General features: G+C 31.9%; 9 protein-coding genes, 1 long non-coding RNA gene and 3 other non-coding genes across 60 annotated transcripts in view; 7 read left to right on the top strand and 6 right to left on the bottom strand.

The window, feature by feature from the left end:
- Positions 1-9,867: 9,867 nt before the first annotated feature.
- Positions 9,868-45,271, bottom strand: LOC124948234 (tyrosine-protein phosphatase 10D). 3 transcript variants are annotated; one of them, XM_047491555.1, is made up of 20 exons: positions 43,359-45,271; positions 21,265-21,511; positions 20,667-20,942; positions 20,370-20,576; positions 19,839-20,192; positions 19,559-19,731; positions 19,099-19,462; positions 18,737-19,009; positions 18,360-18,668; positions 17,730-18,008; positions 16,996-17,405; positions 16,418-16,795; positions 14,861-15,053; positions 14,460-14,474; positions 14,197-14,365; positions 13,580-13,832; positions 13,128-13,385; positions 12,670-13,054; positions 12,057-12,146; positions 9,868-11,340 (listed from the first exon to the last, which is right to left on the bottom strand). In XM_047491555.1, exons 1-19 carry the CDS (start codon positions 43,443-43,445, stop codon positions 12,085-12,087), a joined length of 4,692 nt encoding a protein of 1,563 aa, XP_047347511.1. In that variant the 5' UTR covers positions 43,446-45,271; the 3' UTR covers positions 9,868-11,340; positions 12,057-12,084. The 3 variants fall into 3 exon arrangements, with proteins under 3 accessions (XP_047347511.1, XP_047347512.1, XP_047347514.1); XM_047491556.1 differs by lacking the exon at positions 14,460-14,474 and having other exon boundaries at positions 43,359-45,270; XM_047491558.1 differs by lacking the exons at positions 12,057-12,146; positions 14,460-14,474 and having other exon boundaries at positions 43,359-45,269.
- Positions 45,272-46,593: 1,322 nt separating this feature from the next.
- On the top strand, positions 46,594-48,281 carry LOC124948235. The gene is made up of 3 exons (XR_007100625.1): positions 46,594-46,950; positions 47,658-47,762; positions 47,972-48,281. It is a non-coding gene; the product is annotated as an uncharacterized LOC124948235 (long non-coding RNA).
- Positions 48,282-49,422: 1,141 nt separating this feature from the next.
- LOC124948279 (mucin-5AC) lies at positions 49,423-64,443 on the top strand. The gene is made up of 11 exons (XM_047491661.1): positions 49,423-49,647; positions 56,365-56,518; positions 57,138-57,267; positions 57,570-57,687; positions 59,898-59,979; positions 61,046-61,097; positions 61,175-61,274; positions 61,358-61,451; positions 61,776-62,794; positions 62,919-63,125; positions 63,200-64,443. Exons 2-11 carry the CDS (start codon positions 56,395-56,397, stop codon positions 63,332-63,334), a joined length of 2,061 nt encoding a protein of 686 aa, XP_047347617.1. The 5' UTR covers positions 49,423-49,647; positions 56,365-56,394; the 3' UTR covers positions 63,335-64,443.
- A 94-nt stretch (positions 64,444-64,537) lies between these two features.
- LOC124948281 (dynein light chain Tctex-type protein 2B-like) lies at positions 64,538-65,835 on the bottom strand. The gene is made up of 6 exons (XM_047491665.1): positions 65,707-65,835; positions 65,469-65,520; positions 65,212-65,351; positions 64,874-65,007; positions 64,665-64,798; positions 64,538-64,603 (listed from the first exon to the last, which is right to left on the bottom strand). The coding sequence occupies exons 1-6, from the start codon at positions 65,712-65,714 to the stop codon at positions 64,556-64,558; spliced, it is 516 nt and encodes a 171-aa protein (XP_047347621.1). The 5' UTR covers positions 65,715-65,835; the 3' UTR covers positions 64,538-64,555.
- On the bottom strand, positions 65,622-69,155 carry LOC124948280 (flavin-containing monooxygenase FMO GS-OX-like 6). Of its 2 annotated transcripts, none has more exons than XM_047491663.1 (7): positions 68,773-69,155; positions 68,457-68,676; positions 67,468-67,609; positions 67,096-67,338; positions 66,805-66,955; positions 66,439-66,713; positions 65,622-66,288 (listed from the first exon to the last, which is right to left on the bottom strand). In XM_047491663.1, the coding sequence occupies exons 2-7, from the start codon at positions 68,663-68,665 to the stop codon at positions 66,076-66,078; spliced, it is 1,233 nt and encodes a 410-aa protein (XP_047347619.1). In that variant the 5' UTR covers positions 68,666-68,676; positions 68,773-69,155; the 3' UTR covers positions 65,622-66,075. The 2 variants fall into 2 exon arrangements, with proteins under 2 accessions (XP_047347619.1, XP_047347618.1); XM_047491662.1 differs by having other exon boundaries at positions 67,027-67,338; positions 68,773-69,150.
- A 4,149-nt stretch (positions 69,156-73,304) lies between these two features.
- On the top strand, positions 73,305-78,827 carry LOC124948963 (putative inorganic phosphate cotransporter). 3 transcript variants are annotated; one of them, XM_047493385.1, is made up of 9 exons: positions 73,305-73,756; positions 75,218-75,468; positions 75,610-75,846; positions 75,914-75,998; positions 76,088-76,193; positions 76,545-76,806; positions 77,567-77,941; positions 78,169-78,421; positions 78,669-78,827. In XM_047493385.1, the coding sequence occupies exons 1-8, from the start codon at positions 73,747-73,749 to the stop codon at positions 78,412-78,414; spliced, it is 1,572 nt and encodes a 523-aa protein (XP_047349341.1). In that variant the 5' UTR covers positions 73,305-73,746; the 3' UTR covers positions 78,415-78,421; positions 78,669-78,827. The 3 variants fall into 3 exon arrangements, with proteins under 3 accessions (XP_047349341.1, XP_047349342.1, XP_047349340.1); XM_047493386.1 differs by having other exon boundaries at positions 78,652-78,827; XM_047493384.1 differs by having other exon boundaries at positions 78,169-78,827.
- LOC124948962 lies at positions 74,075-88,464 on the bottom strand. 4 transcript variants are annotated; one of them, XM_047493381.1, is made up of 14 exons: positions 87,764-88,464; positions 87,313-87,471; positions 87,037-87,234; positions 86,828-86,947; positions 86,350-86,409; positions 85,399-85,510; positions 85,199-85,322; positions 84,992-85,127; positions 84,506-84,562; positions 83,227-83,352; positions 82,554-82,807; positions 82,296-82,483; positions 75,782-75,858; positions 74,075-74,509 (listed from the first exon to the last, which is right to left on the bottom strand). In XM_047493381.1, exons 1-13 carry the CDS (start codon positions 87,780-87,782, stop codon positions 75,831-75,833), a joined length of 1,581 nt encoding a protein of 526 aa, XP_047349337.1. In that variant the 5' UTR covers positions 87,783-88,464; the 3' UTR covers positions 74,075-74,509; positions 75,782-75,830. The 4 variants fall into 4 exon arrangements, with proteins under 4 accessions (XP_047349337.1, XP_047349336.1, XP_047349335.1 ...); XM_047493380.1 differs by lacking the exon at positions 74,075-74,509 and adding an exon at positions 74,523-75,709; XM_047493379.1 differs by lacking the exons at positions 74,075-74,509; positions 75,782-75,858 and adding an exon at positions 80,532-82,215.
- Positions 88,465-88,600: 136 nt separating this feature from the next.
- LOC124948960 (cytoplasmic dynein 1 intermediate chain) lies at positions 88,601-100,938 on the bottom strand. 38 transcript variants are annotated; one of them, XM_047493337.1, is made up of 14 exons: positions 100,805-100,938; positions 100,260-100,373; positions 100,059-100,155; positions 99,839-99,944; positions 99,633-99,760; positions 98,130-98,267; positions 96,270-96,290; positions 93,823-93,870; positions 91,980-92,159; positions 91,721-91,877; positions 91,186-91,558; positions 90,685-90,916; positions 90,155-90,582; positions 88,601-90,051 (listed from the first exon to the last, which is right to left on the bottom strand). In XM_047493337.1, the coding sequence occupies exons 2-14, from the start codon at positions 100,359-100,361 to the stop codon at positions 89,890-89,892; spliced, it is 2,172 nt and encodes a 723-aa protein (XP_047349293.1). In that variant the 5' UTR covers positions 100,362-100,373; positions 100,805-100,938; the 3' UTR covers positions 88,601-89,889. The 38 variants fall into 38 exon arrangements, with proteins under 38 accessions (XP_047349293.1, XP_047349297.1, XP_047349296.1 ...); XM_047493341.1 differs by having other exon boundaries at positions 91,980-92,135; positions 100,805-100,902; XM_047493340.1 differs by having other exon boundaries at positions 98,154-98,267; positions 100,805-100,902.
- Positions 100,939-110,085: 9,147 nt separating this feature from the next.
- On the bottom strand, positions 110,086-110,247 carry LOC124949001. The gene has a single exon (XR_007100931.1). It is a non-coding gene; the product is annotated as a U1 spliceosomal RNA (small nuclear RNA).
- A 574-nt stretch (positions 110,248-110,821) lies between these two features.
- LOC124948463 lies at positions 110,822-111,889 on the top strand. 2 transcript variants are annotated; one of them, XM_047492132.1, is made up of 3 exons: positions 110,822-110,954; positions 111,136-111,450; positions 111,734-111,889. In XM_047492132.1, exons 1-3 carry the CDS (start codon positions 110,921-110,923, stop codon positions 111,763-111,765), a joined length of 381 nt encoding a protein of 126 aa, XP_047348088.1. In that variant the 5' UTR covers positions 110,822-110,920; the 3' UTR covers positions 111,766-111,889. The 2 variants fall into 2 exon arrangements, with proteins under 2 accessions (XP_047348088.1, XP_047348087.1); XM_047492131.1 differs by having other exon boundaries at positions 111,133-111,450.
- A 330-nt stretch (positions 111,890-112,219) lies between these two features.
- LOC124949000 lies at positions 112,220-112,381 on the top strand. The gene has a single exon (XR_007100930.1). It is a non-coding gene; the product is annotated as a U1 spliceosomal RNA (small nuclear RNA).
- Positions 112,382-114,793: 2,412 nt separating this feature from the next.
- Positions 114,794-114,955, top strand: LOC124948995. Its single transcript, XR_007100926.1, has one exon. It is a non-coding gene; the product is annotated as a U1 spliceosomal RNA (small nuclear RNA).
- A 6,385-nt stretch (positions 114,956-121,340) lies between these two features.
- LOC124948350 (neurotrimin-like) overlaps positions 121,341-125,014 on the top strand; it is a 155,867-nt gene continuing 152,193 nt past the window's right edge. Inside the window, exon 1 of one of the 2 annotated variants that reach the window (XM_047491835.1) lies at positions 121,341-121,692. In XM_047491835.1, the coding sequence (XP_047347791.1) occupies positions 121,596-121,692 (97 nt within the window). In that variant the 5' untranslated portion in view covers positions 121,341-121,595. The remainder of the gene's footprint in view (positions 121,693-125,014) is intronic. The other variant, XM_047491836.1, reaches the window with a different exon arrangement.

Here is a 125,014-nt window from a genome sequence, read left to right as displayed (position 1 = left end):
GACATCCTAACGCTTGGGCCAATTTCGAACGTTTATACGGCGTGAAAACGGTTATCGAATTGGCGTGAATCAGCCAGCCCGCAGGAGCCAGATGGCCCGACGTGCCCCATTAGTTTGGCCCTCGTTTCCGATAATTTTAAGGCGACCAGCCATTTCGTGCTCTGATATACGATCGGATATCGCTCGCACGATTCTTACAAAATTATCCGTTTCACGCCCCCGCCAGTAAAATATGATCTTGCCGGAGAACGCAAGTTCATCATCTTTCTTTCTTTCGAATTTCAGGTTTAGAACTCTTTGATATTTCGTTATTGTCATTATTTCGTTATATTAAGTAAATCAAAAAACTATAATAGAATATTTTGTATGTGACTCATGTAATATAATAATCTTGTGTAAAAGTTAACTTAAAAATACTTTAATACTTTAGATGAATAAGTAACAAAAAAAAGCATATTCTATCTAGAAAAAAAATTTATCTAAGAATTTTTAAGACGGATAAAGTACGAAAAAGAGAAAAAACAATAAGAATCGAGGTTCGTGTAGGAAGATTCTCGCTTCAAATGCTAATTCTTACGATCTATGGATCGTAGATCGTAGCATTTGGCGCAACTAACTGGCGATTAGAAGAGGCCGAACGAGATATGTGCATGAGATTGCTGTAGATGATAACAAAGGTGTTTTCAATTTGGAAAGCAGCCCTTCATTCCCCTTTTTCTCTCTCTCTCTCTCTCTCTCTCTCTCTCTCTCTTTCTTTCTCCCTTCTTTATCTCTTCTTTCCCTCTTGCCATCTTTCTTCGATCGATAAAAGATTCTAAGGTTCTAAGTCTGTCTCGTTAACATGTCGATCCTGATCAGGCACGATGTGCATTATGGGCATCGGCATGGATTATAATCTTAAGATCAGAAAAGATCAAGAATCTTTTCTCATGATTCCTTCCTTTCTTCTCATGATTCTCATGATTCCTTCCTTTTCGCTATCGCTCGAACAAAACTTTTGAATTTAAATTATTTATAGGTATATTTTCCAAAGTATTATTATTATTATTTTTATTATATGTATATTAAATAAAATGAATAAAAGTTTAAATTTCCCAAAATTAGATGAATTGTAATAACACGATCAATGCTTGTTTTAAAATCCAGATTCAATCTTTAAACGTGCATTGTATATATCGTCGTCGAAACTTTCTGTACAATGTTAAAAACAAAACAAATATTCAACGAATACTTATTAAAACTTTCAAGCAGTCTACAATTCCTTCTAATCTCTTTTTTTATTCTCTTTTTACTTGAGACCGATTCCAATTTATAAGGAATCAAGAAAGAAGAAAGAACGAACGTTTCTCGATCAAATTTTATTTCAGAAGGCAACATGAGTACTCGGTGCTTGGTCTTTTGGATTTCGTATCAGCTTACTATCCTTAGGTTTGTTTTAAATTAACACCTACCCACGCCCGCGGCACGCTTTAACACCTTTTTAAAAGGTGCCTGCTTCAGGCCGACCCTCGGCTTTTTTTTACCATCGGCGCCGGTAATTATGGGTTGGTTGGCTCGAGCCAACTCGCGCCCCCCTTAAAGACGACGATATATTTCTGGTAACGAGTTATTCGCACGGCAACTTTCGCATCGAAACGCTTTCTCGTCGTTCTTTTCGTCATCTTGTTCGTTTCTCTTTCTCTTTTTCTTTTTTCTCTCTATCTCTTGCTCCTTGTTTCTCTTTCTCCTTCATTATCAATCTTTTGTCTTATTTTCCATTCCAATCCTTCCTTTCCCACGAAGTAATAACGAACAACACGTTTTGCCTTTATTAACCGTCGTGTTTCATTTTCATGGAAACTGAGCTGTCCGATTTGAGACGATCAGATCTTATTCAAAAATACTAATTATAGGTGCTGTTACTCAGCGCGAACGGTCAGTTGATTAAACCTATGTCTTATTCGGTGATTATTAAAATAGATTCGATGATTTTTAATTTGTACGCTTTGCATTTTTATTAGCAAGGGACATATATTGTCCGTTTTTAAATTACTTGTATTAAATTTCATTATATTAAATTGTATGTTAATTTTTTTATAATCGATATAATTTTTTATAATCGATATTTTTTTACGACTGCGTAAATAAGGTTGCAGATATACAGGTGTTAAAGATTTAAGAATAAAAATAAATGAATAATATAACATTTGTATTTATCACCAAATTATCGATCTAAGTAATTTAATATAAAATTAATTGTTTAATTATTAAATAATAGCAACTATCACATATATTCAAATTTTTCTTGAATCAAGATCAATAGATATCTACTTTATCTACCTCTGTTTTATCGACAGCTTTCCTAAAAACAGTCTTCATGGTAGTTCTACATCTTTTGTACATAGCATATGTGACAGCTATGAAAGAACAGCTAAGAAAATACTATCCTCATCATATTACATCGGTGTATAAGCTTACATAGAATATATCTCTTTTAGACATGCTTAAAAATGCATGACAATAATTTGACATGTTTTTCTATTAATGCATGACAATAATTTTGATATGTAGTATAAATAGTAATACATTTGACAAAAGCAAAAAAAAACTATATGCCAGATTATAACTCTTTAAAGGTAGATTAATTGAAAAGAGTTTGATATTAATATAAACCTTATATTTTTATTTCTAGTTAATTATTTATACAAATAGTTAAATCGTATTTAAGCAACCATTAGCTTGATATCACTATCGATGATATATATAACACATAAAATAAAAAATAATACAAGAGGCTAATGTTAACTTTATTCTTTTATACTATTAACTATTACAATTACTTTAAAAATTATTTAAAAAATCAACAAAAAAAAATCTAAGTCTTTAATAATAGAAAACAAAAATTTGTTTTTTCTTATTAAAATCTTATACCTATTTAAATTAGAAATCAGAATTTTTCAGTGTATTTCTCGAAGACATTATTTTAGAATTCTATTTATCCATCGAAGTATCATTAACAATGTAAAATATAAATACTTCAATGTTTGGTTAGAAATAGAAAGAAAATATTTTGGAAACGTACCGAAATAAGTAGCCATTCGCCCGATAGTACTTGCTTTATAAAATCTAAATTTAGATTTCGATTAATCGCAAGCAATAATACTGATCCAAGTCTCACCACGTGGAGGTTGCTACATCTGGAGACGCACGAGCTAACGATGACTTTACTTTAAAATTTGCGTTCTCGATTTTCTAATCGATATTTCGAACAATAAAACAAAATTCTCGATAGGACTTTTAATCACGCCTGCGAATACTTACGTTAGTATTAGAATAATGATGACTCTACTCTACAAACCGCTTGGTTATATAGTAAAATTAATTTGCTTTATAAAGTAGTTCTGCTTTCATAGTTTTAGATCATTAATATGAAAAATAGAAAAAAAGAGAAAGAGATGGTGAAAATGATTAAATATCTCTTTCTTTAAAAAAAAAAAAAAAAAATACATATAAACAAAATTTACAAAAAGAAATAAAATATAATTACTAAAATACTCATTATCAGGAAGACACTAATTGAAAATGTAAATTACAATATAAACGAGCAAGACATTAACTAAACTTACATGAAACTAGTACGTTGTTTAATTTAAATAACAAACATTCATAATAATCGACCATCGTTCAAACTGTAATTCTTCGTATAATTAAAACTTTTTGCATAAATGAAATGAAAAAGAAATCAACGATATAAGAAAATACCATACAAAATCTATTTCAAAAAATTTAATTCTATATGCATGCATATATAGCCGTATAAAATCTGAATTCTAAGATTCAATTGGTATAATCACACTCGAATTTTAGTACTAATTCAAATTTCATTTTCAAAGAATTCTCGCGTGATACCGTGAAACGAGCTACGAATGAGAAAAGAAGAAGTGAAGAAACAGTAGAAGTCGAGAAGGCGATGCTCGACTATTCTCTCGAGAGTCCAGCCACGGTAAATTAGATGAAGAAGGTTCGGCTTTGCGTGACTAAGCGTATTGCTAGATTTTATGCAACAAATAAGAACTAGACTTGGGGAATAAATTGCGGGAGTGGAATTAGGAGCAACTAAAAAAGGAAGGAAAATAGAAGAAACAAAGAAGAAGAGAAACAAGGAAGAAAGGAAGGATATTCTTCCTCTTCCCGTGTCCTTCTCCATTAATTCTCCTTTAACAGGAATGAGCGATATCCACCGACGTCTTGACAATCAAATTAAAAAGACAAATCAACGTGAGAATGTCTCATCGATCGATGATAAGAATCAAGAAAATCTGAATAAATCCGAGTATCTCGGTGAAGATTTCAACGAAGAAAACAGAATAGAAGAGAATAGGACTGAAAGAGTAAACTATAATCCATTTTATCAAGGTAATTGCTAAATGTAAGTAGGATAAAGAAAAGAAGGATATACATTTTGGATTGAAAGAATGATCTACAATTCATTTGATCAAGATAATAGCTAATTGTAACTAGGATAAAGAAAAGGCAGATATATATTTTTTCTTCTTTTGTTCATTTATCTTGAGTGAGATACATAAATAAATTCATTTTCATCGCCTTTCTATATGATCAAATTATGTTCTTAAATATGGGATGATAAAAAGTTTTAAATAAATACTTTCAAATCAATTATTAATTCAATAAAAAATTTTTTCGATCGAAATGTCCGCATAAATTCAGCGATACCGTTCAATATATCCACGTGTTTACTTAAGAAAGAAAAATATTTCTAGAAAATATCTCAAGACTATCATCGATCACAACGCAAGGTGAAATATCTCAAAAAGATAAAGACGATAAATTGTTTTGCAAGTTTGAAAAGAACTCCAATAGCTTCATCATTAACACCTTTCAAAATAAAGTTAAAGAAGAAGGAAACATGCAAGCAACGCAAATCGAAGAGGTATATGAAACTACTTTTATTATACTTACTCTTGTTTTTAACTCGAGTAAATGTAATAACATAAGAAAGTCTATTATAGTCGTATATTTTAGAAGGGCATTCCTTTTTTATATAACTAATTTACGATTTATAGTAATTTTTATACGACTACGATTACTTAGTTCGTTTTGGTTCTTCTTAAAGAGGAAAAAAAAATATGGGCAACGAAATGGAGAATGTAAATTAAAACAAAAATAAAAAGAAAATATCCTTACTAGATTGCAGTTGGCGAAATTAGTTATGGTAAAGATGACGGTACAACTCGAACGAAAGAAGTAATTAAGGAAGCTGTGCCAATAACGACACGTAAACTTTCCAGTGAGTCAACTAATTTACGTTAATTAGAATACTAGATGTTTCTCTAACTTAATACTTTCTGAACAAACTGTACTAATACACGAATATATACTTTTAAATTTATCACAAAAGTAGCTCGTGTTAAAATGTGTATGTATGCGAGTCCTGTGTCGTCAACAAAGAGAAAACGCTAAACAATTTTGTTACACACTTTCTATTATCCAAACTCAAAAATTTTATCGGAAAAAAGATTAATGATCCTCCTTAAACATAGTTTCGTATATTTGTCCTAACCAAGTATTTGCTCTTAATCATTCAGAGATTTTTTTTTGCGATCAAATGTTCTTCGTCGATTGGAAAAATTAGGACGATCGAATGTAAATTTAATGGATTTAAATTAAAATTTTCAAATATTTTCGAGATATTTACAATTGTGAAAAAAGAAAGAAATAAATGTTTCCTTAATTAGTGAGTCGAATAAAAAAGAGAGAAAAAATAAACTTGTTAAAAAATTGTCTCCGTCGTTGACTCTCTCTTTTCTTATGTATGAAAATTAATCTAAATCAATGTAGACATTTATGCACGCACATACACGCATACACACATATACGCATTTTTCATAATTCTGAAGGTAACTGACGATGACCTCATACGTAATCGCAGCAAACGTGAACAATGATGAAGTTATTAGAAAACCATTGAGAAATGATACCATAAAAGCAGATACAAGGAGGCTTAAAACCGTAACACTCGATAGAGTTGGTAGGATTTTTAAATCCCGAGGGCAGACATGCGAAATGGATAAAGCCGAAATGAACTTGGACAATGCAATGGTTAGGAATTTCGTAATATATGATTCTATTGTTCAATTATTAACTTATGGTATAATTACGAATATATTAACAAAAAAGAATTAGTAAATAACAGAGCACACAAATAAAGTAATAATAATTGTTGATATGTATCAATTATTTGCTTTAAGACATTATTATACATTACGATATAACGTTATATTTTTGAACATTTTACAACATTTTTGAATATTTTAATTTTCTTGGAAAAACATTAATTATCTGGAAAACATAAATTTCTATGGATAGAGTATAACAGAATCTGAGGAAAAATACGACGAGCAAACATCGAGGAAGGACAAAACCAATTCTTTGGGTAGAATGTTGAAGTTGGTGGACAAAGATGGCGCACCAAAGAAGCTTTTCCCTCATCCACGTGCTGGATCCTTGAGTAGGATTTTTCGTAAACATTCGACTAATGTGAACATCGAAACCGTTGACAAGACAGAGGAAGAATCCCCCGGAATTTTTTCAAGAATGTTTAATCATCTAAGAGGTACTAAGTAACTATGTTAAATATTTTTATAAGTCTCAAAAAATAAAAAAAATAAATGAGACTTGTTAAAATAAAGAAAAGGAAAAACCTATACTATTCCTAAATTTTACATATTTTTAACAAATTTTTTCATGAAGTAGAACGTCTTTTCTTTTTATGAATTTTCTTTCTGTCATAACTTCGGTATAATTTACATTCATTCATATGAAAGTAATTAAAAATTAATACAAATTAATAATTCATGAAAAGAAAGAAAGGGGCAATGTTAATTTATCTGAGAGAAAGAAATTCAAAAAAGTTTCTTCTTTTCATCGTCTTCTAAATTAACTCTCATTGTACAAAATATATTTGTTAAAAATAACGATGAAAGCATTAAAAGATTCTTTATTTTTTTTTTTAGGTCGTTCGGCAAATAGCAGAAATAGGAGCAATTTAAACAACTTACGCGAAACAATGGAAAAAGAAAAGTCCTCGTTACCTCCGAAATTACCAATGAGTTCGAAAATATTGTCCCAGAAATCTTCAAAACCACCATTATCGGTATCATCCTCATCGTCATCGGCGGCTGAAAAGCAGCAACCAACGAGATCATCCCAAAGAACTTTTAATCTAGCATACAAACCTTAAATTTCTCGTTGATCGATCCATACAAATTTATAGCTTATAATCGTGAAAACGAACAAAAGAACAGAAAAAAGCAATAACAAAAAAGACAACATTATACAGTACACAAAATGTCAACTTTAAGTGCAATATCTTTCTTTCTTTCTTTTTTGTTTTCTTTTATGCAAGAATCGGTCAAAAGAAAATCGTTGGGCGATATTTTGTTGAGAAAATATTAAAATAGAGTAATAAATTTATTTGTAAGTTCAAAAAACGATTGTGCAAGACAAAATGTCCAAAGATAAAAAATACGCATCACTTATCAGAATCAGCATCGTTTATTTGATGAACGTGCATTTTACCATACCACATTTTTTTTTTTTATTTTTTCTTTGCATAGTCGTATTGATTATGCAAAATACGTGGAACAATTTGTCTCTATCTCTCTTTCACGCACGCACATATACACATACACACACCACATTTGCGCAAATTTTTTCCATATAATTTTTCCATACCATAGCACACGTATGTATATCTCATTCATAATAATAAACCTACGAACTTTTTGTAATTACGCTGGTATAGAGAAGTGACTACGAAAATGAATCGTTAAGAAGAAAAAGATAATGAAAAAAAAAAAAAAAAAAACAAACGAAATACGCGCAAAGAAAATCGATGATATGAGAGTTCTTCTCTTTTCTTTTTTATTCGCAGGTTCATTCTCCGTTTTAAATCGCATCGTGCTGTTATCGCAATAATCTCGTAAAAAAATGTTTATATACAAGACAGTTCGGCATCCATATTTACTTTTATTTCATCTTTATACGGATACCTTGTGTTTAAAATATATATACATACATATATATATATATATATATATATATATATATATATATATATATATATATATATGTATATATAAATGTAGATCCTTAACATCAAGCTTATTATCATTAATATTTACAACGTCATAATAAATTCAAAACATACCACGAATCATTAATATTAATATTATTATCATCACTATTATTATTATTATCATCATTATTATTATCTATCACCTTGTTGTCTTTCGCCTATGTAAATTTCATCTTTCCTTCGTATTTGATTCTTCTCTTCTTCTTTTTCGACTATTTTCTACCTGCACGGAAAATGAATGAAAAAATTATTATATTCAATGTCCCTTATCTTTCATTTTCTCTCTCTCTCTCTCTCTTTCTATTTCTATCTACATATATATATATATATATATATATATATATATATATATATATATGTAGTTCTTTCTCCGCGAACCACAAATCGTGATTTATCACAGAATAACATAAAATTATTAATGGTAATGCTCGCGGCTAAAGTCGCGTATTATTTTTTTCAGTAGCACTATAAATGTTACTGACTTCTAAGAAAAATGTTTCTTTCCTTCTTATATATAATACATTTTCCTTTCTCGTTCGCACTTTGATATGGTCACCGAAATCTGTAAAATTTTAAACGTCGAATTGCATAAATATCCCTCGAATATATTACTTAATTACGTACGAAGATACCTCTAAGAATATATTTCGACGATAATACGAGCATTGGCAAATAAAAAATAACGTTGAAAGCAAATAGAAAGTACTCTGTTATCGAGTAACGAGAAGTGTATGAAAGCGTTTACGAATTTTTTGTATCTTACATGCTCACGACTTCATTATTTGAGATTAGACTAACGAACATATGCCTGTATCTATAAATGAGTTTCACACGAATGAACGCAAGTACTTCTCATTGAGGGGAAAAAAAGAATTTACCGAAAATAATTTTCCAAGAATATCGATCGTTTCGTTTCTTCTGGTAAAATTCAGAAATTTTAGAAGATTAATTGATGATAAGCATGACGTTTCTTTTAAATCGTAAAGCTTACAAATGAAAATGATATTTAGCGATATTAGAGAAGTAAAAAAGAAAGCATTGTCCTTGCATCCATCCGAGGAAACATTTGTATACATATATATTCATATATTTATAATTATTTACAATGGCCCGATTACTCAAAGATAGAAAAATTAAACATAAGGAGGAATACTGTAGAGAGGGAGGGGCACCTTAGATTAGATTATTTGCACCTAAGAACACTGCGGTAGAAACTACGAATTAGCGAGATTCGTTTCCTCCTTTTCTTTTAATTTTTATCTTTAAAAAATATCAACAAGTACGATTATTGATTGCACATACATATACATACGCGTACACAAAAGTTAGCGCTTTTATTATGGAAAACAGTATCACTCTACATATTTTCTCCTTTTTTCTTTTTTTAATCTATTTTGTCTCGTTTCGTTTTTCGTTTTCTTTTTCATTTTTTTTTTTTTTTTTTTTTTTGATAGACATGTGCAAAATGCATTTACCGAGTCTAAGATTTCGTTCCTACGATGCTTCGTTGATTTTTCCGGTTTTTGAACATTCTTGATTCATATCGAACGTAAGAAAATTTTTCATTCAGCAATTCGCTATTAGATAATAAAAGTTTTCCAAAAATACGCGATGTCCCTTCTATTCCAAAATTTCCTCACTTTTGAAAACTTCTTTTTTTCTATCTAATCGGAAAAATATCGCAAAAAAATGTTTCGATTGGACCTCGTTGTTTATCGTTTCGAATGTTGCTTTCTCTCTCTCTCTCTCTCTCTCTCTCTCTCTCTCTCTCTCTCTCTCTCTCTCTCTCTCTCTCTCTCTCGCTTTCGTCGTTTTACGAAAAATTAAGTACTCTCTCGTACCTTCTTTAATTGCATTAAAAAATCGAACTTAAATACTGAAAGCAATATTTCACAAGATATTCGTCTGAAATAGTTCGATAACCATAAAGACACGTTATCGGTTAGTGATTTATCCATGAAAAAGTGATATGGCTTCTACGAAGATGCGAGTTTCTTGTTCCCACTTGTTTGGCCTAACTCGAGAGTAATGATTCAAAAAACAGTATCTTCACATTTTTTCCCGCTTCGTCCACATCTTTTACTTCTTTCTTCATTTAATTAATTCTTTAACACTTAATTGGCACGTCTAGAACGGCTCTTGGACGGATGGTTGTCATTTTTGATAACAGCTAGATGAAATAGCAAAATTCGACGTCGCACTCGTCACAAATCCACGTTCGAACGTTTTGTTATTAAATTCATCATAGATTTGTAATATTAAAGAAGAATACTCGAATTATAAAAATTCTTATTTAATTTTTAAACAATTGGACAAAATGTTTTGTCCAATATTTAATTTCAAATTTCCAAATGTTCATACGTGCATTTAAAACGAAAGCGAATCGATCGTGACAACCCAATTGAATTTGTTCACTTGGTAATTCATTATGATATGCAAATCTGTATCTATCTAAGGGATCAACGCGAGCACGTACGATAATTACTATGCACAGAAAATGGCAGCTACGCGTATACGATATATTACGACTTCTCTTTCTCTCTCTCTCTCTCTCTCTCTCTCTCTCTCTCTCTCTCCCTCTCTCTCTCTCCCTCTCTCTCTCTCTTTTATTCTTTTTTCAAGCAACAACGATCATACAGCGTTGTATTCCTTTGTTATTCGATGAATGCACTTGACAGCTTCAAATTCAATCTTTTCCTCTTGTCTTCAAGATTGACAAGGCTGTCTTAATAACAGCATTAGAGCAAAAATTGTTTGCAATAAGAGTAAATCGATGAGATCAAACTCCCTTTAAACTGGAAGTTTTCGGTCGGATGAAACTGAGTATGGACAACGTTATTAAGTCAAACAAGTCCTCTAACTGATTATACTTATCGTCGATGAGTAACTAAACATCCGACAACGTGAAAGATTCCAAATGGGATTATAAAATTGATCGTACTATCTCTCTTTCTCTTTCTCATTTCAAACTCTCATAATCTGTTCTATTTGTTATCTGCTTTTATCTTTTCTAAATGTCTTCCCTAAATTCCTCTGACTTTTCTCTGATCTTTCCTTTGGCGAGATTCAGAAAACCCTGAAGAATCAGACGTACGTCAGATACTAAAATATTTTAGAAATAGGACGTCCATGCTCGCAAGTCGATATCCTTAATAACCAGTAATCGGATCATCACATTCCCGACTCGGCTATTCCTTCGTCATCTGCAAAGATATATAAGGAAAGGAATGATTATTTTGTTACCAAAAATTTTTGTAAATTCATCGTATCAAAATCATGCTTCGATTAGAAATTATGCGTTCTATGAAACGCGCATCGATGAAAAGCGAATATCAATACAGCATTAATTCAGTAAGAAAACAATGCTTTCACTATTTCTACACGAATATACAACTCGTGTTGGCACAATGTTTTACGGTTAATAAGATTATTCATAATTTCTTCATTTTTCTCTTTTTTTTTTTTTGTTTTCTTAACCATAATAGTTATTTGGAAATGAGAATTTTAGTTTGCACAGAATAAAAGATTTTTGCACTAAAGCTGTTAATACGTAGGCAGGCAAATCTTTTGGCGAACATCGCACCAATGCAGAGGCGGCAGCAACGTTGTTGAAAAGTTCTTTCTTTCTACTTTTTTTTTTGCTTTTCATTTATTTGCCTATTAATGCAAACAATAAATTTTCTATTACGCAAAATTCTAACGATCAGCGGACTTTTTCCACGGCCAAGTTCCTCCGCTTTCTTTCGTGTTTTATCGTCATGATCATCTTGCATGCATCACTATGCGCGTCATATAGGTGTATATACATATATACACGTATATTATATATACGTTGATTTATGTGTATAATGATATCATGTTAACAGATGCAACACATTCAAATTCGTGCACGGAGAGAAAAAGCGACGGTCGAAATTACCATCGACGCAGGATTCGGAGTTCGAAGGTCACCTCTCCTTTTCATCCTCGGCAGGACTCTTAGCGTTTTCGACCGAGCTTCGATTCTTTCCTGGATTCAAATGTTATAAAAGGTAGCAAAAGGTGTGGTCAGTGACTATACAACGAGGCGATACGATTTTGATTACCAAAAAGCGAAACACCTACTTTCTCTTCCTTCTTTTCTTCTACTCTCAAAACTGGCCTCCGTTACCACACTACTCATTATTTTATTTACCGCCACCATTATAAAAATGATCTTATTTTCATCGATATTAGACAAATGCTTCAACGAACTTTTGTATCAAATTTTCATATCAGGCGACAAGAAAAAAAATTCGTGTTCGTGTCTCATATTTGACAGCGAATAAAAGTATTTTTAAATTATACGAAAAAAAAAATCGTATCATCGAAATATTAATCATGAAATTCAAATGTGAAACACGAATACAAATTTGAGATAGTTTCCCAAACATTATCGAGATTCTATCGCTTCTCCTGTTTCCATGCACCGCAAATTATACGACTCGACGTATATCTGACATAGAAATAGAAATACTTGTAAGTACTGAGACAAAACAAAGATATGAACTCACCTTCGAACCCTTGATTGTCATGAATCTCACGAGGTGGTCCTGTAGTGTCTTGTCCTTCTAAGACAGCAAGAAGACACTGGTGTATGCAAATGTATTGTTGTTCAGTCTGTACCATCCAAACTCTCTCCTTTCTCATAGCCCAAACAATTCCAAAAATATCAACGTATTTTGACACCAAGATCTGTTGAAGTATCCTATCTAACGTGATAAATGTACCACTACGTCCTACACCAGCGCTACAATGAACGACTATTGGTCGTTGATCTGGTCTTACTCGTTCTCGGAAAGCTCGAACAAATCTTGCTAATGTTTGGGGTGGACTTGGAACACCAAAATCTGGCCATGTTGTGAAGTGGAAATGTTGTATCACCCTTTTCACGTCCCCCTGATAAAGACGATAGATTGATTTCTAACATTCGATTAACGTGAGACAAAAGAAAACAAAAATTCCAAAATACCCTGCACAACATGAACTCCGTGATACTCCAATCTGGATAATGCGCCTCGTTTAATATCGTTACACAAATATCACCATAGTAAACCGGCAAAGTATCCATGGGCCAATAATGATCGCACTTTTCCCTACCCTTTTCGATACATCGCGTGAGCATCACGATAGCTCTGCTATTACTCTCCCACACCATTCTCCAGAAATCATCACGCGTCGAGTGTAAAGGACCTTGCGTTACGATAAACTCTCTTGGTGAATTATGACCCTGATACAGTGTAAAATTCATCGTATTAAGTCAAAACGATGATTAAGATATCCATCACAATAATTATATGTATATACATACGCTTAAGTATTAAAATTATTTTTCGATTAATTCTTCGATTATTATCATTAAAGATCATTATTATTATGATCTTCGATTAAACTAAAAGTATTTTATCTTTTTGTTTTACTTACAGGGACATAATTAGCGTTTATATAATCCGAGCCCTCTTCATCGTCTACCGGTTGTAATTTGAATCTGCTGTGATCGTAAGGTAATATATTCGTAAAACGATTTTTTGGTCTGTTACATGGTAAGTCAGCAGCGGTACAAGGTTGATCCCTCCCAACGTGCTTAAGCTCCTCGAATTCTTCCGAAAAGCGAAAATCTGAATCCGCCGACATATTTCTATAGTGTTCGGAAAAATCTTCTACTTTAATGGGACGACTGTAAAGAAATAATTCGAATTAAAAGAAAAATCGCACATCATTAAGCCGGGTTTCATAAGTATAATGATCTACACGTTTTACCATCTACAAAGCATTTCTATCGACATAACCTACATCAACTACGTTTTCTATACTCCTTTATATTGATTTGAATGATTAACGATTAAAAGCCTACTTGGAAATCGATTAAAAGAAATGAATAAACAAAAGACTCATTTTAACGAAATAAAAAAAACAAGTAATGACAGTTGATATCGGACAGTGAGAAATTATGTACGATATTGCTATTCATCATTTACGTCATCATAAAAATGAAAATATTTCCCTTCTAGATATCTTTAGACATAAACTGAACAGTTTACCTCGTTTCTATAACACTATCTGGTAAAGATAAATTATCTGTGGCTCTGGTCTCAGTAGTCTTTCTTCCTTGGCTTCGTCTTCTCCTCACGAGCAAGCCGATACCCAATAAAGACAGTAGAAGAACAATCGGGACAGTTACTCCAACTATGATAGCTGTGTTATCCTTATCTGTTCGACAAACACGGCGAATACCGAATATTATATATCTTGCATCAAACGTATTATGGAAAACGATTTGCGTAAGTTACACAACCATAATTACCTGCCAGCAGCAATCCTTGGACAGACATGTACACGAAATAACGAGGCATGAATTTAGTGATGTTTTTACTAATATGCTCACTTTTGTAATATATATTAATAATATACGTATGAAACACGCGATGATATCGAATTTTATGAGAATGAGAGATAAACATATTGATTGGGATCATTAAATTAATAAAATAAATTAGATCATGCTATTTCTATTTGTTTCAATATTTGTTATCTCTATTATAAACAATTGAGAGAAAATATTGAAATTATTGAAAATAAATAAATGAAAAGCAATCAATGTGAATTTTATTTTGATCAACTCAATTATTTCAAGTTATTTTTAGTATCGTATCTATCATAGACAAATGCTACAAATTTAATATATTTTCGCTCGATCGCTCTCACCTGTTTGAATTGGAAAACTATAGCTGGTATCCGTGAACATGTCAGGAGCTGTAAAAGCTCGTACTTTTACTCTGTAGGTTGAACCAGATTTTAGGGGTCCGTTGCAATAGCCAATTTTGTTGTCACAATTTTCTGACCCGATCGTAAAGTCTTCTACCGATCCATTTTTAAAAGGATAATAAGGCTCCATGACCTAAAAAAATGAAAATGAATCGTTATATATAAGAAAGATATATCCACTATCATTAAATAACCTACATGCAAATCTGATGTAAGTTTTTCATTCATGATATTATTCATTCGTGATTATACTATTAATAAAATCGCATTAACAATTAGATTATAACAATGTACATTGCGCAATAAGCTAGCAGAGATACGAAGAGTTAAGTTAAATTATCACCAAGTGCATGAGTCATATTTTGCATATATAATGATTAAAACGAATCAAGTCTATCTTCGGTGTCAAAGTAATTTCACGTTATACACGAAATATAATTTCCTTGGAATTTTTATCAGATGAATTAATTCATTATTTTAAATCCATATTATATAGTATAATAATATTACCATTCATCTGTATTTTCGTATAACAAAGATTTCAAGAAATCATTTGTTGAGTTAAAAATAAAAAGTTCTCTCCCGTTCATTTTTCAATTCGCAAGAAACATCGTGATATTAATTTTTTATTCATAATTATACATATAATCAGATTATAAAAACACTACTTCAATCTCCGCGTTCGTCAAATTAAGAACTAACGTACAAGTCACGTAATCACTTCAAACTTATAAGCTGTTGAACTTTCATAAGTCATAAGTTTTTGATGGAAGAATAACAAGATTTTATCAAAGAAACTTCACCTGAACGATTAATCTACTAGTATTCACGATAAGATTCTTCAAAGTGTCCATCTCTTTCATACGTGTTCTCGATTAGAAGCTCCGATAGCTACTACAGTATTGTTGAGCACTTCTATCGTTTCGTATAGCATTGCACATATCGCGTTAGAGACGAAGGAGATTCATAGTTACACGGTTGTCCGTGATGCAAGTGTAATAGTGAGTCGTTTATGCGACACGTCCGTGATCTTACAAGTTAATGAGCCATTTGGAATAATTTGTTGAATTGATTATTCACATCTGCTATCTCGCGATATAGCAACGTCAATACGTTTGACATTAGTTTAAATGGCAAAGTGAGGTCTATATCCAAGAAGAATTCGTTATTTCTTTACTCGATGTATCGTTAAAAAATCGATGATGAACCGGATATAGCAATTTCCATGGACTATTAACTCCTACATTGAGATATATACAAAAAAGGATTACGCACAGTCATCCAATCATGTCGAACGCATTGTTTTACGTAATCATACGTGCTAAGATGTTACAGTGGAAAATTATCCTCGTGATAGTGGCACAATTTTGCTTTGAATAAAAATTACAATATGGTAATCGATTCGTGAAAATAATTAACGAATATTTTCGTTTTCTTCTTCATTGCTTTTCTTCTTTTTTAATAAAAAAAAAAAAGAATATCAAAAGTGATGTTTACCTGATAAGGAGGCCAAATGCTATAAGCTTGAACGTCTCTCCAGCTAGGCATTTCAAGACCAGATGCATTTTTGCTGTCATCTTCAGCAACGATGATAGTATACGAAATTACAGCACCATTTTGTTCGCTGAAGTAATTCTTTCTAAACCGTATTTGTATCGTAGTACTGCTCCTACAGACCTCGGTTGGTACAACTTGTGTAGGCGGTTTTGGTGGTGCCCTTATTGGCATCTTTTGTTTCCAAACTACCTCAGGCCCGTAACCGACCTTCGTCTCGGCTTGAATGCGAAAGAGGTATGTCTTGCCAGGTATGAGGGATTTTATGACACCACGAAATTCAATTGGCCTGAAGTCTTGCATCTGCGTGTGCGTTGAGCCCTGAGGGAATGCGAAAGAACAATTAACGCTATGATCGATTAACAATGACGCATTAAGAATCCTAAAATGTTGTCACGTGCCTCTCCTTTATGTAATTTGTCTTGTTACTTAGTCATTGATGGCTATCAATTTTCAATCTCAATGAACATAAACATAGAATATTTAATAATCATGATAAAATTTTATTTCAAGAAACTAACCTCCAAGCCATAAGTGATGCTGTACTTTCTGATGATACCATTATGCTCCTGACTCGGCAAGTACCATTCGAAGCTGATCTCACTAGGTTGTATATCCGTTGGATAGAACTTGTCCACTCTACCAGGATAAGATTCGCTCGTGGTGAAACTGGCACTAAGCGGATTCGACACCCTCAAATAGGATGATTCAGTTCCTGAGCGAACGACCAACGTGAACGTGTAATTTCTATATGGCTTCAAGTCGGATATGGTTATCGTGTTAACAGATGTTAAATTTTGGATGTAGTTGCCTTCGGTGTTTATATACTGCACTTCGAAAGTGTCATATTCTCCTCGTGGCACGTCCCAAGTCAACGTAATCCTGGTATCGTTAACGTCGGTCGCATTTATCGTAGTGATCGGTTCAGGATCTGAAAACGAGATCCTCGCTTTTGAGTTTTCTTGAATTTATTCCGAAGGTATACTGTAATGCGATATGTCGTTTGGATCCGAACCGTTCACCGAATTTGCAATTATCCTTCTTGCTAACAATGAAATTAAGCTTATCAAGCAAAAATGTAAACACGCGATAAAATGAATATACCACGTTTCGATGTGGCATTATAAGCGTACTGTCTCACGGTACGTTAAAAGAAAAATGAGGAACACAAATCAAATACATAGTCGTACGTACGCGCTAATCGAGAAAAGTAAGACTCGTCTTTTTCGATCCCATTTCAGAGAAAAATACTTACAGAGTCTATCCTGTCTAATCAATGGTCGACTTTCCACGTTGTCACTGACAGTCCACACGGTCACTTGGTAAAGCCTACCGGGTGTAAGGCCAGTAAAGGTGACCTTCGTGTCAGTATCATCTACACGACGCTCCTTAGTCGTATTGTTCTCGTCGTTGATCCGAAAGCGATAAAGATCGAATTTCGATGATTGAATCGGTGTTGGGGTGTACCTTAGCGTTAAAGAGCCCGGTTGATCGCGATCTACCACCACCACGACTTCGGACTGGATCAGCGGCACTGGATTCGACAGAGTCGTTTTCTTTTATCCGGATTAATTTTAATTCGCCTATTTATGAGTAAACATCGGCGCGTACATCCTGTACTGTCCTGTCTCTTTTATCTCAAAAGCGACGTAGTAAGCGAGGAAATGCGAAAGAAAAACATAAGATTCGTCTGTTTACAGATTAGTCGTGAGAGACAAAAAGAGATAAGAATAAACGATGAATTGAGTCACATAATATTCTATTAGCACATATGCACGTACAGAATTCGTTAAGCATTGCGTCAAACAAAGATAGTTTACTCACTTGAAATGAAAACACAAAAATCAAATTTCATTCGTTTGACCTCGGGAGACTGACTACTCACTTGTTCTTGTCGTTAAATTGGTGATTTCACTGACTAGATCATAAGATATGGTATAGACGATGAAGGAATACTGCATCCCTGGCATCAGATCGCCAACGAGTACTCTTTCTGTATGAACGGTGTTCTCGTCGAAGATAAGAGCAGAAATTTCAGGGCTTTCCGTGACATTTTTTGCTCTTATATCTTGCGGATTCTCGACAGGCCACCATCTTATCACGTAGGTTTCAATCCTACCTTCGGGTCTTGGCCACTCTAATGTTACATTCGTTGAATCCACGATCGGATGAATGTTTAATACTGGATTTGGTCCTAAGAAATAATCGTTGTACATGAGAACATTGTTATAAAGTACATCATTCGCAAAAAAATATACTTACGAATCGTATGATTTACTTGTAAGGGATGTAAACTTTCTACTCCATAGCTTACAGTATTCACTTGTATCGTGTATCTCTCTCCTGGTGTCATATCGGCGACTTCCGCTTCGCCAATTTCTCGAACACTTGGAAGCTTCACCCATCTTGGTTCGTCTTCCGTACGATATCTAATAGAATATTCAGAAAATATTGAATCCGTTGGTGCCTCCCAATGGACGAGTACAGTGTTACTGGTAACTTTTTCAATGCTCAAATTCTTTGGTGGATGAGGCACTGGAAAATTGAAAAGTTTAAACGTAACCATCGTTGTCTTCATTTCTCATGGACACATGTAAATATTGCATATTTAAAGGTTCACTCACGGACTGCTTGAAAGTGTGCATGCGGCTCGCTCCTAAGGCCATGACTAATAGCGAAAACCTTGACCTCGTATCCCGCACCAGGATAAAGATCTTCTAAAACAATGTGCGACTCTGTGGTCAAGGTGGTCGCACTTTCGCCTGTATCGTTTCTGTTGTGCGTCACCTCGAACTTTTCTTGCCTGGAGTTTACGTCACTCTTCCAGGATATATTCAAACCTTTCTCGATCGATTTCAAATCTTCGATTATCGGACTAGACGGACGTGTTACTTGATAAAGTACTGTCTCATTTGATTCAACTTTACTGCTGATCGCTTGGATTATTATGGAATAATTTCGACCTGGCAGCAGAGCTTCCAATGTGACCTGTAATAAAAGATGATGATATAAAAAAGTGATCTTTTTTAATTATTTTTTTTCCTTTTTTCTTTTTTTCTTTCTTTTTGGAATAAAATGTCTTACTCTGGTTTTATCAGTTGTTAAAGTGTTGCTATCACCACCGATAGTCGTTTCCACTTCATGATACTGAAGCTTATAACTATCTTGCGTACTACTATTTTCCGGATTCCACGATACTTCAACCATACCTGTTCTCTCATCGATGTCTGCTCGAAGATCTCGGACCGGTAATGGTTCTGAACAAAAAATGACAATATAAATATTTGTATGATACAAATGTAAAAAATAATAATACATTGTGTTTATCGAAAAAAGAAAAAAAAAAAAAATAAAAAGAACTTACTGAGAGTAACGTCACCACTAGCTGGCCAACTGGTGACCTTGCCAGAGACCGTTTTTACAACAACCTGATATGTTTTTCCAGGTTCCAAATCCTTAAATTCCAATCTACTCTCATCATCCCGGTTTTTAGTAACAGGTGCGAGTCTTCGATTACCGCCGAGAGATATCTGATATTTGTCGAACTCGGATGTTCCATTCGGTGGTTTCCAGAACACTCTAAATGAAGTAGATGTTATAGAAGATTTGTCAAAAGTTACGTTCAAAGGTCGCAATGGTACGGTGCGATATTGAGCAGTCGTTGGAGTCGAGGTCTCATCTTCAGAAACTGTTTGTACCGAAATGTTGTAAGCTCGACCTATATGAATAATAAAAAAAAGAAATTATATCGGTCAACATAAATTATTCACACTCTTTTACAATTTCAACCAGAAAAATTATACGTTCGCTGTCTCTTTCACTTTTTACGAAAATAATACCGCTTTTAAGCAAGGAATATTTAACCCATAATTTTATTTAAATCATAGACACGTACCAGGGACGAGTCCTTTGAACGCAGCCTGAGCTGGTCCAGGTGGTTCACCTTCTTTCTCCACATAAAGGACCGATTCGATCGCATCCTTGGGATCAATGCTAACTTTGTAGTGGGTATAAATCCCAGCAGGATAAGGTGGCTGCCAGAGTACCAATAACGTAGTCTCATTTCTAAACCACACGATGAACTTCCCTGGCGTATTTGGTTCTAACGAAAGAAAGCAAATTAAATGAATTATCACGAATACTCCATTAAAATGTCTATGTTAATCGATGAGTAATAAAAGAGAAACGTTACTGGTTGTAAAGTTCCTGCTTGTGTAGGCCACGCTCTCTTTGGTGTCCAGCACCGTGAAGAGTTGAAGGGAGTATGTCGCCCCGGGCGTCAAATCACGAAGTGTATAGGGCACAGCATCGGCGGGTATCACACTCGTCCTTGGATTTCCGGTGTCGCTGAAGCTTTGTACCCTCAGGCGGAAACCAGAATAATTGCCCTGGGCTGGCGGCGACCAATATACGATCGCGGTTTTCCCATTGCGAACAGATACGGTCAAATTGGAGGGTGGATCCGGTGCTGAAGCGCGAACAATTATCATGAATTATGTGACACGTCTGTCACATCCATCAATTCGTATTCTTTCCAATAAAATACATTTTCTTTATCATTCTCAACGAGCGTTTATTCGAATCGTTGAAAATATTCGTGATTGAACATACATGTTTGGAAAAAACTTCCACGGAACGTGGCTCGGCTCTTTTTCATTAAAATGCATGTCAGAACGTGTTTGAAATATATACAGCCTGAATATCAGGAGTATATTTTCGAACTTCGTATATGTATACGTTTATGTTCTAAGAATTTTAGAAAGGTATTATATGTTATTTATACTTTATACCTGTCGTGATCGAAGCAGCCCACGTGAGCCAATCGTGAAGAGTGCCGTTACTGTAGTATAGCCAAAACTCATATTTTGTACCCGGAAGACCATCCCTGAACTTGATAACATCACCGATGTCTGTTGCGGCTATAGTAGTGTTTGGCTGTGGATAACCAACAGCAGGACTGTAATCCAGTCGGTACCAAGAACCGCCTTGACTCAAATTACCTGGAATTTCGATCGCTAGATCGGCCGAATAGGAGACCTAAGAAAAAAGAAAAAAGAAATAGAGCAAAAGATCAATGCGACGAGACTTTCGTATCTATTTTTGAAGTGATAAATTTAAATAATTAATTAGATTTCTAGTAAATAAAGTAAATCAAAACCACGAGTGATCAACTGCATATTTTTTAATAAAAAATCTTCTGAATCTTATGCACGAAGCAAACAATGTTTCGATGAAATCTCGATAAATAAGAATTTCACTGCAACACAATGGAATCTCGTATCATATTATCATAGGATCATAGTCCTCGTCTTTGCGAGAAACAAAAAGAAAGGAAGAAAAAGAGAGGTTTGCTTTATGTTTCAAGATCATCGTTCGCGCTTGATGATTCTCACGACTTTATCGTAGCGCTATTGTAACCCTGACTTGTGAAACGAGTCAGTGTATACACGCTAAGTCCGTTAGAAATCATCAAGAGCATGCACCTCACTAATCAAGGTTCATACGTGGAAAAGATCAATCGACTAAATCTTATTTCATTTGGAAAATATTTCTCTCCTATCATAGATACCATAGTCCAATTTTGGTGTAGCTTTTTTTAAAATTAATCACCAACGAGCACGTTTTTTCGCGGAAAAATGTTTACTCAATAATGTGTACACGTTTATACTACGATCGTGCGTTTGCTTGTTTTAACGAGAGAGGCGTGACCTCCCGGCGCGCTTCGAGAAGACTCGCTTTCTCCCCCACGAAAACTCGTAACAAATGGCGAGTCGGTCGATAGTGAGCTCTCTTCCGCATGTAGGTATGTACGTCCGTTTATCGTACTATACTCTTCGTAATTTCCTCGATTCTAACGAATCCAACATTGGATTCAAACGTAATTACATCCTTTTTTCTTCGAATTTTATTGGTAACGTCACGATTCATCATAAATCACAAAAAGATTTATAGATATAGTAGTTCATTTTAATAGCACATTATTCTAACAGATATAATAACGTAATTAGTAATGATAGATATTGCGAAAACGTATAAATATACTATGACAAAACCGCAGGTAATAAGAATCATATATAAGTTAAATAATCAAACAGGATCTTCTATCTCTTTTTATGGTAATATAAAAGTGTAAATGTAATTAGTTTTGCACTGTTGTATTCGTTTAATTAAAATTCTGCTATTCTAAGTATTTTCCATATAATTACATAAATCATATATTGTATAAGTAATGCTTCTTTAAATACTTGTAAAAAGTATATAAAATTAATAAAAAATAAATGAAGTTCAAAAAGTTTCATCAACGCTTTCCTAATCCAATCGCAAAGGGAAGTGTTGAAGCGCATATGGCACACCCTTGTAGGTTGAACGTTGAACTAAAGGTTTTTTAATGCAACACCAGATGCTTGTCCTTGAAATTTCTTTAGACACTCGCTACATAGATCCCATAGAAAAACGCGACTAAGAGACCATGGCCAATGCTTATTTATATTTAGATATTTCCCTGAATGCTCAATTTTCTGGAATATCTTCGATCGAGCAACCGAAGTTTTCTAGGCCAAACAATTTATAACGCTCATCATAAACTTACTCTTGAAATATTTATTTTTTTAATCGCAGCAGTACGACCACTTGGTATCAATAACTGCATATAAGAATGTTTAAACAACCTCGAAAGTAATAATCCGGACAAAATCCCAATTAATCAAGGATAACTCTTTCCCTTTTTCATTCTTTTCACACGAACTCCTCGTATTTTTCTCTCTTTCTTTCCCTTTTTCTAATTTTCTCCGAGCATTTTTTCGAACAATTAATCGATATCATTCAATATTTCCAATTCACTATGTAAAAATCTATATAAAACATTAAAACGCAGTTAATCTCATTTATAAAATATATTGTAATAGTAATTGTATATTTAACAGTATATTTCTAAAATATATCCATTTGTTACAATTCGGCTATATTCATTTAAGAATAACTCTTAACTCCAGTTCGGTGCGTATGATTAATTTTGGTGCGAGGATAGAATGCGCGTATCTCGATGATAATATATGATTTTTGAAACAAGCTACGCCATTAACGAATACAAGGAAAGTCGAGGAGAATGATCGTACCTTACAAGCGTAATTGGCAGACTCAACAGGAAGGAAAACGAGAAATACAAAATGCATACGTATTCCGACGAACTACAGCCATTCTAAACATCTGGCTACACGACGTACCGGAAGTAGCATAGCGGGCGTAAAACGAGGCCCACCCTGATTCTATGAAAGTCATTATTGAAGCGTGACGAGGACAACATACTGACTGGAAAGCAAAACGTTTTTTTCGAAAACGGCTGCTCTTTTGAAAAATCTATTTTTTTGTTCTTTTCTTATACGGATGAATAATTCCGAATAATACTTTGACACGTAGGAAAAGAGAATTTTCCACTCTTTCAGGTGTTTTTTCCCGACGACATCCGGTCGTGTTGGTAAGAGAGATGCATATTGATCTCTCTTCCCTCTTTCTCTTTCACTCTTTCAATTTCTTTCGTTCTAACCTCTCCCTTGCTCAGCAACCCTTTTCGTCGTTTGCAACGAGTGAGACTTCTAATTGTACAAAGAAGGTTTGAATGGTCGAATAGCGACGGTATGAGGAAGAAGGTAGTGAACTAAAAGCAGGAAAAGAGAAGTAAAAAAAAAAAAAAAGAGGAGAAGATAGAAAACGGCAGGGTAGAAATTTATGCATATGTATATACATGTATTGCCGTTGTACATATAATATAGGTAGGGTGTTGTAATAACTACTACGATTTAAATATTTCCAAATCTACGAGAAGAGAAAAAAATTTCAAACAATACTTGAGCCAATACAAAAATATCTTTATCACAGTATTATCAATTTTTTTTTTTTAATTTCTATTATTTCTGTAATATTTAATAATTAAAATGATAATATTTATTTTGGAACATCCTGTACACATACGTATATGTATATAAATGTACATATGTGAAAGTTCTACAAGAATCCCATTTGGTCTGGTAAATTCAATTCGTGGTAGAAAATTTTTTCTGCTTGCGTCAATGATGATTAAAACGTGGCTAACGTCAAAGTCAAAGAGAGACGCGGTCAGGGCGTCTGCGATTACATAAAAAAAAAAAAAAAAAAAAATATGATACATTTTCAGAAAGGGCGGATTTTAAAAAGCACATTAGCAACGTACAGCTTCGTTAACGACCGTAATTAGAATGCGCGACGAATGAAAATTCTCAACATTCCTTCAATGAATTTTCGTTCTTGGATAAAAAAAATTATGCAACTTTGGTTACAATTATATCACTGGTAACATTTGAAAATATAATTAATTAAAATATTTGTTCAAAGTGAAAAATAACGAAAATTTTCATGACAAGAAGAAATCGCTACTTACAAATTGAAGATAAGTATATTCCAATAATAGTTTCTTATACACTTATACGCTTATACACTTGTTATATTTTAATCTTATCATATTTGAATAAAAATCTGTAATTCCTTATAGAAATATGAAACATTAAAAATTTTAGATATTTACCAATTATAGTCACATCATTATTTTGATCTTAAATTTCACCATAAAGAAAGTAAATGATTTACTAAATTTATTTCGTGATAATAATTATAATAGAAAAATCATACTGAAATTTGCCTAAAATCTGTCAAGTTTTTATAAACTTTGATAAGAGAAGGATGTATTGTTAAATAAATAAATTAATCAATGGAATTTTAATTAAAATTATTGATAAATACTTTCTAGTTTGAACAACTAGTAAAGGATAAAATCGCAAGAAAACGATACATACGTATCGTTTAACACACAATGAAAGAACTTTCGCTGGTGGGCAAAAGGAATCGTAAGGTTCACGTCGATACGTACTAAAAATATTACGAGAGTTACACCTTGTTGCCATTGACTGGCCGTCAGGCTCTTCTTCGTACGACTGTCATTACATCGAGTTGCACTCACGGTATGTTGGAATGCGGGAATGCCTCGACGCGTATCTCCTCTCTTTTTCTCTCTTCTTGTTGAACGAACGAAGGGACGTTCCCCTTGCTTTGCACGCGTCGTTCGATCGTACAGCCGTCGACGAGGACGATGATGCTACTTCCTGTTGACCCCCGTCACGCACTCTGCGAGCGTTTCCTTTTATCCCAAGCTCCCTCCCTCCCTCTCTCTCTCTCTCTCTCTCTCTCTCTCTCTCTCTCTCTTTCTCTCTCCCTCTTTCTCCTCGATATATTGTACGAACAACTCTCTTCTCTTTAGCTCTTCAAAACTCGCAAAGCCAGTTCTTCTTGAAGTATGCATACAAGCGCGTTCACGTTTAACATGTGGAAAGTGTCGCTAGGTAAGTTGATAAAACTTGGTCATGTTTAAAAAGTCCTACATAAAGTTTACAAGGATGTATGATATTGGTCATGTTTAAATAGTCCTACATAAAGTTTACAAAGATGTATGATATTGGTCATGTTTAAATAGCCCTACATAAAGTTTACAAGGATGTACGATATTAAACATTTATTTTAATATCACATCGGACAAATCGCTAACATTGTCAATTTAGATCATAATTTTCTTGATTGATAATTTGGTAAAATATTTGTTCTATTATTGTAACGATCCGTGAGCATGATCTAGTTTTAAAACGATCGTAGTAATATATTCTCATCGTAGAGCGTCCAATACGACTTTCAATTAACACGTTGAATGTCAAAGGGGGTCCCCCCCGGTGAATGACGATCAATTTTGTAGATCTCATAAATGTTTCTAAAATTTTTTTTGTGACGTTTAAAAAATTAAAAGTATATTTTCTAATAAAAATAAAGTCTCCTTAATGTAAAAAAATATAATAATCAATTTTCTCATATCTTTCCCATATCTCTACAAAAATCTATGGAAGTTATTAGATGATTATATTAATTTATACAAAATCGATTAAACACCTAATGTACTAAGAACTATGCCGAAACGCAATCAAATCATAATTCATGAACGCGAAAATAATTTATTCTTAAACAGATTTGTAATATTATTTTTGATTTACTTTTAAGACTTACATAGATTTTTCAATCGAGACAAAGTTTTGTTCGACAAAGTTGTCTCGATTCTCTTTATTCCATTCTTTGTTTGTTCTACCTTGTCGCTTTTCAAGTCGCAGTTCCTCAATGTTGCTTGTTATATCAAAAATGTACAGTCGACTTTGTAACTCTCGTGACACGCATAAAAATCATCTCATGCACAAAAGTGGTGTATGTATGAAGTACGTTAATCTTTCCGAATGCATATGGCTTCTTCAATCTTCTTGTCACCGTCTCTTTTTTCTCTCTTCGATCGATGACGACTTCATAAATCACAGAGCATTGCTTCGAGCATCCTTTTTATCTTTCCAATAAACGTATATCTCCATCGAATGACATATGATTCGAACGAAAGCGAGAAAATAAATTCAAAAATCGCATAGAATGTCAAGAAAACAAGCAAGAATGATCATAACGATAAATATTACGAGTAATACAATTCCATAGAAAAACATTATCATTTTATGAATTCCAAAGAAAATAAAGAAGTCTGATTTAATCATAAACGCTGAGATGATCATTCTACATTATTAATGATAATGATAACATTTTCAAAAAGTATTTTCATTCCTACAATTCCATGATGATTCGTCTAGTAATAAAAATAATAAAAAATTAAATTTTTATCATGTCATATTTTTTTTTTTCATCACTAAACGGAAAAAAATTTTCTCATATAACGTTTAATGCGATGAATATCAAGGAATATTCTATCGAGATTCTTTAGAAGCGCTAGCACGAGATTAAAGAAAATTTGGCACGAGACGAAAGATACGACGTTGGAAGATTTTTGCGGGCTTCGAACTTGCGTCATAGGCAGTCTCAGTTCGGGTGCGTGTCGCTGACACTTATCGTTGCAACGTTTAATACCAGAATCTGGCAATTTGCCAGAAATCCAGGAAGAGAAAAAAAATATGACGTCTAACTAATAAAAAATGGAATATAGTAGTGGAGAAGATAATCGGCATGAGATCAATTCGAAAAAAATGTATGGCATGACGAAAGTAGAAAAGTGTCGTGGGTAACACGCTCACTTGCGTGCTTCCTGGCAAGTTAATTGGCATGTACCATAAACGGATTTTCTGATATAACTTTTTAATAAGAATTACCATTGGAATATATCGAGATTTTCTTAATAGAAAAATTAGAGAGTTTAATACGTTTTTCTCAAATTAGAAAGTTAATTTCTATTTTACAGTAATTCTAATTTTATGTCGACTTCTATCGAAAGTTTTATTATTTCGCGATATGAATTTTAATTTCTATATATCTCTAAAAAAAAAAAAAAAAAAAAAAAAAAATTTTTTTTTTTATCTTAAAATGATCTGTCCGATCACGTATCGAGTTCTGGGATAAGTGCATCTCTCCAAAGAATCTAAAATTCTCCCCACCCCATAAATACATCTCTTATCGTTAGCTTTTAAAACTTTTCACAAAGCATCGATGATGTCTCGTTATCGTTCTCGTACATGCATCTTTAGACGACCGACAATGAAGTGTCGAGTTTCTTGTCGTCACCTCAAAATCATAGCATCCTTGGTACTTAAGAAACGCTAGGAAATCTTTCAATATCGACTCAAATTGGCGTCGGACCTAGTATCCGATAACAGAAACAAGTTGCCAGCTATAGCATACCTTTTGATAGGTTCTAAGCCGTTAATTGCGTTGATTTTTATACGTGATACTCTCTTAAAACAATATGACGTTAACATATTGATAATATCACCATGTATATACATATATAAACTTGTTTAGAATAGAAATTCATTTGTCCTATATACACATGTTTTATATTATTCGCATATCCTGTATGAATATATAGAAACCTTTTTAGTAATTAAATTTATTAAATTAGATTATATATAGTCGAAGCAGCGATCTATTTTTTTATAATGCAATATTTTTCAAATAAAATTACACGAATCGTAATGGATTTACTTAATCCATTACGTGAAAAAATAAATCGATAGAGAATGATAATAAACTCTCCATAAATTTTGAATAGATGAATACACAACGAACATACGAAGGGAATCAAAAATTTCCTTTGTTTCTTGATGTACTGAGAAGGAAAGAAACGAAGGAACAAACACGCACTTGTCGCGGTCTGGATTATAGACGAGTTCCGAATCTCTAAATAAGAAAAGAGAATCGTCGTGCCGGGCATACTGGAACTTTCGTAAAATAAGGCACAAATAATCCGACGAAGGGATTCCAAACTCGTCAAAGACAAACAGGATGTAAAGGGACGACGTCGAGGGAGAGTAAGAATAAGAAGAAAAAATTACTTTGAAAAAGGAAAGCAAAGGATAACTATCGACGAAGCAACGAACTTCAAAGTAGAAAGAAGATACTTTCTATTTTTTTTTTTGATGCAAAGAATTTCAGCAGTCTTTCGTCTCTCGCTTGTATGAAAAAAGAAAATATGTACAGAATATATACGATACCTTCCTATAAATAATTGATTCTGATTATTAAAAGAAAAAAAAAAAAAGAAAAAAATTATCAAAATATAATTTATTAATTAAAAACAAATAATTGCCTATGACTTGATCAAAAGTTCAAATAAATAATCGAATATTGAACAAATATAAATGAGATCAGAATTTTCACAAAGTTTTACGATAATAGAAAGAAGTGATAGAAAGAAGAAATACATCAGTGATATTTCCGTGCTACAATCGAACATGATGAACAAAATTCGATTAAAGGCTCGAAGGCGATTCAAAATTTCGCTTAACAATCTGGACGACCTAATAATGAACATTGTACACGGAAATTTTAACAAATTCAAATCACGCTCCGTTACCACCTGTACTAGGTTCTTTTCGAACAGGCTACTTGCGCGATTCTAAGTTAGTAACTCGCGTGCTTTATTTTCTTTACATCAGCAAAACCTGTTGCTTGGCTCACTAAAACTCGTGCCAAGCTGTTCACCACGCCATCCGCCGCCAACGGCGTGCATGCGAGCACATCTTGCACTCAAGAAATCAATTACTCTTTTGCCTTATTTACCTCCATCCTCCCTCTTTTCAAACGAACTCCTTCCTTGTGTTTTTCAACAACCATCGACCTTATTTGTAGTACGATCACGTAGATAGTTGGTATATAGACAAGGTTAACGCTTCTTCGACAAGATTTTGACCCTTCAATCTGATCTTTTGAAAAAAGTGAAATTCAATTCATGCTTTACCAAGAATTATCGTTTCGTTATCATAAATATAATTATTTTCCTAACCATTCTACCGTAAAAATATTGAAACGTACGATGACACATCTCGAAACAATGCCTTTCGATTTAAGTAGAGAAAGTTTGAACTGTACGATACGATAAAAAGTAAACTACGATGTATAAAAAGATACTCAACGATACTCCTAATAGCGTGAAAGCGTAATAAATTTTAATGCTAGATTTTTAAATCTCGAATAATGCCGCGTGACTTAATATTTTTGACGTTGGTTCGAGGACAACTATTTTCCGTACACGAAATTTCTCAGCTCGAATAGATTTTAACGTTGTTCCTCGTGTAGAACAACTTTTACTCGAAAACAAGTTGGTTTTACATTCCATGCCACTTACATATTAACACTTTTACTCGAAGTAAGTTGCAACAGATACGAATGTTATTTAATTGCGCAATACTATTTACTTACTTAAGACTAATCGCCGATCGACAATCAAACAGATTTCACTCGAGCAACGCGCTACAAACGTCCCATTATTCCAAGTGAAAATTTCATGACACGAAATTCGTTTCCTCCTTTCCTCACGCTTCTTTTCGAATACATTATTCGTTCGTTCTAGATTCGTCCAGAAGAATTTGCCTCAGAAATCGTCGAGTCGCATTTTGCATTAGGAATGCATCAGAAAATCCTATTTACATATTTCTCTCTTTCTCTCTCTCTCTCTCTCTCTCTCGAGAGAGAGAGAGAGAGAGAAAAAGAAAGAAAGAGAGACTGCACCATCGAGACTGTACATTATAGATACATACATACGTACGATAGTTATTCGTAATTGTTCATACCGGACGTGTTCAATTCGCAACGAAACCGGATATTCGTCCGGTTTTGATCCTATATACCTCGAACAAACACATGCATAGATATATGTGTACACCTAAACATTACGTATTCAAATTACCATCATTTTACGTTAAATGATTCTTATCTTTAATTGCATTTTGTTTGATCCTACCTTTGTCCCTCTTCACTCCTTCCCATGTACATACCTTGAATTGCTTTCAAAAAGACGATACATCGATATAAAGTATGTTCCTATAATCGAGTGATTCAATAGGTAGTAAAATGGAGCAGCGTGTTAACCGATCGATATGCGCTGGCAGCGTTAAAATCACCCGTGTAATTGTATATTCCATGCTTCAAAAGGCTAATTGTAAGTAGATTATCATATGTTAGTTTTGTTTAACGATATTTATAGATTAGGAAAACTATATAAATTTTTGATTGTTTCATATCAAATAAAAGTATGAATAAATTAAAAACATCTATTTGTACTAACAAACAAATCAATTTTTTTATAATATTGTCCTACGTTAAACAACGTCATAAAAATATTTAATAAATTAATCTGAAACTGTTACTAAATAAAATTGAGAATAAAATAAAGTAACTGAATCGTATAAGTAGGTATATATATATACATTGATATGTATATATATATATATATATATATATATTTCACATTCTACAATAAAAATATATGAGTAAAAGCTAAAAAAACGTGACGAAAAAGTTTTCGTTAACATTGTTAGGCACCTGAAACAATCGTAAAAATACAATGGTAAGGAATGTTACGCATTAATCATCCGCAACAACTCAAACCATAACGAACTACCTCAAGATAACATGGTTTACATTCTATTGTTACCGGCTTTGTTTTTCATATTACTCAGCCTGCACCTCGTTAAATAAAGCTCACTTGTATATCTCCTAATTATAATTCACTTTATTTTGTCAATTGTAATATATCGAATCGGCCTTTTCATAACATTAAAATCTCCTTCATCTTTTCACGTGACAAGATAGTATCTACGATTCCAAAACAACCTATATATCAATCTTATCGGAAACGTAAATGACAATATTGTAAATTTTCCGTCTTTGTACACTTATTTTCCTTAAAATTAGAAATATCAAACGTAAAGATTACAAGCAATGACGAAAATATCAGAGATCTTAGACGTGATGTTTAATTTTATTAATCATAAAATATGAGGATATCTATAAAGAATAATAAAAACAAGATAAATTAAAAAATCTGTTCGAACATTTTTTTTTTTCAATTAATATTAATCTAAATTAATATTATACTGAAGAGGATATAGAACGATAAACTCTAGTAATTAAACTCTAATTGGTATGTAGAAGTCATAAAACGACTTATAAAATACAAAATTTTTATCTAATAATAAGTTTTAGTACCTAATACACGTAAGTTTTAATAGTTCGAACGTAAGTGTTAATTGTGGTATTTACAATTATTTAAATTCAAAATAATGTTCAAATGCCTTTGAAAACTAAATTTCTTTCCAAATTAAGCAAAGTACTCTGAATTGTCGATTAAATGTGGAGAAATTATTGTATTATATGAAATTAAAGAGTTTAAATAAAATTGATTTTAGTCGTAGTAATATAAAAATAGTAAATAGGATGAAAAATATATAAATAAGCTTTTTTAAAACTTAAATATAAATTAATGGTAATATGAAGTTATTCAATAAGAATTACTGAATTTTCTTTTAAAATAAAATATAAATTAAAATATTTTTTTTTTTCATTTTTATTATAACATATAATATGATCAATTACATATATAGGAAACATAATATCGACCAAATGGTAACCACCGCTTTCATTACACATTATATCGATTCAATTTCGCTAATGACTTGTTGAATTTTGTTTTGAAGATGTTCAATTATTTGTAGATTGTTAGCGTAAACTTGATCTTTGAAATAACCCATCTAGCGGCAACAAATTGTACGATCTTGATAAAAGGTTAATTAATACGATTTCATGAAAAAATTTTGCATATGGTAGTCATTTAACCGATATCATATTTCATATATAATTGTAATTGATCATACTATATATTACAATAAAGATTTTAAATAATTATTTTAATTTAATGTTTTATTGAAAAAGAAATTAGCTTTTATTGAATAATCTTATATACTAGCAATACTAAAATCTTATTTCAATTTATTTTGGATTTGAATTTCTCCGAATTTATAAAAAATATTTTTTTGTAATATTTTTTATTTAGATATGAAATACTGAAAATTCCAGTTCGACATTACTAATTCGCCGACTCAATATATTAGATCGTTTCATAATTTCTATTATATTTTGTCTACTTATAACAAAATTGTGAATAAGTTATTCATTAAATAGAGACAAATAGTAGATAACACAGTGGATAATATAGATATTATTAGTTAATTTACATCAATTTTAATTTTATTCAAAAATACGATAGAAATTATGCAACTTAACTTGCTTTAGAATTGTTTGATTTTGATGATATATACAGGATAGAGCAACCATATTTACAAAATGCATGTATCCATTTTTTAAAAATGTACAAAGAATTCGTATTTTTTATTACTGCTACTTAAAATCATTGCTTTAGCTTCTTTAATTCTTCATTCACTTCATATACGAGTAAAATATTAATTTTTCTATATCTATGCAAGAATTCAGAACACTCTTTTTGACCAATCCAGAAAAATTTATTGAGTTTCCAAATGTGTCCAAAAATTTTTGTAATTCATCATTTATCCGAGTTTCCCTAAAAACGAAAAAAAGAAAAAACTATAGATACATACATATGAATAAAGAAAAAATAATCAACGTGACTCATCTTGAAATGGTAAACCACAAGGCACGCTCCGACAAACCGGAGATGGATGCACAAGCGTCTCGACGCTCGTATTACTTGAGCGACCTCGGTGTACCTCGATTAATAACAACATTACGGAGGACTGCTCCTTAACTTGTTAGATATATCCGTACGCAACTAACGATTCCTTACAGCGATTCGTTCGACGCTTTCAGCGTCGGCTTACATAGCTTCACTGGAACGCAACGAGTATCATGTAACCAACCGGCTAGGAATGATTACTAAACGAACCTGTCTGTACATATGTTGCATGTATATAAATACGTATTACAGATATCCATACATCCATCGAAGAAATTGAATTTATATTATATTTGGAGTACAAAGATCGATAATACTGTATTCAGAAAAGTAACGATGTGATCCATCTCAATGACGATCTTTGTTTGTTCCAGGAACATAGAGATCCGGTACACGTTAAACCTGTTTGTTTCGTGTTCAAGGTGGACCAAACTCCTCTGATCATTCATCCTCAGCATATTTTTATGATTTTATCAATCGATCCAACTCATCCGACGAAAAATGAATACCTATCAGTACTTGGCAGTAATAAATCATGTCAGAACTGGCCGTAAAATTTACATCAATGACAAGACATATGACTGTTCACCTTTCTTTTAGTTTTTTTCTTCGATAAGATAACGTTACCTCTTTATTTTAAAAAGGAGTACAATTATTCCTTTTCGAACGTGTTTTTCCGTTTCTCTCTTTTAAGTAAAACGTTATAATTAACTATAATCTTTAAAAAAGAAATATTTAAACAAAATCGAGCTTAAACAGACATTGATATCATTTCTCGTATTATTTTAACACCAGGAACTATTTATTATGAATAACACATATCAACTATCGCACAACAATATGAGCACGACTTACGAACCCACGCGTACTTCTAAAACGTAAGTATGCATGCATAACGGAACTTCGTATACTTGACTTTAACCGCAACGAATTACGGAGGTTGCGGCAACGGTTTTGCATCCTAAGCGAAATGTGCTCGCTATTATAGAGATACAGTCGATTATTCTTCATATATCAGCTCTTAGATTTACTCGATTTTTATACTATTCTATTTACATTAATACATAAGTAACAAAACTAATATATAAATGCCTAATAGGAAAAAAATTTCAAACGTATTTTAATATCGATATAATGAGTTAACATTAAAATTTTTTAAAGATCTTTATCATACATCATTTGTTGATATTGAAAAATTATATAAATTGTAAAACTATAATTATTGATTTGATAAACAAGTATAATTACAATGTAAAATAATTTCTCTTCATGCGCTATACACGTATTCCATTAAAAATATGAAATACATATATCGTATTCGCTTCTTGACGATGACCCATTTTCAGGACCAAAAAGCGTGAACGCAAAGTATACCACTATGAATATCATGTTCTCGAAATACTGTACAACCGAAAGTTTTTCCGTGATTCATGGAATAGTGCGTGCGTTCAATTAGTTTTATTCTTTGTATGTACATAAATAAGCAAGTTCAATTAGAATCTCATTAATTCGGAGAAATTGTGTTTCATTTTGATTGTACATGCGTACATGTGGCCATTAATTTAACGACAAGAAAAAAAGGAAAAAGAAGGAGATTGTCTTGTTTTGCTTGGGAATGACAAAAAAGAGTCGAAAGGAGTAAATAGACAAACGAGTCACATTCTCACCAACGAAACGTTCTCACACTCCTAGTAACAACGTCGGTCATTATGTTGCAACTCAATTTTATGCACCGTAATGAATTTTTAATCGAATATATGTACATTGTGCAGAATTTCGAGTCGATATTTTCAGAGAAAGCGATAATTAACGAAGAGTGATTTGAATGACTTATTTTCTTTAAAGACTTCCTTCCGAGCAACTAACAGAACTAATGTGATGTTATCGGGGTTTTAGTATTAACTCAATGAGGGAAGAACGTCGGCTTCTTTCATTAATCATCACTTTTATAATTGCACTGTATAGCCGCTCAGAAAAGAGATGATGGAGACAAAAAAAAAATGTTAAATTACTTATTTGACAAAATCAATTTAAAATATAAGTAATTAGGTACTAATAAGACTACTCAATATCGTTTCAATGTATTACGATGATTACACGTATATGATCAGATAATAAATTTTAACATTCCGTATAATTAAAATTATTTATGATGATCAAATGTGCCAAGAAATAATCATTGCAATGCTTAAAGTTGAATTCCACATTCTTACCGAGCATATTAATGTAAGCGTCATTATTTAAGACGTACGACAGAGAAGAGATAAAGAAAGAACCAAGGAAGAAGCGAGAGTAAAACAGCAAATGTGTGAAAGCGGATATGCTGTTGTATATGGTGAAAAAGATGGAGAGAGAAAGAGAGAGAGAGAGAGAGAGAGAGAGGGAGAGAGAGAGGGAGAGAGAAGGAAATGAAAAAAAAGAACTGAGCAAGCTGCTTCGTCTCTTCGCTACTTCGTTCGCACACATGACGTTAGTAGTGTCGTTGTGTCCTACACGTGGTTCACTCCAATTTCTAGCATGCCTATATTTATCGTTCCCTTTTGGTCATTCCAATCCTTTGGTTTTTCAATCCTTTTTCTTTCCCTATCGATTTACGATAGACAATTTTTTTCTTTCACCGTTGATATTGAAACGCCATCCTTTTTGTTCAAACAAAACTTTCTATATTCAAAATGTCTATATTTTTCGTATACCTTGTAAATTCGTGTATATTCAGAAGCTTCTCCATTTTTCGTGTTTACTAGAATCATAATATTTTCATTATATTCATATTTATAGCGATAGAAATAAACAGACGTAGGATAAATCGATAAAATTGTTTTTCAATTTGCTATTGTAAATGTCAACGTTTAAAAAGAGAATGGTAGAACAAAAAGTAATTGTTTCCGGGATGATTTCAAAGTGAAAGTTATTAATGTAAATGGTAGGAACGTTCTTTAAGATTTCTTTCTCTCTTTTATCAAATCGTCTACAAAAATATAGGATTTTATATAAGAAAATAAATTAATATAAAACATATTTTAAATCAGTCACGCATAAGTTTTCGTGTAATATTTATGGAATATCCTTTTGTCATCTCTATGCCTAAATATGGTAATTTACATCGCCGTTCAATACAAAATAAAGTGAATTTACCATTATTTAAATATTCATATATTTCCAATCGCTCATAACATATATATTCATATCTTCCATATATTCATACTTTTTATACTGTGCCATTCCTACTCATTCTTATATACTAAATAACTTCATAAAAAAATTTATCACAATCGAATCCGCAAAACATCTCTTTTTTGCTTTACAAGTTGTCCCGATGTTTTTTGTGATACAACTGAGAAACGAAAGACACGATCTTATCTTTTTAGTAGACGAAACACGTGAACAAAGGGAGGCACCGAATTCTCAATGATTTATATCTCCTGTCTACTCTATTTTTGTCGGGATGCAGACGCATCCTCCTCCCTTTGGCTAGACCAGGATACAACATCCGAATGTAGACCCACCGGGGCCGAGTGATCCTCCGCAGACGAGTACGCTTGGCTCCATTTAGTCTACGCTACTTGCTACAAAAATATTCGAGGAGAACTGTCTTCGGTCGAATGAATCAAAATACGTCAACATTCTTTTGCGATTAAATATAATTTCAAAAATGCATACTATGTAAGACATGAACCAATTTGTACATACTAAATTTTTATAATAAATAATATTTAAATAATTTTAATAAATAATATTAAAATAAAATCGTTTGTTTTTATTTTTTAATTATATTTTCTTGCTACAGATATTACCTAAAATTATTTATTATTTTAATAAAATTTTAATGATGCCATACATTTACATTAATTAAATCAATTTTTTACGCACAAACATTAATTAATCTACCTGTACACGACAGATTAATAAAAAGATGTATCTGTGAATAAGATCGAATAGTTTTGCGTTACGTTGACCAATGAAACGCCTACGCGTCAAAGTTAACACGTTTATTGTCAGTACTAACGAAATTAATGTACACTCGTAGAGATATAACGAGAGCAATCTTTTCTTACACTATACATACAACACTTTATATTAAAATATTCTATTTCTGATATCGAAAAAATTTTTTTTTTAAATGTAACTACCTATGAAATATATATCTAGAAATTCAGTCTCATTGATATTCTATGAAGTAGTCTCACAATCAGTAGTAAGAGCTTAATCTAGTCCGCGGTCATGAGCTCCGAATTCTGGGCCAATAATGTCACGGTTCTTCTCTGTCGTCGTTGCTTTTGTTAACTTTAGATCTTTTTCTTTTTATATGAACCATAAAGACGCACCAAATACACATATATTTCTATTACTATAAAAATAAACAAATATTTAAAGAATTTGTAATTAACATATGAATAAAAATTATATTAACAGTCTACCATTAATTGATAATTGAATTTTCTACTTCATTCAAAATTCTCGTCAACCTTAATTTAATCAAAATTTCGAATCCTACAAAAGATATTACACAGATTTATCTCATTTGTTCTTTTTCAATTTATAACGTAACACTACGCATGTAAATGACTTTATAGCTTATAATGCATGAGCGAAAGAAGCATTGCAAGCAATCCGCAATATTAAAGTTACATCGTCCATTGTGTCCATCATCCGGAAATGGTGTTTCGTGATACAACTATAAAATACATATAGTATGTACATATATAACGGATACGTATTTTTTTTTTTATCATCAGTTGACAAGCCAACGCGTAATACAATTGATGAAAAGTAACGAGGATACAAGTATTTCCGTTTGGCATACGGACACGTTAGTGATGTTGAAAAAACTCTGAACCCCTCATATCCCTTGAATGCTGACGGATCCACGAATTTGCGAATTCGCTTTCGCCATCGATAAGAAGTGGTGTAAGAGATTTTTCAAGTCGATTAGGGGAACGAGAAGAAGAGAAGGAAGAGAACGAGAAAGAGAAAGAAAGAGGGGGAGAAAGAGAGAGAGAGAGAGAGAGAGAGAGAGAAAAAAAAAAGGTAAAGGAAGTAGTAGATATTGTGCAAGTCTCGCCTTGCGGCGACCTTACATAATGTTAATCTTACGTAAGAAGAAACGAACGTTCGTTAGAATCCCGAAAGACAAAAGCATCGGATGATGCTTCGTCATGATGGTTCGGTCGTTGAGCGAAGAAATATACATTTTTCCTTATCGAAGTACATAACTAACTCTTGGCTTCGTAACGCTTTCTATCAAGGCACCTTTTTATCTATCGAGTTTGGATAATAATTGCAAGAATATAGAAAGAAGTTTTATTAAAAAGAATCATACTTTATTACTGCGTATGAGAAAGAAAAATGCAATAATAATATGCAATAATTGGCATGCAAAAGGAAATAAGGATAAAATAGAGAAACGAATGAATCATTCCAAAAGTCCTCGATAACATCTATTTGTTCGTCTCTTTAATAAACATATGATATTATTTTTCTTCTTGAAAATCATTGAAAAATAAAAGTCTCGAGGCTTTGAATATTGCATTTACGGTATGGCCATCTGTTGTATATATCATTTATACATGCATATATATACATATATATATATATATAATCATTATAGTCGATTACGTTCCATAGCTACACAAGCCAGAGGAGAGAAAGGAGGTAGACCCGCAATAAAGGCGTTCCGGACCGTCTAAAAACCATTTTCATTGTTCGCCATACGTTCGGGACACGACGTGACGAATCGAAACAAATGGCCGACTCACTTTCATGCTCTATCTTCGTGCAAAATATCAGGAAATCTCGCGAGACTATGAGATTTTACTCCTATGGGAAAAACGAGAAGAAAAGCGGAAAAAGGATCAAACAGCTGTCAGATCAGACATTAGTTTTCCAACTGCGAGCACTGCTTCTCTCTCCCTCTCTCTCTTTCTCTCTTTCACACGTGCCTATTATTGTTCAAAGATCTCTAATGACTCGAAGTTCACCGCAAATCGATTTTCGCTTCGCGTGAAATCCTCGACGTCGTCGAACAGATCCTACTGCGAACTCGAGAATTAATCGAATATATGATAAAAGAAAAAAAAGAAAAAACGATTTATCATCGTTTAATCGCCAATTAAACTTCGACGAAGTAAACGAAGGACGATGCCTGAGCAATTTAATGTCATTAAATATGCTTTTCCAATTCGGAAATTATACTTCATTACAATACCAAATATTTTTAATATATGCACGTATTCATACATATCTATGTATTTTACGTAAAAATATCGTATTGGAACGAGTAAAAAATAATGTAAAACGATCGATTAGCAACACTTTACCTGCATTTATAGTGGATAAAAAATTTTACAATCTGATTAACTCAAAAAATTTAAGAGATGAAGTCTCGTGAGCGGAGTCGATATAATCCAGCATACGTATAGTATTTATAACGAAGCATGATTGTTTACAAAAGACAATTAATGATCTTCCGGATGATTCGCACGTGACGGATCAATGATTTCATGTTTGTAGATCATTGATCTCCGTCCTATCCTGATCAAGCTGGTGTTTCCGAATAAGAAGTTGATTTATTATCATTCCTACGAACGTATGTATATATTGAAGATTATATATATATATATATATATATATATATATATATACGCCATAATAAATCATAAATTATGTATAAACGATGATACGTCATATGTACCGGACAATCAGAACGATTATGAAACAAAGAAACTATTGAATGTATCGATGAGAATACCTGTCAAAAGGATTTTTATTCTAATACCACTAATTTTTCATATCTAACACAGTTGTTAACAAGTTCACATAGTTTAAAATAAATAAACTATATAGTTTATTCAACTTTAATTTATTATTATTTTAAGTGAATATAGACTTCAAAAATTGTAATGACATATTCTGATAATGAGATGTATTTAAAATGTATGGAATAAATATCGAACTGGCAGTAACCGTAACAGTGCTAGCGACTGTATACTCAATGATACATCATGATCATTTAAATGGGGTAAATCGTAAATGGGAACTTCGTATAATATTGATGGAAGCTATCTCTAACGCAGATGCAAAGCAACGTACTTTCGCCGAACTTTCCTTTGGTCGATAAACAGCAATTCTATCATTATTACTACCACACTGAGGATCCCTTCATATTTGATTTGCAAAGTTCTTACCGCATTGAAATTGCAATTAAAATCTGTCAAGATTCATTTCAGTCATCGTCTCAACCATCTAAATGATTAACGACATTAAAAATTTCTTAGAGAACTATCACAGAACTTTTAGTAATTCTACGTTAAACACTTTTTAATTTCAAATCGTTCTTTTTGAAATAAATCAAATAAAGTATTGATTAACGAAATATATATTTTATATTACTATTTTTAATAGTTATCTACAATCATATCTTCGTTTTAATTTAGAATTATTTTTGGCACGGATTTTAAGGATTTTTTATGTTTCATCTTAAATTCAAAACAGATATTTCATTCGATTTTACAAGGAAATAGTCGAGATACGAATGTATCGTTCGTATAGAACGTTAGAAATTATGATCTATTCTTTACACAAATAATCACTTTATGCAAAGTAACTCGCATATATATTGTTCTCAGATAACTGAAGACCTTCCTTTCGAAAGAGCAAGTGTTGTAACATAAGACAAAGAGAGAGAAAAATATAGGAAGGAGAAAAGAGATGTAGAAAAAAGAGACATAAATCAGAAATAAAAATTAAATTACAAAACACCATGTATATAATTCCTGTCGACTGCGGTGGATTAAATATTTAAATTACCCGAAGGATAACACAAAGAAATGTTGTAACTCAAAATATCGAATCGAAACGAAACGCAAGATTATTTGGTTAATCTTCTTCGACAATCAAGAGAGATCGCTAGCTGATTAATTCAAAAGATTATGTTCGTTGCGAATTTCCCGCGTTTCGATCGTTCCCAATATTTCTCTCTCATTACCAACATTAATCGCTAGTAAGATATATGTATACTACCCACGATAACACGCCTCTATTCGTAGTTTTAGTCTCGAACAAGAAAGTCGAAAATTACGATCGTTTGCTAAATCATTCTCCGTCGTTCGATATTTAACATTTTCCGTAATTAAACGGACGAACTACAAATGATTCCAATAGTCCGAGTGAACTATTATGGCCTCAACTTTTTTCTAGGCTGGTGGCACACCTATTTCCTTTTAAGAACATCCACGCCTCGTACTTTGGCCAATATGTTTCGAAATAGATTAGTACAAGACATCTAAGACGTACATACGTTTATAAAATAATAGTTTTCTCAGAATATCGTATACGTATTAGGTTTTTTTTCTAGTCTCGGAAAGAGAATAATTAATAAATGAAGCATAATTAAGCCGCGACTATGTGCAATGACGTAAGTGTAATTTACTATACGATTAACTTGTGCGATTTTTTGTTTTCGTACTCAATAGTTCGAATGAACTCCTACGAAACGAAATAAGAAAGATGTATTATTAATTGCCTAAAATTTTGTTGATTAAATATTGAAAAAAATATTCCAAGTATACACATTCATGTCAACAAGTACGCTCTACTACGTGTCTTAACTTTTGTACTCGTTGCAAAATAACAAACACTTATTACAAATACATCGTCTATCTTTCGTTGTACATCACGAATGTCATTTACTCTTATAGGCCACAGGACAAACCCCCTAAGAAATCATAATGAGAAAAAAAAGGAAATCAAAGTCGTTTCGTCCGAATCTTTTTTTAACAACTTGAGTACAACGAAACAAACAAACGAGTACACCATTTTCGATCCAATTCGGGGTCAGTCGCGACGTCGGTATTCAAAACATCGTATTTGCACTCGAACGTTGAGAAAGTCAAGGAGGTTTCGCAACCTGGAGACACGAATCGGCCGAGCAAAGAAGACTGGATGTCGGTCGCGTTCCCCTTCACCGATCGCTGACCACGAATCGTGCCATCGACTATCCACCGCTGTCTATCGTAAAAATTTTCAGGAGGCTCGTTCCACTTCTTGTTCAATGATTCAATTCAGTTCATATGTCACCCGTACTTCCGCGTTAAATCATCTTTGAATTTTCATTAAAGATTTTCTCGATCGATTATCAATATTTCTGTCTCTAATATTGTTTTGCATTGACAACATAAGAATGTCGACAAAGTGGATAACCATAATTGTGGATAATCGAAAGCGAGTGAACGTACGTTTTATTCTAGTGCACTTACATATTCCCACATACCGTGTCACAGAAGGACACGTTGCTACGAAATGTCCCAGATAGTCGACATCGTCGAGCCATTCTATTCGCCATCATTATGATATTCTATCGAACCAAAAATTATCTTAAATGTATTATAGATATCCATCCATTCGAGGATGCTACGCTTTAAAAAAATATTGTCAACCATACTTAGAACTCAAGAGTTAATCTTTAAACAAAACTTAAGTGATATCAAACTTAAAGCGTGACTTATAAAGTAAATTGAACTTTTATGCAAGATCAGGAGATAATAATCAAGAAGGAAGTACGTCTCCTTGATCGTGACATTACGAAGGAAAAAATGGTAAGATTTTCAAGAAAGGAAAAAAACAACCTAAACACGTCACGTTTTTATCGCTAATTGAATTAATGATGTAACGCGTTAAATAGAAACCATAGAACTTCTTATCGATACGATAGGCGATTCGCACCTCAAATTATAAAAAATAATCAGAATAAAAGTAAAAGTTTTTTATATAATATATATTTTACAATACAAAATCTGATGATTAGTTCGAAAATATCGGATTGTCATCGAGTGTTATCATTCTTACCTCGGTGAGTAGTATCAGTAACAAAAGAAGAGTCCCACAGATCCGTGAAATCGGTCGCGGACAGTCGACCCTTCGCATGCTCGTCATCCTCCGGCGAGAAGGCCAGACGCGCGCAGTGACGTCGACGGTCCTTCTCCTGTGTATGTTATCTTTTTTCTTCTTCTTTTTTCTCCCTTTAATTCTTTTCCCCTTCTTCTTCTACTTCTTCGTTTTCAACTTCTTCACCCTCCTCAATCTCTTTCTCGTGGCGCACTTGCACACGCACTACACTATATAATATATACACCAAGAAGATGAAAACGAGGAGAATGACAAAGAGGATAAGGGTGTAAAAAAAAGAGAAAGGGAAAGAGAAAGAAAGAGAAAGAGAAATGGACACCTACGCCACTAAGAATAGCGGGAATGCGCGCGGAATGTGCGTGGCCTGACAAATCGATCGACAACTACGTTTGACGAAGAGAAGAACAAGCAACAGAGAAATCGTTCCGTAGCTCGAGACTCGTGTGTCCGCTATCACGAGAGGTCTCGCCGAATCCTATCCTGAACGACGACGCAGAAGGTAGAAGAGGAGGTGGAGGAGATAGAGGAGGAGGAGGAGGAGGAGGAGGAGGAGGAGGTGGAGGAGGAGGAGGAGGGTAGGAGCAGCAGCAGCAGCAGCAGTAGCAGCACCTGTTCGCCTGACTCGCTACTACACGGCTGACGACGTAGTACCTGGTAGTGGTGGCGACGTGTGCTGCGATGACGATGGTGATGGAAAAGCCGAGGAACAGCACCAGCAGCAACAGCACCGGTGGAAGGAACAACAGTAGCCATATCCGTCTAGACTCCGACCGGCTCGATGAGCTTTATCGACCGAATAGACGACAAATTCTTTTCTTTTGTCTTTACTTTTCTTCTTTCCTGCTTTCCCGAAAGATTCTTTCTTTCAAAAGATTCTTTCGAAGAAGACCCCAGTCGGTCTTTCTTCTCACGACACTTCAAACTCCATCATCCTGATACCGTTGTCCAGTGTCCAAGTATACTTTACAAATTCATGTACTTTCACTTTAAATCTCTGCTCCTACTTGCTTTCGACACTCTTTGATAACAAGCTTTGTTCTTCTTGACACAAAGTATTGTCATCTTGTGCTCCAAATACAATACTTCTTTCTTTTAATGATTTAATGATGATTTCTTGCTAGATCACTTTAGGATCAATTAAAACTTTCGAGAAACATGACTTGATCCGTCCCTCGCTCGAACTGTCACGATTAAAGAGGGCACGGCTCGCGTAGGTGGTGCTGATGGTAGAAAATTGGAATGAGCAGGTGACTGGGAGGAAGACAAATTATCAGACTACCTGAATTGGACAAGGACGCGAAAGAGATTGGAATGAGAGTAGAAGAAAAAACTTGGAAGATAGTAGAATGATGATTAAAAAAAAAAAAAAAAAAAAAAAAAAAAAAAAAAAAAAGAAATTTCAAAAAAGAAAGAAAGACACAGGAATATACTTCGTCTATCCTTTCATTTTTTAATAGGATTCCTAAATACTTGAGAAAGGACACTTGAGTTCGCAAACGTTCTTTTCTGTTACGAAAGAAACGAAAAATGACACTTTTTTTAATGACACGTGACGATAACAATGATGACGACGACGAAGACGAGCGTGCCGTGCCTCGACCGAGGAAAGCGCCGGGCAAACAGCGCTCTTGGCTTTGCCGCGATGTTCGCTCCCTCGTCTGTTCACTCGTCTCTTCGACTCGACGACCCCGCTGACTGCCTTTCCATTCCACTCGTTTCACCGTCTCCCCATCTCTCCTCATCCTCCACCAACAGACCTGGGGCTAGCCCCAGCCGGATACCACTCTAACTCCCCACCATTGCCGATCCTCGCCATTACTGTCCCCTCTTTTCTCTCTATACTTCTCCCCACTATCATTCTTGGCACCTCATAGGCGTAGATTTTGCATCGTTGCATCGTCTCGACGCCATCTACTCTGAACTAAACTTGACGGTACCTTGAAGGAGTGATAAAAATGATTATTTTCTCTTTTCTCATATATTTAAAACATTAGTATTCTGAAAGTGATCCTTTTGATATTTGAATAATGTTCACAAATTTAAATGACAAATGTTTGTATTAATACCTACAAGTTCTGAAAGAAAAAATTCATTTCCTTTTCTAATTAATCCGTTATATGATACATTTGAGATTCATTATAAAATTATAATAAATTCTTCAATTTAATTTAATTTAATTTAAAATCATTCCACATGTTTAAGCTACGCCAATGTTCGCTCCTATTTGTCTGCCTTCACCGGCGCACGTTCTTCTCCCCACTATTTCTCTACCCGCCCACAGCCGACTAGTAAGCGAGAGTATTCTTAACGCGTACACACACGCGCGGTCCACGACGCACGCGCGCTTCTTCCAGTAGCGTATATGTGCCTGGACAACACTTTCGAGCGGTCAAAAATAATTCTTGTTGGACAAGAGGAGAGACACTTTCGACGCTCTCAAAACGAGATCTCACTTTCTCTGCTGGTCGTTTCATCGAATCTCATTACTAAGAACAGATTAATCATATTTTAAACAATGACCCATTTTTAATATGTTTGGTATTTTAAAGATAAAATTGATGACTAAAGAAATATAGACACCCTACAGGTGTATCTCGAGATTTACAAGCTGTTCACCCTCCTTTTTATCACCCCTCCTTCGTTACTCAAATTATCCGCACCGTGCGATCACCCTTTCGTAACTCCATTGGTGTGAATCGCATGTATAAACTTGATGCCCGTGGCGATAATTACCGACCACATAATCCCAAATTGAATAGCCTTGTGACGTACACCTCCAAATTATCTCTATGTCATTCATCATAATGTTATATACGTGCTGTTCACAACCAATTATATACTTCATTTGAAAATATTCTATAACCGTTGAAAAGAAAAAATACTAGAAAGAATATTTTCGATCGTTTATCTAAACTATTTAAAACTCTCACTGTAATTTTGATTTTCCATAGTCTTAAAAATGTCTAATTCAAGATACAAGAGTTTATTTACAAATATCACTTAATTTATGCTATCCTTTATTTATGTTACGATATTTACGATAAAATATGTTTTCGATCGCTTATGGATCTACATCATCAATGCGATGAAAAAAGAAAAAATAACAGCAGGTATCGTCCTTTTCATACAGGGTATACGATTCGAATGACACGTTACTGTTGAAGCGTCTTGCGCATGCTCATTCGAATAACGGTGCGAAGAAAGTCCGAGATATTAGACAATGGATAGGTTTGCTCGGGATAGCTTTGAAAGTTGCCGATGTGAAATATAAATGAGATTACGTCACATGTTTATGATAATTTGCTTTTTCTCTGTGTGTCGAGTTTCCCGACGTTGTGAAAAAAAAATTTGCTTGGGTTAACCTATGAATATAAAAAAAAAGCTTAACTTCGAAAGCTATCGTTTCAAAAACCGACAAATATATTTAATTTATTATCGAATTCGATAGAGAAAGAGAAAACATGAGTGACATATTTCAGTTACGATTTACATTCTACAAGACGATAATACCTATCGCGTATGGTGGTAAAGTGTATGTAGCTTGCTTCTCATAGCTTTACCAGAACGTGTATAATTCTTCTGTTTATCGTTTGAATTCATAATAAAATTGAAAAGGAGAAGGAGAAATTGATAATCGTTCTTTAAATCACACAACATTTGTGTAAATAAATATTCTACTCGCGTTATCAAAAAATTCCTTCGTCGAAAGAGATAGGTCTGACTCGGTGTCTATGAACTTATAAAATTATAAGATAACACGATGTCATTTTATATTGAGTAATATTTCAATAGGAAAATAATACCTCTTTTATTTTTAAATTTCTTGTTTTTTCTTCTTTGTCGAAGATATCAATGTCGATAATAGAATTTTCTGTCGCGACGATGGCTGGTACACTCATTCGAAGAGCAAAGAGAAAGCCATTTTCAGTGTTTAACAACGACCTCTAGCGCGATATTTTTAAACGTATACGCGCCATTTATTTTAAGATTCGAATGTGAACTTTTGGCGCCATCTTCTTATCACATTTAAAATGCTTGAATAGGAAATAAAAAAAATGTCGATTTTTTTTTATGTATATATATAAACAATTTTATCAAGCTATTAAAAATAACTCGTAAAAAACCATTTATCTTAGATAAAATATAAAAATAGATAATTCACACTAAGTTTTAATTCTAATGCCTTTTTCTTATAGGAAAAAAATAACAAAAGAATTAACAAGAAGCATTTTATTTTAGCTCTGATCGTGAGACATTGAAGATAGTTGTTCATTAAAAATAAGAAAACGTGGAGGCTGTCTGTCGCCTCGAACGATCAGAAAAATGATGTCAGCGATAAGTCAGGTTACTGCTTTTTTCTCTCATTTTATTTACGATGACGTCACCATCGAAACGGTCGATTATTCGTATGCAGCGTGAGTTGGAATGATCGTGGTCTTTCGTGCTAAGCAAAATCAAGTTTCAACGACATCAGAATTTGTATACGAATGGTCTGTTTTCGATCTATCAAATGATCTTTTTACTTTACGCTTATATTCTTTCTCGATATATAGATTAATCGGACATTAAAGGAGGAAATCTTCGAAGTCAAATCAATCGAGCGGAAATAGTCAAGATTAAACTATTTCTATACATAAGCGGCATAGAACATCGTCATCGATGCATCCGCCATACTAAGTTATTACCATAAACAACGATTCTTGCGGTAAAGCTGTTGGCAATCATCATGGTAACGTGGGCGACAGGAAAGAAATAAAAGGTACGAAACGACGAGAAGATTTCATCGATAATAATTCCACGAAATCGTGACTTACAATTTAAATATTTTTAACGATGTTACATTAATTTTTATATATAATATGATAAGAAAAAGATAACAAATAATAAATCAAAAACAAACTGCTTTATCTTATTTCATTCCATAATAATAAAAGAAAAAAATGTTTCGATATAATTTTTAATCAGTTTGAAACAACACAAAAATTCATTTTAAACACGTTCGAATAAGCGTCCTTGATTTTGAATCGTAAGCGTCACAAGGATCATGCCTTGATTATATGCAAGACGTAAATGGATGCGTCCCTGCATATAGAAGTACGACTTCCGTGAATGCACTGACCAGGTAGACTGTGCCCGCTCTTTTCCGATAGGTTCTTTAAGCGCACCTGCGTTTACGCGACAAAATATTTTCACGAAAAGAAAAAAAAAGATAAAAAAAGAAAAAAAAAGAAAAAAAAAAAAGAAAAGGAAATATCAAATCTATTTACGTGACTGTTATATCTTTATACCGCGTCAAAGTAAACTGAAAGTTAAATTTGCAAGTGAAGGGTGTTAAATTTTACATTCAATGGCTAATTATCTTACGCGTAGATAGTTTGGGTTCTTCAAACAGGGATAACAAACTTCGAACAGATATAGGTAGACTCATCAAATCTGTTTATAAATTTTTAAACGTGCGAGAATACATTATAAAGTTAATGAACATTATATTTAATTAAATATTTAAAGTTGTATGTGTATATCTCTGTATCTACCTATGTATATACATATGATACTTAATTTATCGATATAACAAAGACTATAGTTATTAATTAATATGATATCATTACTGATATTATAATCTAAAGATTATTAAAGATTCATTGATAATTAAAGTATATCATTATTATCATTGGTTTAATTAAATTTTTTTACATTATGACTACCATAATAAAAAAATTTTCATTAATAATTCTCATTAATGATGTATTACTCAAATAATACATCTGTATAACTAAAGATTACGCCAAATTTAAATGTAATAGATTAAAAAATAATAACAAAAAAATGAGGGAAAATAAAGACGAAGAGTCTTGTCCAAATTTTGAGGATGAAAGAAGAGAATAAAATCAAAGAAAAAGGCAATGAGCGAACACCTGACGGGCGCTTATGCTATACTCGCGTTCGCGCATGCGTGCGTGCGTACGTTTCGTGGCGTGTATCGGCGAACTCCCGCGAACGTAGGCTCAAGTGGATACAACCAGTTCTAGACTGACGGCCACTGCGGTGTCTCTCAGTGAAACGTCTTCTTGATCGCGATCCATCGATCCGTCGATCCGATCTTACTTAATCTATCTTGTGACACGCGATCAAGAGGAAAAACGAAAAAAAAACGAAACGAAAAAATTAGTCGAATCGTTGGTGTGTCATTTCAACAAAATCAAATTGGGATTAGTTCCTTTCTCGCGAGGTGAGAAATAATCTTAGATTCATAAATCTATAAGTAATTAATCTGCAAGATTTGATTCATTTTTATACCACCTCTTATTTATCATTTATATCATTAATTGTATTTCTTTGCCACAAGGAACTCATTATCTTTCATTATTTTCTAAATTTGGCTAATTTTTATTTAGTACGAAGCAATACGCGTGAAATTGAAATCAATTCTGTCTGTTCATCGTTCATTTAATGAATTTTTAATCGATTTTATGATTTTTGTCAAATTAAAAAGGAAATATATATAATTCGGATGATCGGCTAATTCTTTCGAATGCCATGATTTATCAACTAACTGGTATTGTCATTGTTATCATAATTATTAATTAATACTTTAGAAATTAATTATATTCTCAGAAAAATCTTCAATGTTCTTAATTTGAAATGAAGTATTTAAATATCAATTCAACATATATTGACGTGGTCTGTCAATGTACACTGTACAGTGATTAGTCTCTTCACGATCAAAAAAGAACATCTTAGCGGTTTCAAGTACTCGTAAACAGTGGATGGCATTATGCTACATGTGTCATTATTTAAAGCGTGGTGATCCTTTTTTTATATTTAAATCCAACTAAGCATATAACCGGTATCTATAGTTGATTTCTGTAGCTTCGTTATTTCGTATAATTTAAAAATAATTCATTAACAAACATAAAAGTGTAGAAAATAAATATATCACACGTATGGTAGCTTCACGACGATAAGTATCAAACATTCTTATTGGAATACGTAATCCGAAGACCAAACAATCCAAGCGATCCAAACGATTCTTTTTCTTGGATAGGTGGAAGGTCAAATCTCTCTTTGTATTTTTATAGAGGTTTTACCTATGTATAGCTCGTTCCACAGGTTTTCGTAACTATGAACGCGTGCCCATCAAAACGACAACTATTTACATTTCTCTTTATCGTTTTTGATTTTTTTTTTTTTTTTAATAAAAATATTAAATATAACAAAGTTTGTACATTACACAATAAATCATCGAATCGCTACAAACACATATTGATATGAGATAGAAAAGAAAAGTTTTTTGGTTCCAATATAAAAATGAAAATGAATAATGTAAACTTTTGTATAGCGGGGTAAATGGGACGTTGAAGGACGAAAGCAAGAGCAAAAATAGGCATAATGCCAAAAAGCCGCTGGTACGAAACTTTGTGCGACTACTACCACTAGCTAACAAGACAAGAATAGATTCAGGTTCGCCGATGTAGTTTCGTGATTTTATACGACTCTACGTCTTTTTTTCACGAAATATGAACGAACGAAATATGCGCGTAGAATTTTTTTTAAATGTAATTATCTTAAAAAATATTTACATTTATATATGCGAATATAAACATATTATATATAGAGAATTCGATTATTAAACAAGCAAATATCTTGCAAAATAATTAAATAATGCCATATTTCTAGGATATATCAACAAATAAATAATTAATTAATTGATAATAGTACATTAAATTATAAATATGAGAAATAATAGAATGATAAGTAGGTCCCTTAAGATTTTGTGAATTTTATGAATTTTATGATTCGATAATCCTACGAATAACTACGCAAAACACAGAAAATCTCTAACTTATGTTAGGTGAGAGTGTTATATTTATGCGGATCAAACAAAGAACGAAGATCGGTGGCCAACGGTTGGAGGAGGGTAAGATGGCGGCGCGAGAGAAGAAAGAGATAAAAAGGAGATGAGACGAGATTCCGGGCGCCGCCGGTTGGTCAGGCAGCTCGTCACCCACGTAATGTCATACGTTATATATATACATATATATATATATATATATATATATATATATATATATTTATACCTATATAGTTAGTTCTCGTTTTACGAATGATCAGCTTTAAGATTTCTCTTATATGACATAATACCAAAAATATTTATTTTTTATTTAACGCAATTAAACTTTTTAATAAAAAAAAATATATTATCAAAAATAAAAGACACGTTTACTGAATTAGGTCTGTAGAAAATATACATTTTCATTTTGTTTATTTACTTTACAGAAAAAGAATAGTAAAAAATTAATTCGTAAAGTCGCGAACTATCTATATTCTATAGTACATTCGTAGAATTATTACATATTATTTTTCCCTGAAAATAGAAATTGAAGTAATAATATTTTCAGATTTTACGTTTTAAAACTATTTTTCAATAGTTATTATTCGTTTGCTAATTTTAACTGTACTTTTGCAATTTTTTCGAAATCACATGTTTTCAAATTTATTTTTATGAAATCATTTAAATCGTTAACTTTCTAATTTGTGAAAAAGAACTAAAAGCAGATATTTTATTACATTAAATTGTTAATTAAATTAAAGCGAATGATAATTCTAATCTTCATTTTCATCTGATGAAAGATGCCAACTATCTTTATCTTATCAAATAAATAAGAAGGAACCAAAAGAAAAAAATCATACTGTCTTCTATTCATGTAATAGAGTATTTATTCACTTGGAAGAATATTAAGGATTTCTTTCCGTCTGAGTTGCTATGGGATCAAGAGGGGAACGAAGTCGCGTTTTGACAGAGTTCGCCATACTAACCTTGGGATCTCTTAGGTTCTCTTCCCTTCGGGCATTGAGGAAATTCGATATAGGAGAATGTTAACAGAGAGAAAGCTAAGGTTATACATGCTCGATCTATTAGTAACCAAACGCAAGGTCGTCTTTCGAAAACTACGTTCAAGTTACGCGTGTGAAGTAACTTAAATGGGGCGTATCGTAATTATATTTATTAAGGAATAGAAAGGTCGACAATTAAAGTTCATTACAAGACCAACAGAAATTTAATAAATTGCTTAACAAACCATCTAACGACTTTATTAGACGAACATAGAAAGATTTTGTGATGATTTTTAATGAATTTAATTAATTGTAGTCGTTCGATACGATTTATAATTAAGACATGTTCAATTACTTTTAATTATTTAACCTATAATGTATTATATCAAGAATGTATTACTAATAGATGATCGTTGTCAAATATACAAAAATTAAATTGAACTAAATAAATATAACAGTGTTAATCATCAATGAAGACTATCTATTAGTCAGTTCTTCATGATCGGACATGTGTTCTTTCGAACGTCACCCGAAATTTAATTAGCTCGATCGAACGGCTATGTGATCGTTCGTATTCCATGTAATTCTCCTACTCGTGCCGTTGTTCACACTTCCATATTGGATAATCGCTTCCTTTATGAGAATATAAATTTTTTTTTGACTTAAAGAAATATTTCTAACGAATATTTGTCAATTGGTTAGTCTTTGGAAATTTTAATAGCAGGATTTTATTATCTATGATTCATTAAATTGTATCATTAAACTAAATTATTTTAAAATACATGTAATCTATTGCACGATCGTTATCGTAAAACGTTTTATCTGTGCATAAATTATCGATATCGCAAACCGAAGTTGAAACTGTTTTATACTTTCATTAGTTTTAAATTCTCAAGGTATGTTTAAATTTCTGAATTCATGAAAAAGCCAGTGGTATATAAACATGACTCATATTGTCTCTCTTATATCATATAAAATTAACAAACGTTCTGATGCTGCAGAAAAATTAACGATAAAACTAAAGAAGACGGAATGAAAATAATACAATGAAGTGAATACTATTGATTTTGTTGTACGTTTCCATTTTCCATTGGTGATAACAACCTTGTCAACGTAACTATCGAGAAGGTTGTATATACTATGTACATACTAACGATTGCAAAAGAATGAAGGTTCATTTTTATGAAATGCGTGACGAATAGAGCCTTGATTACATTTGCAAATATAAATTGCAAAAGCATGTCGATATTATAAATGGCGTAGAATAATGATTTTAAATGTTTATCGTGTTTCTAGTCTCGCGATTCTAAATACGATATACCTACGCTTTTATCTTTCTTGTATATCATTCGAAGTCTGAGATCGAAAGAAAAGATAGAGGTGCAATTTGGCAGTCTCTTTTGAACGAAAACAAGCCATAAATCCATTGAATCATTGGCCGATTCCCCGAGGAACAAAGAATATAATTTAACCAAAAAAAGGATATAACTATTAAACACTTTTTGCCAAAACTTATAATGACGAATATATCCTCGAAACAAACGCAATCACAGTCATCATCATTTTGATTAACGCGCAGACCTTGAGTCACAATCCACAATGTCACCAAGACTGTAACTCGTTGTTAACGATGTGCTTAAAAGCGGTTACATCGTAGTTGACAATGGCGTAATCACGGAGACTCTTCAATTTACCATATTTGTTAATGTCTAATAGCTGATCGATCAATTCTGCCTAAATCTATACTGGATGATTGTTTCTTTATAGAATAATCGTAAACGATATTTCCAATTCGAGATATTAACAAACATATTTAAATATTTTCTTGTAATAAAAAATGCTCATTAAATTGATAATTTATTAATAAATTGAATTCGATGTTGAAATATTAAATAATTTCACCTTGCGTTCGGAATTTTAAATAAAAAAAAAAAAAACAAATTGCATAAGAATATTTTTTAATAAAATAATATGAAGAAGAACTTCGCTTATGAAAATTTAATCTTTTCTTCATAATGATTACACCACTGTATTGTAAATATCATTCAAATGAGTAAGGGAGAGTGATCGAATAATTACGTATATTCTATATTTGTACATATTTACATATATATGCATATACATATATAACGTGCGTACAAAACATCATCGGTCGACTTTGAATGAGAGTTTAATCTCAAGATGATCTACGAAGAAATTTTCGGAGATAACCTTTGCAACGTCAGGCATTTAAGTGGTCACGAGAACGATTTGTCTATCTTTCTCGTTCTCCTAACAGTGGCGTATAGGAGGATTAAAGTGTTTTTAACGATCTACTGTGAACGCGTGTACATACTCAAACATACTCTTGTTAACAACTCGTTAACTACTCGTAAATCTTCGTCAAAAAAGAAGACAGACTGAGAAGGACCTCCTCTCAATACCACGAAAGAATATCATGATCCCCCAATGACCTCGGATCAACATAGACAATATGACTTATTCTAATCTTTTGGTTCGTTCACCATCTCCTACAAATTAAATCTATCGTGTTATCTAATTAGATTCAAAAGATTAATAAATCGTTTGGATGATTACGAAAAATAAAATATTATATAACTTTTTGAGCGAACTTCTTTCGATGTTCAAAGAATAGATGAAAAAAATTACGACGAGATTTTATTCAGGAAGATAAATCTGAATTAATAGAAACGAGATATTATCGAAGAGAAAGATCAGAAAAGCACAATGATCTTTCGCGATTTTATGACGACGACGAAATAGAAAAGAAAAAAATAAACTAGAAAGGTGATTGAAAAAATCATGGATTTCGTGAGGAAATTTCGTCATTTGTTCACATCTATAATGAGCTCGTTGATTATTACGAGTTCCGTCCAGCTTTTAGGCCAATTCGTAGTAAGAAGTCGTTTCAGCGGAGATCGTAGGAGCTCGTTCAAGTGAACGATTCTTAGTGGTCGATTCTCAGAAAGGCTCCTTGGCCCCTTGGCCCCATTCGTATCGGTGCCTCAGCCGGAATAAACAAGACGTTTGGCGTTTCTCGAGGAAATAGCATCCAGTCAGCTAAATTCTCCCGCATCGCTGCCCAATATACCATCAGATGCTTTATTTTCGTGGAGAAAGTCGATCACCATTTAAACTTAGGTAGAAAATCATAATATGATACTCTTGAACTTTGTAAAAATATACCATATACTTTCTATATAACACGGTACATGTTATTTTATTTAGGAATTAGTAATTTTTTACTTCTACTAATGAATTTCTACTAATGAATTTACGTAAAAAAGAATAAAGGTATATAAGATAGAAAAAAGTATTTTAGTATAGCTATAAAATCACGAATTACCATGTAAAATAGAAATATTAATTAAATTAATGTGGCAAATTAAAAATTAATTTTGAAATTTATGACCTAGGGTTGATATCAAAATTTTATTAAAACTTGGCAAACAATTCAAAATAATGCGAGGATTACGTTTCAAAGTGTAATATAGATTCTAGGAACGATATTTTTATACTTTATAGAAATACAGATATTTGTTAAACGACAATGACATTACATTAAGAGAAAAGATTATAGTAATGTACGATTACATTAATAGAAAACAAGGTACGAATCGACTTGCTTAGATAAATTGTAAATAATTATGTGAATACTTGCAAATTTTGTTGGAGCTGGAAAAATGTTATTACGACCCACACGAATGTCGATGTCCTGCGTTACGAACACAACGTGCTATAGGTAAACCGGCTCCGAACTAAAGTTCCTGCACCACACCCGTAGATCCAATTCCTATGCATTTATCGTTTTGAATATATGCAAGCTTCTATAAATAGATAAAGCTTTCTATTGAACGCTTATATCTATAAAATATTAAAGAGAGATTATCCAAGATAATCTATATTAATGATAAATTAAAACTACGAGGCTTGATAAAATTTATTAAAACTTTCAAATATTTCTGTATATCTTAATTTAATTTATTCTTAAATATTATATATAATAATGATTATTATATTCTTACATCTTGAATATTATATTAAATTAAATTTATGATTTAAAAATATTCAATGTTGATTTCATTAAATAAATCTATCAATGTTAATTTAGGTATCGTGAGGTAGGGCTACAAGGAACGCGATGTCAACGGCTGTAAGGGAGAGGACGAGCACGCACACCAGTAGAAAGATCGTGAGTCATGGCGGTCCTATATCTGGCCAAAGCCACGGCACAGTCACGGCCGGCAGTCTCGAAAACAATTTAGGTAACAATTTAAACATGACACTAGACAATGTAATTCTATCTGTTTAGTTTTTAATCGAGTGATTGACGTTTTTTAAAAATCGCTATCCATACGGCGAATTTGATCGGCCATTTTCGAAATTGCATTGAAATCTCTACCGTCGAAGAAATGTCTTGCTTCTATGCATTACCAATCGTAGTCGTTATCGTCATCGTCCGCCTTTCTAATCTCGTAGCGTCGAGCATGCACCAATAATAGCAACGCTCGACATTTTATTCTCGTCGTTTACTTTTGTCATCCCACTCACTTTTCCTTCTTTGTGAAATACGTATAAGAACTACTGTAAATCAGTCACTTTACTAATGTATTTTATATACTAATGTACATTAATATTAATAATTATACTTATTAATCATTTGAAAGTATTAGCATAAATCACTCTTTCGACGATTTCATCCAAATCGAAATACGAGAATGATATTTTTTAACTAGATGAACTAATGAAAATAATTTCACTTTGAATAAAATAATAATGAAGTTAGTCACGTCCAGAGTGTCTTCGTACGTTTCTAGAGAAGTAACGAAATTTCTCTCTCTCTCTCTCGTGCCATATTAAACGACACTTTTCGAACAATTTCAGATGCACTTCTCGAGGATCTTCAGACTAGCGTCTCGAGAAGTGCCACTCCAAGTCGAAGTGGAAGAGCTCTCTCGCCTCAAGTCGAATACCGTGTGGCTGCGAATCCAACTAGAGTGGTCACCGAGGGCAGGTGAGTCTTTCATAAAAGATTACATTTCTTTCCTAACACAACGCATGGTATGTGATATCAAAAACAATAATTGAAGAAACTCTTTTAACTCTTTTAAAACTGTTTTAAGAATAATAATTTGTATTATTCTTTAAGAATAATAATATTTATTCAATTAATAATGTATAAATTCTAAACGCGTTTATCATCGATCCTACGATTTCGCGTTTAACAATATAAGAATGAAACTAGTAAAAGAAATTAGAAGTATAGAATGTAATAATTTTTACGACAAAAAATAATTATAAAAAATAAACTTTCAGGACTGTATCACCAACACGCTCTACCAAAACAACCACTGAAAAATTTGTGAGTACAGTTCCTAGTGGTGTGCCCAGTAATATACCAGGATTAGAACTTCTCGATGCAGAACTCCAAAATGTAAGAATTAATATTTTATGATTGATAACGATATTAATCATATTAGTAAGATCGATTATGCAATATTAAAAAAAAAAAATTTTTACCTTTTCAAAACTTGTACAATGATCATTCATTTTAAACTTAAACGTTTCGTTAGAATGAAATCAAATGTATCATCTAACGACGGCAAAAAAACGAAAGAAAGAAAACAGCAAGAAACGCGTATGGTAACTACAAATTAACATACTGGTATCCACTATTTCCTCGTCTCTATAAAACTCTAGAGATATTAATATAAATTAAAGCGAGAAAAGAAACTTCAAGAGCATCGAATATTATTAAATTCATATATTACATTTAAACGAAGTAATGCGTATTTAAACGAAAATTAAAAAAATGATTATCAACAAATTTTCAATCAATTCAGAAATATTCATTTCAGAAATGAACATCATTGTCAAACATTTTATTTTTTTTTTGCAATAAAAATAGAACTGAACTTAAGTTCGTAAAAAAGTTACGAATGATCTAATTATCCAATATTAATTTTTGTATCTAAAAAATTATATTATATAATGTAAAACTAATAATATAACGTATATTAGTGTAAATAAGTAAAAGTATAACTTACATTTAACAAATATTAACCTTCGAATATTAAGAAATATTTAATTTTGTATCAGAAAAAAAATAAGATTTAAAAAAATATAAATATATGAATGTGTAAATTTAAAATTGCATGGACATTATAGAGCAACGTTTCTCAACCTTTTTACAGTGGGGCTCAATTACATTATTAATCTTTAATGGTGCCGTTATCCAAATATTTACAATATACATACAATTTTTAAGAATCTAGTAGATTAGAGTCATTTTAAAAGATGCAGTATTCTCACGAACTCCCAAAAAACATTTTATGGAAAATTTTCTGGAAATTACTTAGAAATTAATCACTTCTCTCGCTTTGCTATAAGGTAGCAATTATTATTTTATGGTCGATTAAAAATTTAAGACCCATAAGTTGAGATAAGCTGTTATAGAGAGTTAAGTTTGGTCGCAAGTGATCGCATCTCTTCTCTTCGCTTCCAGCACCTAATGTGAGAATCGTTCGTCATTTCTTCGCGTGGCTGCTCTTTCAAACCTTTTAATCAATGATTACCAGTTCGAAACGCGTCACTTTACGATTTTACGTCCTGAATAATAGACACGGAAGATTACGTTGCTCGGTGCGTTTGCCCTCGAGCTACGTGTCGACAAAATCTCTATACGAGAGTACTTACGTATACACATGCATATACACGCATATATGTATATATATATATATATATATATATACATAGGTGTGTACATAAGTACATCGACATGCGCTTAATGCGATCCCTTGGCTAGAAACGTTAGAGAGTGATATCACGCCTATACTTGAGACTAAGATAATCGCAGCTCCTGCGGCCTCCGATCTAACGTTCAACGAAAATAAATCGACCGTACGTGTAATTTGCTCGTCCGTTCTCACACCGCCACAAACGGGACACGATTTCTTCCTTTAAAATATCTCCTTAAGGCATCTACGAGAAACTCAGGAATCTTTTTTCATGCTGAAACATGTTTGAAAAATCGCTACGATTATTATACCATTCGTTTCTTATCTCTTTTCTTTTTTTTTTCCTTTTTTATTTTAATCTACCAATTGTAAGTTCATAGTTCAATGTAAATATATATCTTTGGCTTTAACAATTATTGATACAGATTATTTGATTTGCGTAACATTTTATTCTAATAGTTTTTTGTAAGCTTGAATAGAATCGTTGATCGACTAATCGGAATGCTTCGCAAGTATCTTTCACAAACAATTATCAAAATAATATTTTATAGTACGAAGAATGAATTGGGAATATATAAAAAATTTTTGTAAATGAAATATTTCATTAATTCATTAACAATCAATACGCCAACGTCAATTACGATGAATACTCTTAATCAGGGTCATACAAGGAAAGTCTATGTATTCAAAAGACGACCCACGTATTCGTATTAATTCAAACTAATTGCTCTTTCAAAGAATGTAACGAGAACAAACGAATAGTTTACATTTTTAAATTATTTCTTGATCGATGAATAGAAGATTAACATGCTCGTCATTCTTCGAATTTAAGACTTTCCTTAATTTAAATTCGATCAATTACCGGATGTAAAAATTAATTAAAATATTATTCTTTTTTCCTGTGTAGGTTCAACCAGGGCAAAGCAAAACCGTTGCTTATAAACAGGTGTCCTATCAGTATAACAAGAGCATCGATGGAAAACCAGTCGGTAAGCGATGCTCATTCTAATTTATCAAATATTACATTAGATCATAATTATTTTTAGCATCGAATAAACAATTTGTTTATACTTAACAATGGATTATCATTCGTGATAAATGTTCGTACAAAATAATTTAAGAAGAATATACATAGATCAACTTGATTCGACTTGAGCTTTGTGAGCGAACTCTAGAGTTCGGTAAGACTTCGATTCTTGGTATAAACTGGCCGTATGTGTCCGCGACGAATCGTGTTGCGTGCGAGCGCGTTTTAAGCGATCGTAGAAGGAAGGGGAGGCCGGTCTCTCGTGTCGCTCCTTTTAAGGCGTGCAACGGCCTTGCAGGTATACGGTTAATTGACAATGAATACGATAAAACGAAAAAGATTCGACGTTTTAATACAATATAGACAGGCAAATCTTGATAATGTAAATCTTCGAAAAAATTTTCTTCTATTTTTTCGTAAATATTTTATCTCATTGATCGTCTCTTTAAAGAACAAAAAAGATAATAAAGAAAATAATGATGCGAATGTATGAATCATACGCAAACACTATGACGATATTTTTATTTAGAAATTTATACGAAATTTATTTAGAAATATGTTACGAAGAAATCATTATAATGAGTCTTACAATTACATAAATGGAAATCACAAATATCACGAAATACGTGCAATATCTAATGTCTCAATTAGTTGTTTAGTTTTTATGTGAAATACAGATTGAAGATGGTGACAAAACAAAACAAAACATGCCATTAAGTAGCGACACTTTTCACGGTGTTCGGTTAAATCGAGATAACTGGAGATCGCTGGCGTTTCCCCTGCAATAACGCGTACATGTATACGATACTCGAGCCTATCCATATTAGGATCGCGTATAGCTGAACGCTGACCCAATTTTTGCGTGGCTCCTTCTCCTCCTACTCCTCGTTTAAAAGAAAGAAGGAGAGAAAGATGACCGTGAGAGAGAAGTGGCCTGTTGAATTATGGAAGGTTACGCTTACCAAATAAGAATTTTATAAATCTTGATGTTTCGATTTCGAAGACGTTAATGTATTTTAAATTTGCAGACTCATGGGCAATGGCAGATAATGCGATGATGAATACTACTACACCAATGATGTAAGTTTACACACTATGTCATTGAGGATAATGTTTTATAGAAATAAAGAAACAATATTACATGAAAATATTTCCAGTGATAATATCCATGAGACTACTTATGAAGAAAGCAAAACGCAAACAGGTCACCGTAGTCCTGAACCTACCGCTAAAAAGTCTACGGTTAATAGAGAACTAGTGAGTATTGTAATAAGATAAATAATCTATTCAGTAGTCAATTTATTTATAATATCTAACGTTAAACATTTCTGATATTTTAGGTATTCTCCGATAGTTCGGCATCTCGATCCATGGAAACTTCACCTCCTCCAGGAACTCAATATCGAGATGTAAAATATATACACGATTCATCTAGTACGTAAATCTTTAAGTATTATTATCCTTCTAATATTTAAAACGACAATAACACAGTTGTTTTTCATAATAAAAAATACTGTATTAAGAACAATTAAATTATCAAAAAAAGTACTGGTAAGTACACGTAGGACCTTTTTCCATTATTAAAGTACAAAAAAACCCGCAATAACAATCTAAAAGACATAAGAACTCAATTGACAATTTTCGTCATATAATTCTAAAAACTAAATTAGAAAAACTTAAATTACGGTCATGTTCATTCTTCAGCGCCATTTAATAATCTTGGCGTAAGTTTAAGTCAATAATCGTTTAATATCTCAGGTTATCAGACTGAATCACGTCCCACTCCAAGTACAGTGACTACCATGCATACGAACACTGGCCAGGAATACGGAAACGTGGAATACGTCCCAGTACCGTCGCCAACACCAGCGATACCGATCAATTTGGCACCCGGTCCCAACACGAAAGTAACAACAACTATAAAAACATACACCTATGAGTTACCAGGAGCACCAGAAACATATCTACCGGGTGGCACGTTGCCAGGAGGAGCCGTACTTCCCGGCGATCAGACTATTACCTATACTCTGCCCAGAACTGGTACTTCCACCACAGACAAAACGGTCACTTATCAAACTGTAACCGAGAATATACAAGGTGGACCGGGTGGACCAATCAAATACAGCAGTCAACCACCCATAGAAATGACGAAAAAATCAACGGCACTTCACAAAGAGACCAAATTTTATCGCGAAGACCATCATGGTTTGCCACCTTCGTCAGGTGGAACACTTCCACAAAATTATCATCCAAGTCCGCCACCCCAGACGAATATCGATTCCAGAACAACAGTCACTAGAAATGAGAAGTATTATCACGTAGATGGCAATTTTCCTAATGGACAACCACCGTCTGATAGACCAGATTATCCTGGTAACACTACTACTATCGTTTATCAAAATCAACCGCCTGTAATAAATGAAACTCACATGACGACGATAAATCGACTCGAGGAGCACTATCCAAGCAGACCACCTTCTGCTGGACGACATCCGACGCCAGATAAACCAGGAACACCTACAAGAACGAATTACTATCCAGTACCTTCTCAAGGAACACCACCTGGTACCACTACTGTTTATAAATTCTCTAACACTACAACGACAGTACCTCCAAGTAAAAATGCCGAAGATCACGAGGTACTTCTACCTAAGCCTTTCCCAACCCCAGGAGGAGTACAAGTTTATCCTGTTAATGCGAAACCTTCAGGACCAAACGATCAACAAGGACCACCGGCAAGACTCGAAGATCTTATGGCGTCGTTCTCCGATTCCGAGGTAAGGTACAATCAAAATACATGATACCGATTGATGGGAGAACTTGTCCCTTCACACTATGATAATAATATTAATCATTAATGATCGATCTATTATATTATTTATTATGTATGTTACATTTAAGCGTGAGGTATTGGAAGATATTGAGAAAAAAGAGAAAGAACAACAAAAGAAAGACTCACCAGCCGTAAAAAAAGAAGTTGATTTTCTGCCTCATACTCCGCCTAAGGTGAAGAGCAAGAACGTTGCTGGACCACCAGTATATTATCCTCCTGGTTCAGCTGAGTTTACTAAGAAAGAAGAATTTGGTGCAGCTATGTCACAATCTAGTGTAAGTATCATTCCACGATACTTTCAATTTTCAATTTTTCCAGCTATTCTAAGTATCTGCTTTTAATTTCTTAGGGAGGATGGCAGAAGGGAAGTGCAAAATACGAATATGAGGCGTCTAGCAAGAGTAAAAGTAAATCTTCCAGTGGGGCAGCGGTTGTACCTGTTTGCCTACCACTCTGTTGTGCCTTACCATGTGTCATTATGTAATTTAGTTGAAAAGTAACTATATTGATAGGGTATGTTAACAAAACAAGAGAGATAATATTGTTATTTGCGTCTTCCACTATATGTCCAAATTTCAAGTCAAGGCTTTTTGGTACATAATTAAGTAGATTATATTTGTTCTTCTTGCCAATATTTTGAATATCTAATAATTTTAATATAAATAAAATACACTTGCTATTCTGTTTAATAAACAGTTAATCGATAGATTACATGATTATGCATATTAAGAAATCAAATTTAGTTCTCTTAATATACAAGTGTACTTTCATGTGTCATTAGATAAGACGAAAAATTAGATAATCATAAACTATTTATTTCTATTTCCATTATATAGATACTTTCATTAATAATTATAAGTTTCTTATACTTTCTTACAATATCATATTTGATATAATAATATATAATATAGAAAGTATTTACTTTAGTGTATAATTGACCAATTTATTAGCTCCATGCTATATATGTGAAGATATTATCATATGTTCATTGACTTTAATCTTTGTACAAATTACTTGCTTATAACAAGATTACATATGCTCTCTTTAATAGAAGTAATATATAGTACTATCTATATATAAAGAAATTAGAAATTATCTATATAAAAAATTAATCTACGATTATGTGCTATTTAAAACCATGCACATATGATTTGTATTACTGTAAAGCAATCATAAAGGACAAATAAATATATGGATTGACGTATAAGTGAAAAGATCATATCATAAAATAATCTTTGTGTGCTTAACTAATTTTTTCGATTTATATATTTTAAATTTATAGAATCTCATTAAATATTTCTAACAATTAGTATATAAGAGACTCTTTAACCATAGTGCAATGCCGTGAATTATGGTGCTATAATAATTTTAGTATATTAATGTCATATATAAATCTAATAAGAATTGTGTATAGATGTAATGCTATATTACAGCTATATTACATACATAAGTATATTGATAAGCATTGCAAAATAATAAAAATAATTACTACTCATTATTGTATATAAAAACTGTGCCATGTTTTGCATGCGTCCTGTGTATAGTAATAATAAGTTGCATTTTAATAAATTACATGCTGTTTCTAAAATATAACTTATTTACTATTTCTCTTATATTGCAATCATCTAAACTTTCAAACTTATAATTCAATATATTGAATTTTTATAATCAATGTATTTTCACCTTGTAATGTTTTTTACTCATTTTAATAAAAATATATAGCATATACAGTAGCTACACAAAATATGGTATCCTGCAAAAATGTTATATTTAAAATACTTCATAAGTAACTAATAAGATCTTGTTGTTCTCACATTTATAAAACTGTCGAAAGCATATGCATCTGCCTCTGCATCCCAAATACATCTTGTTCCCATTTTTATACCAGCGCCGTGTTGTTCCCCCAAGACTACATTTATGATATATTTGTAACGCTTAAATTTTAATTCTATAAAAAAAAAGAGGAAACAAATCTTTACTTTTCTTTTATACCTATTAATAAACTTCAAAGAGTTCCTATCACCTTTAATTTTTTCTTTAATTATGTCTGCTATATCTTTGGTCCATTGGACGGCATCCTGAGCATTGTATGTTTTTGTAGAGAGCTGATCAAACAATACATTGTGTATCACTTCTTTTGCGCTTAAAGGCTTAAACCTTGATAAAAAAAAAAAAAAAAAAAAAAAAAAAAAAACAAGATATAATAAATATATTACCTGCGAACGTAACTTTCTATATTTATGTAGAACATAAATATATGTGTTTTCGATGACATAACCAAATTTCGAAAAATAATATTAATATATATTAAGAAAAAAAATATTATTTTATTAATAAAAATATAAACAGTAAATATATTACTTATCATAAAGATGCGGACGAATTCGATATACAGGTTCAGACACTTCACTGTTTTCGGCACCTAATATTTCCACTTCCAGGTTCTTCAGGTTTTCTGGAAAATCATTTGATCTTTCTGTCTTGTTCTTTTTCGGATGATCCTGATTTTCAATAATGTCAGTGTTTTCCATTTGCAAATGATAATTAATTAATATCAAAGAAATTACAAGCACTTTTCACGCGTAGCATAAAATCGTAATACTGAGACTTGTTTATACCAATGATATGTTGTTATGACGACAAGCGGTGGCGCTGCTATCTCTACGCGTACTATTCAAACGGGAAAGAATGGAAGAAAAATTAAAATAAATTACGAAAGGGCATAATTTTGTGATAATGCATATTTGGATTGTCAAGAATTTAATTTAGTATTTCATGATAATAATTCTTTATTCCGAGTATATCTCTCACGTCATTAATTATAGCAACATACTATCAGCAAAAATATATAATTACAATAACATTTTGTTTCTCTTTTTACTATCCTTTCTATGTCATAGAAGTATCTTCTTAATCGTTTATCGTTGATCATATTACGTCAATGCATTGAACCCTTAAAGACTAAACAATAGAGCAAATTAATAAATGCCATCATTTATATGATTTTATACATTTAACGTAATATTTCTTAATCCGTTTCTTCGTAGTTTAACAACGAAGAATGATCGATGGTAATGAAGCATAAGTCGCCAAGGTCTAAGAAATGAAAAGATATACATTTCGACCATTGAACGAGAAACAGGCAGTGAACGAGTACCAAGCTATGTGGTCCGTTTCCACTATTGAAATAAAATCTCATGTATCTTTTATCTTTTCGCGTAGACCCTAACAAGGCTTACAATAAGAAACAGTAAAATTTTCATCGTCAATTATGCGATATTGATGATTTTTGTAACTGGTAAAATCGATATCGCGCATTTCAGATACGTGGTCGAAAATCTTCTTTATGACAGGAGGAAAGCTCGGTATGTTTGCAGCTGCTGCAATTTCATCATAGTACGCCCATTGTCTTTCCTTGAGCTTTACGATATGCCTTAACTGTTGAAAGAAATATTCGACTTGAGAAAAAATATCTTAACTATTTTATATATGTATATAATACTAATATAATATATAAAATTTGCAAGATTTATTTTATACAAGTCTAGAGAAAACGCTCGATTAAAAACTAATAAAATACAATCTTACAGGAACCCCTTGTTGCAATAAAGCGTTCTTTTCCTTTACGAAATCTTCCAACATCTCTTTAGGAGAGGGCAACTTGATGCGACCCTCCAAAATTTCTACAATATATTGCGCCTGAATGTGAAACATTGGAAAAGGAATAACGAGTCCGGGTATTCCCATGAAAAATAAATTAGGCATGGTAATGTGCACCAAATGTTTATAGATAGGTTCAACGTGATTATTGTCCGTACGTATATCAACTTTAGATGACATGAAGGGATACGTGAATTTATAACCTGAAGCAATAAAATTGATATGACAAAAAAATTCGATGACAAAAAATGTATGTTATAGTTGTAATGTATGTAATATTTCGGATTTTGTTACCAGTACAATATATGAAATTATCTATTTTGGCAATAGTTCCATCAAGGAAAGTAAAAATATTTCCTTGAATAGATTCAATTCCTGGTTTTTGATCAATATTCTTTGTAAATTTCGAATCTATCGGATTTGGCAAGTTATGGCTTAAATAAACCTAACGAAGCAAAAGATAAGAATGCCTTATAAGAAAATTATTTTTATCGAAAATAAAAAAAGCCATTGTACCTGTTCAGCATATTGTGATACTTCAAGTGCAATATCGATTCCGGACCAAGACGCACCTAAGATGCATACCTTTTTTCCGCTGTAGGTTTCAGGGATTCGATATTGATGACTGTGGATACACGTACCGTGAAAACTTTCGATTCCTGGAATATGCGGTATGTGGCCGACCGTATAATGACCATTGCATAAAACAACAACATCGAAAGTCTTAGTCCCCTCCAATTTGTTTTCTAAATCTTCATACTTGATAATCCAAATTGTTTGACCGTTCCTTAATGTTTCTGGTTCTACATGTTTAACCACAGTATTCAACTAAAATTAAAAATCTATTACTGGACGTTAAAAGATAATTATAAAAATTAGAATTGATTTGCTGTTTTTTTAAATTATTTAGTAACATAAGATATTGTCGTTTTTTGGTATTCGTATTTTTACAAGTACCTTTATATGGGAATAAAGATTAAAATGCTCCGCGTAATCCCACAAATACTGACGTATCACATTATGATTAACAAAGGATGGACCACTCGAATCTTTCATTGGAAAATCTGGTATCTGCATAATTTCCTTAGGAAGGTTCGTCCTATGTCAGAATTTTCAAATTTCTCTTATCGATTTCTTCTCTTTATTTCCTTATTTACATATCTCTTTTTTACCCTACAATCTTTATCGTCATAACTTTAAGTCTATCTTCTGAAGGAAATGCGTACCCTCATGATTAAAGTACCAATAAATCTTATCGTTCGGTCATGTATCTCTTATTTTCCGGAATAACTCGCCATAATCATCTCGTTAATAAATCGAAAAGTGTATCATATGTCAATAAAGTTTATCGCACTTTCTTTATAATCTTCGAAAAATCGTCACGAAATACATATATTTGTACATGTAAAAATACGGGAACTTTTTAAAACAATTGCTTTAAAAAAAAGAATAAAAATAATGCTAATGAAGTAGATATTGTTTACACTTTATAAAAAAAAAATTTACAAGAAAATATTACACAAAAAAGACATATATATATATATATATATATATATATATATATCTTTTATATATATATCTTATATATAGATATAGATATATATATTCATAAATTTGAAAAAATAAAATAATCTCACGAGAAAATGATATTTTTACATTTTTAAAACATTTGTTAATTGTTCATTTCTGTAACTCAACAGAAAATAAGTGCTTTTGTATAAGATACAAAATATGTATTTTATTAATGTTTATAAACTTTGTAAACATCAAATAGGATCTATCGAATGTTTTAGAATACACATACAAAATACAAGAAATTAGAAGTGCATATATATATATATATATGTATATATATATATGTATATATATTGTATATATATTAGTGGTAGCTGAAAGAATAATCTTTAAACAATATAATAACCGATAAGATATTATTCAAAGCAAACCTGAGGTTCTTGTACATGCTGCTGTGGACTGGTAATCCATGCTTATCAATATCGGTCTCATCAGTATAAACCCATGTTCCACCCACTTGATCGGTTTGCTCGAAAAGGGTAAGACTATAGGTGTCGGGTTTAGATGCTACGTGACGAGCCACGATCAAACCGGCAACACCACCGCCAACGATTGCGACTCTCGTTTTACTACTCGGCATGTTTTCTCCTACTGTGTATTTTATTATCAATTATTCAAAAAAATATTCGAATGATATAGTATCGTGATAAAATTAAAACAGATGAAGAATTGTATAATTTCACATACACTTTGATTAGATTTTTCGTTGATATCTTTATTTTTTACAATAAAAATTTCTTTATATATGGTACTTCTTCGTAGATTACAATCAGATCGAAAAATAATCGATTAAATAAATCTAAAATATCGGCGTTTTAAATATTATTTTATAATATTTTTATTTCACGTGTAACTGGAAAGTGTAACTCGTTACAGGAGAGTTTAAATATAACCCCACGAAGATTTAGGTAAAGGAATCTCACAATGATATATCGTTTTAAGCTGTGCTACACAGAGGCTAGTTAGCTCCGAACTGTTTCAAGCAAAGGCTGTATTAAGACTGTCCACACGAAAGTCAAATGCGTATTGCAATAATGTCTCGCTGGCCTCTCTACTTGCCCCTCCGATCAAAGGCTTATGTAAATGTGGAAAATATTTCTTTCTAGAAAGACGCGTTCATAATCGTAGTTGAGTAGCTTATTCTGACGAAATATTTAAATGCGTAAGGTCATCAGTCAAGCCTAGTGTGAGAGGTATTATACAAATAAACGATACAAATAAACAACTCACTTAGGGAAGTGCGATATTTATGAATGAAATAAATTTTTTCTTCGGGTCAATAAATTTATGTAGATTTTTTCATCGATAATGTTATCTTCAATAAATTTATATATTTTATGTTTCTTTCATACATATGTCGTAAGGTTAAAATCTTTTAATATCATTAATCACAAATTTAATTCATTATTTTTTTTTTTTTGTTAATTAATGTATATTAATTTTTTAAAGAAATTCATTGTTTCATAAGAAAGTTTACATTTATATGACAAATTTCTAAATGAATGTACGATAGCAATAACACTTGCACTTGCAACCGAACATTCTCTTAAATTCTAAAGAAGGCAGTAATGTGTTGGCCAGTATTTTCTAATGCGGTGAGAGGAAACTGGCACCTTTTCCTTTCGACAGATTACGACAGAGGAAAGAAAATTGCTCTGGAATAACATATTTTTCTCTTCAATCGAGACTTTGATTATAATAATTACTTCCTGGTTAAAAGCGATATGAACTGTGAAACGATGCCAATTTAAAGAATCTCGCAATCGTGTCTCTTTTATTTTGCGTGAATAAACTAGCTTTACTTAAACTTAAAGATTAAACTTAAAGATAAACTAGATTAACTTAAACTTAGTTTGCAATTATAACAATTACAATATTTAATCATACGCATGATTGCATCACAAAGATCAGTTGTACGCATGATTGCATCATAAAGATCAGTTGTACGCATGATTTATAATTATATTGATATATATGTGTAATTCTAGTTAAGAGTCATATACATTTTTGTTTTTGTATTTCTTTCTTTCTCCTAACGTTTTTCTTATCTCTTCTAATTGTGTTTGAAAATTGCTCGTTTTTAGATTCATGACTATAGTGAAATTTATATTCAAGGCAACGAAACGGAAAAGTCCATTGCGAGGTTAGTCTCTGTCTATTTTCTTCTCTCTTTTTTTTATTTCGTTTTCTTTTACTAATTTTAGGAGTATCCTTCGTATACTCGAGGACATATCTACGTTTCTCCTCTTCATTATCATACGTTGTTATTTATCACGAGTTCCGTATTAATCACGCGCGAGACAGTAATACAATAAATTGTAAAAATAGCGATTATATACATCTATAGGAAATATACATCTTATATACATCTACAGGAAATATATACTAGAATAGGGTTATTGTTCAAGAAAGAAAGACATCAACATTAACTTTTCTCGTTACTCAATGAGCGTCGAGACTACAAAACTATATATAGTATAATTCAGACAAGAATTATCTCATGAACGACGAAATGTTGTCATTTTCTTCTATTTTGCGAATATGTGACCGAACTATCGTACATCATGTACTTTTTAATTCTTATTTTCATCTTATTATTTTTCTTGTCATTTTCATTCGACTCTATTCGAAACGAATCTCAGATGACGCAAAATTACATAGGAAACATCGTTTTCTTCTTTATTTCATATTTTAAACTTTGTAAATTACTTCATTTAAGCTTTGTCGATATACAAATCAAGATATACGTTTAAAACAAACAAGTTTCACGTTTATCACTTTAGACCACGCAATATGTATAACTAAGTAATAAGCACGAACAAAATGAACGTCCTTTGTATTATGAACATCATCTATTAATTAAATAACATAAGAGATTGTTATGTTTCAGAATAAACAAATATAGTGTAATCAAAACAAATCTTTGATATTGAACTTATTCTGTTAAAAGAAATTACTTTGAAAACGTTAGAATATTAAATTATTGCGACACTCTCTATGACATGCTTATCTGCTATTACACAATATGATTAAGTAATACTAACAGTACTTACATGGAAAGTTTAAACACAAATCAATAATGCGGTAAAAATGAAGAAATTTAAGTTAAACAAAAACTTATTTCAATCGTTTTGAATAATCCGTACCTATAAAATAAAATTTGAGAATTAATAATACGATGATTTACAGTTACTAAATATTCTATTATAAACTCTACGAGTACATACGAATTTTTATCAGTGCGACTGATAAATGTGTCTTTGACATACAGTATTTTTCTAACTTGTCTCTTCTTAAATATGTCTTTATCAAAATGTACATATTAACTTAAAAAGATGATATTTGAAAATACCATTATTATAATGTTCGTTGATAATCTTTATCAATTAAGTGCATCGTATTGTTTATTAACCCTAGTGTATCGATATAATAATTTTTTTCATTTTCTACATATTCTTAGAAATGCTAATAAAATTACTAATATTTAATCTATTCTTTCAATTATCATGTAAAATAATGGAAAGTATATTAAAATGTCCTCAAATCCGAAGAGATTTTCTCTAATCACATTTCGTTATCCATTACTTCATGTATTATAGTTTATAAAATATTGATATAAAAACTTTTAACTTTCAGTATGAAAATAAACGACGTGTAGACTAGATTAAATTATGACAGATTTATCGCTTTTTCCAATAGAAACTTAATACATAATAGTAAGATAAACAAATTTAATTCGAGTATTAAAGATTTTTTTTTTCGAGCTCCAGACAATATCAACAGATATTAATTGATATGTAGAAAACCTTAGCATTGTTTCTCAATTTTCTCAATTTTCGTGTTAATAAAAAACATTTTACTCTGATGTAAACGAATAAATGATGTTCATAATTATGTATAATCATAATATATTATAATATGATTATGCATAAAAAGTGAATGTATAACCATTCACTTTTCTTTTTTCAAATTATCTATGTACTATAATAAAGACACGTTTATACGAAACAAATTAATCTTGTATATGAAATTTAATTATTACATTTGTTATTTAAATATGGAAAAATGCCCATCTGTCATTTTCATATCGCGTGCTATATTATCGGCAGCTTATTAAATTATTTGACAGTGGATACTTGGATTGTATTACTATTATATAATAAACTTTATATTCCACATAATATTGAAATTCTTGATTTCATATTGAATCTTTGTTTAAATAATGTATGATAAACTTATGAGTCTAATGCTAGAATTTTTTCTGACTTAATGATACACTATCCATTGATAGTTGATTATGACTGAGAATTAATTTTGCTTATTTTGTTTATATCCATGATTGTTATTGATTTTGTTTGTTTGCTCTTTTCGTTGACATATTTATTTAATAAACTGTAATAAATCTAAAAATACCGAATTCGAGCTCGAATTACGAGTTATGAAGTTTTAATGCTATAATATACAAAGACGAAGTAACGAGCTTTATATGCTAATATGCGATAATTCTACTGGTGTTGCGCAGAAGAAAATAAAATGACGGGCTAGAGTTTGATTGGATATTTACTAACCACGTGACTTTAAATTTATCTCTGTACAATACGATTCAAAGTGGGGACATATGCTTTAAGAAATTAAATAAGTTACAAATATAATTCTTTTTCAATTAATTACATTGTGTATTAATTATTAATAAATATTGAAATAAATTAATATTTCAATCAATAACGATAACAAAAAAAGAATTAACAACAAAGAAAATATGTGTAAATCAAACTAAATATTAAACATTTATAAATTTAATATACAATAAACATTGTTTTAAATCAAATATATAATACGCCATAATGCTTTTCAATTTTCTTGTCGAAATATTAGAAATAAAAATCATGTTTATTTAAAATTTTTTAAAAATTAACGATGAATGTCTTAACCATCATATCTGACATTTTAATTATAATATATTACATTTATTAACTTAAGTATTTAATATTTATTTTACAATTATCAATTATTTTACAATTTATCATTAAAATTTACAGATTTTCCAAAAGAGGAAAGATATCTCCTATCTGTAATGTTTTCATTGACTTCACTTCCATCTTCTAGAATAGAATTTTTTTTGAAAATGAGAACGCAGAGATGCATTGTCTCAGGTAAAAATTATTATCGAGTCAAGAGAAATTTATTCCACAATGGTAGAAATATGCGCGTTAGCCTTATCATTCGTGATTTCTTGGTGGCAGGAGAATCGCACGAAGGATTTGTAGGGTCTGCTCGTGCTCGTATTTGAGAAGAACAGTCGGGCAGTGTTCGTCGTGACACTGGCTGATTAACATTCATTCACGGATAAGAAGACACGGAAACAAAAGGAGTTTTTTTTTACGATAGGATTATAAGATTACGGGAGGATTATAAGATTATATACAATCTTATCAGCTGCTTACCAATTATAATCTTATTTTTAAAAATTAACGACGTGAATGTATTATGTCTTTTGGTTCTACGAAATAAGCAGATGTAATTGTTCGTAATGAAATAGTGAATTAAAGACAGTATCTTCTTCAGCGTTTAATTTGATTACTACATAAAGTGAACTACATCATATTCCATCATTATCAAGAAATTTTTAATCAAAACGTTTAATCAGTTTCTCATATAAAAATGAGTGGCAGTAAGTAAAAATGAGCATTTGTATCTTCGTGAAAAAAGATCAAAATATTTTATATGTCTTATTTATGAATATATTTTAAGCAGTAGAATTATATATATATATATATATATATATATATATATATATATATATATATATAAATTAGAATTATATATATAAATTATTTATGTGTAACTTTATATATCACACTTTATATATTTTCTTTGTTATTAATTTTTTTGTTATCGTTATTGATTGAAATATTTTCCGGCAGATCCAGATTTAAGTATAGTTAACTCAACTAATGATAAGTTTTTTATAATGTTTATATTGTTTTTATAATGCTTGTTAAACTTTTTATAATATTTAAGAAATACAAAACTTTTTATAATAGTTAAGAAATACAAAAGGCTTATTATCCGATAATACAAATTTTAACTTTTATAAGATAATTAAATTCATTATTTATGAATCTATTTTGAAATAGATGTCCATAAAAGTATTTTTTTTCGCGTTCAATGAATAGAAGTATAGACATTTAAAAAAATTAGATCGATTTTTTAGGAAGAAGAAAGTAATTATTACATTTTTCAAACTCAACAATAAATTTCACAAAGCATTATGAGAAACGTTAGGCTCATCTGATTTATGTACTGTAGTCTAGGGTACTTGCTTGATATCGCGTCAGTGTCTTTCAGTTTAATTCCGTCAATGGAATCATTGACATTCATCCTTGATTATACACATTATCCGCTACCTTGGGGGCGAGTCCCTCTATATCAAAATTGTAAAATTCCATTGTCATTGCACAGGGAGAATGACCTACGACAATTTCTTGCTATTCTGGTAAAATTATTTTGGAAAGATAATAACAATAATTGAACCGTATTGATTATCATACTATTATTATTGTTAAAAAGAAAATAAAAACAATGAACCGTATGACAATTATTTATAATAACGTGAACACCTATACATTTGGTAACAAAAAATGTATTTTTAGTCGTATTGTTATTAATGAATAATTAATAATACCGAGCAAATATTAAATCACAATTATTATAAAAACATTATTTGTGAATATTTGCATGAAGATAAAGATGCATCAATTTAAACTATTTTTATGTGTTATAAGTATCGATTTGATTCTCTATAAAACGATTTTACCTTTTAAAATAGAAAGAAGTTTTCGTTCTCGTTTAAAAGATTGGCAATTTTTCCTTCGTGCGAATATGTCCGATAGATTAATCTAATTAGATTGACAGAAAAATAAATTATCAAATAAAAGAAGCAGTTATCTCACGTTAATAAACCTTCATAATGCTATTAAGTATTAAAAAGAACTACCAATTGATACTGAATGAAACATAAAAAAAAAAAGAAGACGTAGTAATCATTTGAATAATTAATAACACAATATTTTTCCAATATTATATTACAATATAGAGATATAAAACGACTTTTCTTTTTTCTTTGTTTAAGAAAAGGAATTCATTACATGCCGAGATATACTATGGTATTTCGTTTTTTGCGGATTTGCTATTAATTATATGTTAAGGATCAATCTAAATCTCACCATAGTGACTATGGTAATCCCACGACCGAAAACAGCCTCGTCCATTCAATGCAATGAAGAAAATGTTGTCAATTTGTGGAAAAATACAACATTTAATGAAAGTATCGATACTTCCGTCGATATCGATGAACGAAGGCTGGCTTTCGAAAACGCAACAGTAATTAATTATTTATCTTAATGAATATTAACAATAAAAATTTCATAATAATTTCAATTGAATTTAAGTTTCTCAATAAAAATTGAATGTTTTTTAATATCTTTTAACTTTCACATCTTTTTATCTTTTTGCATTCACTAGTATAACGATCTATTTGCTTGGAGCGAATATGATCAAGGGCTAGTATTAGGCGCTTATTATTGGCTTCACTGGCTCTCTCAGCTTCCTGGTGGTATTTTAGCTAGACGTTACGGTACAAAATTTGTATTTGGATGTGCCAATTTATTAACAGCTCTTTTAGGCTTTTTCATACCTTTTGCAACTCGATATCATCTGAACGCTCTCGTGTTTCTCCGAGTTCTTCAAGGTCTTGTTGCGGTAGGTTGAATTCTGGAAAGAAAATCTATATGTTTAAGGAAAGTTAATTAGAATGAAAATTTTGTAGGGTGTCGTTTGGCCTAGCATGCACGATATGACAGCAAAATGGATACCGTCGATTGAAAGAAGTAGATTTGTCAGTGCCTACTTAGGTAAAGCTGGATATAAAATTAGATTGATTATTTGTTTTCAATATATTAAATCAGATTATTCGAAAATTAATCATATTTCTTTCCTACAGGTAGTTCTGTGGGAGCTGCTATCACGTATCCACTTTGCGCAACGGTTTCCAATGCCTTGGGATGGGAAGCTGCGTTTTATGTCACTTCTGTTCTCGGAGTAATTTGGTAAGCATGAATAAATATGAACTAATTGAACAAGAAAAGTAATATATTTCGTACGGAAAGCTTTGTGTATCAAAGATAAGTAATCCTTAAACTCATTATCTTTCTACCAAAATGAAAGAATATGAAAAAATAAAGTAGTGCACGTAAAAAGACTGATTCGAGTTCCTTCATTTAATATTTAAACAGTTTTTGCATAAGAAAAGTGTTGTAATATAAATATAAATTTTAATAAATAAACAAAAATTTTGTACCGAAAAAGCGTAGATATTTCGTGAAGAAAATCTAATAAGAGTAAGAAAAATGTTATATGCATTAATAAGTTTCTTTATAATAATTTTGTTTTTAATGAAGGTACTGCTTCTGGTTCTTTTTCGTGTACGATTCACCGCAAACACATCCACGTATCTCCGACGAAGAAAAAAATTACATACTCGAGAATATTTCGGGATCTGTCGATGATGAAGAAACGAAGGTACCTTGGAAGTCAATATTTATGTCAGGACCAGTATGGATTTCCGTTTTGGCTCAATGGGGTGGAGCTTGGGGTTTCCTCACCTTAATGACGCAAGCTCCTACATACTTTAATTTCATTCATGGATGGAATATTCACGCGGTAAGAAAACTCATTCAAACGATATATCCATATTCTTCTATAAACTTTAAAGAAGTTTTCCTGTAATATTACAACGTTTTATTACTTTTTGTATTTGAACTTATTATAAAGGAAGGTTTTTAATTCTGAATTAATAAATTAAAAAATTCTGAATATTGAGCAAATGAACTTATTTCTTAAAATAATTAAAAACATTTGCAACTTTGATATATATATATATATATATATATATAATATAATTATAACATAGATACGAGATACGTTAACAAAATTTCAGTGATCAGTTTACATTTTCACAAAATTTCCGTTTTAGGATCTTAGTCTTATTAAACAAATGACGTATTAGATTTATCATCAAGTATCTTGCTCGAACATAAAAACGTAACTGTCATTGTAGATCGTTATCTGTAATATAACATTCCGATGATATATGATGATCTTATATAATATTCATGTACATATTTGTCGTACGGATTAATGTAATAAAATGTACTTTTTTGGCATTGATATTTTAATAAATTGTAATTATTGTCTTTTCAATTTCAGATCAAAGATATAATATTAGGGGGACCGGAAAGTAATGTCGTTTCTGCGCATGCCGATATTTGATTGTGATTAAAAATAAAAACTTGTTAAAAATTTATTCGTTTGAATTTAATTTAAGAAAGCAACATTACTTTCCGGTACACCTAATATATATAAAAAATAATCATTAGAATCCATATATATATATCTATATATATACATATATAATTTTCAGACGGGTATTTTGTCCGGTGCACCTCACATTTTGAGAATGATATTTTCCTACTTCTATTCCATCATGAGCGACTGGCTTCTACGAACTAAAAGAATGAGTTTAACGAACGTAAGGAAATTAGCGACCTTTGTGTGCAATGGTTTACAAGGTGTATTTATAATCGCATTAGGCTATAGCGGTTGTCATCCTTATCTCGCTGTGATTTTTATGATGGCTGGTACAGCAGTGAATGGAGCAGTTTCAGCATCCACTTTAGCTAGTTTTGTTGATTTAAGTCCAAATTATGCAAGTATTCTGCTTGGATTTTGTGGAATGGTTGTAATTTGGGCAGGATTTATTTCACCCGTCATCGTTGGTATACTTACAAACAATAATGTGAGTACACATATATATATATATATATATATATATACATATATAGCTCATATGTACCTCAACAAATTCTTTCATACGATACTTATCATCCTCTCTTAAAGAGTCAAGATCGTTGAACTTGTTTCTATATAATTATTTTTATTTTATTTGCTAAAGATATCGAATAATATCTTGGACACGTATCTCAAATCAACGATCAATTAAAATAAATAATATTATCTTTTTAGCAAACTGCTGGTCAATGGCGTATCGTGTTCCTTATTGCTGGTGCCAATGCAATAGCTGGCTGTTTAATTTACATGTTTGGCGGAACATCCAAGGAGCAACCTTGGAACCAATATAAGAAACCAACAGAACAGAATAAAAATGAAATGCAAAATTTACAAACGAAAAAGACAGAGATAATTAAATGTGAACAAGGAGCGGAAAGGATAAGCAAACCGGAAGAAGAAAAGTTATATGTTGATAAGTGACCATCAGGTAAAATATTAATTTTCATCTGTATCTTCTTTAAAAAATAATATCGTAACTTTTTCCGTAAGTCCTGTAAGTAAGTTCTGTAAATACTGTATAGCGTAAAAATAATATAATATCCATACTTCTACGAGATCGAATCAAACGAAAAATAAGATAAAAATCTAGAATTAATTCTTAACTGATCATTAAACAAGAAAAAAATTGTCACATTTTAATTTTGACTCGTAAAACAGTTTATTTCACAAAACAGGAATGGTTCATGATACGAATGTGGTTGTACATCGAGAAGAATGTAGTATTAATAAAAATTCGTATGTATGCGCAGTGAGAATACGCAAATGCACTGTGACTAAAAGTTATTGGATAATTGATAATTATCGATCTGTAATAGTTTTTATCAAAAAGGCGATACATATGATTATCGAAGGCGCATCGATACTTAGAATACTGTATAATATAATTGTTCTCGATAACGATATTTTTGTACGTTTCAATACGTATAAAAGTTTACCGTTTCGAATGTATACGAATTTTGCAGAAGTATTAACGTCGATATTTTTTTTTTTTTAATAATATAAAAACCCGTTACTGAAAAATTCGTACAATGTTAAAACTTCTGTAATAAGACATCTTTACCACAAATGGAAAGATTAAAATTTCCTTGATTTAAATTTAAAATATCTTTTGTATAATACGAATAGCATTGAAAGAAAAAATTGTAAAATAGAAGAAATAGTAAAATATTATTAGATACTCAATAAATAATAAAAAGAAATCATTTATATGATAAAAATCTTATTACTAAACCTCACCCAGGAATTTCTTATTACTCTGTAATATTAAAATATTAACTTATTATATGTGAACGAATAAAGAAACACAATAGTGCGACTAGCGTTGAAAGCGCGTTATAAGAAAGAATGCAAATATACTGCGCAGTTGGAAACGCAAAGCTTTTTATATTATTCTTTGTCGTAAAAACTTACGCGGTTATAAATGCATGAAAGTAACTTCTACCAAAGCAATGAGAAACGCAAAACGTTTACAAGACCTTCTCATATTTTATAATATACCACTGTGTATCGCCATAATTGATTCTTATATGAATAAATATATATGTCAGACTTCCTATTAACGCAATAACACAAGAAAAAGAATTATTTTAATCATAAAATTAAAGTTAGGCCATACATAGGAATCTTTCATCAGGTAAATCGAATTCATTACTCTATAATATATAACTCATCTATATATATATATATATATATATATATATATATATATATATACATATATATATATTATATCATTCATATATATATATATACTATATCATTTTATATCATTATAATGCATAAGTTGATTCTCTCTTTCTCTCTCCCTCTCTCTCGCTATCTCTCTCTCGCTCTCTATAGCTCATAGAATTTGAATATTGTACTCCTACACAACAAGTGACTTTTCATCGTCTTTTCGGTCCACTTTTTCTACCCTTAGAAACATTGTTTCTATCATTTTGATATTGTGCCAGCGATAGATATAATAGATCGCTTTGTTTATCGGATACAATTTAAAGAGAAAGAAAATAACTTTTAATAATCAATAACGTTATGTCATGTTAATAAATAAATAAATAAATATGATAATCACTTATAAGTTAAAAGACTTTATAAATGATAAATACTTTCACTCTCGGTAATAAATCATGCGTATTTGTCTATTAAATTGACTTGCACTACTAACACAATAGATATTAGATATATATATATATATATATATATATATATATATATATATATATACACCTAGTACTTTTCTACGTTTTATTCCCATTTTATATAAGTGTAATCTTTGTATAGATTTAATATAATTTAGTTCTTACTTACTACCCTGTGCTTTAGAATATAAAGCATTAGCAATGCTAGGAAGTGTTGTAATGGAAGGATTCGATAAAGTTTGATCGGAATTGTTACTAAACGTTGGATGAAACGTATACGCTTTTGGAAAAAACGATATGTTCGTGTAATTCGAATTTTGTAATTTGTTCAAAGATAGTATTTTTTACTTCGTACGTATGAACACATTGGCACGCTTATCAATATTCTCGAAGTTCTTAAGAACACTCGTCTGAGAAGACATCGATTTTATCCTCGATCGATTCTTTTTTCGACAATAGTAAATCAATATAAAAGTATCCATATACGTTAGGTAATCTTTAACACTCTTGCAGCTTCCTGAATAAAATGTGATCTTTTTAAAACATCAATATACTCTGGTAAATATGTAATGATCATAGATGTACCTAATATTGTAACGATTAATTTGATTGGATTTTGAGAAATATCGCCAAACGATGGCAACGTACTTTTTCTTTATAGCGACTATCACATCTAAACCTAGCTACGTTCATCGAGTAAATTTAAGTTGAGATTGATACCTATATTACGATGGAAAGTACGACAGCGAAAATACTCCGTGAAATAGTCGAGTTTTATTCTCGTTTCCTTTCAGTCCTAACATTTAATACTTTCTTCCTCTACGTTCTATTCATAAATCATGAAATCAATCTATTAAAAGTTTAATCTTGAAAAGATATCCAAGGAACCACTTCTAAATGCAGATCTAACTTAGATAATCACTTTAGGTAAAAAGCATTCTATAATGTCGGACAGTAGCAATGGCACTGTTTCTATGAAATAATTAAAATCAATATCGATATAAATTTGTTCGGCGTTCACATTGATATAAACTTTTCGACTGACATGAACGGTACATTTTCGATCTATTGGCATGGGCATTCGCGCATAAGTAATAATGATAAACGAAGCTAAGTAGATAAAATTAATTGGAAAACTACAAGGAAGATCTCGTTTGTATAAGATCAACCGTTATTGTCAGTATAATTGCCACGTTCGAATATCCCGAACGATATTTGTGCAGAAAAAGTTGTGATATAAAATCGAATTGGAACTTGATTTCTTGTCAGAAAAATGATATCTGAAAAAATGGCACTTTCCAGTAGAAACATTATCTCTTTGTAAAATACATAAAAAAATCATTTTGAAAGGCGATAATTACGCGTATCTTTCAATCGTTTTATTGCACGGTTGACCAGCAACCAAAAATGGTTTACGATCTCATTGTACCTATCGAACATCTACGTCATATATATTTTTATATCGGAAATCACTTCGTGTAAACCTATTACATCATAAAAATTCGACAAATAGAAACGGAAATAAAAGTAGAAAATGAAATTGCCGGTGGCCCGTTTATAACAATTTCTACGTATATAGTAAGATTTCTATATCCGTGAAAAATGACGAACAAAAGTATTCGCCGATTATTATGCACTTTGTGCCGATCAATTTTATAGTCAACGAAGTTACCTGACGTTCGATTATGAAAAGATTTGGTCTATATCGCATTTTAATGCGATACATGACGTATTAAGTAATTCGGGTAACGATCCACTTAAGGAACTGGAAAGCAATGAAGATTAAACATTGGTTGGTGGATCCATAGCGCAAATAACGGCTTTCATAACACTCGCAGCTGCCAAAGACGCGTAAGGTTGCCACTCCTTGATACGAGAACCGTCCTTGTAATCGGAGATACCTCGTATCACTGCGAAATTCTCTCTACAATTTCCAAGGATACTTTCAACGACGGCATCCATTTCAGCATCGAAAGCAAGAGCACCAAACCGAGTGGCAAATTTTTGCCTGAGTTGATCGTCTCGTGCAATTTGTCGACCCGAAGCGATTGGTGCTAAGTGGATTCGAGGACAACCCTCCATTCTAATGAACATACGGGGACGACCATGATTGAACGATAAGTGAATCAGTTAAACGGAATAAAATCAATTTTATAAATGTACCTCTTGTTCGTCGTATCCTGAGGAGCAATAGGATGAGCAACTTCGATGACGTCTCTGTCTCCAATAGCCATGTACAATTTATCAGATTCAGGGGGTGGTGCTTTGAAATCGTGCTCCGCTTGATTACCTAAATTTTCTATACCTTCCTTCAGATACTCTTGCCAAGGAGGACTTATCTCGTTCTCCGACTTGAAGTAAATAATAAATATGAAATAACATATTTGTTATAACGTGAGAAGTATACGTTAATTGACTCACCTGTTGTTTAAGATTAACGGCTATCTCTTGAAGACCTAGATTAGGTGGACAGTATTCTTTGGTCTCGAAATGATAGTTACCATTTTCATTCATCTTCGCACTCTCACAGTATACGTATACATATTTTTTATTAATCAGAGTTGGATGTGAAACAACCACATCGCCGAGTCTCACGTGCTTGTTGTAATCCGTATAATGCGGTACACCTCCGCCAACACCCACCAGGAACACGAAATCAACCTTTTGAAAAGTACCTGCATGAAAAAAATAATATTTTTTTGAACCATATTCAAATATACTATTTTGACGACATTGCATATTCAATAATTTTACTATTACGTTGAAAATTTTCTTTCTCTGCACATGATATGTATATTAAATTAAAAATAGATCTATAGGGAGAATAAATGTTTACGCAAAGAGAACTTTATTTATCGTTCGTATAAGCTTATAACTAATATACTAATCGAATTATCAAATATCCGCAGACTCATATATTTTATATTTAAATCAGATGTTCAATGAAATGAATAGGGGAATATTTCATGAACGCAATCCAAAACGGAAAAAAAAAGATGTATAGATGTATACTGAAGGAGAATTAAGATACAATATGTCGAACGATTATTTTTATGTTCTCAATATTCCAGTATTAACTAATAATTATTCCTACCTAATAGTCTAGTCGTAGTATTTCCTGCTGCGGTCATAGCTTCTCGAGTATGACCCACGGTTGGTAGTTTTGTGCAAACAATCCTATGAGCACCGATGTTACCCAATGTATACACGTTTGATTCTCCTAGAACAAATAACATTTACGCTTTAGATCACATAAATTCAACATGTTCGATTTTCAACTTGTGTATTATACAGGTGCATCGTGCCGCTATCAAAAAATTGATATTGGACCTATGTACGGTGTAGAGATCAAATTAATCAAAAAATTATTCATTCCAAAATTATGCATTCATCATATTCGATGTCGTTATAATTGATATAACATTGTTGATTAGTGATCCGTGGATTTGCTATTGAATAAAAATTAATTTTTTCAAAAATAAATAAAAAATTTCATGTAAGTCATGTAAGTCTTAATAACGTACAATAAAATAAAACGGACTTTATTAAATATTAAAAATGAAAAAGATTAAAATATTATTTTCTATTACGTATAAATCAAACTTATTTAAAATATTATGAATAAAAATTAAATTGGGCCGGTCTGTTCATATATCTCTATTGCAGTTATACGTCAAACAGGAATATTCTTATATATAAGATGAAACAATATCACTTCTGGTAGAGAAAACTAATAACCGGTTATTCGACTGTAACCATATCTGTAATCTAACCGTAACCGTAAAGATATATTTTAAAAAATTGTATCGATTACAGCAATTGATGTTTTCTATCTTGATATATAAGGTCAAGTTTAATGATTCTTGTAAATTTCATTGTAGTACATTATATCTAATAATTGTAAAATAGGTAAATCGTTCTTCTAATTGCGTATGCAATTAGACAATAAAATTGCATTCTCTATTACTGAGTAATGCACACAAGATAAAATTCGAACTATATGGTAATAAACGCATACAACATAAAAAAATTCCATAAAGTGAACATTTCACAAAATGATATGACATATGCCATGCTAATATGAGATGTGTATATAAAAATATAACGAATGATTTTCATGTAACAACCTTCTAAGTATTTAATTAATATAATTGAATAAACATAAAAGTTGGTGAGCAAATGAGATTAAAGTCTTGTTAACGTGGCACAAAAATTGTTGTATCGGATGAAGATAATTAATGGTAGTGTCTTATGTACGATCGTAGCACCGTGACCCTGCAGCGTTCCTTGGATACAAGCAGATGGCAAGCTATGAAGTGACATTACAAGTAACGTTGACAACAAAAAACTAGCTATGTTACAGACTACTTTACCAAAACGGCAAATCACGCGCGGTACTCCGTCTGTCATATCTGGCGATGTTGATGTACCTAAAGTTTCATGCATGGTGAAATAAATATATATGATATGTTTGGAGATCTTATATTCAATAAATTCTTTTTATATATATATTACTGATCAATGAACTTTGTCCAAGTATTACTAATTGTTTAAGATAATACACATTTATGTACAAGGAATAGATTAGAATAGAGTTACCACTGATATATTGTTTGTTGTACTCTAATTGTAAGCCACATAATGAAAGACTATTGACTTTCGCTATGTTCTATTAATACTAAAATGAAACATTGCTCCATTATTAGTATTATAAATGTAATTAATAAAATAAAATATTAAGTACTACATATGTCAGATGATCGTTTGAAAATGCCATAAAATTACAATTTCGTATACACTTTATATAGTATACTCTTGAAAATAGATTATTATAAAATATTGAAAATACAGGGACTTACCTACAGTCGTGTATCGAACAAATGTTTCTTTATTTTCGATCATAGAATCTACTGCAAGCTTTTCGCAATACTGTGCCGTGATAATTGCTATTGTTGGCTGCTTAGAACTGGCTATTGTAGGCATTTGTTTAACAACCTATGTGAAACATGTTTATATAATATTTATAAATATTTTGGGTAAATGTACATATATTTGGTATATTTTACCTGAACTTGAGTATCTTGATGTACTACTCTAGTGAAGGCTCCATGTTCCATTGCTTTTACAACACCTTTTTCCTGTAATTCCTTCATTTTGGCTTCAACTGCAGATACTTCCCAACCATGTTCTCTATAATATCAAATATTTTATAAGACTGAAAATTAAATATTTATTATTGGTTAATATTAAATTTGTTGCATCTTACTTTGCTATATCAATCACAGTAACTGGATTTGGATAAGCAGATTCAATAAGTTCCAACACCTTTTCTATAGTGAGCTCTACTATTTGATCCATAACAGCTTCATCTGTAGATACTATTAACAAAAGTGATAAAGAAAGTAATCATATAATATAATACACATTATAAAACTTAAGAAATATTGAAGCTGTGCATCTGCATATAAAAAGTATTGCACAAAAACAAAGTGACTCTGAAATGAAAAATTAGTTTGCATAAATCTCTTCTTTTATGGTTATTTATAACAATTGTTAGATACACACAATTCTTGCAGAATAATGACATACTCTTTGTGTATATATTGAGAGTCATGCTTTAATGTTGTGAATACTCTTTGTGTATATGTTGTTCCCCATATATAGAATATAACATCTAGGTCAAGTAGACTAATTATATACCAGCATTTTCTATATATAAATTGATACACAATCTACAGAAAATAAATGAAATGCATCTAAAGATATGTACTGGTATTTTAAGATATAAATACTAGAAAATTTTTGATCATGATCTAAATTATTAATTGTTACATAAAGTAGTAAAAAGTAAATGTTGTTTCCTTTTTAGTAATATGTATTTAACCTAGAAAAGAGCATAATGCAAATTATAGAGAGCAATAAGTGTTAAGCCAATATTGTTATGGTTACCAGTCTGTTGTGCTGAGCAGAAAAATTGTATCTACTGATCAATTTTATATAAGAAAACTATTTTATTCAATATAAAATTTAGCCTTAGTTTTATTAATACTTGCAAAAAATAGTTTCTGTAAAAAGTATTGACCAGGAGATATTCATTCATTATTTTCATCTACATTATGTGTATTAACTTGTGTCGTAACTAGAGGCCTGTGGATAAAAAATGAAACACAACAACAAAACATGACAAAAATGCAAAACTTTTGTCTTCTTCTCGAACCTGTTCTCCAAATAATTTTCTTAGACGAAGGAAGTGTGATGAGTAAGTAACCGGTGCGAGCTGTGAATAATAAGAGATGAAGTATAAAATGTAATAATAATACTTTACAATATATATACACACAATAAACGTAAATAAAGTCTCCCTTAAATCATATCAATGGTACAAAACATAGGAAGCTTCAAGTCAAGTATGCATTTCCTCTGGTTTCTGCTTTAATGTGCACTTGAGACAGCTGCTCCAATATCGTTCAATAAGGAACTATCAAGTTCAATGAGGTTAATCAAATGAGAGATGAATCTCTTACCCATGTATGAATGATTTTTTTTTAAGGTAAAATAAGTAGTTCCAAAATGTTAGTTAGACTAACATTCAATGTTAGTCTAACTAATTATGTTAGTTGTGAATCAATTATGATAATTGTACATTTGTTTTACTTGCATATACAAGTAGTTATGATTTATAAATTTTTACTTACATGGTCTAGTCGGAAGCGAAACTGGTTCTTCAAGCTGTTTCAGTTCAACTTCTAATTTTTTAATACTAGAGTACTTGTGTTGCATTAGCTTCATTATTTTCTTTATAAATCCCACATAATCTATTAAGTTTGTAAATAAACATTCCATGTTAATATAGTTAATATATAAAAATAAATAAACCAATTATGTTATTCTCTATATTTTTTACCTCTTGGAAATTCTTGTGGTGCAACCAGTTCTCTGAAAAATTCTTGTGCAACAGTGGGCTGTTCAGTTTCTGAACAAGTGTCGCAAAACCAAAAATCAAGTGTTCTAGACTCTTGTGTATGTTTCCCAGTTTGTGTACTTACTAAAAATACTCTAAATTGAAGACACAGATGAGGTGGTAATACTTCACCATTTGTCACTGAAATTTAAATAAACATAACTATTATAAGATCCATTTGATAATCAAATAATCTATTCTAAAAGATCATGTAACTACCATTAATAGCTTGTTTATTGATAACTATTCCTTTGTGATCTCCACCAGCCACATGTACATTATCATTTCCATTTTCTGTGGGAGGTTCTAAAGCCTGCCTTTCTATAATCAAAGTTGTTGAATTCCCAGTTTTGCATTTTGGTGTCATTACAATATGCTCTGTTTAAACAAAATAAAGAAAAATTCAAATTTATTTTATTTTTTATTTAGACATAATAACAAATTATTTTGATATTTATTACGAAGATAAAAAAAATTGATAAAAACGATAAAGAAGAAAAAATAAAGTCATCATCGTGTATTTTTTCAAAATGTGTATCATCGATTCTTTACTCCGTTCCTGATAAAAAATGGAGCAGGTTGCCCTGCTTTTATTCAGCTTCTACTCAGTGTGCAATCTGTGCACTTTAAAAATCGAAAAGTGCATCACCTTTTTTCATCTCGTACTCACCAATTCTTTTGTCGTCCATATTTGCTCTCTTCTTTCGTATCTTTATTTTCAAAATTGTAAAATGATTTTCTGAACAAATCAGAAAGATAGCAAAATTGAAATGTGTTCACTTCGAAAAAATTGGTAAGATCCTTCTACGTACTACCTGCTCAGTCGAGAGCCGAATGATTACTGACTGCTCGCAACCTTTTTGCGACTTTTTTTATATTCTACTTCTTAACGCAGCTGAGCAGTTGCGCCTGTCAAGATGAAATGTCGACATAACCTCTCTCTCTCTCTCTCTCTCTCTCTCTCTATCTCTTCTAATAACTCGCTATGGTAACCGCACAAAATTTTTTAAGTATCATCAATATGAAAGTATAATAGTCTTATATTAAAATCTATATTAAGGTTAAAAACGGTACTGATATCTATAATTTATATTGACTTATGTATACACTTTAGGTTACGTTTTTGGAAAACTTGATATGATAAAATTTTCAATTTTCTTATAATAACATTTCAGTAAATGAAACATTGTATCATACAATTAAAGAACTACTGATCCAAATAACGACACATGTCACCGCCCAACGCCATATTTTTATTTAAATCTGATCATTCGTTCATGGTGCCCCACTTACGTCATTTCTTAGATGCACCACATGATGAATCGTTATTACGTCATCGATATATACGAATACGTGATACATGAGACTATCGTTTCATAGTAATAATATACACTTATCATAAATTATTTTTATTTCACTGATAACTATTATCAAATAAGAGACAATAGTTAATCTGCCACTGAAAATAAAGGCGTTTTAAAGGATTGCAAATATAAAATTGATCATATAAACATTCGCAAAAGTTATTACAGTTATTATATTTCATACATATGTGACACTGTCTAAGAAATACTATGCGAGTAAGATAGATACATTTGATTATCAGTAAAATGAAGCAATCAATGAACATGATATAAAAATGAATTAGTATATTAGAAAATGAAGATGTTCTTAATTATTTATTGTGCTATATATATTACCGCATAGATTCATTTGTTGCTCTAAACCATGACTTAATTCCAAAATTATATGCAAATTCAAAAATATTGACAACCGCTAATGAAACACATTATTTTACAATTATACAATATAATAGAATTCATGTGACGTCCTTAATACTGAACGCTTATTTAAAATATGATCAATCATACATCTTGTCTTATTTACAAGTAAATTTGATTAATTCACTGCATAATGTCACTGTTCCTGATTAATATCTATTAATGCTATTTTTTTTAATATAAAGAAATAATTATAAAATGATGCGATAGTATATAGTCCATTATCCTGAAAAAATATTGATTATAAGTTATCGAATATAAGTACAAAGTCCATTTGAAAGAATAAACATAAATCTAATTGTGGAGCATTTATGTGGCTAACGTCTTAACCTTGTATTTTGCATCTTCGAGCAATGTACAAAATTTATACATATAAATTAATATTATATAAGAGAAAATATAAGAAAGATGTAACATGGGTATGATAAAGCAGATAAAAGTATGAAAAATCTATGCAAAAAGAAATTATATAAATAAGGTTACTATAAGGATAAATTACATATGCCTTAGAAAAAGGAATTAGATTTAACTAAGTAATCGAGGTATCCTTGGAAAATTATCCTGTTATAATCTAATATAACATTGAAAAGCAAATAAAATAAATGAACAAAAATTCAGAAACAAATGTTAAAATTGCATTTTCTTGCACTATATTCTGTGAACAAAGACCAATCTTAAAGCTATAGCAATGATATGAACACTTATTATTAAAATGAAATCATTTAACTTTAGTTATAATTGAATTAATTCAATTTAGTTAAATAAATGAATAGATATATTCGTAAAAATTATGTTTTAGTGTACAAGATCGCATCGTTGCGGAGAACGACTTTTGTAAAGAAATTTTTTTTTATAAGAACAATAGCGTAATGAGTATCATTTGTTTTTTTAACAATATGTATATCCTTGATAAAATTTTATACCTGCGTTTTAATAAGTATTCTATATTATCTTGGCTTTAAGGTAAGCTAAACCCATATCTTATAATCATGATTCTCTAAGTAGCACAAAATCTTTATCTAAGCGGACACGATGAAATAGAGGTTAAAGATGTTAATGAAGAAGGTCCGGAACTAAGATTGAGCCTGTCTAACTCCTCGTCCGCTTTGTTATTCTTCAAATCTTGTTGTGTATACAAGAACTTATTCCATTCATCGCTTCTCGGATATGCCAAATGCTGTGATCAAATATAGTAAGTAGTATTACAGTAAATATAGTAATAGTAATTAATTATGAACGCATTGATTTTATCGAAATTATATATAAAATTTAACTCTTACCTCTGCAACATCGTAAACCCAAATTTTACCAGTGTCATCTCCGACCGTGACGTGTAAACCACTCGGTGTCCAAGAAACTCTATTCAATGCGGGATTTCCGTCGACGATGACACTAGCAGCGGGTACTTCAGTGTCCTGATTTAAATTCCAAAGATCTAATCTACCTGAATCATCAACAGCTGCAAATAATGCAGGATGAGTTGGTGACCATGCAACATCGTACACATAATCTCCGTTATGCTCGAAAGAATAAAGAGGTTTCATTTCTTTAAGACTCCACAGTTTGATGGTCCAATCGATAGAGGATGTTAAGAATAGATGAGAGAAGTCAATTCCACCTTGAACGGCATGTGTACTGATACCAGTCACCGGTCCCTGATGACCTTCAAACATCTCAACTACACCAGCTTTTGTGCCATGTCGACAGTCTGTATAAAAGGAGAAAAAAAAAACGAAAACAAAAATACCTTTAACTTTATTCAGAAGAATTCACTGTTTAAACATAGAATTGAAAAGTATGGAAAATTTACCGCCATATACGGTTCCATCTTCGCTACCAACAACAAAATTATTCACATCACCATGAGGAAAAGCCAAACAAGTAGCCGCTATTGTCTTAGACTGTTTCAAGTATAGGATCAACGTTTCCTGTGGTTGAGACAACATGTCTAAACTCCAAGAACATAGTTTACCATCCGTCGAAATGCTGATCAAATTATGTGCGTTTTGCGTTCCAACAACAGTTAAGCAATACACAGGATGCTGGAAAAAATCGATGATTGCTCTTGTAATTGAGAAATATAAAAGAATAGATATGAACAGAAATACGAATTGTAATAATACAAAATCATAGGATGAGCAATTGCAATATCTTTCCACAATGGGAACACGTAACGGGATTCTATATTATCTGTAACGGAACATAATCAAGGACAAACGTATCGTTTTCGATCGATAACCACTTTATAATTATCTTGATTGTTCCTATATATCTTAAATTTGATTGAATAATAAAAGATAGAATAACTTACGGTATGAGCGCTAGCTGACAAAGGCGTTCTTTGTACTGGCGTTCTCTTCTGTACGCGATTATCCCAGAGTACTATTTGACCGGAATAAGTACCACCCAAAATCAAATTTGGATGAAATTTCGCAAAAGTGGTCGACATTACCGGTGATTGACAATGGAAGATAAATTCTGGAGTGGATTTCTTAAATTTCGTGTTCCAAACCAAACATACACCGTCGGGATCATTCGGGGTATCGTCATTGTTGTTGTATGAGGCCGCAAGAAGTTCTGGAAACTGTGGGGACCAATCCATTGAAGTGACGCAACGATTACGCGACCATCGTTCGCAGAAGAAGGAACGATTCAACCATAATTGTTGATGGCTCTTTTCGTCCCTATGAAAATTTTCAATTGATAATATATATATATATATATATATATATATATATATATATATATATATATATATATATATATATATATATATTATAGGAGAGGAGGGGGGAGGGAGAGAAAGAGTTTGAGTGAGCTAAGAAAATTATCATCTACTTCCTTACAATCCATCCTCGCCATCCATTGTGCCGGTATAATCGGTATAAATGTCGATCGATTCACCCAATGCTCTCTCCACAATCCTACTAGTACGATCAAGAAATCGTTGAAAGTCCTCCGAGAGTATGATCATCTGCTTTTCTTCCTCGCTGAACTCGCGAACTGTTTTAAAGTTTGTGTTCATCACATAAAGAAGATATAGGACGAGTATCATTCATTCATATTTTGGCAAAATGAATTGAAAAAAGTACAACCTGAACGTACCTTCTTTCTTGGGTTTTTCTTTCTCCTTTTCTTGTTCTACCTGTGTAACAGCAGGCTGAACCTCTTTAACCTGCGGCAAACCATGTGGAAGAATTCCAGGTGGAAGCTTGCTTTGGAAGCTGTCCAAGTGTGGCAAGCTGTTCTCTTCATCTTCGGCTTGGGAATCATCAAATGTCAAAACTGTGGTGAATAAGCTGATTCCGCCACGTATATCCTAACTTCGATGGTTTCTATCTAGCTACCACTAACGTAACGGCTTGATATACTTTTTAAAACACAAATCTATCATTTATAATGTGTTATTACTTGACAACAAATTGATAACGAACTTCTTAGGGATCAAACGAAATATACTTGGACTTTTTATGCAAATCTATAATTTCTATAGTACGGTCATACTACGGTAACGACTTACATGCGCGAAGACGTAACTAGGGGAAGATCGAAAGGATCGAACAATACGTTTCACGCAACTATTTTATATTTACAAATTTGTCACGTATGCTGTCGAATATACCATGCAAGGATTTATTTATTCATGACAAATAGGACAACGTTAAAAGGCTATTCGATATTTGCAAATCGTCGGAAGGATCGCTTCTCTTTTGTACAACATCTTAAAAAGAAATACCAAAGCGTTCAGTGAATGCCGGATTGACAAAATTTGCTATGCTGCACGAAATTAAATGAAAGAAAAGAGCATAAAAATGAAAGTAAAATTCAAATGGCATGCAGAGAAATCAAGTATGTTTGAAAGAAAGAGAGAAAAAAGTTTATCGGAGAACATCCTGTTCATCACGATTTGTGAATTCAAAACATAAATATTCTCCTTTTATTTTTTGCAACTTTCTTGTTACAATGTCTCTCCACCCTTCGTCAACATGCAATGTCATCAATGTGAAGTTCGAGGCAACAATGTTAGATTGCACGTAACGTTAAATGATATGTTGATTAATAATTAATTATGTCGCTCTTATATATGTTTTATAGGCAATAAACAATGCTGTTCTTTTGAAAAAATATTTGAAAAGGAGAAAAGGATGCAGAATACGTAGTTTATTTTCGAAATATTTTGAAGAAAATTATTATGTCGAATGCCAAATAAGTTTCGAACATATCGTAAGATACAAACGTAAGAGTCGAACGTATTTATTAACGCAACTTCCTAAGCCTCATGCAGCATCAATGAAATATATATTTTCTACATTAGAAAACATTTTAATCTTCGATGATAATAAAATATAAATTAGTTGATGCGAATTAGCTAATTGGAATATTTTATTTCAAACGGTGGTTCTATAGTTCTAATTAATTAATTATTAACTATACTCTAATTAGTTAATAATTCTAATTAATTAATAATACTGAAAATAATGATAACACATGCATTGTTATAACGAAAAGGACCACTGTTTTAAACGGATGAATTATTCTCTGAATATGCTGAGAATGAGGAAAATCAATCGAACGAAATAAACTCTTAATCCAATTAAAATCGTAACTAAAATAATATAATCACTATCTATATATATATATATATATGTGCATGCGTGATACATAAAAAGCGAATTTGGCTGCGTTTAATCATAGAAGTCAACGACAGTTATTTAATAATACAACTCATCAAGCAATTTTGAGTAGTACTAGCAGCGATTCCCTCCTTTATTTTTGTTTTGGTGCACATGAGGCAAAGATGATAAATCTTTTATGTCAAAATAAGAAAAAGATTGCGTGAAAAATTATTTTTCTATGTAACTTTATGAAAGTAAATAAATAAAAGTAGTCGACATTTATTGGTGATTAAATTAGGTAGTGTTAATCATCTTTAGAGAGGATTACCTACCTGTAAATTCGTCCTCCCATTCTAAACCTGGATTTAGATTGTACTCGTCTTGAAGGAGGGAAAAGAAAACGTCAATCAATTTCGTATCTTATTTTGAATATTGTTTGTAGATATGTATTTTTATTCATGTCTTTGATAGAAAATCATTGATGCGAATAAGAAAAATAATTTTATTATACGGGAATATATCACTATATATTCCCGTTATAGGAAAGCTCATGATTTATAATATTTAAAAACGCATCAATGATTTGTCTAGAAAGATGAGACGATCGAATTTGATGAGTCAGCATTAACATATCTATCACATGCACATACTGCTCCGTTATCGAAACTATTGTTTCTTCTGCATAATTCGTATTAAAAAATGTTAAAAATATCAATAAGCATGATTTGAGTACAATTTAATAGTTATATCACTCCAAGTAAAATGACATTCGAATCTTTAGATATGAAATTGAAACGAAAATTTATTAAAGCTGCTACAAAATTTTGATAATTGATACCCTTATACCGCTTTTGTTGTCTGTGTATGTGTATATATATATATATATATATATATACATACATATATATATACATATATATATACATATATATATACATATATATATATATATGTGTGTGTGTATATATATAACCCCAAAATGTTCGTAATGCTTTTGTATTATGCAGAGAATCCGCTGAACACGTTTATTCTTCTCGAGGAAATGGGATACTATTAAATTAATATCGTATAAACTCAGTATCTGCGAATTCTGGAAAGGACTGCAAGAAGCTTTCATAGCAACAAAAATTAAGGCAAGCGAGGATTCATAAATGTTAAACAACATTTTAATGTAAAATACTGACATCTCCGACTACTGATTGAAATCATGATAATGTTGGATAATCGTTCGAATATCGATATTAAAGAATATGTTTCGAATAATGTTCACATTTGAATAAATACGTCCGAAAGTATGAGTTGAAAAAAGAAAAAAAAAAAAAAAAAAAAAAAAAAAGAATTCGATCCGAATCATCCGTAGTCCCTTAACGCGAAAATTCACTTATTAATTTTGTTGCTACGTCGTCTTCGCAAGACCGTAAATGTTAAAGAAAAAGCGGTATTTTACGACATTAATAATGGATTTCTTAATCTATTTCTTTAAGCAACATTAATTAGACTGCTGCATCGCTAAAAAGCTTAAGCCACAGAATTGTATCGAGTGGATATAAATGTCCAGTGTATTGTGTTAATCGTTTCGTTAAAATGGGTTTGTACTTATGGGAGGTGAAAAGTGAAAGTTAATCGTAAGGTCTAACGAAACCTCAACCGTACTAGATCCATTCCCGTGTTAGTCAGTTTAGTCCAAAGCCAAGAAAAACCGACCGAGATAAATAATAGCGCGCCGAGAACTCTGGAAGGTGCGTTAAGTTGTGACAAGATTTGCCAATGGATATTCACTTTGTACAAAACTTTATAAAATTTCTGATAATTGCACATATCAAATGCGTGAATTTTAAATAGTAAAATCAAAATTAATGATCCATCATACGTATATAAAATATAGTTTTCAAATAATATTTCATTTAGATTAAAAAATATTGTTCTATTCACATTAGGTATTAGGATTTTTTTTATCTCGGTATACCTGCAAATATGATGTAATATCTTGATTCAACTCGATTCAGATACTGGTCTAGGAGTTGTAATATTTCAAAAATTCAAAATAATGTTTATAGATCCATCCAATCATAATAAATATTATATTGCTTGAGAGTCGGGATGTCAGATAATTATTCGAAAAGTAATACCTGGAAATATATTCAACAAAAATATATATGCATCCAATTAAATAAAAAAAAAGAAAAAATAAATAAATTTAAAAAAAAAAAAACAGAAAGAAACTAACAATATACAAAAGCGTTCCATAAGAGAGCGGAGATCTTTGAGGGTCTGGGTGGAGAGTTGTCTTGCTAGTCTATCTCAATTTTTATTTTATTCAAAACATGATGTATCGCATCATGTTCAAAATATTTAGCCTGTGATTGAAAAATGAAATAAGAAAGGAAATATGATAGAATAAGAGAAAGAGAGATAGAGAAAGAGAAGAAATAACAGAGAAACGGGAAAGAGAGCGTATTCTCCATAATATTTTTTATCTTACATTACTATTATATATTTCTGCGTTTTTATAATAATAATAAATATATGAATTTTTGTTGAAAGATCTTACCTTAGAAAAGACATATCTTTAACAAGACTAATTTTGTGCTAATTCATTAAATGTTTAACGACAACCCGTACTATTTATAACTATCATCTAACTAAAATTGAAAATATTCGATTCACTTATGCCAATCGTTTTACGTATATAATTTATCTTTGTATATAATGAACTGAGTGAAGCTAAACCTACATCTGAACCTAAGCTCACTGAAAACCAAGAGAAATCATAACTTACCGTAATAGTCGAATGCATGAGCTGAGAAGGGAAGGTAAAAAATAGTACTTAGTTACGGTTTTTTAAGAATGCACTATGCTAATTAAATACCTCTCTACACTCAGATCAATTAGCGTTTCAAAATTAAACAATTCACAAATCATATCTTGTGAAACCAAAGAGATCGGAATATACTATGCAAATTCCTAAATTTAGAATAGGACTAATATAGATATTGCTTGAAATGTGTTTTTTCGTGCTGTAACGCTATTGTGTCGAAGTAACGAAATTATACTTGTTAAAAGCATTTTTTCTTCGCATCGTAAAATATGAATTGTTATATCAAAACAACTTTATATATAATTTTGTTATTGCAGACAACAATTATCGTTACAGCTACTATTTAGTGGAAAGTCTAGAAAGAAAAAGTAATAACGAAACGTTCAAAAGGACATCCTAAGTAACGCTGAATGTAGTTAGGTGGTTATAATTTGTAAACTTTTTTACTGTGCTATTTTTGATTCCTACGAGTAAGAGGAAACATACATATTCAATATATCCGAATGCATAACTACGTTTTTGTTAACGATTTGCTATTTTATCGTATTCGAAGCGTTTCTTTTAGACCCGCTACAATTTTTTAAAGATTAACGAAACTTCTCACGAATTTATGAGTTCTATCTTATGGATAAAAAAATTTCGCGTTTAAGCACGACTCAATAATCGTTTGTATATTAATAAGCATCTTAAGCCAGATTCATACTTGCGTGCAGCGCAAGCACAGGTGACCATCTCCGAGTAAATATTGCATAGAATAAGATATACAAATTTTACATCATCATGCGTAATGCCGTAATTAAAACATGAAGAAAAAAAAAAAAGAAAAAAGAACAGAAATACGAGAACAGTTTTTTTTTTATGGAACTTTCCGCCGCTTTTACAAATATGAATTGGCCTTTTCAATATCTCACTTACATCCCTTGTCACACTTGCGCTCACCCCCCAAGTTTCTCCGATAAATTCATTAAACATATTTTTATGAATATTTTTAAATACTTGTTGCGACTCTAGTTACGAATTAAGTAAGCGGGATATATGGTGAACATTATAACACGGCAATGTAAATAGCCACTATTAATTATAACCTAAATAAAAGAGATTTTGTGAACGTCCAAATATGTATCACTAATGTTTCGTGCTTTGAAGGTCATTTAAAGTTTCCCATGTTGATAAATAAATGCATAATTATCTCCGAGCTGGTTAAATCGATACACTCGTATCGAGATAATGATTTTATCGCGACGTATGTTTTCACAACAAACTTCGTTTAAAGTTAATGTATCATGTAAAACTATAATATCTGTTAGTATATTATTAAACTAAACTATTTCAAGCATGTGATAGAAGCTTTTTTGTATGCAAGCGACTCATGATCTGTACGTGGAAATATTGTTTGTAATGCATATAATTTTTTTTATCTAAATTATCTATCATAAAGCTATATATCAGAATAAAAAAACAAAAAAAAAAAAAAAAAAAAAAATAAAATAAAATAAAATAAAAGAAATTAACCATCTTGTCTCGAATTCCCATGTACAGTTTTGACAATATATTTAGGGTTGTAGAATCGATAGGATTTGAAAGTAATGTATATGTTCTTTGTGATATCTATAAAGACAAATTTAAAGTACGTTTGAATATATAAATAAAATAATGATATGTAATCGTGATAATCAGCAGAGCAGTGTTCAAAGCACAAAGCACACATAAACTTGACTCTACATCCCTTCTCTTATAACGCGGACAGCGACATATCTACCTCTATAATATATCGTTGTACAACAATTATGGAAGGGTATTAAAAAAGTAGACAGAACATACATAGGTAGTTTGGTGCAGACCCACCTTTCCTGGGACGCCACCAGTCAGTCTCAAAGTAGCCTGCGGAGCAAGAGTGAGTTGGTGTTGTTGTTGAACAGGAGGAGTAGATGGTGTATTCGGAAGAAGATTTGGACAGTCCTTGTGTCCAATATGGGTTGATTTGACCAATTGTGTCGCAAAGACAAGGGAATGCGCGTTTAATAATGCCGCAAGATCAGTTAGATTAAACAACGCACATGAGCGATGTGAAATTTTAGATACGTTTTTCGAAAAAGCTGCCAAAATTAAAAATTATTCTTTATATCTATAGAAATTTTTATGTATCTCAAAATTTTGTGTATATAACTTGTACCATCACAGTAAAGTAGGTGGTATAAAAACGTGTCAAGTATTTAGATTATTTATATTAAAATAATTTTTTTTTTCGCAATGTAATAAATTAATAATAATTAAACATAGAACACAAATGTGCGGGCTAACTGAATTTGCGGTATAACAAACAAACAAAATTAGGAAAGAGGACCTCCACCACCAGAAGTACCATATCAATCATACCCTGATCTATTGTTAGCTAAACTATTATACCCATTATGTTCACCAATTATTTGTTACACATATAACCTAATGATCTGTACAAATTATTAAGATCCTGTATTATTGTAATAGGCTTAAATGCAAAGAAATCTCTCAATTTTTATTTATTATTCAATATTTCAATTACGGAGTTTAATGTTATTTATATATAACATTTGTTTTCATTGGTATTATTTCAAAAAATGCTGCAAGATTTTTTATCTCTGTTAAAAACTATTAAAAAGAGTGAATAAAAATTTGTTAAAGTAAGATAAAAATGTATCATATTATATTTTTTTTAATAGATTAGTTTTATGTTATACATAAAAACACATTTATGAATATGTAAGTTTCCTCGCAAGTTAAAGATAATTAAGTAAACATAATATAAAATAAGTAAACTAAATCTTAATATTATCACAATAAAAAGAAAATAAAAAGACAAATTGTATCAACACGATTAATCACATTATATATTCCATTAACTATTGAAAATCTGTTAATGTTTATATGGTTGAATTTGTTAGGACATATTATACCAAAGGTAGTTATTTTGGATATAACATATCTTCATACACCACCCACTTTACCATATTACATAAATTTATATATGAATATTTGTAATGTATCAAATACTAAAAACACATATTTTACTAAGTTATCGCGAATACTATATGCGTATTTAATCAATAATAATTATTTTATAATAATTTTACTTTTACATTACTTTTAAATAAAAAAATTAATTTTCAATTTAATTTTTCTTTATCATCCTAACAAAATAGTGATGTATTTCAGTCTTACCATATGATAATATTACCGTTCTTAAAAAATGTTTTGTGTTGTCTATGAACTAATATCTTTCATAAAGTATGAGTGAAACATAAAACATAGTGCATAAAATAAATAGATTAAGAAACCTGGACTCACCGTCGTGAGATGTATGCGTTGTTTGAACTGTTTGAGTTTGTTTACTATAGACAACAGGCTCCTTTGGTGGAATATTGGTATTAGCAACAGAAACAATGGTCAGTTCTCTTGGTTTCCTTCGCCCAGTACTATATATACCAAAAAAATCAATATAATGTAACATTTAATTCATAATATCTATTATAGATTTATATTAATATAAATACCTCTGTGTTGAATTTATGCTAGATGGCTGTAAACTTGCATCTGGCGTAGCATTAGCACTTTGCTCTGGTGTCAAAGAATTCATGCTAGATAAACTGGACAATACGTCTGCAAATAATGAACATTTTTAGAATTCTTAGTTGATTAATATATATTATGATAATTTTTAGTTCTATACTTAGATGTTTCAGTACTTAATTTCTAGTAAAACATTCTATGTACCTGATACTGGTGCCATTCCCAAAGAAGAAAGCATGGCATCAATTTCTTTACGATGATCTTTGTCAGCACCTGCTGCACGTACCGTAGCTTCTTCAACCTATTATAGAAAATTCATGGTAAGAATATACAAATATTTTTAAATTTAAAGCACTTTAAAATAAACAGATATAATGCAATTATCACTATCATATATAATCTTACATCTTTTTGCTCTTTTTCTCTTCTTCGCCTTTCTTTTTCCTCTCTAATAGCTTGAAGTTTGGCCTTTTTTCTTTCTAGTTCGGCTTTTCTATCGGACATCATTTTGATTGCTGGCTATTGTAAAAAATAAAGATTACTATATAATAATTTAAGTAAATAAAAAATATAAGAAATATTAAAACATATGTTATATAGTTAATGTTTAGACTTTCAATTAATGTAACGAAATATCGACTTTCTTTTCAAAATAGTAGTACACGCGTTATTGATTTATCTTTGGATGACGTCATTTTCTGCTAAGGCTTTGAATATAATGTTAAGTGAGTTTCGAGGGCAAGCTAATTTTACGTAGTTACGAACTAAGGACTTTATTCATTAATAGAAATATATGTATGTATCCTCAAATGGGATAGATTAATTAGTATTCAAACGAGATAAAGTATCGAACGATGAACATATTCGAAGGTTGCACTTATCAATGCAATATAACGAAGTGGATATATTCTACATCGTAAATATAAAAATGAAAGATATATTATCTTCACCTTTGTCACGGAATTAGATACGAAACCAAGAAAAATGAAGTAATAATGATTAAAATATACTACATCCTCTAAACGACACACCCGCCATATAAATTTTGGACACCGCGACTGAATTCTTCCTTCTCGTTCGTAAGTCGACAATCAGCGCCTCTATAGTCATAAAACAAAAGATAGTTTTATCACATGGTAACACGTGGCGCTGCGTTCGCTTTGCAAACGAATCATTTTAATAATTGATCTTTAATTTTTATTTGTTTTATTGTTAATTTAGTAAAGAAGTAATACGATTATTTAAGTTGTTCGGTCAGTATCATATTATATATGATAAACAGTTTCTACTTTAGATTAATTCGTTAGAATATAATCAGGAACTGACATATTCATGTCATGTTGGAGATAAAAGTTTGTGTAAAAAGAAAAAATTGTACAAAAAGATAGAATAGAAAGTTCATAATTATTTCATATTATTTATAATCTATTATAATTTTCATATAGTTTGTATTGTCTCATTATGATTGTGTGCCCGTAGTTGACTTGATGAAATTGCTATTTTTTCTCTAACCTCAAGTTTTAAAGTTCGCGCGTTAAAAAGTACATTACATATCTGCATGGTATAATTAAATGCACGAAAATAATTTTTCGCAGTTCTCTTCAGTTTTAAACGGTTTTCAAAGTCAATCATGATAACGGAAATACACAGCTGAACGTGATTCGATTTTGAAATTTATGAAGAATAGTGTAAAATAATGTGTGTAGTGTATAAATGAAGTTCAAGCGAAGAAATTCAAAACTCTGGATGCAATATTCACGTCATACGAGTTTCATCAATCACACGGCAAAGATTTATTCAAGAATTTTAGGTAAATTATCTTATTTTCTTGAACATTTATTTCTTTTAATTTGGCATAAGGACTTTTATTGGAATTCATTATATCCTTCTTACTTTGATTTCTTTTGTAATAATTATATATATATATATATATACATATATATATATATATATATATATAAGTTTTTTTATATGACTCTACAGATATTTTGCTATGTATATCTTTAAAGAAAATATTTCTATAGCGTAAAAGTAGAAGTAGAAGAAAATGTAGTTTTATTATATGTATATATAAACATACACATCAATACTTGTATGTACATAAGTACATATATGTATATTGCATACTGGTACTATGCAAAGTTCTCGTTACTTGTATCACAAATTGAACGACTTTCTGATACCGACGACGCTGCACTTTGATTTTTATCTTTGGCGCCAATCGTAAGGAGGCGGTATATTCGTTTTCCCTCTATCGTGCTGACCTTTTGAAAACCTTTCGAGTAGAACATTTTAAAGATGTTGACTACAAAAATTGGTTTTGAATAAGAATAAAATAAAAAAACGAAATATATTTATTAATGCGATATATACGTAATTTATAATCAGAGATCATAAAATCAAATAAATCAATGTGGATATTAGTATGGTAGTAAATCCAGAAAGTATCTTGATATTAATGTTACGACAATACGTGGGTAGAGCTAAAAGAAGGTAATAAAGAATTTGATCTTTGAAGACTAAGCTCGCGTGATACTTCGTACTGGCTTTGCGTGTCGAAGTTCGCTTTACTTTATGGAATAGAATATACCTACATATGTATGTATTTATGTAGAATACATATGTATGAAAATGATTAAGACGGTGAATTTATTATTTTCTTATATATATATATATATATATATATATATATATATATATATATATATAAGATTTTATACTAATTTTATACTATTATATATATATAATAGTATAAAATTACTCGCTCTATTTAACCTCTGCTATTTTTATCGCTTTGTCAATTGACAATTGAAGATTCTCAAAAGAACATCCGACTGTTAATCTTTCATTTTGAAGAATCTTATGGTTTTATCAGGAATTTCTCTGCATTCTTTTATTCTCGATTAAAAGCAGTAATAGAAAATTGAAAAAAAGAAAGAACGAAAATAATTCGTAAAATGGTGAAAAGCAACTTTTGTTCGTGTCATCGATCCTCGCGTAAAGTTCTTTGGAGTACTGTAAAATAGTCGTCGAGATTGAGATGCAAAAGGCTAATGGAAAACGCGAAACGGTACACGGTAATAGAAGATTCGAATCTTGGAAATGAGATCAATCCGTGAGAAAGAGAGAGAGAGAGAGAGAGAGAGAGAGAGAGAGAAAGAGAGAGAGAGAGAGAGAGAGAGAGAGAGAGTTTCCAGGTGACACGGTAGTAAGGAGAAAATTGCACTCGTTCGTATGATTACTGATGTCAGATAAATATTGGCCAAGTTACTCCTTAATATTTCTATATTCTTTTTTTAACGGTTTTTCTCTTGAAAAAAATAGTACGTTATAAATATCGTGGTAGACAATATACCGGAATAAATTTTCAAACGACGTATCGATTCCTTTAAGCTTTGTTATAACTGAAATAGTACTCCGTTCGAATAATAATAAGAAGTTTCTCTAAAGCTTCGAGTAATGTCATTCGACATAATTGAAACGACAGAGATCAGTGTTTCGGTTTGGCCAAAGAGCATTCGTGGGTCGTTGCATTTATATGTTCCTTCCAGTCCAACACCACTTCGCCGCCCCTTCGATGAAAATGTCGCGCGAGAGACATAAACTTGGTATCCATTAGGCGCTCTCTGCTTACGAAATGTTTCACAGAAATACGTTGCCGCGGTATTCAGTCGACGTTATTCGCAACGTGGCAAGTTAGATTTAGGGTTTCCCCCTTCCTTCCATATCGCACTGAAATTTCTACTCACCCACGTTGGGTATATCCATATAATCTATCTTCCGTGAATCTTGTTTGCTATATATGTAACTGAGAAAGTTTTGCGACGTAGGTTAAAGTTTTGGTAGATTTACAGAATCTCAAATTCGTATCCGCGTAATCGGATCTAGGGGTCCTCTCTCTGTTTCTGTCTCTCTTCTCTGGTCAAACGAGTAAAAGGGCAGCCTTGTCAACGGGGTTTTCGACTCGCGGAAGAGTAGGCGGGTTACTGCTTTAGGATAAAGTACGGATGAACGTTGAGCGGCTAGACTGGGAGGGATGAAAGTGACCTCATCGCATTCACCGCAGACTCGGCTGCCTGATGAACCAGCAGGTGCATCCGTGCAGGAACTGAGAACCAGAAAGCAAAGTTCTTGCAATACATCCCTTGCTTTCTCGCCGTATATGTTTTAAACCTTCGTACTATTTATTCCCCTTTAAATCGTACCATCGTCTACCACGAGAGAAAAAAAGAGAAAAAGAAATTTCCGTCTTATTATTATTACTTTTCGAGAAGTGATACAAAAAATACATATCTTGAAAAGTTATTGCACTTGTCGTCGATTTCAAACGAATGAATGACCGAATATTCTCAAATAAATTTGCCCGTGCTAATTCGTAAAAGACTCGTATACTTGGAATCGTTTGTCTCACGACTCTGTAAAATCAATAATACCAGTACGAATTTCTCTCTGACGATGACGCGAAGGAGACTCGTAAAGTTGGCATTATATGGCTTTAAAGTTTGTCAATGTTTGGTAGTATCGTATCGTTCGCTTTTAGTTTATTTCTCGATATCAGATAATACTATTAAAGGGGAGCTATGTTTTGGATACTCGACGTGATTTCCATTACATATATTCTGTATTTGAGTACTCTGGAAGTTCGAACGCTCGGAGAATCGCATTTGATTCGTTCAAATAATTGGTTGTGAATCGATCACTCCTTTCTCTCTGTCTGTCTCTCTCTCTCTCTCTTTCTCTTTATCTTTCTCTTTCTCTCTCTCTCTCTCCCTTTCATTTTCTTTCTCATGAATATAATTCCAAGATGCAGACTGAAAATGGCCCCAAAAGGATACCGCAATTCCTTACATTCAAACGAAAATATCTTTCCGAACACGAAGTGTTGCCAACTCGGCAAGATTCCGAATCGTTATGGATGTTTGTTAGCACGTAGAGAATTCTACTTATCAATCCAGGATTAGTACGCATCCTTGCACACACGTTATCCTAGCTAATGCTCCCGTAATGAACGTTACTCATCAGCATGCAACGGCATTATCCCGGTACGAATATCGTGGCCCATTAATATCTGCTTCCCGATACGTGGATTATATGAGTTAACTATTAAAACGAATTTGCATAATGGATAGGTGATATGCGTCACGGAAAATGTGTCATAAAAAGGAAAAAAAAAATGACTGGGTGAGTAAACGTTATTAGAAATGAGTAGATATAGTTAAACGAACGTAAAAAATTTTTTTTATACCGATGTAAGTTCTTTTCTCGTTATTATTCGTTTTTTCATTAATCCATTGATTGGTTTAAAAATATAAACGTTTCTACATTAATATTACATTTTTGTCTTTCCAAGTATTTATCGATACTTTTTCGAGAAGTTGCATGTCTAGCTGAAAAAGAAGTGATCCTAGCTTAAGTGAAATCGTTTTTGAGAAAAAGTTATCCGATAATAGGATCGAAGGTTCATCGAATAAATTCACAATTGATTCAATTTCTTAACTTTAGCTGTTACAATGATTACGCTATACATAGAGCTTCATAGTGGTACGTACTACGTAGGTACATATAAGTATAGGTATATATAACATAGATCCGTACATAGACATTCGCGTTGTCGCGACACGAATGACGATATTGAAGGAAAATACTCAGCAGAATTACTCGCGACTTGGTACGGTTACGATCGAACGTTTGCTAGGGTTCCCTCTTAAATGTAGATTTTCAACGGAAGGTAAAACTCCAGGGGTGTCATCTTTTACATCCCTTGTCTTCTTTATTTTTTTTTTTCTTTTTTCCTCTCTTTCTTCTTTTTCTCTTCTCGAAGAAAGTAGAAACGTTGTCCTCAAATGTTCTCAGTAACAGCGACAGCAGCAGTAGCGGCAGTCGTTCGTTCATGATTCTTTGGAAACGCGATAAAATTTCCTTTTTCCTTTAAGTGGTCGGTTAATTAAATTTCTTCGTCTCTTCTTTCTTCTTCAGCATCGCACCCATTATCGCAGAGACCGATTAAATTTCCTTCTTGTTCTTTCCCTCTTCGTTTTATGAGCACGTCACGTATAGTATTTTCTTTTACGTCTGCTACTGTATCTTTTTTTCTTTCCTGGTTGATTATCATTGTCTCGATGTGTAAGTTGTTCGACTTAATTATAGATATGCCATTGCTTCGATAAACTTTTTTTTTAATGTTAATATAATATATATTTACAAGATGAGATATGTAAATGGAATAACTGCGTTTTCTATAAGTGAATGAGATTAATCTTTAGGTAAAAGTAATTTTCAAGAAAATTTCTTTTTTTATCACTATACTTATCATTTTAAAGACTATAACTTTTACCTGAGAAATAATTATAAGGATAACGAAGGCAAACGAAACATTAAAATATTTATATTAAAATTGTTTTGTAAAATAAATCGTTCAAATTACCGCTGATAGTGTAATCGTTCTGTTTTTCTTGTCTTCTAATTATAGAAGTATGTAAAATAAGCTCGAGGTAACGATCGTGTAAGCGTGTATGTCGTAAAAATATCTCTGGTAGGTAATGAAGTTGTGTTCAAAGCCAGGACGATGAATGAAAAGAAGGGTGTTAGACTCGATGCATGCACGTGACTCGTTCATTCTCGTATCCCACGATCGAGTGCTTTCTTGTGACACACATAATTGCAAACGCGTATATCGACCTTGCTTCTGTTCCACAAAGAACGCGCAATTACGAAACATTGTCTGCCTAGGTGGTTACTATTTGCGATGTTAATAAAATTACTTGTCACAGAAATGAGAATAAAGAAAATTCGAGAAATTATTTAAACGTGCATAGACGTATTTTGCTCTTTAATAGGTTATTTGTAAATCGTAAAAATTGTATCCTATAAAATATGTTATTATAATATCGATAAAATTAATTCAAACATCATTTTGGATTTGGCGAACTTTTCTATATGGTATGATTTAAATGATATGTGAGCGAGAGTAACCAAGTGATTATTGATTGAATGTTGAATCCAAATAAATTACAAAGAAAGAAATAAGTTATTCCCAGAAATCTGTTATGTACAGTGAGTCATAAAGATATTTGGACAAATATTTGAAAATTGAATAATTTTTTTTGAATTAGACAAAATTCCTTGAATCTTTATATAGATACAGAACTATTTTGATCATTTCCTCAACGAAGAACATTTTTTCGTAATATTTTAAGATTCGTGACAAGAACTGGGCTCTTGGGTGATTTAGACTAGGATTCGAACTCGAACCGTTTCGTGATAGTGATTGCATAAAATAATTCATGCATTTGTAAAATCAATATAATATATTAAATACGCGAAAAATTGAAAACAAAAAAATGATTTTTGATTATATCGTAAAACTTATCATTTTAAAGATTTTTGGATTTAAATCAGATATATTTAAGACGATTAAATCTACAAAATGTATTCCTTTATATATATTCTTTTTTTATAAATACATTCGATACAAATACTGTATAATAGCTTATTTTATATTTTTTATTGGATAGAGGTACAACAGAGAATAAATTTTCTTTTTCTATTTATTTTACTAAACATATTTCATATATTAATTATCATTTGATATTTATTCCAAATTTTTATTTTTCTGTATTAATTTTTCGGTATTAATTTTTCGGTATACATTCCAAACTTTATATTTTTCTTTATTCATCTTAAAAAAAGTTATTCAATTTCAAATATTGTCTGAATATTTTTATTTATTTTTATTTACGACAACTGTATGTAAGTCTGTATTAAAGATTCGTCCGATGGATTCGTTCAATGACAATGAAATAGTCGCATCTGGACGCACGTTGTGTGATGTGCACGCACAGATACGCGAAGAAAGAAATGAGATAGACGTCCATCCAACGTAAAGGGGATGTCCGCTATTATTATCGAGAAAAATAACTCGTAAGTGAAATGTTCTCTGAATAGAGATGAACGTAGGTCGTCACGTGTCAAGACTCGTAGTACATGTACGGATTATTGATTTAGTGAAAGAATTGTAGTTCATCATTAATGACGTCTTTGTAGCAATGTTAATAATACCTTTTTCTCCCTTCTTCCCTCTCCCCTCTCTCTCTTTCTCTTTTTCGATCGTTGTTACAAAGGGATCAATCTAGCATACTTAAAATGATCGTGGTTGAAAGTTTCTTCCTCTAAATGGGCGTACAACGTGGGCATCCTTTGTGAGAGGTAACATAAATTAAACGCGTCCTTTTAAAATTAAATGCTTTTTTATATTCGCGATGGAGGTTAAATTTATCAGGTTGAAAGTCCTTTGATTTACTCTATACTTATATATATATATATAAACGTGCACTATTCCCGGATGTGTATATATTGAAAATGATATCTGAAAAAGAAAACGAAAGGAAGAAGAAAAGTCAAAAGTTCAGACGGACGTAGATCGATAAAATTTAATATTTTACAAACAAATGTAGATGTTTCAGTATATTTTATAAAGAGATTCATCTGAATACGAAGAGTAGAAATATTTTATATAACGTGGAATCGCAAAACGACGGAAAAATTTCTTGGCACCGACAGAAAGCTAAACCGCGAATATTTATATTCGTATACGAAGATAACCGAATTTCACGAGTCCGGTATAAAAATTCGGTCAACCGATCTGGGAGCTCAAACAAACTAGGAACACGATGGTGAAGTTGTAATCAAGCCTAGATGGGTCGCATTGATTGACAATTTTCCGTGACCTCTTGCAACCTCTTTTCCCATCCCTCAGCTCCTGGAACTCCATCGAATTCACGTTTCGTTTCGTTTCTATTGCGCATAATAGAAGCAAGTGTCGTGAAGGAGAGAAAGAGAGAGAGAGATAGATAGATAGATAGATAGATAGATAGATAGATAGAGAGAGAGAGAGAGAGAGAGAGAGAGAAAGAAAGAGAGAGAGAGAGAGAGAGAGAGAGAGAGAGAGAATATGAGTGAGGTCGAGAGATAGAGAGTGGAAAGATGGTAGAAGGGGAAGTATGTCATCGAAAAATTGGAATATGGTACTCTATTCCACGTGATTCGATGTTGATCTCCGCTATTCGTCAGATGATTCATAAAAAGAGATATTTTTGCAAAAAATACTCTTCATTGTATAAAGGTATTGTCTATCGAAAGTTATTGATCACTTAATAATCAATAACTTTTCTGTGACTTTGTAAAGCTGTGACGATGTAAAATGCTTTGGTCTTTTAGATTCTAAAAAGATTCATGTTCTTTGAGTCAAGCGCAATCAAAGAAATTGCTTTTTTTTCTCATCCTTCAACGAAGCTTTCGAAAATACTAGCGCTTTAGAAATCGACGAGGGCTTTTCCTTCTCTCTTGTGCCAGTTTGCAACTTCGAACGGATACCGTAAGCCCTCTCATCAACAATAACCTCGAACAATGGATGCTCGGGATAAAATGCAAATTAGTTCATAAGTCGCAACATTAAATGATTGTCAGCTGTTAGAAGACGCCTATTGTCATGCAATATATCTCAAAGATGTACTGGTGTTGAAAGGAAAGGACGCCTTGCAAGAAAATTGTTTACTTAAGGTTATATAAAGCACATTGATTTCAAAATCATAAACGTATATCACCTCTCCTTTCTTTGTCCATTAACGTATAGTGCGTATTTTATAAGAACATTTATATTTGTAATTAGAGGGGTTATAATTAATAAATCTTGTGAATTTTGAACGAAGCATTTCTATTATAGAGCAGATTGTTTAACATAACATTCTCTAAGTATTTCCAAAATAAAGATTCTTCGTAATTATTATATAAAAATATTGTATAATTTTCAGTCTAATATATGTAATAGTAATAACGAATCCAATCGGATATTTTCTTTATTTTTAAAATATGCAAATATTATGCGTGCGTTATTCTCTTTGCCTTCTCGAATAGGTTAATTTGAAAGTTTATATTCTGAATCGGTCGACAGGTGAATCGAGAGCTTTACATCTGCTTAATTCCTTTTTCTTTACAGGCCATGACCTCTCCTCCTTCCTCACTTTACATCGAAAGATGTTAGAAGCTTCCACCAGTCGTACTCTTCAGAGAACATTTCAAATATTTACCTCGTATTCAGTATCCAGGGTATCTTATTATGCAAACAACCCACAGTTTGTTATATGAATCTTTTATAGTTAAGAGGAGAGAGGAGAAATTGTAAAATATTAGTGGATGAGAAAGAAATAAATACTATTTTTTACACATACTTTATCCAGGATAGCGCGAACGCAGTCCTGACTACCAAAAATAATACGCCCGAGATATCCACATTAGGGATATTCGCAAGGGTCAGCTCAACCGTAGTGCAATGGAAGAGCCTCGCCCTGGAGGAACCGCTTTCTTGATCACAGTAACCTCTGCGCCAGGTAAGTATGCTTTTCCCCTCTTGTCCAACTAGTTTCAACAGTGTCCTGTTCTGAATTTCTGATGAGAAATGTATTCGAATATAGCGCTCTAAAGCGACAAGAAAATCAACTAAATCGAGAGCTCAAACGTACCTGCTTCCTTGACAATGACTCGTCCTTAAACTAATTATATTAGCTAATTACAAAATGGAGAGTCGAACAATGCGGAATTCTACATTTCGACCATAATTCAAAATCTAAATGAAAATTGCGTAGTTCAATTTCAAGATTGAATTCGTTTTGCTATATTGCATAGTATGTTATGTATATTTGTTTTTAGACTTTTTTGTTTTTATAGCGTATATATAATAAACAGTATTTTCCAGGATAAAAAATTCACAGCATAAGAAATTTTATTCGATAAATCAAATTATTTTTGATTTTAATTAAAATTGTGTTTGATTGTTAACGCTAATACCTTCCTTCACGAGAATATTCAATTTCATCATTTGTATATCTGACTTATCATAGATGCGCACGCATAATAATTTTTTTCTCCGTTAAGATCAGAGGTCAATGTGTTAATGTTTTTGATATCGAAACAGTCACGTACCGACTTAACTCTTAATCGAACGGAAAGACTTTGAGAGTCGTCCTATCGGTCTTACTGCATCTTCGATATTACATTTTAAATCTTGAAACATGGGATTAAGTCACGTGATAGCTGTTGTATTTTGTAAGCACTGACAAAATATATTTATTACAATATTTTTAAAAAGAAATGAATAATATAAAGCTACTCGAGAAAAGAATTTTCTTTTCTTTCTTTTTTTTTTTTTTTTTTTTTTTTTTTTTTTTTCTCCTCAAATAAGATATCTGAAACAGTGTTAAATGATAGTTTCTTTTAAAAATAGCAGTCGTATTTGTGATGCTATGCGCGTCTTTGCCGGTACAGGAAAATATTTTTACGTGCGACTGCAACCATTGCAATGTGAAGAGTACGATCGATCCTGGAGAAAAGGAAATGACTACGATCGTTCCGGATGAGAAAACGAGTGAAAAAAAAAGCAGCAGTAGTAATGGTGATGAAACAATCTGCGCTCGTGATCGCGACTTCGAAGACAAAACCTTTTCGAGCGTATGTCATATGCTTTGTTACAATAAATGTACTCGTTTTCGTATAACTCCGCAGAAGAATACAACAAGATACATTACTGTTATTTATAGAACGAGTAAGTAATTATAAATATGTTGAGAACGTTTAATGATCGATATATTATCGTAAATAATTATATTATATCATAAGCGGAAACATACGAATTAATAAGTTAAAAATATTTCCTAATATTATAAGACTGTTTTTACTTTTTTTTGATAACCAAGATATCTATTATTATTAAATTCTATCTTTCTTTTAATATCTTCCTTTTATTAATATTGACTTTTGTTATTTAGCAGATACCAAAACCGATATAGTTTTGTGTTTAATAATTAAGTAATTATTTTCTTTCGTAGATTATTACAAATTGTGGAATGGTCCTTGTTAAGGAAAAACGTGCATGACGTGGACAAAGGAAAATATCAATCATTTATCTAGTAGACATATCTTATAAAGATGCAAAAAATGATTTAATAAACTTTATATCATTACGTTAAAAAAAAAAAAAAAAAAATTGTATAAATCTTTCGAATTAATGTATGGAATTTGATGGTGAATGATTTCTATCTCCATGTGAAAACATAATTTCTTTCCTACTTATATGGTCTGTTTTTTTTTGTTTGTATTATATATTATTTCTATTTTATTTCTATTTTTTTAAATTCGTCGCTAATCATGTCGTGACGGTTATCGCGTATTCTTACTCTAGATTATCAGTTAGCTCGACTCGTTAAGGAATTTAGTTCTCTCTTTTGCCGCTATGTTGCGCATAGTCGAATCTGTTACTCACAGCAAAATGCAACATAGTTGTATTCAAGTATCGTGTTCAACGATGAAAAAGCATACTTACCTGGCGCAGAGGTTACCGTGATCAAGAAGGCGGTTCCTCCAGGGCGAGGCTCTTCCATTGCACTACGGTTGAGCTGACCCTTGCGAATATCCCTAATGTGGATATCTCGGGCGTATAATTTTTGGTAGTCGGGACTGCGTTCGCGCTATCCCGGTTAATTTAATTCCAAACAAAAGGTTTTTATATTTTAAGGTTTTTTGTACTCTAAGTTTTTTTAGGTTTTATTTTGAATTTCAAAGAGAGTAAACTTAGTGTCATGTAAATTTAAAACGTGCAAATGGGTATACATTTATATGAAATATGTATCCCTCCCCATTCTTTCCCTTTTGTCATGAAGATTTTTCCCCCCTTTTTAATTAGTGTGAATCAACTTGATATTAGAGCATATATTATAATATATATATATTTTACATAAATGCTTTGTTTCAAAGAATACATAACTTTATGCAATGGTTGAAAGTGTAACTTTGTCTCAAAATTGAAGTTATATAATTATATATAATATTTTTGAGTTTAATTGGAAGATAATTTTTATAAGTAATTTATAATTTTTATGTCGTTTCTCGAATTGGTCTTTTAGTATTTTAATATTTATTTATATAGGTACATTATATTGTAGGTACGTTTTGCGTTTGAAAACAAGTAACATTGTATACTTTTCTCTTGTGCTTGAAAGGTTTTTTTCACTTTAGCCGTATTAGTACGAGGAGACTGCTTTTGTTTTCTTCGATAACAATAAGTAACTACTCTTCTTTCAATCAACACATTGACTGTTAGGTTGATTACCTGTGACCGGAGATTGTTTCTCCGATGGGGGATATTCGCCTGATGGATGGTCGTAGTGACCGCGCTATGCTTTTAAATGTTTCTTATTTGTCATTATAACCTTAGAATAATTAAACTTTTGTTGTTCCTGAAAACATGTAAATCTGGCGTGGTAATCAATATGTTAATACAATTAGTAATTACAGTTGTAGAATTTTAACGCAAAGAAAACAAAAAGTCAGAAAAATATTGATTATGTAGTATTACACGATATTTGTCATATAATAGAAATAATGAAACTTTTTATAATTATTTTGGTTTAATTTAATTTAGTTCTTTTAACTTTAATTCTCAATGTTATTATTATATGTAGCTGCTTATCAGCGAATTTTAAAGATAGAATAAAAAGAAAGAGAGAGAGAGAGAGAGAGAGAGAGAGAGAGAGAGAGAGAGAGGGATAAATTTTAAACAGTACAGATTATATTAAAAATATTTAAAATAATTTATTTATATAAGAATATTGCTTTATTTTATTTTATTTGATGTAATTGACAGGTCGACACGTGGATTGGAAAAAAAACGAGAAGTTGAGAGACAGATGGAATCAGAGAAAAATTATGGAGGGATGAGAGAAAAAGGAAAAAGGGTGAATGGGAAAGTGAAAAGGATAAAAGAGCGAGAGAGATGGATGAGTGAGAAAGTGAGAACACAACGTATACAATATATGTGTACGGCTTGTCGTCATATTCTACTCTTTCCTTTTTCTTTATTCCTATCTCTCTCTTACGCTCAAGAAAAACAATAACGCACAGCTTATCTCACTTTCTTTCATCCTCTTTCTGTATGCCTCTCCCTTTCTTGTCATTTTTTTTTCTTTTCGTTTCCGTTTTACTTTCTTTCGTTTCATTTCGTTGCCATCCCTTACTACAGAAGTTTCATTTCAAAAATCTTTAATAGATAGAAAATAGTCTCTGTTTGGTAAAATTAACTGTATTAATTCTTTCCCAGTAAAGTCTAGAATATTTTCGGCAAGGCATTTTTATCGTTTACTGTTGTGTGAATAGCTTATCTTATTTGTATGTCATTTACATATATTCTCCTATGTTGTGTATATAAAATCTAAACAAAAGATAAACCTCAGACCCTAAATCTTCAGGATTAGGGACTTTGGGTTATAATTGATTGAGCATACATTACCGCTTGTACGAGCGAAAATAATTTCGACAAACGGAATAACCATACCACACAAAAGATTTAATACGGTTAAGTGTAGAATCGATTTTTGTACAATTAAATTAATTCATTTAATAACTTTCATGACTTTGTTTAGATAAAAGATATAAAGATATAGAAGAATTCATTGTTATACGTTTTACGTTAGGTTTTATTTTTACATTAGAAAGTATATTTGTCAAATATATGTTTTGTTATAAAATGTCACAAAAGGAATTACAGGAATATTTAAAAAAAAGCGCTGCAAAAATGAGTGCTGGTAATCAATGAGTTTCACAGCATTCAATGTGTTTATAATGAATAAGTTAGTAGAAAAAATAGAAAATGAGGAAATACTTGAAATAATTATAAATGTCAATATTGTGATTTATTGAAGAAGACTTTAATTAGTATTCTATAGTTAATTGAGCTAGTTGGAACAGAGCCAAAATTTAATGCGGTAACTGGATCGAACGCCTGCCCGAGTTAGTAAGGGAATTTGTCGCTATGGTGCGCAGCAAGAGAATCCTTTCTCGAAGGTAAAAGAATAATTTTCGTGTTCAACTATCCTGGAGGACCAAAGGAAAGCATACTTACCTGGCGCAGGGGATACCGTGATCAAGAAGGCGGTTCCTCCAGGGCGAGGCTCTTCCATTGCACTACGGTTGAGCTGACCCTTGCGAATATCCCTAATGTGGATATCTCGGGCGTATAATTTTTGGTAGTCGGGACTGCGTTCGCGCTATCCCGGATAAGATAATTCTAAAAGTAAATTTGTAAAATTTCTACATTTATAATACGTATATAAAACGAGTGGAAAAATTTTTTAAAAGTATTAAAAATACTTGTTATTTTGCGATCTTAAATTGATACAAAAAAGGGTTTTTATTTTTTTATTTAATCATGGAAATGTCGAGTATTAAAAATACTTGTAATTTTGCGATCTTAAATTGATACAAAAAGTTGATTTTATTTTTATTTAATCATGGAAGTGTCGAGAATTTTAATTAATTTTCGCATAGTACTTTTAAAACCGTCATTAAATGGGAAATATCTTTTGACTATTTTTTTTTTTTTTACGAAAAAAGCATATAAAATACGTATCATTCAATCGTTAAATATTATTGCATTTATAAAAAGTTGGAAATATTACAGAGAGGAAAATATTTTTTTCATTTTGTTAACCATCCTGTATATGTCTTAAATAGAATGTATAAAATGATAAGATTAAAAATATGTGTTAATAATTAAGTGAAAACTTGTTTTCGTTATTGACTGTAAGTACTTTTGCGTGGTAGAAAAATGCATTTTGTACAATTCGGAATTGCAAATAAGTAATCTTTTGCATTTAGTTAATCCACAGTTTATAAAGATATAAAAAATAAAGGAAAGGGAACTGTCTAATTCGACTTCGCCTTTGGAACAATTCTGCGTTTTTTACAATAGGCTTAACTGATATATTAGATTTTCTAAATACACTTTCTTTTTTTTGTTATTTCCTATTGGTTAGCTTTTGCAGAGTTCCTAGTCTTTGATACCTAATAAAAAATTATATTTTTTACAAAAAACTATATTTATTATTTTGCATGATATGGATAAATATAAAGAATATTTTAAAAAATTCTTGTAAATCTTCGTAAAATGAAAATTGATTTTCGTTAAAAATTTCAAAATAATACAATATATTCAAGAAATGTTCAACCATGTAGACCAATTAATATACACTAACGTGAGTACATAGATATTTGTATGAATCTTTATGCGAATAAATACATCGTATATAAATTTTAATAGAAAACTTATAGATAGATAGAGATATATTGTAAAGCTCATAATATTTTTGCCGTTTGTCATTTTTTATTGCTCTCATAAAATATTTTAGAAGAACTCACGTTAATTGTTAGGACTATTTTAAATATTTTTGCACAGTTTGGATTGTTTCTGTGGCTTGTACGATTTTTTATAAATTTTTTTTATTTATGACATATCTGTTATTTTTAAACCGCAATCGAAATAGAATTATTCGTGGATCTTCGTTGTGTGCAACTTGATTTTTGGTAAAAATTTCCGGTCAATCTATTCACCCGTTTAAATGCTAAAGCGGATACACAAATATAAAAAAAAACATTTAAATTGCGATCTAAAATATACAGATGTCAAAGAATTTTGTGATATCTTTAGTAATTGTTAAGTTAACTGTTTGTTACATTTTTTCGATATTTCGAAAATATAAAGAAATTCTCTGTAGTCTTAGCTAAAAGTAAAAAGATTTTATGAAATTTTATAAAATAATCTCGTAATGCTAGTTATTTTTACAAATATAACGAAATGGAATGGGTCGAAACGACCACGTATGATTATATCTCGTGAATCGGTCATTCGGATTGCTTTAGAAGTAACAACGATGGTAGTGGGTTGGCGAAAAGCGGCACTAACGTGAGCCAGTGGAATGCTCGACGAAGGAAAGGAATTAACCGGAGACCGTGCTCACCCGCAAATTGAGTTGCATCAGATCTAGAATTTAAACATTTAAATTAACCCGTTTAGCAAGTCAAAGAGATTAATGCGTGTCCACGACTCCCCCTCGAATCTGAAACATTTCTATCAATATTATGTATTGTTATGTTCTTCTAAATAGCGGTATCATCACGTTTAATTTATTATGAAATAAATAGTTAATATATTTTTTATTTAATTCTTTTTTTCCCATAATGTTTAAAATTAACAAATTGGCTTGTTAGATTTGAACAAGAATTTTTTGTCTGTACATTGTATTTTCAATACGACATGTTACGTACATGTACATATTTATATTTTGTCTAAAAAGAATAATTTCTAACAATTAGATCTTTATTCTTTTCATTTGAAAGTCTACCGTAACTACATAAATTTCCTTTTTCTACTGTTATACGGCGTTTCGTCGACAGAACTGGCCGACAGAAAGCGGTACTTTTTCGTTAACTAAATGAGTCGTCTCGTGCATCTCTCCAGTTTTCGTCTGAAGTTACTTGGCCAAGCTAGGAAATTTTGGAATAACGTTTCGAGCATATAAACTATATATACTATATACACATACGAATATATATGAGAACATTCATTCTCTCTACTTCGAATCGTAGCCAACTTGCGGACAATAGCGTTAAGATAGACTTCGAGAATGAAAAGGAAAGGAAATAAAAAAAAAAAAAAAAAAAAAAAAAGGAAAGAATTTACGATTAATCGGTCTTGAAAATAGCCATCGATGAAATTGCGAATCGAGTAAGTCGGTAGCGTAGAAGGGGCAGAGTTGGAGGGGATAAGTTGGAGTGAGTTCAGCGGCTGCTTCGATAACACGGTGGCGAAATGCAAGGCTATTAAACTTTGTTGGAATTTCTAGGACTCACTCGAACCGATTGTCCGAAGAACACGAAAGAAGAACAAGTTGAGGAACGAAGTGAGCTTGTTTGCGGCCGGAGACGAGACCTTATTAGCAGGTATAAAATATTCTTCACGAAAGTTCACTTTCCGTAATGGTGAAAATCAGAGCAATTTATGATCGTGTTACATCGTTGAAAAGTTGAGATTATCGCGTGCCTCGACCTCTCGAATGTGTTCGAATTCGCACGTCCAAATAAACGTTTTCTTGGACAAATTGAGAAAGACGGTAACGATGAGAGAGGAGATAGTAATAGTCGGATCGTAGCATGAATCGAGTATGACATGCAATCGAGAAAGAATTCCTAGGTATGTTCTTGTCTAGCGCGGTGATTCTCTGTCAAAGGAACGATACAGTCGAGGATGGGTTCGTTTCATGGAGAGCCAATAAGGCAAGAGGGAAAGAGTACTGCAAGATGTTAGAAAGAGAAAGAGAAAGAAAAATGGAAGGGTAAAAGGAATTCAATAAGATCGCTTTTTCCGAATCACACGGATGCTCGCTCTAGCTGACATCGAAATAGCAGTTAGAAATTTCCATAGGACGATCGGTGCCTTTGAAGAACGAAGGTAGAAATGGCCGGGATATCCGAGTTGTAAAGGGGGGTCCTAAGATGGCCCAGTCTTGGTACAATCGTGCATCTCTTCGAGATTTCGAAGATGTCTCTTCGTTCAAGATAGAGATAGGAATATAGAAAGAGAGCCGAGGAAGGGTAACTCTTCTTATGTGTTGTCCGTGAAACGCCGAATGCGACCTAGTTGAATCCTACTTACGTAAAGACGACGTCTTTCAGTCGTATTGTTTGGAAGGATTTAAGCGAATGCGGCCAGTACTCAACTTGGCTGGCTTCACTTATTCTTACTTACACTACACACATGTCGCATTCTCCCGCCCTCTTGAAGGGAGAAGAACCATTTGTCTGGCTTGCCGTGGACTAACTAGGAACCCACTCTGTGCCGCTATCCTCTTTCGTTCCGCGAAGATCATTTTTAAGCGATGACAAAAGACACGCTTTTCGAGAGTTGTTCCGATCGGTCGCTCATTATTTTTCGCCTTTGTACTTTTTCGATTTTGATGTCTCTATTCAGCACTACTTTTACTACCAAATTCGTACATTTTTCAAGATTATTTAAACCTAACGCATTCGAATTTGTTATCAAATATATGTACTATATACATATGTATATGGTTCACTGAAAATTTTAAAAAGCGTAAGAGGAGAAATTACTATTGCAAAAAAATTTATTCTCAATGTACAGTTAATAATTAATTCAAGCGTCCATCGGTATGTCTCTTTGATTTATTCGAATTCGATTAAAAAAAATTCTATCGATTTTAGCGATTAGACGAGAAGATAGCTAGGTGAGTTTAATAGAAATAGAAACGACACGGGTGAAAATTTGATCGAGCGTGTAAACTCGACTCAACTCACTATCCGATTCTTTATCTTTTCAGATGCTTTTCAACACGCTCATTCTCTGGTTGTCGTTGCTGTCGTCATCGTTGTGCTGTGGCGCGATATATTGTGGCTAATAATAAAGACGGGAGTCGTATAAAGGCGCTTGTATAATGAGCGAATTGTAGATCGCAAATTGCTGATCGGCCACTCCAACACATATAACGCGGTCGTGAACGTAACGTTAATGTTTCTTTTTCATGAACGAAGACTCATAAAAGCTTGGTTGTTCGTACCATTGGCCGTATTATTCGTTTCGATGAGGAGTACCCAATGAAGAAGTTTATACAACGTACAAAGGTATAACGATGTCGCTTTCTCTTTTTCTTTCTTTTTCTTTATTATTACGTGTGCCCTCGGCTACAAGCTTTAGTCCGCGTGTAGACGAATGAACGAACAAGCAAGCACGCCTTATAAGAATTCCTGTCGTTAGCAAGCTGCCCACCGGCATTATGGTACCAAGAACGACACCTGGCACCATCGAATACCGAATCGTCTCTCCTTTCGTTAGTGCTACGCTATTCGATGTCTCTTTTATTCTCGTATATTATATTATTTTTCATTTTTAATTTTTTATCATCTCCCGTCTCGTACGTGTTTTCCTTTATTTATTTTTATCGCGATCGGTAATTGTGAAATCATCGAACGAGTCTACCGTTAAATTCGCGAATCCCTTCTCACGTTGATTCGTTTCGTTTCGTTCACTCGTTTCGTGGCAGAAATTCGATATTATTAAGTGGTAAATATGTACACATATACGGCTTTAATCACGTGCCACGAAAATTAATTTTTGGAATATATCGATCGTATTTCGTTGCGCTATGTGTGCGCGAGAATATTGAGCGCCGGTCACATTCGATAAATTTATCGTGACGATATTGTCTATTTCGCGACGTCGAACGTGCTCTGTACGTTCGTTTATTGCGGTATTTAAATGAATTGGCTCTCGGTTTCGGCGATTTTACTTTTAGTATACTCAAAATATTCTTTTAGCGTTCTCACAAATGAATATAAATCGGCTTGCTTTGCATGATGTACCTGAGAGCGATTGACGAATATCAATAGATTTGATTTCGAATAAAATTAAAAAATTTTACTTTACAAAGTGGTCGTTCATACGCAATATTCTATTCTCGCGTATTTTTTTAAATCACATATTTACTCACATATTTCTAGAAATCGAAATATGACATAGTACTATATACGCTAACGTATGTTTCATAAGGAACGAAGTATTTTATCGCAACAAAAGCTGTTTCTATACGTTTAGCGTTTTCTTTTAATATCACGACTTTTCCAAGACTTTTTCTATTTCTTTATACACTTTTCCTATGTAATGGCATGATTTACGGCCTACGAGAGTAAGAATATGTGGTTGGATTGTTCTGAACGTATCGTTTTATCGTTAAATCGTATTTAGATCGAAACAAAAGGGTACTAAATATATACTTCTTTCCCATTTCCTCTCTCTCTCTCTCTCTCTCTTTCTCTGTCTATCTATCTATCTATCTCTCTGTCTATCTCTCTTTCTACAAATCTGCGAGACCGCGTGACGTAAAATTGGAGAATTTTCGGATGGCCAGCTATTCCCAGGGAAAACTGTAATTCCATTACTTCTCAATTACTCGCAATTACTCATATTTAAACCAGTAATCGTCAACAAATCCTGCTCGATACATTCGACACCCATAGACATTTTCGTTGTCTGTCGGACAATGGAACGTTAACGTCGCTAACAAATATATACAAACGTGTGTATGTACGCTCGATAAGCTCGCTCGAACGTAAGTGATTCGAAAGGTATACAAAGTCCTTTTTGTTTGTTAACAACCTTCGGATCTTTCAACGAAAGAGTTCTAGCTAGTGTTCAACTTCGATCAACCAACCAATCAACCAATCAATTCGACTGAATTTTCATTTTTTCATAAATTACGCTTTCGAAAGTATGACTAGAATTTCGAACATCTGCCATTCTTTATGAATTACGTGTGACATTTAATCCTTTTAATTGCATACACGTTAATATATAGATACATACATAACCTTTTACTCACTTCATATATTTTATTTAGAACATTCTTACAAAATTCATAGCATTGTAGTTAAAAAAATTCGACGAAAGATGAATATCGCAGAACGTATAAATCTGGCATTATCGATGAAACATTATAATCGTTTTCAAAAGTGGAAACGAAAAGACTTGGTGACAACTTCGTTCAAAAAACGTGAAAGGCAGAAATAGAAATAGAGAAAGAAAGGGAAAGAGAAGATTTTCTTGAAGCTCCGCGCCAGTAACTTCGGCGCTCGCGCCGAGTGGTTGAGTGGAGGGAGTAGTGGCACGTTCGAGCAACCCCTCGGAGTTGGCGCGCGCGGAGTGGGGCGTGTGGAACGATAGGAGGAGGGTGTTTCCTCGTGTGTTGGCCTCGAGGATATACGGAGCGACGCACGAGCTCGGAACTTCAGTCTCGAAGCGACGTGCGCTACCCTCGTTGGGATACGCGGTGTCGCTTACGCGCGATTATCATGCTTGAAAAACGTGCTATGTGTTCGTACAGACGGCAGGTGCAACCCCTTCTGATGCTCGCTGCTTTTCTCGTTGGCGTCCGAACGGAGATTGTCGGTGAGTTCGGTGTCATCTGTGACGTGTAATTCTCCTTCTGTCTTACTCGATCCTTTCTTTTCATTTCATCCGTCCTTTTCTTTATACCCTTTGTATTTCTTCTCTCGTTCTTTGTTCTAAAAAAAAAAAAAAAAAAAAAAAAAAAAAAAACTAGCAAAAAACTAAAGACAAAAGGACGATTGACTCATCTTTATTTTCGTGACACGATAGGTCACATCCTACTACGGTGAAGTGTCACGTGTGATTGACGCGAAACGTAAGTTAGGATCGAAAGCTCGTGCAAGAGGGATTATCGTGTGTTATCCTACGAGAAGTGACGCCTTCGACGTTCGACGTTCCCCTTTAGTTACTAGTACATTGTGATAGGAATGAGGATCGAAGTATCGAGGTATTTCGGTCGTTGATATATACGAAAGATAATACAAGACTACTCGCTTTATATTGTATAGGTATGTACGTACCTATATACGCATATCTAGGATATTTCGCGATTGAATCGATTTTTCCTATTGAGCGAGTACGCGACTTCTGATACTCGATGTACACGTTCGATTCCTGGTTTAATTATCCTCGGGGGCGACCCGAACGTTGATCTCCTTGATTAATGTGATCCACCTTCTAGCTTCCATATTTATCAACGAACCATCATTTTTTTTTACGCCCGTGAAATCGGTATTACATCCGTACTTTACATGATTTTTAATTGAATGATTATCATGATAAAAGAGATCTGATAAGGTCAAGAGATTCGTTATTTTTATTTCCTTTTTCACGTGACTGATTTTCGTCGAAATTTTGTGCTTGTTATTTTCGGAAAATCTTTGTTGTCCTAACACGTGACTCTGTTTCATAATATCTGTCGATTTTTTCATTGATTTTTCGTATCTTTCATGTATACCTGTAGAAATTCCATCATTTCAATGATATTGATAGTTTCACCCCGTTAGATTGATTTGATTTTATGAGAAGATATCTTTTAATCGCTCGCGTGTTTGTACACGTTAATTGCGAATTTGAAAGAATCAAAACATGCTGAATTTATGAGGAAACATTTGCTCAAACACGAGTAAAGCGAAAGTACGATGCAAAGTATTAAGAAACTCAACGTCGTTAAAAACTTGAGAGGAAACTTAGAGAGAACAGAGGAAAGTAGCATTAACAGGATGGTTTAAAACGCATGATTACCATCCCTTCTGGTCGGTCACTATACTCATTTCAGGACAAAATGGTCGAGCTTTTCCAGCATGTAATTAACTTTTGTTTTTTTTATTGCACGTACATAAACATAATCTTCTTAGCAATTATCGAAACTTTATTTAGGTTTTAAGATAAAACATTCTTAATCCTTTGACTACTACCCTCTAAAATTTTGTTCTCCTCATGCACCGTTTTTCGTATGAATTTCGAAATCTCTTCGACACTTATAAGTTTCGTTATTCCTTAAAAAATATGCCGCAGTGCTTGTTTCAGCTCCTCTTTCAGTGATAGCGATCGCATCTTGATAAAGCTGTCCTTTCTGAAGCTTGGCAAGTGGTCCGTTAAGTTTGGTGAATGAAGTTGGATAGCCGTCGAAGAAATCCAATTTCCCATATGTGAATCTTCTTTTTTACATTTCGACGTCGATCGATGATCCATCGTAGAAAGTTTCGTAGGCAATTTCGATACTTTATCTTCTTGATTCTTGTAGAATCCACGCGACGGAGGCGTACCTTCATGGTCTGAGTTTGTTAAAAAATGAACTTTGCTTTATTATTTAATTGTTAACATCTTGTTTGTGTTCTTTCGATTGTAATAAAGTCATTTAAGATAGTTCAAGTTGAGCGTACGATTATCTTCGTTAGAATAAAGTTCATTAGCTTCGTCATATGTAGTTCGCACTTTCGCGCGTCCGTCTAATAGAGCTAATACTAGCGAGGTGATATGATGGTAATATTCTTGGTAATACCATAAATCATATAGCGTGTCGTGAGCTATTAAAATAATCGTAACGACCAAATCTTGACGAGAAGAACTGTTAAAAGAGGAGGAAACAGAGAAAAAGAGAGGAAAGGAAAGAAGAAGGGTGATTTTTCCTTCGTCATTGATATTCGTTTAAAATACAAATAGACTATTTTTCTATGCAAAAGCCACAATAATAAATAATAATTTTTATATAATTCATAACATATAAAAAACATATGAATTAGTCAGATATTTAATTTTATGTAATTATTAAATCACGATAACATCGGAATAAAATCTCGAGTATTTCCGCATGTGTTCGAGCAGTACTTGGGATATACTCATTTTGGCGTTATTAATATGAAATAAGATATGAGAAAATGAAGAAACTTCGCTTTGAGTGTTTCGCTTGTATCTAAGAGTTGTTTGCTCGTTTTCGTAATGATGGTTTCACGAATAGACTAAATAGAAGTTGATGAGTTAACGAAAAACAAAAAATGTGGGGATTGAAAGAGAAAGAGTGAATGTAAGATGAAAATAATCCGGGTACGGGCAACGATATAATTTCGTTTGGGAGTGGAAGTAGACAGATGGCTTTCACGAGTATCGTTCAAATCCTTCGGCCATAAAATTGATCAAATTCTGAGATACGGAACCGGCAAATGCTTTGAATCCAATAAAGAGGATTAAGTGTACTGAGCTGTAAACACGGTTTGATTGAATTCTAGGACGACCGAGGGAGTACTTGCTATGTGTATATCCTTGTATGAGAGCGCAAGAAAACAAAAGGGCGCGCCGAGACTTCTTCCACTTTCATTACCGTTGAAAGTGTCGCGACGTTTGTCTTCTCCTAAATTGGATATCCTCTAAGAGGAAGACTCGAACCGCAGACTTCTTTTTCGCGCAGAAATTTTAAACCAACTTCTCTGGAACTTCTTATTCTTTTATCTATAATGGACTAGTACAATTCTTTAATGGATCAATTATATTGCATGAATTCTTTTATTCTTTTTCCTTTTTTTTTTTTTTCAGTAAAAAATATACATTATGTAAAAATTTGCGTAAACGGTAAAATGTTTTGCGAATTTGTTACATTTTCCGAGCGAGTAATGCTTGAAAAAGTATCAAAATTATTCGCGATAAATGCGGATGTATTCTGAAAATTGTACATGCATAATTTTAAATATTTTGTAATGTTGTAGCTTTTATCAGAAATTTACCTTCAACTAAGTATTATGCACGATATCTGAAGATATGAGATAGAAATGACTGAACGGTTGAAAAACAGAAAGCGACACTACTGAAATGTCATTTGAATATTTCGCATAGAACGTATTTCATCGTTATTGTCTCATAAGCATATTGTCGTGCATGTTACCAT

Source organism: Vespa velutina, chromosome 4 (assembly GCF_912470025.1).
Source record: "Vespa velutina chromosome 4, iVesVel2.1, whole genome shotgun sequence".
Classification (NCBI taxonomy): Eukaryota; Metazoa; Arthropoda; class Insecta; order Hymenoptera; family Vespidae; genus Vespa; species Vespa velutina.
The sequence above is the reverse complement of the archived record's forward strand: the minus strand, read 5'-3'. Positions and strand labels throughout refer to the sequence as shown.

What these genes read in the sequence shown, in the direction of transcription:
- LOC124948279 (XM_047491661.1), top strand. Translation starts at nt 56,395, where the DNA reads ATGTCAACGGCTGTAAGGGAGAGGACGAGCACGCACACCAGTAGAAAG. An exon ending in CAGTCTCGAAAACAATTTAG is followed by an intron (nt 56,519 to 57,137) that starts GTAACAATTTAA and finishes GAACAATTTCAG; the next exon opens with ATGCACTTCTCGAGGATCTT. An exon ending in CTACGGTTAATAGAGAACTA is followed by an intron (nt 61,275 to 61,357) that starts GTGAGTATTGTA and finishes CTGATATTTTAG; the next exon opens with GTATTCTCCGATAGTTCGGC.
- LOC124948280 (XM_047491662.1), bottom strand. Translation starts at nt 68,665, where the DNA reads ATGCCGAGTAGTAAAACGAGAGTCGCAATCGTTGGCGGTGGTGTTGCC. An exon ending in TATCACAATATGCTGAACAG is followed by an intron (nt 66,956 to 67,026) that starts GTACAATGGCTT and finishes TTGCTTCGTTAG; the next exon opens with GTTTATTTAAGCCATAACTT. An exon ending in TAATTTCATATATTGTACTG is followed by an intron (nt 66,714 to 66,804) that starts GTAACAAAATCC and finishes TTATTGCTTCAG; the next exon opens with GTTATAAATTCACGTATCCC.
- LOC124948962 (XM_047493379.1), bottom strand. An exon ending in ACTGTGATTGATATAGCAAA is followed by an intron (nt 85,323 to 85,398) that starts GTAAGATGCAAC and finishes TTGATATTATAG; the next exon opens with AGAACATGGTTGGGAAGTAT. An exon ending in ATCAAGATACTCAAGTTCAG is followed by an intron (nt 85,128 to 85,198) that starts GTAAAATATACC and finishes TGTTTCACATAG; the next exon opens with GTTGTTAAACAAATGCCTAC.
- LOC124948281 (XM_047491665.1), bottom strand. An exon ending in GTCATAACAACATATCATTG is followed by an intron (nt 65,352 to 65,468) that starts GTATAAACAAGT and finishes ATTGAAAATCAG; the next exon opens with GATCATCCGAAAAAGAACAA. An exon ending in AATTAAAGAAAAAATTAAAG is followed by an intron (nt 64,799 to 64,873) that starts GTGATAGGAACT and finishes TTTTTTTTATAG; the next exon opens with AATTAAAATTTAAGCGTTAC.
- LOC124948234 (XM_047491555.1), bottom strand. Translation starts at nt 43,445, where the DNA reads ATGACGAGCATGCGAAGGGTCGACTGTCCGCGACCGATTTCACGGATC. An exon ending in GCATTTGGCCTCCTTATCAG is followed by an intron (nt 15,054 to 16,417) that starts GTAAACATCACT and finishes TCATTTTTTTAG; the next exon opens with GTCATGGAGCCTTATTATCC. An exon ending in TGACAATCAAGGGTTCGAAG is followed by an intron (nt 12,147 to 12,669) that starts GTGAGTTCATAT and finishes ATTTGAATCCAG; the next exon opens with GAAAGAATCGAAGCTCGGTC.
- LOC124948960 (XM_047493337.1), bottom strand. Translation starts at nt 100,361, where the DNA reads ATGATGTCCGATAGAAAAGCCGAACTAGAAAGAAAAAAGGCCAAACTT. An exon ending in GAGAAAAAGAGCAAAAAGAT is followed by an intron (nt 100,156 to 100,259) that starts GTAAGATTATAT and finishes TTTCTATAATAG; the next exon opens with GTTGAAGAAGCTACGGTACG. An exon ending in TCATGCATTCGACTATTACG is followed by an intron (nt 93,871 to 96,269) that starts GTAAGTTATGAT and finishes CCCTCCTTCAAG; the next exon opens with ACGAGTACAATCTAAATCCA.
- LOC124948463 (XM_047492131.1), top strand. Translation starts at nt 110,921, where the DNA reads ATGGGATTAAGTCACGTGATAGCTGTTGTATTTT. An exon ending in CGTGATAGCTGTTGTATTTT is followed by an intron (nt 110,955 to 111,132) that starts GTAAGCACTGAC and finishes TTTTAAAAATAG; the next exon opens with CAGTCGTATTTGTGATGCTA. An exon ending in TACTGTTATTTATAGAACGA is followed by an intron (nt 111,451 to 111,733) that starts GTAAGTAATTAT and finishes TTTCTTTCGTAG; the next exon opens with ATTATTACAAATTGTGGAAT.
- LOC124948963 (XM_047493385.1), top strand. An exon ending in ATGGATGGAATATTCACGCG is followed by an intron (nt 76,807 to 77,566) that starts GTAAGAAAACTC and finishes TATAATTTTCAG; the next exon opens with ACGGGTATTTTGTCCGGTGC. An exon ending in GTATACTTACAAACAATAAT is followed by an intron (nt 77,942 to 78,168) that starts GTGAGTACACAT and finishes TTATCTTTTTAG; the next exon opens with CAAACTGCTGGTCAATGGCG.